Source organism: Hyaena hyaena, unplaced genomic scaffold (assembly GCF_003009895.1).
Source record: "Hyaena hyaena isolate Hyena2069 unplaced genomic scaffold, ASM300989v1 scaffold_196, whole genome shotgun sequence".
In the NCBI taxonomy this organism is placed as follows: Eukaryota; Metazoa; Chordata; class Mammalia; order Carnivora; family Hyaenidae; genus Hyaena; species Hyaena hyaena.
In genome coordinates this window covers 855361-991427 of record NW_024080828.1, presented here as the reverse complement: position 1 = coordinate 991427, position 136067 = coordinate 855361, and the positions used below count along the sequence as shown (strand labels likewise).

The 136067-nt window shown below is 39.3% G+C and overlaps 1 protein-coding gene across 1 annotated transcript; it reads right to left on the bottom strand.

Annotated features, from left to right (window-relative positions):
* Positions 1-41662: 41662 nt before the first annotated feature.
* On the bottom strand, positions 41663-97494 carry ALDH1A1 (aldehyde dehydrogenase 1 family member A1). Its single transcript, XM_039241592.1, has 13 exons — positions 97392-97494; positions 83864-83968; positions 75507-75647; positions 73367-73496; positions 71687-71748; positions 69784-69912; positions 68222-68335; positions 63735-63837; positions 61991-62175; positions 57019-57183; positions 52985-53142; positions 46918-46992; positions 41663-42283 (listed from the first exon to the last, which is right to left on the bottom strand). The coding sequence occupies exons 1-13, from the start codon at positions 97455-97457 to the stop codon at positions 42211-42213; spliced, it is 1506 nt and encodes a 501-aa protein (XP_039097523.1). The 5' UTR covers positions 97458-97494; the 3' UTR covers positions 41663-42210.
* Positions 97495-136067: the final 38573 nt, after the last annotated feature.

Here is a 136067-nt window from a genome sequence, read left to right as displayed (position 1 = left end):
GTGCAGGCACCATGGGAGCCATAAATGTGTCAGTCTTTGCATCTGGGTTTATGTTTTAGCTACTCTTATCTATCCTCATCCCAGCTGCCAGTGTAAGGGAGGGGGTTTGTGGAATGTAGGCCTTGAGGAAGGGACTGCTATGCATCACCAATTAGCAAAGATATATGTAGTAACTTATGTTCTGCCCTTATCTGTACCTTAACTTTAAATTAAGCTCTTTGTCTCAGGGCCAGGCTTAATTGTCTTTGACCTGCAAGGCCCATAGGAAGAGGCTTTTGACAACCATCCACAGAGCTTTCATCTAAAATCTCTTTTGTAAAGGCAGGAATATGCTTTTCCTTATGAGCTATCTGTGTTTGGAATATCGGTCTGATATGGAATATTGTGAGGCCTAGTCAATACCAGCAGGCTTATTTCCAACGTGAGCCAGTAGTAGCAGAAGGAGATACCAGTTTTCGTTTCTCAAGGCAGGAGCTGTTCAAACACTGCCATTTTCCTGCAGTGATCATCATCCAGAGAGGCCGGTGCAGCTCCCAGCAAAATATAATACCCAGTTATAACTTTCTTTTGCCTTGTTTGGTGTACAAGGGTGAAAGCCTCTCTACAATTTATTTGTAAAGAAATACAGCCCAAAAGAAGTAAGCAGTCTTTAAGAACAAGAGACCTAAGAACGGGATTGGCAGATGTTCTCAGTTCTCAATGCAGATATGCGCTTCGTTTTTTGGAAGAGAGACACTGAGACTTCACCATGTGTTTTTAAAAATGAACTATAGTCATGGCCTCTTTTTGTGTTTACTTCCTGCAAGAAGGAAATACCATTATGTGGTGGTGACAGTTCTCAAGTCCCTTTATTAGATTTATTTTACTGAGTTCTCTTGTAATGGATTGCCTTGATACTTGGCCTTGGACGGTCCAGCGGTCTTTTCCAGCATCGGTCTTGGTGACTTAGTAACTATGAGTAATGGAAAAACATATATAAGGGATACTTGACCTATTCTGGGAACTTAGATTTTGTACCACACACATCTTTTTCATACATACCAGGAAGTTGTCATACAAATCCTTATGGTTATTTAAAAACTTACAATAGAGGTACAGGTTCGCTATAGCAAATTTAAACATTTTGAATAAAATTAAGAAAGTAAGAGAACCTCATAATTCTACCACCCAGCAAAACTGCTGTTTCATATTTTGATGTACTTTTTTTCCTTCAGATTTGCACGCACAGACACACAGACCTAATAAAATATTTTGGATCATGAGATATATTTAGTTTTATTCCTGATTTAACTTTTTCCCATGTCATAAAATAACTTAGAGACCTTTTTTAATGGCTATAAAATATGTTATGTGACCTTAACGAAATTGTCCAAAACCTCATGTTTCTCATTTTAAAAAATGGGGTTAGGAGAGCCTGAGTGGCTCAGTCGGTTAAGCGTCCGACTTCGGCTCAGGTCATGATCTCACAGTTGGTGAGTTGGAGCCCTGCGTCAGGCTCTGCACTGACAGCTCTGAGCCTGGAGCCTGCTTTGGATTCTGTGTCTCCCTCCCTCTCTGCCAGTCCTCTGCTTGGTCTTTCTCTCTCTCTCTCTCTTTTAAAAATAAAGATTAAAATAAATTTAAATTAAAAAAATAAAAAATCGGGCTAATAAGAGCCCTACTCCATAAAGTATCTGTTTGGGTTTAAAAGAGAAAAAACCTTTATAGAAGATAGCACTGCGCCCGGCATGCAGCTAGTGCTCAGGAACAGACATAGTTATGCCTGTATCCTGGAATTCTAAATATTTGTAGTCATGCTACAACTCCTTTTTCTGCTTGACTACGTATCAGCCCTGTGAGGTAATCGAGAACACTATTGAAATGAGAATTATCCAGAGGTTGATCATAGTCCTTAAAGGAGTAGAACACTGAAAGTATTACAGTGATCCCCAACGTCTATTTTATTTTATTTTTTTAAAAAAATTTTAATGTTTTATTTATTTCTGAGAGATAGAGAGACAGACAGCGTGAGCAGGGGAGGGTGAGAGAGAAAAGGAGACACAGAATCAGAAGCAGCCTCCAGGCTCTGAGCTAGCTGTTAGCACAGAGCCTGACGCGGGGCTCGAACCCACAAACCGTGAGATCGTGACCTGAAGTCGGACGCTTAACCGACTGAGCCGCCCAGGCACCCCTCAACATCTAATTTTAAATAAGCACAAGATTAGTCTTAAAACACTAAACTACATGCATGCTGACGTCACATGCTTCTTTCTAAAAAAAAAAAAAAATCCTTTGTTGATTCTCTAAACACCTGCTTATTTGCTCTATCATATAATCCAGCCACGGAATTAGCGATCTGATATGTTTATAATTTAGAGTGTAAGGCCCTACAGGCATGGTTAGCATTTTGCAAGGTTATGTAAATAGGTTAAATAAGGACTGTGAGTCAACAGGAACAGAGAGCGTGACTGAGTTGAACACTAAAAACTTCAAATGCTTTTTTTTTTTTTCCCCTTTGGGTTCAAACTCTTTTCCTGTGTGAATACAGCACACATTTGACCATAGAAGTAAACGGAGAAATGGCTTCAATACACATCTTGAGAAATAATCCTATACGTGTTAAGGCAGGTCAAACTGAAATGCATTAATTAAGAGAAATTTTTTATGAACACGGTATTGTTATGCATGATGTGAAGACACCTCTGGAAAAGACAATAGTATAGATTGATTGGCAGGTCTGAAAGGCAAGGTGTTTCGGACCTGGACCTCGGAACTGACAAATACATTTGTAGCGGGATTCGAAGCTGCATAAATGACAATGGCGTGGCCCATCAGCAGATGAAAATTAGCCTGCCGGCGAAGGAACCGTTGGCTAGAATGACAACTGACTTCAACGGAACATGGAATGAGTTGATTCCCTAGTGAAGTAAGAGGTAAGACCCAGCGGAAATATTCAACCTTTATATCACAGGAAAGGCTCCATATACGTCAACTGAACAGGCTACTCGATAACCATAGGGGTTGAATGGAGTGGAGTGGGCAGGGGTGTGAAGACTGATCAACAGCGCTGCCTGGGAGTCGAGGCCAAGATTTGAGTTCAAGTTCTGTTCCTGATTAAAAGCGCTCTTCACTGGCCATGTGATTTTCTGACGATCATTATTAGCTTTTTGATCCAGGCTAACTACTTACTCTCAGTAGGTTTCATTTATCTCATCTTTAAAATGGACGATAGTTGTCTCCATTCAAATTGCTATGGGGATTGCAGTAGATGGTGCTGATGCTGAAAACTGCCCGGCACCATTCGGCATGTAGCACGTGGTATGGCACACACTTAACAGCTGGATAAATATTACCCATAATTCTCCTTTTCTGGTCAATCAAACATTTTTATTTGAAACTGTTAGTCATGTTTTAGTTTAAAAATTAGGGTGACTTAAAATATAAAAAAATGTTTTGATTTATTTTTGGGAGAGAGACAGAGCATGACTAGGAGAGGGGTAGAGAGAGAGGGAGACACAGAATCCAAAGCAGGCTCCAGGCTCCAAGCTGTCAGCACAGAGCCCGATGGGGGGCTCCAGCCCACAAACCGCGAGATCATGACCTGAGCCAAAGTCGGCTGTTCAACCAACTGAACCACCCAGGCACCCCCAAAATCAGGATGATTTTAAATTGATCTGATTCAGAGACCTACTAATCAGAAACCAATTGCAAAGAAGGTTTTACTTAGCCGGAAAAACCTAATCTTTCACAGACCCAATAAAAACAACCGTCCAGAGGCACTTGGCTGGCTCAGTGGCTAGAGCATGAAACTCAATCTTAGGGTTGTCAGTTCAAGCCCTACCTTGGGCATTAAAGCTAGTTCGAAAAAAATGGTGAAGAAAACCCAGCACAGATTCCTTTGGAACATTCTTAGTATTTCTTTTTTTTTTTTAGAAGAATGTGTTTTAGTAGCAGAATGGTTTAACATATATAAGATAAGCAGCATTAAATGAATAAAAATATGTGTGATTAAACATTAGGGTTCTAGTCCTGTCTCTGCTACTGATTAGCTGTTTGATGTATGGGGAATGATGAGGCCTCTCTCGGTCTCATTGGCAAGGGAAAGGGGTTGCACGGCGTGGTTTCTCCGATTCCTTCCTGTGCTCTAAACCCGAGCTGCCGCATCAGGTAGGTGCCAGCCATATGGGACTCCTGAGCACTTGCAACATGACTGGAACTTGAAGATTAGTCTTAAAATTGGCAACATAAAATTCACCCTGGCTTGGAAAGCCAAATGAAAAAGCTACTGTAAAATATCTCTTTCATATTTTTTTTCATTTTGAGTGTGGGAAAGATATTATTTTGCATATTTTTGGCTAGATGAACTAAGTTACTAAAATGACTTTCCCTTGTCTCTCTTTCCTTTCTTTAATGTGGCTACCGAGACATTTTATGTGACATGTGGCTTACATTTGTGGCTGCGTTCCCTTTCTGTTGGACAGCGAGCGCTGCTCTAAAAATTCTGTTTATGAAACAAATTTTTGTGAAGGTTTCAATTACACTGCACACAGAGCTGGGGTTCAGATATGCTAAGAGACTGACGACAAGCTGCTAGGGCTGGTGGCTCCTGCCCATCTGATTTCAGCCGCTGATTTGCATTGGGGGAGGGGAATGCCGCTTTTGAGGAAGAGGGGGGAAAGAAAGAGGAATGGATTAGAGTCCGCTGGAGACAGAAACTGCAGACAGAATCTGATGGAGCAACTTGGTGGGGGGTGGCTCCGGGACAGTGGGGTACAGGGATGCTCTGCTTGTGGCCAGGGAATAAAAAGCTAACACAGAGAAGGGAAGAGAGGTGTTCTGCTCACCTATGAATGGAGCTTGACACCGCTGTGGCGCTACCATCAGTTGGCAGCGTGGGGAGCATGGGAGACGGCCCACGTGGACGGGTCTGGTATCCCCATGACAGGCACTTCTCAGATATGGATTTGGGGGACTGGAGGTGGAGAATGAGTCCAATGGATCAATTCGTGAATATGGATGGACACATAGAAACAGGTAGCACTTTGCAGAGTACGATGTGTTTGTACCAAGACATGGATGCAATACATTCGGGACCTTAATGTTAATAAACACCTCCTTTGGACCCTAAGGCTGGTAACGTCCAGAATGGTGTTGTTGTTTTTTACGTGGTTGTTGTTTTGTTTTTTTTTTAGCTGAGCAGCGATAATAATCTTTCAGAAATCAAAGTTTCTTGGGGTGCCTGAATATCTCAATCAGAAGAGTGTGTGACTCTGATCTCAGAGCTGTGAGTTTGAGCCCCATGTTGGTTGTACAAATTACTAAAATAAAATAATATAAAATAAAAGCTGAAGTTTCTTGAAAGCAATGACGTGCCAAGTCAAAGAGAGGGCAGCTTGTTCATGGTGTCTTGCCTAGGTTGTCTGGAGGTATAGGGGGTTCAGTGAAGAGGGAGGAAGAAAGTGTGGACAGACGTACACTTTGACAATTTTGTATTGCCTTGTCTGTTGCTTAAGAACCAGTGGAATAGAAACGGGGATCACAGAGCTTCCTTTTCTGGGACGCAGGGATAATATTCTTCAAGCAATGATGAGATTGAATACTAACTCATACTATTTCCCAAGCCTATGAATTAAAAAAAACCAAGTTATTACTTTGTAATAGCATTTGTGGTTAATTTTTCTTAAACATATTTGTCACATGGGTGTTTGATTGTCTTCTAACTATTGTTAATATGCATGTTGATCTGTGATAAACTATGGACGATTAATAAAAGAGATCTGGGCAAGGATGAAGACATCACTCTTCTTCCCAATTTTCCTAATTATTTTGTTCTTAAACCCACTTTAAAGTTAGAAATTATGAAAAATGTCCCAACTATTCCTCGATGGATCCAATGAATCCTTTTTGGCTTTTAGGTTCATGGGGTTCATGTTCAGGGTCATACTGACTGCTGAGAACTACCCACCCCCCCGCCACCACCACTAGCGTGCAGCCCAGCAAAGTGAGCTCTTACTTCCTTGATTGCTCCTTCTTCCTTAGTGACATCAGCTGGACTTCCATGACTCTCCTTCCCCCTTTCCTAATCTCCCTGGGGATAACATGTGAGACTATACAGAGCCAAGCAGGCTTCAGTTTAGGTTAAGAAATTACACTATAAGTTCCATAAATTCTTGTGGGGCCATTGGCGTCAGGCACCGTAGGAGGCTCCAGAGCCCATCACCGAACACAATAGATCGTTCCATAAAGAGGATACAATCAGCCATTACAAAGACAATCACACTGAATGAACACATGAGTCAATGGGAAAAAAACAAAAAAAAGTAAAGCAAATTCTGCCACTGATAATGGCCGAGAGAGGTGAAAAGAGGTTAATGTGATGGCCTGGCTGGAGGGCTGCTTTAGCAAGGTCACTGGGGAAGTGTGTCAGGGAGGGTGACGCTGTAGTCAGACAAAGCTGATAAGAAAGAGACACTCAGGGAGCACTTCTTTGACTGTTTTGATTACTACTCCCTCTTGGGGCATGAGAGGGACCTCAGAAAAAGAGTTTAAATTACAGAGAACTAGACAGTTGGAAGCTTGACCATTGTTTGTTTGTTTTAGAGAAATAAATATTTCTTTAAAAAATAGTGTTGCAGGGTATAATCCATACCTCCTCTACATACTGTAATTTTTATTCTCTTTAGAAAAAAAAAAAAAAGAAAGCCCAGCAGGAGGGATGAGTGTAAGAAACCATGAGAACGTGGAGTCTTCAAGATAGGGACCGCCTTCCCCCAAAGTGGCCCAACTAGGAAGCCACAGAGCTGAGAAGCAGGAGAGCCCATTACTCCATGTCTTGTGCTCTTACAAGGGCATTGGGCTTTTTGCTACACACTTCCTGCTTTATCAGAAACCACAAACCCAGCTGCCCACAGAGGCCAAGAAAATAACACAATGAATGAACTTGTCTAGTGGTCTGTGATAAAATGCAAAGAAGTGTCCTATCTTTAGGGAGCCTTCACTACTCAGTTCTAGCTAATTATTGCAGAACCCCGGGCTCCCAGATCTTCTGAATTTTTAAAACTTTTAAAAAATGTTTATTTTCGAGAGAGAGAGAGAGAGAGAGCAAGCAGAGGGGTAGAAAGAAAAGAAGACACAGAAACTGAAGCAGGCCCCAGCCTCCGAGCTGTCAGTACAGAGCCCAATGCGGGGCTCAGACTCAGATCTGAGCCAAGGTCGGATGCTTAACCAACTGAGCCACACAGGTGCTCCCAGATCTTCTGATATTTAAAGAGAAACCGGAAGCCTGAATTTTTATGTCACATACAAAAATACTTTAAAACCATTTTTAAAAATGTTTATTTCTTTATTTTGAGAGGGGTGTGGGGTGTGCAGAAGAGATTCCCAGGCAAGTTCCATGCTGTCAGCTTGGAGCACAGTGTGGAGCTTGAACTCACAGACCATGAGATCATGACCTGAGCTGAAACCAAGAGTAGAACACTTAACCGACTGAGTCGCCCAGGCACCCCCTTTAAAAAAAAACACACATACACATTTTTAAATGTTTATTTATTTATTTTGAGAGCAATAGGGAGTGCAAGGGGAGGGGTAGAGAGAAAGGAGAAAGAGAGAGACCCAAAATATTTTAAATGTTAGTAATTAGCCCAAAATAATACACATACACACACATACACGCACACTCCATCTTCAGCAGATGCTGTCCAAGGGCCATCCGTGTACACTCTATTTCTGATATTAAAAGTCCTTCACATAAACAGCCCTCTTTTGCACACTCTGAAACCATTTGCCAGAGATTTTCTGTATTTTTTTCTTCTTTCAAAAACTGCAATTTTTCCTTTGGTTCCCTAAGACATGTTTCACACTTTTCCTGCACAAAAAAACAAAACAAAACAAAACAAAAAACAAAAAAACCGCAAAAAACCCAGGATTTGAGTTCAGCTCTCAAAATTACTGCCACAAGGGGGAGCTCAAACTTTTTTTTCCTTAAGTTTCACTTGGAGTTAACACAAATTAATGCAGTAGCAGAAACTATCAACCTATGACATTTCAGGTTACCTCTTCCTGCTAAGATTGAGTATGTGGCTTGGTTTTCTTAAGAATCCTTTCATTAACTGCAGAAACAGACAGCAAGCAAATGCCTCCAAAAGCCAGCCTAACAGTGTTATTGAGCTATTTTTATTTTATTTTATATTTTATTGTTTTTATTTTACAAATTAATTCCGTTTTTTTTTTTTTTTTTTTTTTTTTTTTTTTTTTTTTTTTTTTTTTTACAAATTAATTCCGTTTTTTTTTTTTTTTTTTTTTTTTTTTTAACAATCCTATGTGTTCCAGGGAGAGGTAAAGGAGCAAGAAGAATGTGCAGCATTGGGGTCCTGAAGGCNTTTTTTTTTTTTTTTTTTTTTTTTTTTAACAATCCTATGTGCTCCAGGGAGAGGTAAAGGAGCAAGAAGAATGTGCAGCATTGGGGTCCTGAAGGCTTATAATTCAAATTTCAAATTAAAAACAATCAACAACCCAGGATTCTCTGAGAGACCAGAAATAAGTTTTCATTTAGGTAAAGGAAAACTCATATTTTGTCCCTATGGGCTGAGGTACTTAAAGACATTTGTCCAGCTTTGAACCTAGTTGTTTCCTAGGTTTCCGGCTTCAGTCCCTCTGTGTCTCTCGGAATCTCTGTAAAGCTCACTCTCCTTACACATGCATCCACACACTACACCCTGAGCTAAGATGTAGGTGGTTTGTGGTTTTGTTTGCTGGTTGTTTCTGCTGTCCGGAAGGTGCTTTGTTGGCTGACGTCGACTACCGCCATTTTGGTGGTGGTTGTTTTTGTTTTTCAAGTAACTCTTGTTTCAAGGCTTAGCTGGAATCTAAAGCTCTCGGAGAAGTCTTTCCAGACCTTCTCTGTCCACTTTACTAACCTCCTTCTTCTCTGAGGGTAAGAAGCACTGACACAGGCTTTGAGCGCCACACAGGGGTTCACTCAGGCAGTCCTCACACTAGACTTTGAGGCTGTGTGAAAGGTCTCCTCAGTGTGCAGATAAGGCCATGAAGGTAGAGGCCGTGTCGGCAGGGTTAATGGCGTTGGGACTGGGTGGGTGTCCCCTTGTAGGTTAGACAAGCCTGGTACAGCACAGGCTTCATGGCTTTATCTTAGCGCCTATAACTTCCTCTTCTCCTTCTCTTTCCCTTCTCCTTCCTTTCCTTCGTCTTCTCCTCTTCCCCCTTCTCGTCATCACCTTTTACAGCTACTCAAAATGCCAGAAAATACCACTGGGCAGTATATGAGCTGTTTTCAACGTGGCTGAATATCCCTTAAAATGTGTTTTCTGTCATCTCTATGGGTTTGATGTGAGAAAGAGTGCAGCCATTATAATGTCTTGAAATGAAGGTTTAGCGGTGCCATTTCTAAACTGACTGCTGCAGTAAAGAGATAAGTAGATCCTCTTTATAAATGGAGCTGTCCCTATCACCTGTGCCTGGGCACCAAGTAATGTGACTGGCAGGGGTTTGATTCTATCTTTTAAATTTTTATTAAAATGAACTGTTATCATTGCAATAATTGGCTTATATTAATCAGTACTTTCTGATTAAATGCTATCGTCCATTATACTGTGCCGTTGAGATGACTGGCTGTATGATTAGAGACAACTTTCACGTAATGAGCAAATCTGGCTGCGACTCTGCTCACTGCTCATACCTGCCCCTCACCCCCAAGACCATGTGATTGCTAGAATAGTCAATGTGGCTTCAATCCTACTGCTTTCTAGGATGCCTGTTTATTTGTTATTCTACTTTAATTTGTACAATGAAGACTTTACAGGTAAAGGAACAGAACGAATGAGAATGAGCAAAGTCTCCCTCCAGACCCCCTCCCCAGCATTTTCCATCAGCCTTGGTTTATAGCAGGGGAAGGAGGAATGAATTAAATCCCTCATGGGAAGGGACATGGGGCACCAGAAGTCCTTGACTCTAGCATGTTCATAGTGAAATTTCATACGGTTGAAAAATGAGCACAGCAAGCCATCAATTTGTAGTGATGTCTGCAACCCAGCATTTTAGTTTAACCCAGGCAATGCCGGTATTTAACAATTGGAATAAGAACTATGACACTTTTAAGTCTTATTTTATTAAAAAGTAACAAATGGGAAAACTGGAGAGGAACAAGGAACAATACCACTGAAAGAAAAATGAACTTCTCTAAAAGATCCATGAATGGTGATCCCTAATCTATTTCAGGCACCTCCACGAGGTGTGTAGATGAGAAAGAAAACAACAGATTTAGGAACATGTTCAAAATGTTGGAAAATTCTGTTGTAGTGGAGATTTGACACTTTTTAGCTGACTGCCCTGTATTAATCAAGGTTCTCCAGAGAAACAGAACAGGACCAATAAGGGGTGTGTGTGTGTGTGTGTGTGTAAATTATACCCATGCTGATGGAGGCTGATAAGCCCCAGGATCTGCCATCAACAAGCTAAGGACCCAGGAAAGTCAATGATGCATTTAGAATGTGAGTCAGGCTTGAGAACCAGAAGGTCTGTTGGTATAGATTGTACAGATTGTGTTCGGAAGCTGGTAGGCTTCGGATTCAGAAAAAGCCAGTGTTACCAGCATCCCAGCTCAAGGCAGTCATTAGATCCCATGACTTTCACAAGGGCCAGGCTTTTTGTTCTACTCAAGCCTTCAATTGATTGGATGAGTCCCACTCACATCAAGGAGAGAAATCTGCTTTCCTCAGTCTACAGTTTAAATATAATTTCACCCAAAAACATCTCACAGATATACCCAGAGCAACCCAGTCAGGTTGACACATAAAATGAGCCACCGCAGTGCCACTGGGGAGCTTAACTTCTGTTTGGAAGTAGTGTCTCCCCTGTAGAAGCCAAAGGGGCCACATCTGTCTCTATTCTGATGCAGCCGCAGAGTGGAGATGTGACTTAGGCTCAGCCAGTCAGAAGCTTTCTTTGACTCTCACATGGGTGATATGGCATGCTACCCATTGGAAATCCATTGAGGGGAAGAATACTAGATACGTAGATCTTGACTGAATACTCTTAGAATTACTGTATTTTTCGGAGAGGAGAATTTTCCTTACAACATATGCACTCAACAGCCTTACCCATTTTTCAAGTTTGTGTGACATGCACAAGCAGAAGATTAACTATATTTCACGGAAAGAATTAACCAAAAGGCCTCAGGCTGCAATTATCTGGATTTCCCTTGAGGGGGTTTTCACTATAGATTGCAGAAGAAGGAATGAAAGGGAAAAAGCCACTATAGAATTTCCTTACTTATAGATTAAGGGGTAATATACAGATCTCATAAGAATGTGGAGATGAAATGTAATAAAGTGAAATCTATAGTGCTCAGAAAAATACCTGTCACTTAGTATGTGTTTAATAAATATTTGACATTGACGACAACGATATTGGTGATGATGATATGTGGTGAGTTGTTTGTTTGTTTTTCAGGAATAATCCAATGACATGGTTGAATAAGAGCCAGAAAAGTAGGTGTGAGGAGAAGGAACTTTTGAGAGTCTAAAACAACGATACCAGGATTCCAGTACTGGCTACCTGTGGCCAAATTTATTTGAGGTGGGTGAGCATTGATTTAGCACTCAGGGAATTTAAAGATTTTAAAAAAGAGAGAGAGAAAAGAAAGCATAAACAATGATGTCATATCTAGAGCGGCCATCTTTTCTTCTTCCAAGCCAACAGGGCATCTGCTTAGAAATGAAGCCTGAGATTCAAATGAATCCACTCTTAAGTTGAGATGTCGAGTTCATTCTGAACCATGACTCGTCATTACACTAGTGTGGATTTCAAGACGTGTTTGGTATATTGGTAAACAAATTCATTATCATATATTTCTCAAAAAGAAGAACTAAAATTTTTCACAAAGATCGTGACAGAGCCCAGTACAAATACCCAAAGCTTTAATGATGAAGTCGATAGGATGCTGATTACATGGATATGGAAGCTGCTGAAGGTCAGGGAAGTCTGAGGGAAGACAATCCGGTCTGACCATCTCTGAATGAGTTTAGGGAAGCCCTCTGAATTGGAAACATTTTCTTTTAAAAAAAACGTTTATTTATTTTTGAGGCAGAGAGAGGGAGACACAGAATGGGAAGAAGGTTCCAGGCTCTGAGCTGTCAGCAGAGAGCCCAATGTGGGGCTCGAACTCACAAACTGCAAGATCATGACCTAAGCCAAAGTTGGGCGCTTAACCAAATGAGCCACCCAGGTGCCCCTGGAAACGTTTTCATAACCAATGTATAGCATGAGACTACTCTGAGAAATGTTTAAGATACTATTTATCAACAAGTAGAGCGTATATATTATCTTCAATGGATTCGCTGGTAAGGATGGCAATGGTTATTAAACACCAGTTAAATATACAAATTTCTAATCTCTATCTTTTTTATCTTTTCTCTGTTTCTTTTTTCTCTTATTTTTTTATTTTTATTTTTATTTTTTTTTATCTTTTCAATCTTCATCTCTGCTGAGTGGGCTCTAAACTGAGGTTTTATTTATTTATTTATTTATTTATTTATTTTTTTTTTTTACAAATAGTTTATTGTCAAGTTGGTTTCCATATAACACCCTGGGCTCATCCCCACAAGTGCCCTCCTCCATGCCCATCTCCCCCCCCCCCCCCCATACCCATGAGTCCTGTTTGTTCTCAGCATTCAAGAGTCTCTCATGGTTTGCCTCTCTCCCTTTCCCCCACCATTTCTCCCCTTCTTCTCCCTCATGGTCCTCCATTAAGTTCCTTCTAATCCTCCTATATGTGCAAACATACAATATTTGTCCTTCTCTGCCTGACTTGTTTTGCTCAGCATAACACCCTCAAGGTCCATCCATGTTGCTACACATGGCCAGATTCTAAACTGAGTTTTTAACAACTCCCTAGTTGTATTTATGCACAATAACATTCAATTACCCTGTCTATTTAGACTAACAAGGATCCTCAAGGAAATTAGGTCTCTGGAGAAGATGTGTTCTCTGCCAACCCCAGCAGAAGAAGACACGAATCTCCAGTGGGTATGAAGTTTCTTGGATTGCTGAGCTTGTTGGGAAGAATCTCTGAATTGCTAGGATTGTTAAGGCTGTGCCAAATGATCTCCATTATCAAGGTCATAAAAGACCATTCAACACTATGGCATACTACAAGGACTTTCCTCCAGGGAGAAATGGCTGCACGATTCCAAATGTAATGATGATTTGAGAGATCGGAGACTAGGCTGGAGTGGAAGATCCAAGATGGCCTCACTCTTGTGTGGGTGGTGGTCATACACTACTGGGTTGTTTACTAACAATTTTAAGTCCCTCTGAGTCTTATTTCATTGTAATTTCAACTCCATGTTTCTTTTCCCTTCCTCCTCATTTTCCCAAAAGCTGTTGTAACATTTACTTACATTAACCATGTACAGAAAACCTGTAGAAATATGATACACGAAAGGTAATAGGGTCCCTGAAATTCATGTTTACTCTAAGCTAAAAATTGAAAGTAGAACTTGTTCCTGGATTCAACATCACTGTTTCCAAAATGTATATTCTGTTTGATCCCTGCAACTAAATATATAGTTGGAGGAAATAACAATTTTAAAACTGCATCTTTTTCTGATGCAAATTAAGGACAGAAGGCAAGGCAATGTACAAAACTGTGTTCTATGGGGTGTCTGGGTGGCTTAGTCAGTTAAGCATCCAACTTCAGCTCAGGTCATGATCTTGTAGTTCGTGGGTTCAAGCCCCACATTGGGCTCTGTGCTGACAGCTCAGAGCCTGGAGCCTGTTTCAGATTCTGTGTCTCCCTCTCTCTCTGCCCTTTCCCCACTCATGCTCAGTTTCTCTCTGTCTCAATAATAAAAAAACATTAAACATTTTTTAAAAAACCCGTGTTTTATATAATTTGAGAAATAGAAGAGAGATGGAATTAACACTGTTACAATTTTGATATTATTTTCTTCCCAGTTTTTAATCCATATGTCTCGTAATGTTGTCATAATTGTTTTAAATGCTGCCTTTAAAATAAGCTTATGCCACAAGTAATCCTTCATATTATTATATGATACTCCAAACATTTTTAAAGGAGGGTTAATTTTCCATCCAGTGAGTGTCCTGTAATTTACTTAACCAATTCCCAAATGGTGGACACACACTTTGTTTCCAATTATTTTTTGTTTTGTTTTGCCTCCTTTTCATTATTCCCTAAGGCCAGATTCCTATAAGTGTAGTCAAAGATTATGAACACGTTTATAATACATTGCAGACATCAGTTCCAAAGAGGTGCACCAATTTACTTTCCCATCAGTAATCTATGAGCAATATCATCTGCCCTCTCCAACATTTCTAGTATTCACAAAATGTTACTATCTTCTTAATTTCCTCAAATGCATTTATTGAATGCTTTACTATGTGGCTACAGATACAAAGAAGGATAAAGTCTAAAGAAGTTTGTAACTAGGTAGGAGATATAGATATCTAAAAAACATAGCTCCAGTTCAATTTAAAAAATCCATTAAGAGAGACTTTCTGTTAAGGTGGTGTTAGATCATCATGACTGCAGTCTGCTTCAAATATATAACAACGATGGGTAAAGGACAGAGAATATAAAGTTTAAAAGGCATGGCTATATTAAAAGCCAAATAGAGCTGAAGTTATAGCCTGCTAGGCTCCTGGTTCTGATATCCATGGCATTGGAGCAGGAAGAGACTAATGAGTTGACAAATCTCTCCCCCAACCCCAAAGAATGATACATACTTCTATCAGTGTGTGGCAATTTACAGAGAACGTCAAATGCATTGATGGATCCTTTAACTCCACAGTGGAAAACACATACCTTTTTACTTTGTTTAATGCTTAATTCACTAAACTCAAACCTCTCTGATAATAACACTCACTTAAACATGGAGCAACCATAAACTTTCTAAATATTTCTGTACTACTTGTAAAGCAAATTCATCAAGACTTTTAAAGTTTAAGTTAGAATATCTCAAATATTTAAACAGTTATGAACTTATTTCACTCTATTCTTCTAAATATTTAATTAAGATCAAAACATAAGACGTGAAATTCTCCTAAATGTTTTTGGCAACTTAATGAGCAGATAAACTGTGCACATAATATCACACCAATTACAAATATTACAGTAAAATTAAAATACAGCTGACCCTTGAATAACATCCGTTTGAGCTGTGTAGATCCACTTATATGTGGATTTTTATAATAAAAAACTATAAAATTTTCTCTTATGATTTTCTTTCTTGTAGCTGACTTTATTATAGGAATAGGGTATATAACACATACAATATACAAAATATAAGTTACTTGGCTATATGTTATTGATAAGCCTTCTGGTAAATAGGACAGTAGTAGTTAAGTTTTTCGAGACTCAAAGTTATACTAGAATTTTTCACTGTGCTATAAGGGTGGAGATGAGGATTGGAGCCCCTAACCTCTGCCTTTGTTCAAGGGTCAACTGTCGCTGTGAAGGTAATGAAGAAAACATTTACCTGCATTAATTTGTGATATCATTACATATTTATATTCTTATTTTTGCTCTTACGTTTTTACTCTTCCAAGATTGCAGTAATTTTACCAGAAGGTGGCAATAATATTTTCAAACTCTAAAGCAAATGAATACTCTCTCTGACTTGCCAAGGGCCAGGGTTTACATTCTAGAGAAGTTGATTCTTAGTTGATGTTGAACTGTAGGACCCAAGCCATTCAACGAGATGCAACACCCACCCACCGCTTAGGATGAGTCCTTTCCGATGATGAATCTCTCTTGTTAGATCATGAGACCTTAATACCATATATTTAATGAACTTTTCTGCTTTTGAAACTTGATACTTTTTCAGGAATAATGCACACTTTAAAATGGACAAGTACTGATTGATAGTCCTCTCATTTTGAGGGGTTTTTTTTGGCATCCCTGGAAACTTACATATATTTCTACAAGTATGTCATGATTATTGGGAGAATCATCAGGGGATCTGGAATGAAATGAATGAAATGGTGTGGAAGGAACCAAATATCAAGTGTTAGAAATGGTGAGAAACATTTTTTTTATTTTTATATTAACAACTGATAAAAGCTTGAACTTAGGTATTGACTGCAAACACCTTTTCAACCTGAGATTTTCATTTTCATTTATTCTTTTTCTTTGAGTTGAAAATTTTAAATGAGTTAAATATCTCTGTACGCAAACATGCCAGTCTTTTACTGTGATTCGATTTGTAAAGTGAAAAGAAACTGGGTTTCTTCTGTTTTCTTATATGGTTTAAAAAATAACTTTTGGGGGTTCCTGGCTGGCTCAGTCAGTTGAGAGTTCGACTGCAGCTCAGATCATGAACTCGCAATCTGTGAGTTCAAGATCTCAACACTGCCTTGGGCTCAGTGTTGACAGCTCTGAGCCTAGAGCCTGCTGTAGATTCTGTGTCTACCTCCCTCTCTGCCTTTCTGCTGCTTGTGTTTGCTCTCTCTCTCAAAATAAATTTAAAAAAACTTTAAAAAATAAAAAAAATAACGTTTTAACTTACCAGGTTGTTTTAATTCATTTGCTGAAAATTGATGTGAATCAGGATATTCAGGCCTTGAGGTAGAAGCAAGTCAAAAGCCACTCTAGGTTTTCAAACAGAGGAATCAAATACAGGGAATTGGTTATACTCAGATATCTCTGTAAGGCCAGCAACAATCCCTCTGGCTGAAGGATATTTGTAGGCTATGGGCCACTAGATCCCAAGATCCTGGAGAAGGGGTCTGTCTGGATCAGTGCTGAAACCAGAAATAAAGCACCAGCCAAGCCCATACTGGGGCAGCTGAGGGGCTACTGGTGAGTATGTGACGGTACCCTTTGCCACGGGTGCCAGAAGTGCCATCAGATGATGGAGTGTTGGCTGCTCCTTTGCTGCCGGAAAGTGCCAACAAAATCCAGACCAGGAAGCAAATCCCCTCTCCCAGGTCCAGACTTCAAGACTCCTGCCTGTACCTCCCATTGGTAGAAAGGAACTTGGGAGCTCGGGGCAAGCAATTGCGAAAATGGAACACGCAGATCCCTGGGCTCCCTGAACTGAGACGAGAACAACAAGCCTATTTGTTGTCAGGGATTCTGAGTGGGTGAGAACATTCCAGAAGGTCATCTATTTGACTATTTCAGTATGCGTCTTTTCTTGTCTGAGAAATGAAATTGGTCTGGTGCCTTTTCATCTCATTTGGATTGGTTTGTTTCCACAGGTTTCTGGATATCCACCAGGTGGAGTCAGAGGCCAGTTTTAAAGGGTTAAACTTAAGCAAATTTGGTTGGGAGTTTCAGTTTCAGATTGGATGAAGCAAAGATAAACAATACCAACGGGACTCCTTCTTTCCTCTGATGTTTCCTGCTAGAACGTAACCTTGTTATTATTATATTCGCTTTGACAATTATGTCAATGTGCCCCATTCTCTGGCTATGACTTAGGACTCTTCTGTTCCAAGGAATGGAGACTCATTCCAGCTGGCTCAAGAAAAGAGAATTTTATTATAAATATACAAGAAGAAATACCACAGACATTTCTGGAAGAGACAAAAATACAGCAAAGGCTTACCAGGGGCTGCCCTTTGCTTCTTTTAAGGAACACATAGCAGACTCTTATGTCTGCTTCTCATTTATTCATTATTCATTCATGAATATGCAAAGTCTCTGCTATGGTGCTGGGAAGTTGAGATACAGGGGTAGATAGGGCATTGATTGGAAAGAGAGATATTAAACAAATAAACACACATATAAAATTATAAATCACTATAAATGCTCTGCATAAAATGTGTGGTTTTTAAGAGACAGTGTAACATGAGGACTTAATTACAATTATGAGGTTACGGCCAAAAAATTTTTTTTAAGTGGCACTTAAGTATGGGCCTTAAAAAAATGACTCATGGCCCAATTAGAGTGAAGAAGCAAGTTTGCTGAGTTAGAAAGCGTGTGAATGAGAACCTAATTATTTTCTATGTGTATACATAAGCACCAGTCTTATTACTTAAATAGCTTATTATTTAATAAGGGGCATACATATTTGTGGTGACTGGTGGAAATCCAGGAAAATTAGTGAAAAACCTTCATTGTGAAAACCTGTGAAATATACATAGTGATATTCCATTCAGACTCGGTTTTTATTTTATTTTTGTTTCACGTAGTAACTGAAGGTAGAAATCATCAGTTTGTGATTGGCACAAGGTTTTCCAACGCTTGTTCCTAAAGTAATCTTAAAGTGTATGAAAATAACCCACTTTGCATTTTCAGTTGGCCAAATTCCCTGCCTCTTGGGGGAGATTTATTACATACACTAGCAGATCTGGTTCTCTTTCTTTCCAGCAAAAACGGTACAAAGGCAAAATTGAGCCGGGCAAATAAGCAATGTCCTATCTACAGATGATTTTTCTTTTAAATCAGGTCATTGAAAGTCCCCACACACTGCCTGCCTTGCATCTGGTGCCACTATGTCCAGGGTGTAGACTGGGGTATTAGAGATTTGACATATAGTCCTAATTCTCCCTGATCCCTAGCCACAGTGCAGCAGGCTAATTGTGAATCGGTGCATTATCCACCCTGGGTCACTATGTTACTGGTGGCCTTATTGTCCCCCGCTCCTGATTTCACAGACAAGAGTCCACAATTAATGCGCTAATTTAATAAAGCTCCTGTAACAATTCTGATTCCTATATTGATGTTCTTATAGTTACTGGATTTGGAATACCATACTAATAGACCACAGATACACACACGCACAAAAAATTTGAAGAACAGGAAGCAGATTCTAAAAGTCTACTGGAGAAACTGAATGAGTATAAAATGATCACTATTCTCGCCTAGCTATCTAAGCCTAGCAAATGGACTATTTGAAACCTCTGGGTGCGCCTGGGTGGGTCAGTCAGTTGGGCGACTGACCTCAACTCAGGTCATAATCTTAGGTTTTGTGCTTTCGAGCCACGCTTTGCACCCTGTGCTGACAGCTCAGAGCCTGGAGCCTGATTCAGATTCTGTGTCTCCCTCTCTTTCTGCCCTCCCCTGGTCACACTCTGTCTCTCTTTCTCAAAAATAAATAAACATGAAAAAAAAAAAAAAGAATTAAAACTCTGTCCATAAAAGAAATACTCCACTTAGAATTTTCTGAGGAATAGCTAGAAAACATAACTAATGCAAATTTACTTATATTGCTTGAGTGATAGAATTGGAAATTTAAATGAAAACATTCTAGTAATCCTACAGATCCTTTGTAGGTATTTATTTAAGAGAGAGGAGGTAAACAGGTCTTTTTTTTTTTTTTGCCTGCTGTTAACTCATTCCAATAAAAATAACTAGAAGGATTTAGTCTCAGCCAATAGTATTTTATTATCTCCACACAATCAGTGGTTGGATGGCCAAAAGATAAACCAAACTAGAAAGCTTATTCTATTCTTCAGAGTTAAAAGTTATTTTTCCTAGATATATGGGCTATGGGTGTGACTCCCACAACTGAATCATCTGGAGTTAACTACACTGAGAATGGTCTCTATCAAACATATGGTGGCAGCTCAACAGAGAGGAAATTGTACGTATATAATATGGGAATATCTCTTATTTGATTATGAGTATGGGAGGGGAGTGGAGGAAGAGACAGGGAAGGAAAAAGAGACAGAATGAGAATTAGACAGGTTTTGTTTTGTTTTTGTTTTCAAGGGCAAAGATATAACTTAAAAGGAAACTTTATTGGCTCACTGGCCAATGTCTTAGAACGGACTCCATTTGGGCTGGATTGAATTTTATGTCACACCTGGGGAAATCTCAAGAAAGAAGGATGGAATATTGCTTTCTTCCCAACAGGAGATTGGAATTCACTTGGGGCCCCCAGGGTTAGGAACTATTGATTACAAGTACCTCCAGAAGAGTTCGTCTAGATTCTTTCTTAATCTTCTTCCCTTCCTTCCTTCCTTCCTTCCTTCCTTCCTTCCTTCCTTCCTTCCTTCCTTCCTCCTTTCTTTCTTTCCTCCCTCCTAATTTTGGAGTAGTGTGAGACCACTTGTTAACCTCTCCTATGGGACCTATCCTTTCCTTTTCTTTTTTTCAAGAAGTGGGAATTTTTAAAACATCATAATCTATTGGTGGATATGAGAAATACCTGCTTGTTGTTACACTTACTAAATAGTGCCACAAGTTGCTTTCAGTGACTCTGAGAGCTTTTCAGAGTCTAACGTGTAGAGTGTGACTCAGGGACCCTGGGATGACCAGGCAGGCATGACAGCCATAACGCCTCCTGGGAGGTACCCAGTAAGGGTTCTTGGGGGCTTAGAATCCAGTTGTTAGAAATCAGCAGTAAGATGTTCACAGAAAAGAGGGCAGATTTATGAGTTTGTCTTGTTTGGAGAAGGTACCTTATTGTGTTCAGTTTCACCTGCACAGAATATGTTCTTAATGACCATCTGTTGAATGACAGAAAATGGTATAAAGCCCAATTCAAAGGCTCCACTTTGAGATACAGGATCCTGTAGAGCTTTGAGTCATGCCACCCTGGAAGTTTCAGGCCTGTTTAGTGGGGACAGGGGAGTGTCAGTACAGGCCAGCAGTATTCAATCCTTTCTATAACCCATTTTTTAAAAAAAACATGTATTTATTTATTTTTAGAGAGAAGAGGGAAGAACATGGGCCTGGGAGGGGCAGAGAGGGGGAGAGAGAATCCCAAACAGACTCTGTGCTGCCAGTGCAAGGCCTGATATAGGGCTCCATCTCTGTGATCGCCCATGGGATCATGACCAGAGTGGACATCAAGAGTCAGATGCTCAATGGACTGAGGCACCCAGGTGCCCCTCCGCATCCCATTTTCAACTAAAAACCTGTTGTTGAAGCACTGTACATAAATAATACAGGTGTTCTGGTTGGAGCCGGAGGGAGAGGCAGAGCCCCCCAAAGCTGGCGGTTCACCCCTCTCCCTGCCGCACAAACCCCTCTGCCCTGTTCCATCAAGCAGGCCACACGGGACAGTTGCACAAACCAGCACTACAAGAAGACTGCCATTTTAAAACAAGAGAATGATAATCTCTTAGAAGCTAGCACATCAAAATTGAACCGCAAGAGCTATTACACTAAAAGAACAAGACTAGTTCCGCATGTGGTGAGCTGTCACCCTCAATGGAATACAAATTAAGCAGATCACTGGTATGGGTCCAGAGCAAAGGGGGCAGAAAGCTGGGCGCGAGCAGTAAGCAGCTGTATGGGTCAGAGCTGTGCCTTAATGCCAATGGAGAAACAAGAGCCCAGGCAGTGTGTGAAAGTGTTAGTGGCTCTTGGGGCCTCAGGACTCGCTAAGGGGACCTTGAAAGAATGCCCCTAACCAGATGCCCCAGACATAAGAAGACAGTGAGGGAGAAGATTAAGAGGCATTTTGTCCTTGTCCTTCGCAAGGAGCCAGCAGTCAGGGTGGGTGAGGCATAGGAAACCTATGGAACCTGCTGTCAGACGCCCTTGACCCTGGACACTGATGTTTTAAGGGCTTCTTACCTTAACTGCAAGAGCAGGTCACTGTAGGCCCAGTTGGCTTTCTGGACCCCGGCCAGCATACCCACCAATGTTAGAAGCTGCTACCTTCTCCACTGACCTAAAAGGATGACCCTACAAACATGGTGGCTCATGTTTGTTTCCACATGCAGCCTCTGACTTCAAGAGAGGGAACAAAGCCTGTGACTATGAAGACTGCAAGGCATCCAGGCCCTTCCCTCTCGACAATGTCCTGGGTCCTGCAGGCTAACAAATGTAGATGGAAGAGATCTGTTAAACCCAATTGCCCAGTCAGACAGGCTCAGGGACTTCCGGTGAAGCTTCTTACAGGGAAAAAGAGAGCAAATGCAGATTGATACAAACTTGACTTTATTTTGTGATAAAGATGAAGAATTTCTCTCCTCTTCTCCCCAGCGGGGTCATCAGTTTCGGGGTGTTGCTGGTGAGACCGGTCTGGGGCGCACTCATGCGGGGCAGGGTGGAAGGGACCACCCAATGTTCCTCACGCCATGTCCCCTCAACAGTGACCCAGTCGCCCCACAAACACTCTCAGGCTTTATGTTTCTGCTCAGTGCTTAAAACCAGGCTGAATATTGTATATTTATCCGTCTCCTTCTGTATTATCTCTGCTTCCCTCCCTGGAGCACGCGTTGAGTGATCGCACAGACTTTCTCGGCATTCTTAGCTACTTCTCCGCCACCGAGAACAGTGACGGGCCTGTGCCTTGCCATGTCTTCTAGTGTTTTACTTCTTCATTTGACCTCCCGGCCTATTGGTTGGGCACCATCCTGAACCGCACGTTACAAGAAACAACTCTGGTTAAGACCTCAGATCCTGGTGAAATCAGGATCGGACCTCCGGGGCTGCCGGACTTCAGATCCCACGGGCTTTCAAATTCCTTTCCTCATCTGCAAAGTTTCCATTGAATTAAAACCACCCTCTTGATGCAGAAATTCTTTGTATCCGTTTTAACTGCCAGTTGTGTTTGTGCCTCTGTCTTTGCATAAAGCTAGTTGTGGTCACCGTAGCTGGGGAGCCGGGTGTGGTGCTGTCTATGGGAGTTTTCAATGCTCAGACAGCTGTGCGGGGCGCTCAGGTACCTCTGGGTGTGGAGATTTGACAAAGGACAGGGTAAACAGAAGAGCATCGGGACACAGGGCAAACAGTAAGAGGGGGGAAAAAGTTGAGTTAGCAAATGAACAAGTACACCCACTAATGAAGAAACAAATGAATTAGTTGGTGGAGTGAAATCACCGTAAGGGCAGAGGGAGTACATTGTTTCATCCTTTGTAACCTGGGCAGGTTCTTATTCAGGACCCTGGTGAGAGCAGAGAAAGCCTCAAGCTTCCCATTCCCTCATCATTTTTTCCCCAGTTTCATCAAGATATAATTGAAAAATGAAAATTGTATTTATTGAAGGTGTATAATGTGTTGGTTTGATGTATGTATATATTGTGAAATGAGTACCAAGAATTAGTTAACATAGCCGTCACCTCACATAATTACCTCCCCCACCCCCTCTTTCTGGTGTGTTAAGAAACGTGAAGATCTACTCTTTTATCATATTTCAAGTACGGAATGCAATGTTAAAAACAGTCACCATGTTGGGCATTAGATCTCCAGAATGTATTTATCTTATAACTGGAAGTCTGTACCCTTTGACCAGTATCTCCCCATTCTCCTTACCCTCTGGTTTCTGGAAGCTACCATTCTATATGGGGTTCTGTGACTTCCTCCATTCTCTTTGCTCGTTTCTACCACACGTTGACTGGTCTAGGTGGCATAGAGTCGGGCATGTCTATTTGGAATACTCTGAGAGGTTTGGGGGGAGGTCTGGTGTACCCTTTTTTTTTAACCTGGTGAGGGGGGACTCTTTGAAGTCATTCCAATCAGGGTTTGAATGCCAGCTTCACAACTTACTGGGCTTATGACCTTGAAGAAATAACTTACGCTCTTTGTGCCTCAGTTCTGTTCACTATATAATATTCTCCAGTCCCTTGTCATGTTACCAGGATGATGGAACATTGTACAGAACACACACACACAGAGTCTAGTGCCATGCCTATAGCTCAATAAAGGTTGCTGTCATTTATTATGTTTGAGAAGGCAAAACCAACAGCAAAAGCAAAATATGGTGCTGGAGGGAACATATATCCCAACAGAAATGCCATGATTAGCAGCATTAATACGAGCAAATGCCATTAAGAGTTCCAGCTTGTCTTTCTCTTCACTTACATTTGAGGAAGGCAGTTTTCTAACATCTTGTGTTTTCTACTGAAGGAGAGGGCCGTTGGAGAGCTTCCATATTTATTTTAATCTTGGGCTTTGTACAGTTCTTGTTTTGATTATTGTCCAGTTAGATAGTTACTGATTCCTCACTTTTTCCTAAATTGCATTGGAAAATTCATAGCATCTTATTTTGATGTGTGGCTGCTGGACATGGGAGTGGTTGTTCACAGATTAAGATGTTATATTTTGCAGCAAAGTGGTAAAAGCACACGGATGTCTCTGGTGTTGATTGCAGATTCCATACACCTCAAGGAACCAGGTACCCACAAGAAAAAGAAATGAACACTGATAAACCCCAGATCAGAATCACCAAAGCCTTCATCGACTAGCCCTTTTTGATAATTATACCTGTATGTTGTGTGTGTGCATTACAGTGAAGGGGGAACTGGGAAATGTTATACAGAAAAGAATGGCTGGGCTTATTTTATATTTAGGAAAATGTACTTCTTTAAGCTCACTTTGAGATATAAGGCATTTCCTGTGATGGGGGCAAGGGGTTACAAAGTTAATGAAGTATCATAAGGTACCGCAGACCAGATTTTATGTATATATATATATATATATAATTTCTGGGCTGAGTCAGTTAAAAGCTGGTGTGCTTTTTTTACTGGTATCTTCCTGGTATCTTCCCTTAAGATGCCTTGATGGTTGCATGTTCTAAGGGCATAGCCACAGGAGACAAGGAGGCCACAGAACCCACAGAAGACTATGTAAGTGTAATCAGCACTTGCTGTGGAAAACCACTGAGATTTGGAGGTTTATCTGTTATTGCCTCATAATATAGCCTACCTGACTAATTCACAGGATTGGGGAAATACTCATGGGACAAAGTCATGGGAGATATTGAATAACGGGTACAAAAAGAAAGGCAGTATAAGGTCATCCTTCAGAGACTGAACTGAGTTTCAGTCCAGGTTCAGCCACAGCCTGTGACTTTACATAACACCACCAGGCCTGTTTTCTGTAAAGTGGGAATATGAGTAATATGTACTTAGAAGGTTGTGGTAGGAATAAATGAGGCAATTTATACAAAATCAAAATGTTTTGCATAGTTCCTGGCACATGATAAGCACTTACTAAAGTGCCTGATAACATAGATTTTAAACAAATAAAATAATAGGAAAACTCATTTTGTCGTACTCAGGATGTCAGTCAATATTGGGAAAGCCCATTCAGGCTAAACTATAAGAGTGGTTATTGGGGTGCCTGGCTGGCTCAGTTGGTTAAGCATCTGACTCTTGGTTTCAGTTCAGGTCATGATCTCAGGGTCGTGAGCTTGAGCCCCACGTCAGGCTCTGTGCTGATGGTGTGGAGCCTGCCTTGGAATCTCTATCCCTTCTCTCTCTGTCCCTCCCCCACTCATTCTGTTTCTCTAAAAATAAATAAATAAACTTAAAAAAAGAGGTTCTTAAGTTATAAGATCTACAGATGGATTTCAGAGGGTGAGTAAACCTCATGACACTGTATGCAAAATTGTATAAATAAATGTACATTTGTCTAAATATGCATAGCAGATCCCAAGTGAGAGTTTCATTGGGAGCATCTGTTGACATAACATCATGGGCATGGAGAATCAAGTTTGTATACGAAAGATATTGTGGTGAAAGTATTAATACCAAATGAAAACTGATTGGATTATTGTGAAGGTCAAGGATTCAAGAAAATTAATCAGGGAATCTGCACTGGTCAAAGCTCAAAGACATTTGGCTCTGGCCCTCGGCCCTACTTCAGGCTGCTTGTATTTCCATCATGCATCCTTAGTCAAATCTCCACACCCAGACAGGTTCCTGAGCTCCAAAAAAGTTTCTGCTCAGCCCTCTGAGTAACTCAGTCTCTGGGCTCATACCACCACAGTGAAGCCTCCAGCTGCCATGATTGCTACTGCCAGTTTTATAGCAAGATGGTGGAACTGAACCAACCAATAATAAAACACTTGAAAACAATCACCTTATCAATGAGATTTGTTTTATTTCAACTGAAACTTCGGAAATGAGGAAGCAGACAGTAAGAATGCTGGTTCTGAGGTTATTTCTGTTAATTAAAATATCTCAGGGTAGAACCTAGTCAGGTATAGCTGAATGCAAGACCACAAATGATACCATCAAGGCTCTGGTTTGTTTCTATCTACCTGTTTTACTTTTCTTTGTGAGTTGACTTCATTTCTACCTAGTGTCTTGTCATGGGGGGATATAATTCTATATCTACTTAAACAAAAGTTTCAGCTGAATCACTGAAGTTCAGTATCTATTGCATTACAAAGGAGGTACTAAGACATACGGGAAGTTTGCGAAGAGCTAACCAAGAATAAATTATACCATGATTGACATCTCTCACTGTTATCAAAAAGGTTGGCTTCTGTGACATTAAGGAGGAGGCAGGGCAAAGATTCGATTGGAGAAAATTGTGAGAAGGTGTGAGTGGGGAGCTTTAAAGGAGTCACTCTGAGGGGCACCTGGGTGGCTGAGTCAGTTGAACAACTGATGCTTGATTTCAGCTCAGGTCATGATCCCAGGATTGTGGGATAGAGCCCCACTTTTGACACTGCACTAAGCGTGGAGCCTGCTTAAGATTCTCTCTCTGTCTCTCTCTCCCTCTCTTCATCTCTCCCTCTGCCCTTCTATCCAACTCACACACACTCTCTAAGATGATAATAATAATAATAATAATAATAATAATAATAATGAATCAATCTGAGATCTTGACACAAATACTCCCCCTGCAAACCACTGACTCTCTCCTGAGAAATATGGAAGATGAGAGAAAAGTCACCTAGCTTTTCTAGAAGTGCAACAAAGGAAGAGCAGCTGGGGGCTTAGTTGTTTAAGCATCCGACTCCGACTCAGGTCATGATAGCATGGTTTGTGGGTTTGAGCCCCACGTCAGGCTCTGTGCTGACAGCTCAGAGCCTGGAGTCTGCTTCATATTCTGTGTTTACCTTTCTCTACCCCTCCTCTGTTTCTGTTCTGTTTGTCTCTCTCTAAAATAAATAAAAAACTCAAAAAAAATTTAGAGGTACAGAAAGGAGAACTGCTGCTATGTTAGGCTTGTACTTCTAAAGTCTGGCAGCAAGAATGATGCGTAAGTATTTCCCTTGCGCCATGTATTGCTTTGCTAGGACTTCCCTAACAAAACACTACAAACTGAGTGGCTTACACAACAGAAACTTATCTTTTCACAGTTCTAGAAGACCAAAATTCATGATCAAGAGGTCAACAGGTTTGCTTTTCCCTCTGTCTTACTTTTCTAAGGCCTCTGTCCTTAGCTTGCAGACAGCTGCCTTCTTGATGTGTCCTCACACGGTCTTTTGTATGTGTGTGTCTGTGTCCTAACATCTTAACATAAGGCCATCGGTCATATTGGCCCACCCTAATCAGCTCATTTTAACTGAATTACTTCTTTAAAAGCCTGGTCTCCAAATACAGTCACATTCTAGGTATAGGGGGTTAGGACCTTAACATATGAATGGAGTAGGGGGCACAAATCAGCCTTAACAGCCCTCGTGTGGGAGGTACATGTTACATAGTGGTCAGTTAGCTATCTCAACTCCAAAAAGAAAAACCGAATTGTGGACTTTTGTGACTTTGATGAGAATAAGGCTGCAGGTAGAACGAAAGAGTATTCATCCGGTTAAGAGCGTGGATGGCATGAGGTCCCCAAAGAACCCATAAGAGAAACTCAGAAACAGCAAAGACAAAGAACACAACAACGTCAGTCAAGTAAGGACTTTCCTGCCACCAGACTTCTACCCTACCCCGGCTCCATCTCAGATGTGACCCTAAAGGGTAAGGAATCTGCTTGGGGCGCCTGGGTGGCTCCGTCGGTTAAGCATCTAGCTTCAGCTCAGGTCATGATCTCACAGTCCGTGGGTTTGAGCCCCGTGTCGGGCTCTGTGCTGGCAGCTCAGAGCCTGGAGTCTGCTTTGGATTCTGGGCCTCCCTCTCTCTCTGCCCCTCCCCGACTCAGCCTCTGTTTCTCTCTCTCTCAAAATAAAATAAAGACCTAAAAAAAAAAAAAAAAGAATCTGCTTTTCCAAGTGGGGAAGGAGGAAAGAAATGTGTAAGCTGGGAAAAGAGATGGCTACAAAGAAAATATCATTCTCTTACTCTTTTCCAGTCTCTATACTTTTATCTGTCACAGGCTTTACTTACGGGTAGATGAATAGCCTTACCATTACCTAACAAAGGGGACTCGACATTCTACATGTTGAATTACACCTTAAAAATATAAACAACTTTTCATTCTTTGGGGATGAAAAAAATTATATGTCTATTAGAGTTTGATGCAGGATTAGAGCTTCTCCCATCAAATACTTTTTCAGGGGACAGTGGGAGATCAGAATAAAGTTGTATACCAGCCATATACCATAAATCTCATTTATTCTGTGAACTGGATCATTCTCCATAGTTCTAGTGATAGTGCCAGGTGGTGGTCTGATGGGCTTAGCTGGCACCAGGTGGGTGCCTAACTCAACACTGATCCACAAACCCAGGAAGATGAGAATTTACTCAGAGTTGACTGGCTTGGGATTAATGCCCATCCCAGAAGTTAGAGAAAATGTATGGGTTCCAACTTTCCCAAACCATACAAAGTGAGAATGGAGTAAAGCTGGCTCCCCAAACACATGCTCAGTTGGTGCAACAGAACAACTACCATCGGTATGCACACCAGAAACTCTCAAGTCACTTCCAAACTCAAGGTGCACATATTTTTTGTTTAGAAAAGTTATAGGTTGCACGAAGCTGGGAAAAATCTCAGTCAACAAATCAGCAATCTTAGATTCTAGTTGTAATACAGGCACTAAGTAGTTGTGTGATAGCGACCATTTCATTTTACCTCTAGGACCCTCAGTATCTTCATCTATATAATGATAGGTCCTGGCTAAAATGTATACTTGATTCCTTCCCCCTTATAACCCTGTGGCAAGTAACGATTTTATCTGTTTCTAGAAGGGACGATTTTGACTTTGCAGTCATTCTATGCTGACTTCCTCCTCAAATCTACAGCAAACAATCTGTAGATTAATTGTAATGTGGATGACTTACAGAAATTAATTTCAGTGCCTCTCTTTTGCCTGCTGGGTATAAACATGCCAGAGCTGCCTACATTTCTTTGATTCTAAAAAAGCTTATAAACCAGGGGAAGATCAGATGGGACGTTTACAAGCCCAGCAAAACCATTCTTTCTCTTCAAATTGCATCGTCTGCCTTATGGGAAAATCCTACCTAGTTTTTCCTCTCCAGAGTGTGACTCAAAATGATTAGAGAAAAAAAATGATAATGCAACAATGGAGAGAATATCCTGCAATCCTTTAATATCCTCTGCATAGTCATTTTCTGCCTGTTCTTGCAGTTTGAGATCACAGGGTTCTTGACAACCTAATAGCACTTTGTGCCAATAAAGCCGAGACTGCCTTTTTGTTTGATGTCGTTTGGAACATGCAATTATCCGAAGGGCAGGTTGTAGCTAAGCATTTTCATCTACCCTCAGCCTTTTCTGCCCGAGGAGAGGCTGTGACAGACTTCTCAGTTTCAGTTATGCAAAGGTCCAGGGTTGGCAAGGTTCGGGGCATTTACCTTTTAGAATGCTTGATGTTGTAAATCCTGTTGGGGGGAGGGTTTTTTTGGCTCTTTAATAATAGCCATTTTGCTTCTAATATTTACTTGGATGACAGATCCAGAAATTTCCATGTTGCCCCACCTCCATCACCATTCAGACCTTCTTTTGAAGCTTTTGTCCGTCTTTTAGATATGAAGGGATTTGCGATCAAATTCTCATCCCCAAATAGAGAGGGATCTCTGCTGGATGGAGGTACAGACAGCGTCTTCAATCCGCTCCTTCTATTCTTACAGTCCCCACCCACGCTGCCCTGTGCTCCACTGACTATTTAGAAATGGTAAGGAAACAAATAAGAGTTGGGAGGTCAGAGTTTTGAAGGGAAACAGAGCATCCCTGAGGAAGTGATGTGTGGCGTCATCCCAGTAACACTGAGCACTGTATCTCTTTCATGCATCCCTTTCTTTCCCCATGAAGAGCTAACCACATGTAGCCCTCCTTTGACGTTCATGGGCAATGTGAAGGAGAAATGTCTCACACTGCCTCCATGCACCACCTTCCTTCCTCCCTTCTGCTCTTTCCCCAGCACTGAGCTACTGTTCTTTGCCAAAGTTGCGTCTCCAGCAGGCTCTGAGTTTAAAAGTATGGTGAGAGAAAGAACAATTATTGATGTAAGGGCACTGTCTAGGAGCCTGGAGTAATAAAATTAGAAGATTTCAGCATAATCTTCGTGTCTTACCTGTGTGAACCTGAATAAGTCAGTAAATCTCTTAGAAGTTGGGTTTTCTTATATATCCAGTGGGGTAACTGTACCTTCCCAGCTCACTTCAAGAGACATCACAAGGATCCAGCACAATAAAGTGTGTGCAAGTCTCATATAAAATGCAGTAAAAATGTTAGCTGTCATGAATAATTTCATAGTTAATGATTTCCCAGCTAACCTTCAGGGATTGCGAGCCGAGATTTGGGCTAAGGTAGTTACTTCCGTGGATTCTCACAAACCTCCAAAGTTGTCGCTGTTTTATCCCTGTTTCACCGAGGAGATGAAGGAAGTAAACCCTAAGATGGTTATTCCACCCAGAGTGGCTCAGTTACTCACATCAGAGTCAGGAGCTGGCTCTTTGAAGCAAGTCCGTGTGATGCTGAAGTTATGTCTCTTGAGCAAGATCTCTGTAGTGTTTCTTGTGAGGATCGCTGTGCTTGCCTGGGTTAAGAAAGGCGTGTTTCTGATCTTCTTAGCTTGTTCTCTTCTACCTGCAGCGTGTGCAATGATGGGCAGCTCTGGCTCTCTCTTAGTCTCTATTTCTTCATCCCTGGGTTCCATAGCCTTTCCATCATTCTCAGACATAGAGGATTGGGAAGAGCCAATGGCCAAAACCAGAGTGGTGGCAAATCCAACATGTATTATTTCTATACAAGACCTATTTTTTGGAAGTGTAAACAGAGCTTGCAAAGGACCGGTGTGTCAGAGTGCAAATTCACTCTATTAGTTTTATTTGAACTTGTAATAAGTGGTGAGCACTATACTGGATCTCGGAATGTAAAAAAAAAAAAAAAAAAAAAGCAAACCATCCAATCTCAGGTTGCATCTTCTCCATCCATCTGATGAGTAACGAAAGCAAATAAACAGAGGGTAACAGTTTGGAACAATAACTTCTAGGTGAGAGATCAACTGAACACGCTAGCGAATACATAGGAGAGCCAAATAACTAGAAGACAAGTGTGCAGTAGGGAGCCTTCTGTGTTGAGGTGACCATTGACTGAAGTCATGAAGAAGCATCACCTAAGTCAACACTGTAATAAAGTACAGTTCTTCCTTCCTCTTCAGCATCTGAGCCTACATCCCCTTGTGCTTTCACTCCTCATTTCTACACATCTTACCCTGATTTTCCCCTGAGCCATCACTTGGCTCTTAAAAAATTCTTAAGATTAAATACTTCCTCCTCCACCCTTTTCCTTAAGACTTGATTTGACTAAAAACTGGCACTCCCTTGGTTATTGGACGTGATGAGATGAGCCCTAATAAAATCCTTTTATCTTTGAAAATCGACTGAGGACAGCTTAAAAGTCTTGAAATGTTACAGAAGTGCTATAATCAATTCCCTTTGCTGAAGAAGACCTTGGCCACTGGAGTTATGGACATCAGTGCTTTGAACATCATTGAGCTGGGGAATATTTCAATGAATGAGACAAGAGTTTCCCTTGTATGCTCCTTCCTGAAACTGATTATGAAGGAGACATGGAGGGACTTCTCCAGCAGCCGTGTCTTTGGAGGTTACCTGCCACCAAGACCCCCCAGGCTTATGGAATTTTTTTTGACCGCAGAAGTCAATAAGAATATAACAGAGAAGTCTGGGACAGCTGGACTTAAATGTTGAAAAAAGGGGGAAAAATCAAAGATATTTGAAATCTGAAAAATCTCAATGACATTCATACAACATTTAAGGCCTAGGAAAAAATAAGTTTTGCTAATTATATTCTATAGTTTGTGATTGCTCGACTGAGCTTGATGCCTCGTTATTACAGTTGATAAGAATGAGGGGGGTTATGTAGTTAAACTGCCTGGATTTTCATGGTGCTACTTACTAGCCATGTAAGTTAAATTTTCTGAGCCTCAGTTTCTTCACCTACAAGTTCAGGAAAGTAGTTCTGGTCTAATGTAGTTGTTGAGAAAAGGCAGTGAGATTACTCATTGAGTGTGCCTACAATTATGGCTGGAGTGAACTAAGCGGTCAGTAAGGGGTGTTGTTGGTCCGTGTGCTGTTCTCTGGTGTTGGGTAATATTCTGTGGTATTTCATGGTTTTCTGCAGCGACTGCACCTTCCACTGTGCAGGGAGGGTCAGGAGGTCTGCCAAGTGCCACCTTGGTCTTGGCTGGATTTGGAACAATAACCAGCAGAGTAGAGAAAAAACCTGGTTTATGTGGAGACAACCAAGCATCTTCTGGAAGGGGGAGAAGCTGGAGGAAACCCATCTGTTTGGCAGGATGTCAAAAGGTCCTGAGGAAGAAATTACATGCTTTCTACCTCGGGCTTTCTGGGGAGTACTCACGAAGGGAAATGAACAGAGAAGACATATAGTGTTGAAAATCTACTGACCTGTTTGTCTAAGACGATGAGGCACCCTTTCTCCCATGGTGCCCTGCACCATACCCTCAAGGCTTAGTTGAGTGTCTACCATGGATGCTGAAAGAATTGTTTCTTCTATTTTCTTAAATCTAACTCAGAGCTTCAGAGGAGATTCAGTTGCACTTTCCAGAAGTAAGGAAATTGAACATTCTCTGTTTCTGCCAACAGACACTCCTCTTATTTACCCACCCTTTCATTGTTATCCTATACTCATTCTTGGATGTAACATGATAAGACAATTCCACTCTATTCAGAAGTTACGAAAGAAAAAATGGTGAACCTCTCTCTGAAGATATCTGTCTTAGGATCTGGCAAGATGCTTCCAGTTACAAGTAGTAAAATGCAGAGGCGCCTGCGTGGCTCAGTCAGTTGAGCCTCCAACTCTTGATTTCGGCTCAGGTCATGATCTCCCTATCGTGAGACTGAGTGGTGGGTGTGGAGCCTACTTGGGACTGTCTCTCTTTCTCTCTGTCCCTCAACCTCTCTCAAAATAAGTAAATAAACTTTTAAAAAAAGTGGTACAAAGCAGCCATATATCATAATTTATCACACACAATAACATGGATGGATCTCCATAGAATTATGCTGAGAAAAACATGTTATATACCGTGTGATTCATGAAATGACAAAATTGTAAAAATGGAGGACAGATGGCCAGGAGTTAAAGCAGGAGCAAGGTGGCAGAGACAGGGTATGACAATCAACAAGCAACATGAGGGTCCCATGTGATGATGGAGAGGTTCTGTATCTGGTCTGCAATAACACCAACACTCTGGTTGTGATATTATACTACAGTTTTGCAAGATGTTACCTTTGGGGGAAACTGGATAAAGGGCACATTGGACCTCCATTTTTTAAAATGTCTACTTACTTTTCAGAGAGAGAGGGAGAGAGCATAAGCAGGGGAGGGGCAGAGAGAGAGGAGACAGAGGATCTGAAGCAGGCTCTGCCCTGACAGCAGTGAACCCAATGCGGGGCTCGAACCCACAAACGGTGAGATCATGACCTGAGCTGAAGTCGGATGCTCAACTGACTGAGCCACCCAGGTGCCCTTGAATCTCTTTTTATTATTTTTTACAACTACACGTGAATCTACAATTATTAAAAAATTAAGAGAGTAATTGAAAAATCCAATTATAAGAAAGAAAAATCCTGTCATAATGTATTTGCTGTTCATTTTAAGAGTTCTCTTTGTTAAATTTTTACAGGCTTAACTTGGAATTCAAGTTTTCCATGATCTTGACCCACATTGTATGTCCAGCCTTACTTCTCCACCAAACAGGGCCATATAAGTTCACTGTTCACCATGTAAAGTGGGGCTTTTCCATGATTACTTTTCATTTTCAGTATAGAACATTCTCCCTGCTTTAGTTGCTTGTGTTGAGGTCCTATTGTTCTATGTCAGGCTGAGCCATGTGCTGCCTACTTTGTGACAGTCACTCAAGAAATGGACCATTTTCCTTCCTCCAAACAATTCCACATTTTGTTGCTCTCCATCTTATCTTACTTCATACATTTGACCTTTTCTTTCCATGATTTTGTGTATATTTTTCATCTCCTCTACTAACACTGTATGAGCAGGATCTTCCATTTTTATAGAAAGGTAACCTCTCGAAGTCACCTAAAATTGGGTTTGCACAGGACAAGGACTTAATACTCATCCCTTCTTTTGCAACACACAATATTTTGTACACAGTAGAGTTCTGATAAGTTGAGTTGAGTTAGCACGTTTAATGGATTTTAATTTCTGTCACTCTATCAGGACACTCTGCTTTGTAAGTGGTTGAAGTCTTATTTAAAAAAAACAACAACTATACCCTGGAGTTTTTCCTTTTTTAGACAAAAGGAGTAAATTCCAATAAGTAAAATACATGCAAACAAAATGCAGCAGTGAATGTTACATTACTTTTTTTTTTAGACAAAAGGAATAAAAATAATAAAATACAACGCTGCATGTTACATATTTAATCAAGTATCAGTGTAAGCATCTACATTGCCACATGGGACATAGGCATTGGCATAGAACTAGCAGTTAGAATATAGGGGGTATTAGCCAAACCCTGCCACTGATAATTTAGTGATGCTTCAAGCATCATTTGATTTCTGCATGCCTCTGTGAAATGAAGCTATTGGGTTAGAAGAACGCTAAGTTCTTTTCTAGCTCTGACATTTTGTGGTTGCATGAATGCGAAGTGACTGAACATTGAACACAAATGCAAAGCCGTGTGCTTTTAAGTCCACTAATCCTCATTGAATTCATGCGGGCCGAGTTTCTCAATCAATCACCCGGTGACCAATGTCATTGTGGGCTCCTGTGCTGCGTTTCAAACCAGCCTCTTCAGTTTGTTGTTCTCTTAGTCCCGCTGTCCCTGACTATTAGTTTACGGATTAATCATGACTGGCAACTCAGGGGTGAAAGGCAGTTGGGTTCATTTAATTAGAACTAGCCCCACTTTGGTATTAAATGTATTTAAGTTTCTAACTTCAATTGTAAGCCAAGTGTTTGGCTCACATTTTCCTCCGCCCTGTTCTTTCTTTGATAATGAATTTTCACCTGTGTCTAAGGAATGATTTTTTTAAAGAAGGTGGTGGGAAGGGATGGGCAAATCATAATTATAGGGCCCTAACCGAGGGTAGCCTAAGAGCTAGGACACAGAAAGACAAAGAAAGAACTTACAGAAGATACAAAGTCAGAGAAAGATACTTTCTTTAGCATCTAAAGAAACTTTATTATCTTTGTTGATATTGTTATTATTAAATCCAGAATCTTCATCAGTAGGTCAATAGCATGCATGTATTGAATATTTGTTATACACTAGGAAGCTTACTAAGCATTTTAAAAACATTATTTCTTTTAATAGGATAGCCTAGTTAGATAAGTGCAGTATTAATTCCTTATTAAAGATTAAAAAAAAAAAAAAGCAAAAAACTAAAATGTTGAATGGTTGGTTATTTTGTCCCAAATCCCAAGGCCAGAGGGTGCTGAACAGGATTCGAAACCAGATTGCTGGACTCCAAGAGCCCAATATTATATTGCTTCCCAAATATCAACAGCCACCATTACCTTTTGAATGACGGCTAAATGAGAAAGGCTTAATAATTGATAATTATAATTAAGGTACCTCCCTAGATGTCATCAGAATGTAGACAACCTGTTATTATGGGGAAATATTCAAATAATCTAGGGACTGAAATGAAAGGGGGCAGTAGTGCAATAATGCACATAAGAAGTAGGCACTAATGTCTTCAAGGGAACACATAATCTTTCATCAAAATTGTCCATGGGAGGAGACATTTTTCAACCCATATGTACAGAATCCTTATCAGTTTTATCATGAAGGATGATAATCAATCTTGAAATGAAGTATTAATTCTTTAAAGTTATTTAATTCCCTTTTCTGACTTGTATCAATTTAACTAACTCTGTGAGTTTTGTGTTTCCTAGGTTTCTCTTTAGGCCCAGACATTAACCAACCTGGCTGAATATTAGGTGTTACACTGCCGTTAGTAAGGAATAGTAAGACAAAGAAAATCATACAAATGAAATGCAATTCATGATCCTGGATCAAGTGTTGGGTCATAGACAGAAAAAAATGCCATCCAGGACAACAGGGACAACTTGAGAAAATAGTATGTGGAATTGTATATTGGATACTAATATTTTGTCAATGTCAGATTTCCTGAATTAGGTAATTACTCTGTGGCTTTTGTGAATGACCTTATTCTTAGAAAAAGATATTGAAGCATTTTGGGGTAAAAGGACATAATATCCAAGAGTTATTCTCCAGAGCTTCTCTCAAGAAAAAAAGTGGATCTATCTAGAGAACAGGAATGATAAAGTGGCGGAGGGGAAATATTATAAATTAGTGAATAAAAAATATATGAGAGTTCCTTGCACTGCTATAGCAACACTTCCAAAAGTGAAGTTATTTTATTTATTAAAATTTTTTTAATGTTTTATTTATTTCTGAGAGAGAGAGAGAGAGAGAGAGAGAGAGGCAACGTGAGCAGGGGAGGGTCAGGGAGAGAGGGAGATACAGAATCCAAAGCAGGCTCCAGGCTCTGAGCTAGCTGTCAGCACAGAGCCCGATGTGGGGCTCGAACCCATGAACTGCAAGACCATGACCTGAGCCAAAGTCGGATGCTCAACTGACTGAGCACCCAGGCTCCCCTCAAAAGTAGTTATTTTAAAATAAAAAGTTGAAGGAAACAGTTTTGTGTTTTTGTATTTGGTAATATTTTTCTAGGCTTGATAAATCTTTATTTTTTTTAAGTTTTATTTATTTACTTTGAGAGACAAGAAAGTGGTGGGGGGCAAAGAGGAGAGAGAGAGAGAGAGAGAGAATATCAAGCAGGTTCTGTGCTGTCAGCATGAAACTCGCTATGGTGCTCGAACCCATGAACTGCGAGATCATGACCTGAGCTGAAACCAAGAGTCAGATGCTTAACCAACTGAGCCACTGAGGTGCCCCTAAGCTTGATGAATCTTTAAATAAGTGACTTGACAACAAACAAACTAAACTTTTAAAATCTGGTGAAATCCACTCCCAGATAACACCATATCAGCCTCCTATGAACATTTCTATAAAACTCAGCGATGCGCAATTTTAAAAACATTTTTAAAAAAATTTATTTATTCTGAAAGGGAGAGAGCACAAGCAGTGCAAGAGGCAGAGAGTAGGAGAGACAGAAACCCAAGCACTGATGGTACAGAACCTGATGTGGGGCTCAAACTCATGAACTGTGAGATCATGACCTGAGCCAAAATCAAGAGTCCAAAACTAAACCAACTGCACCACCCAGGTGCCCCCAGAGATGTCCTTTTTTTTTTTGTTTTGTTTTTTAAATAAAACAAAATGCTTGCGTAACTAGGGAGCACCTGGCACTAAGACAAACATGTGAAAAGCATTGCTATACCTTTGCCATAGATATTTCATTTGGCAAGAAAGTTGACTTTCTAGGGATTTTGGAATTATTCTAAGTGTTTACAGACATGACTATTTTTCCCTGGGATAAACCCACCGCTCAGAGTCCAAGGACCCATTTAGAAACAAAATGTAGAGCAATCTTTTTTTTTTTAAGTTTATTTATTTTGTGACAGAGAGCAAGTTGGGGAGGGGAGAGAGAGAAAGGAGAGAGAATCCCAAGAAGGCTCTCTGCATTATCAGTGTGGAGCTTGAACTCATGAACTGTGAGATCATGACCTGAGCTGAGATCAAGACTCAGACTCTTAATTGACTGAGCCATACAGACACCCCGTTCTGTAGGGGCAATCTTAAGCCCTACTAAAAGTCTGTGGCCATCTTTACCTTTCCACAGAATGTCAGAGTGATAATTGAGCTATTTCTCTCTCATTTGTGTCATAACTCAGGATAGTATCTTCCAGAATACCACAGTCCCAGCATGCTGTAAGAATAAACTTCCTTGCCTTTCTGGCAGTCACTGCATTTTGATATCGAGGGAGAATAACCATCATCTCCAATTCAACATATTCTGTTATCATCAAAATGATGAGACTCAAATGCATCTCCAGAAAATATATAAGATAAAACTTTTTTAAATCCCAAGATAAATTAACAAGTGAAATTCCAATTGGGAACTTGTGCTTCATGTGAAAATATAACCTGGTTATTTGATATATTAGAAAGAAAGGAAAGAAAGGAAAGAAAGAAAGAAAGAAAGAAAGAAAGAAAGAAAGAAAGAAAGAAAGAAAGAAAAAAAGAAAGAAGGAAAGAAAGAAGGAAAGAAAGAAAGAAAGAAAGAAAGAAAGAAAGAAAGAAAAAGAGAGAGAAAGAGAAAGAGAAAGAGGAAGGAAGGAAGGACGAAAAAGAAAGAAGGAAGGAAGGAGGAAAAGAAACAGGAAAAAAAGCTTTCAGTGGATGGTATATGTGCACTTCTAAAGGTCCAAGTGAATTGAAACTCAAAAAAACCATGCATTACCCAGAGAAAGGGTTCATCACTGTCTCCAAGTATGTGAGGAAATGGTTAACATTTCCTACTTTTACTTAGCTCTATTTTCAATTGGCCACCAAAAAAAATTTTTTTTTAATGTTTTTATTTATTTTTGAGAGAGAGACAGCATGAGCAGGGGAGGGTCAGAGAGAGACAGAGACACAGAATCAGAAGCAGTCTCCAGGCTCTGAGCTGTCAGCACAGCGCCCGACGCGGGGCTCGAATCCACCAACCGCGAGATCATGACCTGAGCCGAAGTCTGACGCTTAACAGACTGAGCCACCCAGGCGCCCCTTGCCACCAAAAATTTTAAGAAGAATGTTTTCCCCCTATTTCCCCTCGGATACAAAGAAATCCAGAAACATCGATCCTAAAAAAATGGGTGGGGTGGTGGGGAGGAAAGGAGGTAGGAAGACACTTGGACATTTGAGAATCTGTATCTGATCACTGACATTGTCTCTACCTGAACTGTTAGTCACTTAGTGACTTCGCTTGGCATTCCTGGAGCAGAAAACACTTTCTACCACGTGGATAATGGGGACAAAGATATCACATGAATGATCACAGAACAGAATTCTTCATGATAAAATTCCTTATATTTTCTGTAGCTCACAGGCTAATACAATAGCTTTTAACTTTTCAAGGTTTTAAGAATTATTGCCAGCATAGCTTTATAAATTGGAAGAAGAGAAATACAAATAGTGTCTAGAGGTTCAGGGCAAGCCAATATAAAACAGATATTTTCTGTTTAATCCTGTAATGTCTTATTTATACGATGAAGATTTAATTTTCAAATATTTAAACTTGCTTCTGGCTTTTATCTTGTTCTGGGCTCAGCCCTCTTTGTTTTACATTTTAAAATGTTCTGGGGGGTTGCTATTATAATATTAACTTGTCTGCCTATTAATTTATTTATGCATAGTTTTAAACACATCTTTTAAAAATGTAGACACTGTCTGGTTTTTGGGGAAATGCAATTCCCCTCTGCATGTGGATATTTTTTCTTCTCAATGTCCAAACAGTTCTCCCTGAGTCTCTGAGTCCTCCAGATTTCAAGTCATAATTAGGTCCCAAATCTTACAAGATAGTCCAGATTACAAATCTTATAGGCCCACAGAATTTTGAGAAATTCTTGCAGCTGGAGTTGGGATTATTTCAAGTCTGAGAATCTAAAGAATTGCATTTGTCCACACATCATAGCAGCTGTTACATGTCCTAACAATAGTGTTACTGAGGTATCTGCTAATGCAAGATGGTAATTATTTTTATAAAATCTGAATCTGAAAAAAAATGTTAATCTAAACATTAGTAGGCTTACATTTTAGGTTGCTGAACTAAGAGCCTTTTAGAATATATATACACACAAAATATTCACTTGTTTTTACTTTCTACCTGGGAGCCCAGGCAGAAGTTCCTTGTGTGAGGGCATAAATATGTTAGTTTGCACTGAGGACATTCATTATTCCAGCTGCTCCTCCTTGGTCTCGAGCTCTCTCTTCAGAACACTCAGTGATAATTTGTTGTGTAGAACAGCTTCCCCCAAAGTGAATTCCTTAAGGTTAATCAGTATTAACTGATAGAAGAAGGGGTAGGAGAAAGGTAAGGTCTACGGTTAAATAAATTTAGAAGAAAATATATATTAAACAAAACCGAGCAGGTGCTGGAACTTCTGAGGACCTAGAATATAGCAATGTGCAATTTGAAACTCCAAGAGAGGAAAATATGGTATAGAATTTTTCCAGTTTTTTTCCAATGGAATATGTCCTGAGAGAGAGTATGATACGGAGACGCTTTCCTCTTTATTCACTGCAAATCTGCTCATTATTTTTTTTTATTTTGCTTGAAACTTTTTATTTTATTTTATTTTATTTTATTTTATTATTTTTTTTACAAATAGTTTATTGTCAAATTAGTTTCCACATAACACTCAGTGCTCATCCCCACAAGTGCCCTCCTCCATGCCCATCCCCCCTCCCCCCCACATCCATCAGTCCTCAGTTTTTGTCAGCATTCAAGAGTCTCTCATGGTTTGCCTCTTTCCCTTTCCCCCACCATTTCCCCCTTTCATCTCCCCCTCGTTCCTCCGTCAAGTTCCTCCTAATCCTCCTATATGTGCACACATATGATATTTGTCCTTCTCTGCCTGACTTATTTCGCTCAGCATAACACCCTCAAGGTCCATCCATGTTGCTACACATGGCCAGATTTCATTGTTTCTCATTGCCATGTAGTATTCCACGGTATAGATAAACCACATCTTCTTGATCCATTCGTCCATTGATGGACACTTAGGCTCTTTCCATGTTTTAGCCATTGTTGAGAGTGCTGCTATGAACATTGGGGTCCATGTGCCCCTATGCATCAGCATTTCTGTATCCCTTGGATAAATTCCCATCAGTGCTATTGCTGGGTCATAGGGGAGTTCTATTGTTAGTTTCCTTAGGAACCTCCACACTGTTTTCCAGAGGAGCTGCCCCAGTTTACATTCCCACCAACAGTGTAGGAGGGAAATCTGCTCATTATTAAAGTTCATATCCTGTTAAATTTCTTCCATGAGGTCCTTCCCAGTTCCCTCAGTTAAAGGCCATCTCTACCCCATTGGTGCATTATTACCATGCTCTTCAGTTTGCTTGATTCTCATTCCCCATTATTAAAATTTTTTTTTTCTGGTATATGGTGTTTTTGTTCTCCATTAAATCAAAGCATTTTGAGGTAACGGAGCATCCACTATTCACCTGTATTTAAAAAAAAATATCTAATGTAGTGCCCAGAACTCAGTAAACAAACTCAATAAACGTTTGCTGAAAGACTGAAGCCACTTACTTTATTTTTTTTTAATTTTTAAATGTTTTTTATTTATTTCTAGGAGAGAGAGAGAGAGAGACAGCATGAGCAGGAGAGGGTCAGAGAGAGAAAGAGTCACAGACTCCGAAACAGGCTCCAGGCTCTGAGCTGGCAGTCAGCACAGAGCCCGACGCGGGGCTCGAACCCACGAACTGCCAGATCATGACCTAAACGAAAGTCGGAAGCTTAACCGACTAAGCCACCCAGGCGCCCCTGAAGCCACTTACTTTAAATGTTTACTATTGATTTCAAGAATTCCTCTGGAAAAGAAAATCTGTTTCTTTACCTATTTGAGAATGAGTGAGTTTGACTTTTATTCTTAAACACATTTTTATGCCCCATTTAGCATTGATTTTGAAAGACAGGGAGGGTAAATCACCATAACCTGAACTTCAACTTAAAAAACACACACTTGACAGAGCTCATGCAAGGTTGCCTTTATTAAGCTTTACGTTTACATTACAGCTAAGCATTTCAAGCATTACATCACTTGGCCAACAGACATGACATTCTAGGAAACATTTCAACAAACTCCAGTGATGTCAAAACTACTGGGAGGAGAACACATCTACTCTGTAGTTCAAGGGTGTGCTGAGGACGTGAAGGGGTCATTAGAGAAAGATGCTACATGACAACGGGTCCTCTTCTATACCATGGTTATTCTGGACAAGTAGCTACAAAAAGAAGCACGTCACTATCACAGAGGTTAGAGAGGTCTTGCATCAACTCCATCTTTTTTATTCCAGACAGGACTTGGGGGTCACATATCAGCAGAAAAAGGATTCTTTCAGAATAAGCTACATGTCAAGTTTTCTATGTGTAATTTTAATGCTATTGTGATTAGCTATGTTTAAAAAAAATCAAGGAAAGAACAGTGTTATATTTAAAACCCACTACGATATACTGGCGACTGGAGGAGATGGTTATCCATTGAGGATTCTTCGCCCCACTCTCGTTTCTTTATGAGTTCTTCTGAGAAATTTTCATTGTGACCGTCTTGACCTCTGTGTATTCGTGGAGACCATATTCTCCCCTAGACAGAGGGAAAAAAATCCACAGAATTTAGCACAGCCGTACAATTGTATTACAGTCAGTGATTTGGTACAAATTTGTTCTTGCTTATCTGGTTTGGGACAATGGAAAATATTTTCTGTGTACAGAAGCATTTAAACAGTGGCCAGCCAACCATAAGTTATCTGGTCTCACATAAATCCTCTTGTGGGGCACCTTTAAAAAATTTTTTTGTTCTGCATTTTAAATGACCATGTACATTCTGTTGGTTTTCACAGAAACTGTCCAATTTTGACAGTGTTCTATTTGACTATAAATAAGCTCGCCACACAAAAAAAGACAGTTCAGTACAGGAAGAATTTTATCATCTCTAATTTAGGTTCAAATAAACAAGACATATTAGTACAAGAGGAGAAGTGAGGAGAAGTAGTAATATATAATCACTTGAGTAGTGGAGTAAAACTCAATTCAAGTAGAGCTTAGCTTAGCCTTTTTACTGTGTGTGATTGGCCTAGAAGAGATGAGGGGCCGAAAAATGGCTGGGCTTCTGTTTTCATTCTAAGGTGCCCAGAGATGGTTTGAAACAAAATATTTTGTAGCTGTAGTATTGACAGTATCTCTTGAATTTTGGGAGGACATAATAAATCCCAACTTTTATTGTTACAGTTTGTTTTCCTCTTCCTTTTTCTTCTTTTTTCTTTTTTGTTTCTTTGTTTCTTTTATTTTGAAGGGAGGGAAGAGAAGGTTCATTGGCCCAGTTTCAGACCTTTGGGCTGCTTGTGGGTTTGGGGTCTTTCTATTCAGACAACCACTGTCATTTGCTTATATAACTCTTAAATCCAACCCAAACGATCAAGAATTAACCTGAGTCAATCAGTTAGGATCCTAGTATCCTGTTACTGGGTTTATTGAGAGCTCCTACCCATTTTGGATACTGTGATTTACCCTCTGTTGAAGAAATAATGAAAAGCATTGAGCTTCATTTTTTCTCTGTGTTTTGATGAGAGGATTAAATTGCATGCGCATAGGAACACTCTTAAAATGATAACACTCAGGCACATGCAGGCTTGCAGAAGAAAATGATCTTGATCCTTCCCTACCCCTCCCTTCTGGTGAGGTAGACAGGTAAGTAGAAGCCATCTTTTTCTCCTGAGTAACCTAATCTTCTTACACTCATTATTTTCTTGGGCAATTAAGCTCCAAAAATACCTTCTAAAAGCTTCAACGAACATGTTCTTCAGAGTAATTAAAGGGCTTAGCCTTAGTTGTCTGAAACCCATTAAGGGATAATATTTTAGTAAGTATTTTATCTCACAAAGTTTGATAAATTAACTCATGATTTTTGCCAATAGGCTTTCCATTGTATTTTGGGTTACAGAGACACTTGAAACTGGCAGGAGAGTACTAAGTGTGATTACTGTCATACTCAGGTTGAACTAAGTCCCACTCCTGAGCATTCCAAAGCGTAGACATTCCTGTCTGTAATATAACACAAAAACATCTGTTTGCATTTCTCATTATCTTGCCGGTCTACCAGTTACCAGTTTCGTGCTAAAATCCTCAATGTACCAATCACCTGGGACCTTATTAAAATGCTGATTCTGTTTCAGTAGTAGTATTTCCAACAAACTTCCACATGATAACCTTGCTTCGCCCCCAGGGTCCACACTGTAGTAATAAGGTACTAGTAAATAAGTTACATCTAATTTTTTTCCACTCTGTACCCTGTACTGAGCCTGGTACTACCTAAGTCGGCACAGAAGTGATGCTTGTTAGACTGACTTGGTGCATGTAATCAAACAAAAAATATTTCTGTGCGCTTTGCTTGTAAGTCCAGCAGTTCACAACAATTTCATGCTCCCCTTTTCTGCAAGGGACAGGAGGAGAGAAATAGTTTGTGAGATGCTGAGAACCAATTGAGTGTGCAATGATATACTAGTAAAGTCTCAGGTGCCTTATGTTAACTGAAGCGAAAATTAGGTACAATTACACACAGGAAGGAATTTCTACCTATTGACCCATCCCAGCACCAGCACCATGATCTGAGACCAACACCCTGGTTTGGGCGCTTAGTATCACTACTCCATTGAGGGCTGTGTACCACCGTTTTTGGCTCTATGAAGACTCTGTTTCCAATTGATCAATTATACCTTTCTAGCTTTGAGGATAAATTGTAACTGAGCTCTTGGGAGTCATGTGAGGTTATTGCTTCAGTGATTCTCTTCAAACATCTTGTAGCAAATGGCTTGTTTATTAAGTTCACCAAATTTGGTTTCAGGTAGAAATTAACAGCATCCTCTGCTGGAATTTTTGAAGGAAAAAATTACAGGTTCTTTTCTTTATATTTATATAGATATAGAGGGGAATTACCTATAGTCATTTCCCAGAATTTTAAGAAATTACTGACGTTTGATTCTTGTTTTCCATTCCCTCTCTTATTTGATTTCTGTATGCCTCAACCTTAAAGGTGGACCAAACCGTATTCAACAAAATTGACATGTTTGGTCATTATTAGTTATTGTGTCCCTTTTGATTGTTTTATCTTCGGCATTCCTAGGAAAATGCCTTAGGTAGCTGTGCCGGCAATGAACTCTGTCCTTCAGAATAATCTAAACTTTGTTACAGCTTTTTGTACAAAGTAGTTCTGCCAAGGGACTCTAATAAAGAATATTGTAAAGAAAAGAAACCAGGGAAAAGAGGAACTTTTGCTGAGTCCCCACCTTGTGACAGAACGCTGGGCAAGGGGCATGTGATGTGTCATTTCATGCTCAAACAACTATCTTAAGAGGCTTGCTAACTCTGCCATTTTAAATAGGAGGAAATGGGGGCTCCAAAGTTGGACAACCTGAAATGGGCTGCGTGGCCAGCAGGAGGTGGAGTTGGGATTCAAGTCCAGGTCCTTTAGTGGCCAATTAAGCTTCCTCTACTATTCCGTGCTCCTTTTATAGGTTGATATTTTGCCATCCCGCCTCCCCAACAACATTCTACAGGTGCCCATGGCTTTTCACTGCTCTACTAATGAAATGTAAGCCAATTTGCTTGAATACAAGACTTCTTAATCTGTATCCTATTTAACTCTGAGATCATGCTCTCCATCTCCATAAATCCTCCCCAGCCATCCAAGTTCACGAACCTCTCCACGTGCCATGTGTAACATTGTGTTCAAGAATGCTCTCTTCCCTGCTTACTGACATCCTTCATTTGTTTCACGCCCTAGATCAAGCCCTGTGTTCTCGGTGGGGTCATCTCTTACTCTGGCAGCTGTGTTCTTATCCACTGAGTTCTCACAGGGGTTAATACTATAGAATCTGAAGTAGGGCCAAGAGCTTGTAGACCTTGTACATTATTATTCTCCCCCTCCTATCCCCACCCACAATTGCTGATCTTACCTGACAGAGGAAAATGGCGAGAGGTAGAGCAATGCCTCGAATGTTATATTTTGCTGGTGCCCAGATGTTCTGTCCTTCAGTGCCATGCCCTCTGCATTTTATCTACTTTTCTCCCTCATGACTTAAGAACTCACAGTCTATGGCTATTTACTTCATAGTGTGTATAGGTTATTTTGCACTAGTTATCTTTGACATATTTCTCAATGATATGGAGGATGGGAGATGTATCACGTTTCTGGGGCTTCTAGGCAAATACTTAATAAACATCTATTTAGAAGGAGGATAGATCATTCTATCAGCCTTCTTTTTTACTGGCTCCCCAGAGATGATTGCTTCATTGTAATTTTGCCGATTTATTTAAATGACAAAGAAGATGGCAATTTAATGCATTCATTAGCTTTAGAAACTGAGACTCATCTGTACTTGCTATTTACAGAATGAACAGTTTTAACCATGTTTGATTCCATAAGGTTTGTATATGATGTGTCTTTTTGCCCCATGACTTCTAAAATGTGTTGATAAATACAAGAAATAAAACGGTTAAAATTGGAGAAAATTAACGAAACATATTGTCATTTGTTTCTGTGTATACATGTGTATATGCACATTATAAAAAGTCTATATACCCAGGTTGCAAAAGCAACTAAAGGCTTGTAAATTATTTTGTATACATACTCTGAGTATAGTCATGACTGTAAAACATGTTTTCCTTAGTCAGATTTCCCTTTCAGCTTATGTTTTGGTACAAAAAAATAATTGAAGTAATTTAAAAGTTTAGATTCCACATCAAAAATATTTCAACAAATGAGAATCACTCTTCTTACACTGAAAAGATTTTTGAGACAAAGGCACATGATTGACTTATTTAAGAGGTATATTTGAATGACTGGAATATTCTTATATATTCACACTTCTTACAGTCACCAATCTGTAGTTTCTGCCTCCTTTTTGGAAATGTTGCCCAGATAGATTACATTCTTATATACAGGAAGAAAGTGTAAAGGTTGGCAAGATTTCAATAACCAATGTAAAGTGCTTAGCATGGTCCCTTATGAATAGTAGGAGCTTAATATGTTGTATCTCCCTTTGGCCATCACTTTTTCCGCTCATGGGCTAAGTTCAGCTTTTAAAAGCTAGCTGACAGTAGGAATTTCCAGGGAAGCACAGAGGCAGGTTTTAATTCAAATAACAACTATAGATTAATTCCCTAGAGTGACAACCATTTATGTCAAGGTAAAAATTTATCCTAATAGAAAGTGGTTCTTACAATTCTCTTCCGTTTCCAGACATCTTGAAACCTCCAAAGGGGCACTGGGCAGATAACACACTATAGCAATTCACCCTGAGGAAAAAAATATTATTTTAAATATTTTTAAATATTAAAAAAATATATTATAGATCATACTTACCCTCTGAAATAACTCCTACATTTGGAATTTTAGAAATTCAGAAAGCTCCTTAACCTTGTTAATTTCCATGTAACATACTCAATGTTATTTTTTACAAAAGCAGTACTATAAATTAGAATGCAGAGGTATAAGTATATGAATATATACTGCCTAGAAAGAAATAGAATGGTACAGCCCTGTGTGTGGGCAGTCATTTTGGGGGTACCTCCTGTCCCTGAGAAGTGGTTATTTGAATGATAATAGAGTAGCCAACATATCATAGGTGAAAGGGTATGGTTTGCCAGAGAATGGAGTTTGTTGGGTGGGTGTTCTTTACTGCCTGTATTCATAACCTTTGTAATTCTCTTGAGGGTTGTGTACATAACAGACGAGAATCAATTATCTTTTGCAATATGTATCACAGTCCTCAGTTTACTTTTTTCATTAATTGGCTTTATAAATTACTTAAACAGGCCTTGGCAGGAGTTGGATTTCACGATTAATTTGTTTATTCCTTGTCCTATTTCATAAAAAGTTTAAAGATGCTTGTATGAACAAACATAATTACAAAAACATGAATAATTAGAATTAAAGGAAAATGTTATGATAGAAGGTCAAGACAGGGAGGAAAGGTTAGAATGTAGTTTTGCAGGACATGAACAATTTGTTTCAGTTTCCTGGTGGCCAAAGTCAACAGCAAAATTCAATTACCTGTGTGATTCTCATTATATATAAGAGGGAAAATATATTATTTAAAGGAGAAACAATATTTTTTAAATATTTCCTCTCCTTTGATGTTATTATAATAGAACAACAATATGACTTTTAAATACATTGTATTATGCATGAAGTCTGGTTATTAATTTGATCCTGAAATAATATTCACATATTTCCTCAGTAAAGCACGTACAACCCCAATTCCCAGAGCTCCATATTCTCATTGGACTACAGATTCTTATCCACGTCTCTCCTTCTGGAGCATAGTTCCTTAAATAAATGTGTGCTTTCAAAAGACAACTTGTCTCAGTTCTGTTTAATTGCCCTTTAAACTGCAAAATCAGATCCCTCCTCTGAAATTATGGATAAAACCCCAGCAACCCCGGGATTCAATAGTTATCTTGAATACACCAAGTGGAAACTATGTCTGGGACAATGCCAAAACTAGAATTATGTTCTAGAATAAATAGCAGTAAGAATATGCCTCTGTTTTCATAGCAGAGTAAGCCTGAGTGGGGATTTCCATGCCACGGGACAGAATGATGTCCTAAGCTTCCTGATCCCAGCAGGCATATAGCATCCCAAAGTCAAACACCTGAAACTTGTCTTTGTTAAAAGGTGCCGAAAATGAGTTTACTCTTTGGACTACACTGGAAATGAAACTATTTGAGTTTAGGTAAATGGAGAAAACTGCAAGTTCAAAATAATCGGCCTGGCCAATTGGCTCTCCTTCTAGAGTCCTTTCTTGTTATAAATAAGGGAGGTTCCAAGCCCACACATCCTGGCTTTGCCCTTAGTACTTAGTTGATACTGGGAAGGTATCTGGCCTCTCTAAACATATGCTTTCTATTCCGTACAATGGAAGCGATAATACTTAAAAGAGTTATTTCAAGGCATAAGTAAGATGTGCATCAAATGTGCTTCTTAAAGTGGTTGGTACATAGTAAGTTTTTAGTGACTGAAGATAATATACATACATGCATTAGTAATAAATAAATAATTATATAATTATAATAAAAGAATCCATACTGATTATTTAAGAAGGCTTTGCTTGGGATGCCTGGGTGGCTCAGTCGAAGCGTCTGACTCCGGCTCAGGTCATGATCTCACAGTTTGTGGATTCGAGCCCCATGTCAGGGGCTGTGCTAACAGCTAGCTCAGAGCCTGGAGCCTGCTTCAAATTCTGTATCTCCCTCTCTCTCTGACCCTCCCCTGCTCATGCTGTCTCTCTCTCTCCCAGAAATAAATAAAACATACAAAATATTTTTTAAGAAGGCTTTTTTTGATTTTAAGTCTCTGAAAGAAAGCATCCCATTATAGAATCAGGCTTTTGAGCAATTTCTCAGTCCTGGTTGCACACTTGAATCACATGGGAGTTTTGACAAATGGTCTTTAAATAAAAAGCATTAAATAAAAGTCCAGATTCCATCACAGAGATTGATATAATTGATGGATTTTATGGGCACCACCCTATGCCAAATAAGCTTATTATTTTTAAATCTCCCCAGATGACTCTAATATACTACCGAGTTGAGAATCACTACTTCAGAGTCCTGAAATAGGTCTGTATCTCGGCAGCCATTTATTGTATGAGCTTTGATCAATGACTTAACTTCACTAATCTCCGGTTTTTTAACTTACAAATTTGACATAACAATTACACAATTGTTGTAAAGTGGAACAAGATAATGAACGTAAGGAATGGAGAATAGTGCCTAGCATAGAGTATACTAATTAATGGTGACTCTCTCTTTGACTAAGAAAAAGGGTTTCAGAGCTACAGAGAGAGGCAAGGACTGCTTGGCTGTCTCTTAAAGATAAATACTTTTCAATGTCCAGTGGATTTTTAACCTGAGTAGATGTTACTTGTTTTCAGGAAAGAAAATAATCTTTGAATATTGACGAGACTGAGGGGACAAAGTGCGGTTTGGGGAGGGTGGCGATTACCAACAGAGCTGACCAGAAATTGTAGCTGGACAGGAGTGTAACAGTTTGAGAGCCATAGCTCTGGTCATGATCTCATGGTCCGTGGGTTTGAGCCCTGCGTCAGGCTCTGTGCTGACAGCTCAAAGCCTGGAGCCTGTTTCAGATTCTGTCTCCCTCTCTCTCTCTCTCTGCCCCTCTCCTGCTTGTGCTCTTTCTCTCCCCCAGCCCCCCCCACCTCTCTCAAAATAGGTATAAATTAGTTAAAAATGAATAGACATGTTCCTCAAAACTCACTTTATTGTCCCAAATGAAGACCTGCAGCCATTTCTGATAAAATTAGAGAAAGAAACTGATATAAGAATTAAATGTTTTCTGACATAGGGACATTGAATAAATATTGTCCTGGCATTTCATTAACTTGATTAAAGCAGAACTTTCATCTCCTTTGTGTATAGCATAGTGCCAACTACCTAGAAATTAGTAACACTTATTCTATAGTAGCCAAACAATAAAATATTTTGGGTAAGCAATTTAAGAAGCTAGATAGACAGAAGGTACCCTTCTGAAGTTCTTCCATTAAAGCAGGTATTTTTCTTAATTTGTTTGTTTGCTTTGCTTTTTATTATTTTGTTTTGTATTGTTTTGTTTGCTTTTGGTTTGGTTTGGTTTTTAAGGCAGCAACTGCTTGTCCAGTAGGCCATGTGCCTCTAGGAAAAAACCAAAGTCTGAAAAAGTTCAAAGTGAGGAGTAGCCCAAAACAGTAGTATAAGATCATCCTGAACTTAGCTTTTTCCATGGATGCATACATAAACAATCTAACTTTACACATAAAAAAACCAAAAAAAAAAAGGAAGGAAAACTGAAGCCTAAAGTTAGAGAAGGAAGGAAATAATAAAGGTTATAGTGGAAATAAATGAAATAGAGACCGGAAAGACAGAAGAAAAGATCCATAAAATGAAGAGAATGTTCTTTGTTTTTAAGATTTTTATTTATTTACTTTGAGAGAGAGCCTGTGTGTGACAGTAGGGGAGGGGCCGAGGGAGGGAGTCCTAAGCAGCCTCCACACTCAGTGCCGAGCCTCGGGACGTGAGATCCCGACCTGAGCCAAAATTAAGAGTCAGGTGCTGAACCAACTGAACCATGCAGGTGCTCCAAGAGCCTTTCTTTAAAAAGATAAACCAGGGGCCCCTGGGTGGCTTAGTCGGTTAAGCGTCCGACTTTCGCTTAGGTCATGATCTCGTGGTTCGTGGGTTTGAGCCCCGCGTCGGGCTCTGTGCTGACTGCCAGCTCAGAGCCTGGAGCCTGTTTCAGATTCTGTGTCTCCCTCTCTCTCTGACCCTCCCCTGCTCACGCTGTCTCTCTCTCTCCTAGAAATAAATAAAAATATGAAAAAAAAAAAAGATAAACCACATTGACAAACTTTTAGCTAGACTCACCAGGAGCAAAAGAAAGAGATTTAAAAAAGAAAATCAGAAATAAAAGAAGAAACGTTACAAACAGTACTACACAAATAGGAAAGATCATAAGAGAGTACCATGAATTACACACCAATAAATTGGACTACTTAGAAGAAATACATAAATTCCAAAAAAATATAAATGAGAGTTTTTCAGGACTGAATCATGAGAAGTGATACAAGCCATATATGACAAGCCCATGGCTAAGATCATACTCAATGGGGAAATACTGAACGTTTTTCCTTTAAGATCAAGAACAAGACAAAGATATCCACTCTTATCATTTTTATTCAGCATAATATTGGAAGTCCTCACCAGAGTGATTAGGCAGCAAAAAGAAAGAAAAACTATCCAAATAGGAAAGGAAGAAGTAAAGCTGTCACTATTTGCAGATGACATGATTTTATATATAGAAAACCTTACAAACTCCATGAAAAATCTCTACAAAAATCAGTTACATGTCTATACAGTAAGAATGGAATTTCAAAAAGAGATTGGCATCCAAAATACATCAGGAACTCATATAACAAGCAATTCAAAAACAATCTAATAAAAAACAGAGAAAGGGTCTAAATAAACATTTTCCCAAAGAAGATATATAGATGGACAACAGACACATGAAAGTATGCTCAACATCACTAATTATCAAGGAAATGCAAATCAAAACCACTTGAGATATTACCTCACACCTGTTAGGATGACTAGTTCCAAAAAAGATAAGAAATAACAGTATCGGTAAGGATGTAAAGAAAAGGGAACTCTCTTGCACTGTTGGTGGGGATTAAATTGGTGCAGCCACTATGGAAAACAGCATAGAGGTTCCTCAGAAGATTAAAAATAGAACTACCACGTGATCCAGTAATTTTACTTCTGGGTATTTATCTAAAGAAAATAAAAATACCAGTTTTGAAAAGATAGATGTGCCCCTATATTCATTGAAACATTATTTGCAATAGCCAAGATAGAGAAACAACCTAAGTCTCTTTCCATGGATGAATGGATAAAGATGATGTACACATATGTAAAATGGAGTACTACTTAGCTACAAAAAAGGGGACCATGCCATTGGTGACAACATGGATGGACCTTGAATGTATTATACTAAGTAAAATAAATCCAAGAGAGAACAAATACTGTAAGATTTCACTTATGTGTGGAATTTTAAAAAATCCAAACCAACAGAAGAAAACTTACAGATGCTGGTGGTTGCCAGAAAGGCAGGGGTCTGGGAATGGGACATATATCTGAAGGGGTGTCAAGATGTACAAACTTCCAGGTATAAAATAAATAGGTTATGGAGATATAATGTACAACATGGCAACTATCGTTCATAACTTTGTATTATATATTTGATAAGGTTACCAAGACAGGAAATCTTAAAAGTTCTCCTCACAAGAAAAAACTTCTTAATTTTGTACAGTGACTGATGATAGCTAGGTCATTGTGGTGATCACTCTGGAGTGGATACAAATATCAAATTATTGTGTCCTATGCCTGAAACTAATATAATGTCAATACCTCAAAAATAAACAAGTAAAGAGGCGCCTGGGTGGCTCAGTCGGTTGAGCGTGTCTGGCTTCTGCTCAGGTCATGATCTCACGGTTCGTGGGTTTGAGCCCCGCATCAGGCTCTGTGCTGACAGCTCAGAGCCTGGAGCCTGTTTAGGATTCTGTGTCTCCCTCTCTCTCTGCCCCTCCCCCACTCATGTTCTGTCTCTCTCTGTCTCAAAAATAAATAAACTATAAAAAAATAAGAACAAACAAGTAAAGAAAGAAAGAAAAAGGTTCAAAATAGCATGTTAATGCAGTTAACATTGAAAAGGCAATATGATGTAGATCTGACGTACCACACTGTCCCAGCCTGCAGAACGGAGGAGACCGTTATGGCTTTATCCACATCTTTGGTAAAGATCCCTGCCGATAAGCCATAAAGAGTATTGTTTGCTCTCTTGATCACTTCATCTAAAGATTTAAATTTCATGATTTGCTGCACTGGTCCAAATATCTATACCATAAAAAAAGAGAATGAAATAAATCAAAGCAGCAGGGTAAAACCAAATATTTTAAATGGCATTGTAGTTTTATTCCCCTACAAACTATCCTAAATTAAGATTTTACTTTCTATTTTAAAGTTTAGGAATCAAAATGGTAGCTCCTGGAATGGCAGGTTAGGAAAGGCAATGGTCATGGGTTAAATTCCCCTTGGAACAAAATGGAGTAGAATAAATAAGGCAATATTTATTTTCTCGTTGGAATTAGACTTCCAAGACTTACCGTTGTGCATAAAGTCATTAACTTCAGAATTTCTTTTACCTTTAGGAATATTGTATATTCTCTCCCTAGTTTTCTTCGTCATCCAAGTCACTACATAAAAAGTAAATCCAAGAAACCAATACTTGTTCTACTGGATAAATGAGTAAGCAATAATTGCGTATCATAATAAGTGCCCTCATTTATCATATCTCTGGATAATATCTTCTTAATATTAATTGGTTTATGCTCACAAAATATTTAACTGCAATATATTTGCCCAGGAAAATCAGGAAGTGCAAGAGCTGAAAACAGGGCCAAGAGAACGGGGATGGGGGGTGAGGAGGAATGTAGGGGATGAATGGTATTTTCAATTATATGGATGGCTTTTATGTGGAAAAGGGCATAGTGCAGATATGAGGCCAACAGTAGAACATCAGAGGAGGGATCCGTATGTGGCCAGAGGCAGAACTTTCTAATGCTTAGCATTGTCCAAACATGGAAAAGCCTAAGAAATAATGAGGCACCTGTTGATGAATTTGTTTAAAGAGACACTGGCTGGCCATTAGTCAGGAGCAAACTGATGGACATAGTGGAGATTGGAGAGGTGGGCTTAAGAGATCCTTCTAGTTTGATGATGATGGCATCTATAATTCTGTAACAGTAACAAGTCACTGAAGCTCTTTGGATCTTGATGACCCTATTTATACATTTGACTTTTGGCCTAAATTATCTATCATGCTCCTTCTAACGTTAACACTCTATCACCTTTTAGCAGAAAGGTTCCTACATGCTCCATGAGATTCTACAATGTCAGGATAGGTGGGATTGGATGGACAACGAAGTTAATATGAACAACATAGATCACAGTAGAAAGAGTGGGGAAGGGCAGTCACAGAATTAACTGTACTTCCAAACTGTCATTAGCTAGCCATGTGACCAAGCCCCTTTTTACTGCAGCCCTTGGGTTTTTCATTTACCATTTAGGACAACAACAAGAATCCTAAATCATAGTTGAGTCTGTGGATCAAAGGAGAACTCAGGACACAGAGGCATAACAATACCAAAAGGTTCATGTTATATTCACTGGGGTAATAAAATCTGTATAATGTGTAGATGCTGAAAACAACTATCATGTCATTATTTAGGAAAATTCTTGGATCAAACTGTTATGTATAATTTTATTGAGTTACCAGTCATAAAAATGTAACATAGGAATTATATACCTGATAAATGTTCTGAGATTTTTATTAGAAAAATAATACCACTCTAAATAGGTGAAAATATAAAAGAGAGCATTTGTTTCTGGGAAGAAAAGACTAAAGAAAAGAATACAATAGTACTCCTCTCATTCTCATGTTTAATTCTCACGTGAATTAAATGAGAATATTTCATATTTATAGTATTTTATATTTATTTTTAAAATATATTTATATATGTTTTATATAATATAATTTTATATTTTATAAAAATGAATACAAATGTCATAAATATAAATAACAAATAAAACTATAGACCAATATCTCTCAGACTACAGACCAATATCAACTACAGCAAATATTCTTAAAAAGAATTAGCAAATAGTATTCAGCAATACACAAAATGAATTACACACCATTACCAAGTGAGATTCATTCCAGTTTGGTAGAATGAAGAAAAAATACCACATAATCATCTCAGTGAAGACAGAAAAAGCATTTGACAAAAATCCATTCTCCTTTTCCTCTCAACAAATCAGGAGTAGAAAGGCACTTCTAAAACCTGATTAAGGGCATTTATGAAAATCTCACAGCTAATATCATACTTAGTGACAAAGACTGAATGCTTTTCCCTTAGGATGGGGAAAAGCGAAAGTGCTCACTCTTGCTACTCTCTTTCAACGTAGTGCTAAACGGCTACAATGAAAACTACATTAACGTGAACCAGGATGCAGGGAAAGTGTTGCTCACACATTGCTAATGGGAACGTGAAAGTGTTCAGCCACTCTGGAAACAAGTTTGCCAGTTTCTATAAAAATTTCATCCACTGTGCGACCCACTAATTGTACTCCTGGGCATTTATCCCAGAGAAAGGAAGACTTAGGTTCTTAACAAAAACCTGTACACCCAGGTTTATAGCAGCATTATTCGTAGTAGCCCCAAATGGAAAACAACCCACAAGGTCTTCTGTAAGTGAATGGTTAAACGGTGGTGCGTCCATCTATACAACAGAGTACTTCTCTGCAGTAAAAAGGCACAACTACCCTTACATGCAATGATATAATTGAATCTGTAGAAAGTTAAGATGAGTGAAAAAAAAAAAACGCCCATCCTGAAAGGTTACATGGAGTATGAAACTACTTATGAAAAATTCTTGAAATGACAAAATAATAGAAACGGAGAACAGATTAGTAGTTAAGGAAAGGCCTACGCTGAAGGATAGTGTGGTGTAGGAGGTACATGGATTTGACTAGTAATGAAACATGAGGGATTCATGTGGTGAGAAAATGTTCGGTGTTTTGCCTATTTCGATGTCAACATACCTGCTGTGACATTATGCTATAGTTGTCCAAGATGTTACCATTTGAAGGAGACTAGGTAGAAAGCACACGGGACCTGCCTGCATTATTTCTCCTAACAGCAGTTGAATCTACATTTATCTCAAAATAAGAGACTTAAATTTTTTTCAAGTATTTTTTTTTTTTAATTCTAGCTAGTTAAAGTATAGTGTATATTGGTTTCAGGAGTAGAATTTAACGATTCATCACTTACGTATAACACCCAGTGTGTATCATAATAAGTGCTCTCATTTAAAAAAAAAAAGTCCTGGGGCGCCTGGGTGGCTTAGTCGGTTAAGCGTCCGACTTTCGCTTAGGTCATGATCTCACGGTTCGTGGGTTTGAGCCCCGTGTTGGGCTTTGTGCTGACTGCCAGCTCGGAGCCTGGAGCCTGTTTCAGAGTCTGTGACTCCCTCTCTCTCTGACCCTCCCCTGCTCACGCTGTCTCTCTCTCTCTCTCTCGCCTAGAAATAAATAAAACATTAAAAAAAAATTTTTTTTTTTTTTAAATCTTGCATATCTAGGGCACCTGGGTGGCTCAGTGGGTTAAGTCCAACTCTTGACTGTGGTCATGATCTCACAGGTCATGAGTTTGAACCCCGTGCCAGGTTCTGTGCTGGCAGTGCAGAGCCTGCTTGAGTGAGATTCTCTCTTTCCCTCTCTTTCTGCCCCTCCAAGCTCTCACACCCTTTCTCTCTCAAAGTAAATAAATAAACTTTAAAAAAATGTAAAAAAAATCCTGCATATCATGTAATCCTTTTCCAATAATCTTTGAATATATTATTTCCAGAGGAGAAAAAGAAACAATGAAGATGAAGTTTTCATTTCCATTACCTTAAAGCTGTGGAAGAAGCACCCAGAAATTACTAAGCATCCTGATCTATCCCTGGCGGGAAACTCTTGGCTGGCCTCATGACTTCCTTACTATTTTGAGTCTTGATTACAAATAAATGTTTATCAGTAACAGAGATGGAAAGTAACATACAAACCAAAGAAGATGTTAAAAGAGCTGAGAATTTTAAAGGGACACCTTGTACAGACACATAGACAAAATATGGCAACAAAGGGAACAGAGCAGAATGAAAGCATTTTTACCTCCTCCTTGGCAATGCGCATGTCATCTGTAACATTGGAGAAGACTGTGGGCTGGATGAAGTAGCCTTTATTCCCCCACGGGCCTCCACCACACTCCAGTTTGGCCCCTTCTTTCTTCCCACTCTCAATGAGGTCAAGTATTTTTTCGTATTGCTCCTTATCGATCTATTTGAAAAATATCATACGGAAACGACAATAAGTGAATTAATTAAGCAAGTAAGTTTATAAAAGTAATACATTGCCCAGTCTGTTAGCGAGGGCTTCAAAATGCTCAAATATTGTTATTAAGTCAAATATTCCATCAAAAGAGCAGACAGAGGCTGAGTGATTTGAGTGCTTAAAGATACATATTTGTATTTAGCACCTGTTTTATAGTTACATAAGAAAAGCACATCATCACTGCAAACAAGTGTTATTTACATTATTTATGTTCATTTACACTGGAAGAAAGCCTGTTAATAGTCAAACATACTTACTTGGCAACTGTAATCTGAAGTGAAATAAAGAGTAAAAGGAAAAAAAGAACTTTGATAATGGGTTTAATTAAATATGGCAGTTGGCCAGCAGATATGCTTTGGGACTTTGACGATTCCTAGACCTCTGTGTGGTTTTCCTCATTCCTGACATTCTCTCCTGGCCAGATCCATGCTGACCACAGTCTGGTCACTCTCTCCAGTTAAGATCCCTCTCAGCAGGTTAAGGTTACGTTTTAAAGGAAAAAGATTAGGGGCGCCTGTGAGGCTCAGTCAGTTAAGCGTCCAACTTCAACTCAGGTCATGATCTCATGGTTCGTGAGTTGGAGCCCCATGTATCTGTGCTGACAGCTCAGAGCCTGGAGCCTGCTTCAGATTCTGTCTTCCTCTCTCTCTGCCCCTCCTCTGCTCTCTCTCTTGCTCTTTCAAAATAAACATTATTAAATTTTTTAAATGTGTTTTTTTTTTATTTATTTCTAGGCGCGAGAGAGAGGTAGCTTGAGCAGAGGAGGGTCAGAGAGTGAGGGAGTCACAGACTCTGAAACAGACTCCAGGCTCTGAGCTGGCAGTCAGCACAGAGCCCGACGCGGGGCTCGAACCCACGAACCGCGAGATCATGACCTAAGCGAAAGTCGGACGCTTAACCGATTAAGCCACCCAGGCGCCCCTAAATAAACATTATTAAAAAATTTTAAAGGAAAACGATTGAAGATCCAGGAGTTAAGGGGGAGGGGCTTATGCCAGTTCAACTTGTCTTTTCTCATTACTTAAAAAGTGTTGCTTTTTATCTTCTCTTACCCTGCAATCTCCGCCATCTTCTAAATCCCAGGAAAAGGTTTCAAAGAGCCCTGCCTGCACACAAACCAGCTCCCATATCCAATTAGATTAAGTGCTATCTGAAACCAGAAACGGTTTTCTAAAATTTGGCAGAATATTCGGTACAACGTTGCTCAATCCTTCTCAGTGCACAATATTTAATTGAATATTCTCCAGAGAAAATGTTCCTTCATTTCCAGCAAAGTATGGGAGTTGTAGTGTTGGTTTAATGGCTGCTGGTTTTATATTTAAATTGCTGCATAATATTTACTACAGCCAGACTAAGTGGAGGTATTAGTTCTGCCTGGTTAGAAGATTGTGGATTGTCAGCAAATAACCAAGGGTCCATGTATCTCCATGCAAAGCTTCCCCGGCCTATTCCAAAATATTAATTTGACTGTAGCCTCAAAAAAATCATGATTTTGGGGGGTTTTAATATGTATTCCCTAAGCCATATCTTTCCTCTGCCTATGACCAGAGTGGATATTTGGTGTCAATGCTAGTTTTCCCTGTGCACTAGGAGGTAAAGGCTGAAAAGATTTGGCTGTTGGAAGACTTAGATGGTCAATAACTTCTAAAACTACAGGAATTCATCTTTTACTGCCTGGTTCCTGAAAACACAGTTCTCTAACCAGCAGCTCTAACATTACTTGGTGGCAACATGCATTTCTTAGGCCTCACCCCAAGACTTACTACATCAGAATTTGCATTTTTAATTCGGGGGATTCAACTGCACAGGAAAGATTGAGAACATTGCATTCTAGGTTAGGCCTAGTGAGGGAAGTTTTCAGTTACACTTAGGGACATCCCCAGTTTAACCTGGCTAATTCTGATTCACCATAAATACAAATCTTCTTCAGAAGGTTTCAGACTGGCCATATCTGAATTTGCTCCCTTTTTGGCCCTCAGGAACTTCTCAATAATGCTAGGATGTAGCAAGGGCCCTCTATTCTGTGATGGGCCCTTAGCTCATGGGCTAGTCCATGAAATGTAATGGGGCATGGCATTGTGATAGCCGCAAGTATACATTTTGCTGTGTTTGCATGTGTAAATTCTTTAATTCTTTAGGGTTCACGGGCTGAGAAAGAAGACACTTTGAGAAATGACACTGATGCACCCTTCAAGTTATTTGGAAACCATAGATCAACAAAAGCCATGAGAGCAGATATATGAAGTTATTGATCTGTGATAATAATTGTCACCATAGGTATAAATGGAAGCATGTAATTTTCATCTGTTTGCCAGACATTTGAGCATGTACTGTGACCCAGGCACTTAGATAGATGCTCTATATAGATTATTGCATTTCACTGCCCAATGACCCCACAAGACTGGTGTTACTACTTCCATTTTACAGATGAGAAAACAGAGCCTGAGGGAGGTTAGATTTTAAAGCCAACCTCGATTTCAAAAGCCCATCTCTCTGCATTAAGACAAGATGAAACTCTGCTGATAATGTTAACAACATTCGATATTGGTATCATCACTTCTTTTTCAAATGAAAATTTTGACATTTCCAGGTGTTTAAAAATGCATATTTTGGTCTATGAAATCAAATTGGAAAATCACTTTACCAATTAAGAAATTTATATATGTATATATAATATATACACACATATATGCCCACATATGAGTATATATGTATATGTATATATAACACATATATTTACATATATTTATATATAAATGTACTTAGTGCATAAATGTCTCTATCAGTTCTTTCTAATAAAAACAGATATTTTTATGGGTGAAGAAGCTTCAAGGCGTTTTCAGTCTTACTTCTCAAAAATTTACTTATTCTACTTAATCAGTAAAACTAGTGATGAAAATCTATTTGCTTACAGAGATTAAAGCCTTATACTATGAAGTTAGATCACTATTTACTTAAGAATCCTATGAATAAGCATTTTCTTAAAGTCTATTTTAACTCCCTTTTCTTACGAAGAAAGAGGTATCAATTTTTGAGCCTCTGTTTGAATTGTGCAGATCCCCCAATAGAGCGTATTGCCCAACAATGTTTAATATTAAGTATCTTAGATATTCTATTCTCTTCATTTCTCCTTCCTTCCCCTCCCTGCTCCTCTTCAGATCTATCTATCTATCTATCTATCTATCTATCTATCTATCTATCTATCATCTATCATCTGTCTATCTATCTATCTACCTATTTATCTATCAACACATCAAATGGGAAAAATGCTTTACTTTTACATAGATAAGTAGTTATTTATAGAGAGAAATAAGCAAACTGAAAACTTAGAATGTCCTCCTTTTTCAGAATTGGAGACCAAATCGAAATCAAATTTATTATATGTCTTGGCATCCATTTGAAAATCTAACCAATATGAGCAAAATTAGCCATTACCTCTATTAACTCAAAGATAAAAACAAAATATAATGTGGTTGAGATAAATCAATGTATTACTTCATTTGCCAAGCTGAGGTATTTTAGGGCTTTTAGGTTTTAATAAGTGGCATTGCCTAAATCCTAAGATTTTCCTCCTTAGCTATCTTGGCTCGCGCAGAAAAACCCGGAACATCGCTTTGACCTTTTCAGTCTGTAAACTCCATGAGATCAGGTATCATATCCTCCTTGCTCCTTTTGGTCGTGCCAGGTGCTTATCCCAGGCTTCAGCTGATAGTCACATTCAATAAATTTTGGTTAATCATATTTACTTTTGGTTTAGTAAGTTAAGATTAGTGTTTGCTTCAAATCAACAACATGGAACAGTGTATAATTTTTCGTGTGAAAGAAGAGAGCCTCTAAGCTTAATGTCTACACTCTAGGGCAAGGTTTCTCAGCAGCAGCCTCATTGGCATTTTGTGGCAGATAACTCTTAGTTGTGGGGCCCTCCTGTCGCATTTTAAGATGTTTAATAGCATCTCTGGCCTTTACCTTCCACTAGGTACCAGGAGAACCATCCCCTTTCTCAGTTGAGAACCACTGCTCTGCATCAAGGTCCCAAGGACTGGAGTAAATTTAGAACCAAAGATCCAGGAGCTCGCATAACAGACAATGAACAAGTTTAACTGTACAAGCAAGAGGCAAAGGTAGCATTTGGACAAGAGAAAGACTCTCGTGTTGATAACGATTCTAAGAAGGCAGACAAAAACGGGAACTCTAGGGAACAACTGGCCTTCTCCACCTAAAATGAGAAGTTGGCCACAGAGCCAGGAACTCAGGACCTTCTAGGACACTCGGGCCACCATTAGAAGGCCAGTCAGAGTTACTGAAGACTGGAGAGAGTATAGAGGTAGGCTAGCTGCCCACATCTGTGGGATGTAACCTGGGACAAAGGGCTGGATCTGAGGAAGGCACAAATGATAGTATTGTATACAAACTCCCAAAGTGGACAGAGACCACACACAGGAATCAAGAGGTGTGCAGATTGAGGAAAACAAGAAATCTACAGCATTTGTCGTTTCTCCTCATATTTTCAATTTTCAATGCTTCTTAAACTGTTTCAAGACATGAAAACTAGCCAACACATGAAAGAAGGAAGCTTTCTTTCAATTGGGTGTTGGATTCTTTTTTTTTTTTTTTTTTAATACCAAACTGCTACAGTATTGTCACCTAGGAAGATCTGTGGCAAGGAAATAGTCTTACTCAACAAAAAGTAAGCCTAAAGAGGACACTTTATTCTTGTCTTCTGTGAGACCTCTTCCTTCCATTTTATACTCACTTGAGGGCCTTGATTGACCCCTGGGGTCAGAGGATTTCCAAGAACATATTTTTTAGCCCGTTCAACACTCCTTCGAACAAACTCATCATAAATTGATTCTTCCACAAAAAGTCTGGATGCAGCTATACAACACTGGCCTTGGTGGTAGAATAACCCATGGTGGGAAAATTCAATGGCATTATCCACTGCAAAGAAGACATTCACGTTGAAGGAGAGTTATTTTTCAAAGTTACATATTTTTATGCATATCTATCAGAAGTAGTATGATGGTATAGAAAAATTATCAGTTACATAGTCAGACGTAAATTCAATACCTCCCACCTCTTATCAGCCAGGTGACAAATTACCTTTTCTAATTCTTTATTTGATAAGAAAATGATAGCAACAAATACAGAATCTAAAAATATTGTAGTTATTATTACTATTTTGATATTGGTATTACCAAGTATGTAGAAAGTCTCATAAGATCTAATTCCACTGCAAATGATTTGTATAAATATCTCCAATTATACTTAGATGACTATGAATATTTCAGGCTCCAGGTTTTAACTACATGACAAAGAAAATATGAACTATCGATTGCATTAAATAATTTAAAAAGTAATTTTAGACACCCTGATCAATAAGAAAAGTGTTATTCCTGAAAAAAATTAATATTCAGAATCACTAGCCAAGATTTACAACTTTGTCCCAGGAAAAACATTTCCCAACTTTATTTAAAACATGCCGTATTATTTCATATATGCCTGTAAGTTCTTCTCACCTATGTATTTGAGAGAGTAGAATGCGTCTTGAAAGTGAGGAATAGGTTGCATCATTGTTAAGTCCTAAACAACCTCAAAAAAGTTTTCTCTGCATTTCTATTTTCTAAATGCTGAAGATTTAATTCAACATACATCAGTCGAGTGTCATTATATTTCTTTTGTTAACTAACCACACCTACCTAAGTTGTAGTGGAAACAGGTCCTAGAAAGGTTTGGTAAAAATGAGGAATCTCATTTGTAGAATATATAAGGTAGTGTGTTCTGAAAAGCTTCAGTTAAGACCATATTCAGCCATCTTTGTTTATGGACACACACCTCAGCTGCTAAAGAAAGAGCTAGATGAATGCTTGACAATCTATCTCTGCTATTTGACATCCATTTAGAACGTAATGATGGGATTTTACTCGATGATATAATGAGAATGAACCTGGGATTTTGTATAGTGGAGTCACATCGTAATTGTGGGTTGAATATATGTAAATCTGACTATACTTGCTAGGAAGAGAAAGAGAGAGAGAAATTTCTTAAATAATAGGTGTCATTTCCTTCTGGCCATTTCATTTAATGTGTGTATGACCCAGAGTGAAGGGAAATGACACATGTGAAATTTACCATCTCTCCAGCAGGTCTCAGTATAATATAACTGAGGGTATTTCACCATGCCTAATCCAAGGCTGATATTTAAAGGCATGGAATTAAATAAGAATACACCATGGCCCCTAAGTGCAAAACAGTTAGTTTGATTAGAGTTCCACTGAGGAAATAGTAAACTATTCCAAATCAGGAAGAAATAGTGTCTGTGTTAGACGTATCTAGGTGTTATATTTTAGGGCAGTTTGAGAGATTTTTCAAGAGTGATTCCAGATTGTCATTAATGCTTTACATTTTGATGTGACGAGCACTTTTATAAACTTCAGCTTCACCAGAGGGCACTACCGGAGGGTGTGAGGGGCGAAAAGTTAAGAGTGGCTTTCACTCACAGTCGGCGTCAGCAAACACAATGCAGGGGCTCTTTCCACCAAGCTCCAGGGTCACCCTCTTCAGATTGCTTTTCCCCGCAGCTTCTTTGATCATTTTGCCAACCTGTAATGGAGCGTCACAAAGGAGGAAGCTTAATCTGGTCTCATGATGGCAGGTTCATTTGGCATCTTTAATTTACATGATGTTTGTGCCATAGTTGCATTTCGTTAGGGAGAAGCATTAATGGCATTTTTCGAGATTTCGCACCTGCAGATATCAAAGGCTCCTCCATCTGATCACAAATACGATGAATCAGGAAAACACTGATGAGAGCAGATACACAGCTGATCTTGATGTACACAACTGGACACAGAGGAGTTTTCATTTTAATCAGAACTTCACCTTTCTATGGATGGACCTGACACATCACGATCCGAGCAAAACTTATCTACTTGACTTTTTATCCTTCTACTGAAATGCAGAGAACTCCATCCAAACTGTCATATTCACTAACCCTTAAATCTCATCTCTGTTTCTCATTCTATGCTCATTCTGACCTGGGCTGGCTCCAATTCCCCCTTCCTTGGGGTCCAGCTGGTATCTGAACTCTTCTTAGAAGCCTGCTGTGTTGACTCTGGGTAGACATGACCTTTGCTTCCTCGTATGCCCCACAAAACCCTCATGAGAGTCTTCCTCGGATTGTATTATTTGTGTACATATCAATTTCTCAAACAGATATCACCTCCTTGGTAGCAGTGGTAAAGTCCTATCTCTGCGTACTTCTTGTTAGCACTATCTGTTGCAGATGAATTGGCTGACAGGTGTCCCTCCCTCTCTCTCTCTGTCTCCTCCCTCCATTCCTCCCTTCCTCTCTCCCTCCACACCTTTGAACTGTAGAGCTAGAAAAAAGAAATTGGATCTAGGCTCTGTGCTAGCTGGAATCCTACTGTTCTGGTTTCTTCTTTAATGCTAGCTGCCTCTCTTCAGAGAAAGGCATTGTTTTCATTTTTTTCTTTGTGGATCACATCCCATCAAGATTATTTTCTGTAGTTGTTTTGTTTTTCCATCCCTAAAGCCTGGCCTGCTTTATAACTATTTCCTCTTTATTATTTTTATTGAAATCCTAATGCACTAAATGATCTTTGCTTTCCTTTTTGAAAGATGATTTATTTTATCTTGCTTCTGGGTTTCTTTTCCCATTTGACACATCAGATTTAAATAAAATGTTTCTATCCCCTGGAACAAGAGATAAGTGGATGCTTACTGAGCGTATGTTTGAATTTTATGTGATTACTGAGCCGAATGCTACTGCGCATTACAGAGTGAAGCATTAATTAATCTGTCAGTGTTTGTATCTTATTTAAAGATGTTACGTGCAAATCCTTTAATGTGGGTTAAACTAACAGGCTTGCTTGCAGTGGGAAAATCTTGTCTGAAATTTTTCTTGTATACCATTTTCCTTCCATTATATACTTCTTATTCAATTTTCCTTTAAGATGATTAAGAATTTTTTATTTCCTACATAATATTCTTTTCTTTTCCCCCTTTGAATTTACTTCTTTCTGCATCTTTTTTCCCTTTGTTTTTTAACTTAGAAAAATATACTGGTGAAACTTTATTAAAGCAGGTAAGTTTTGTCTTGGGGAAGGGAATAAGATTGGAGATATTTTTCTAAAAGCAACAGATGTCAAAAGAATGAGAATGAAGAATGCCTAGAAGCATGAATAAGAGAGGAAGGCTACACATTTGCTTAGGACAAGTTTAGTTGGCAAATAAAACATTTGTTTGAGTTTTCTCAAAGGTCTCGCTAAAGTGAAAACAAGGAAACATCCATTTTTGTCTGGTGTTTTTGGTCCTTTACTTGGAAAAAAGTAAAGGTTCACCATTTTTCTTGAAAAAGTTCTATAATGAGAAAGATAAGAAACTTCAAGACTATGGTAAACAATATGTTGCATGATATTGTGGCATTGTCATGTGGGACAGAAATAGCAAATGCTCAAGAAAATAGCAGAGCTTATCACACCCTGTTGGATTGGATCCTGTTTTAAATGAATCTGATGAGACATTAACATTTTTATTTTACCAGAAGGATTTTAGAAAGAGGGTCATTGTAATAAGAACCACAGTAGATGTAATCCATTGTTGGCCTCTTTCATGGAGCTTGGCAAATTTCCTGCTATCTGCCAAACAAACCTGAAGCTCAAAGAGAGCCCAGAAAGACTGAGTTTTCTGTGTGGCCTCTAAAATCATCTTGGTTACACTTGACTATTTAATACTTATCCAGAAGTAGTTACTGTACTAGTTTCTGCAGATAACAATGAATATAATAGCCTTTGAGGATGGTAAGCAAAGGAGAGAGATTCAAGACCAAGCAAAGAACATGAACTATATAATGATGTTTCATGGATAATGGGGACATGGTGGTGGGAGGGGGGTCAAATTCAGGATGGGGGCACCTGGGTGGCTCAGTCGGTTAAGCATCCAACTCTTGATTTCGGCTCAGGTCTGATCTCATGGTTCGTGAGATGGAGCCCTGCATCAGGCTCTACACTGACAGCACAGAGCCTGCTTGAGATTCTCTCTCTCTCTCTCTCTCTCTCTCTTTGCCTCTGTCTGTCTCTCTCAATAATAAATTAATAGGCACTAAAAAAAAATTCAGGATGTCTCTGGGACTGCAGAGAGAGTCATAGAAGTCACATGTGGCAGAAGCCATATTATAGTAGGACTGGCCATCAGTGAGCAAAAGCCAAGAGGAAGGAAAAGATACATCTGAGTCCACTATAGGGCACTCACTAGTAGGGTGTTTACTACTCATTAGCTCATTCCATTTTATTCTGTACAATAAGGTGGATATTATTCCTATTCACAAATGAGAAATGCAAATTTAGCAATGGTACTTAACTTTTGGAAGACACACTGCTTAAACGTGTAATTTGTGCCCAGATGTTTCCTAGTCTTTTAACCTCAAAGTTTTTTCTATTTTGGCAGATAAAGTCCCCCAAAATGCTGTAGGGGCCTAGGGCTGAGCTGAGACAAATTGGCAGTGATTCTAGAGATGAGGTCAGGGAAGAGCAGCCCACGTGAACTGGAGAATGAGTAGGCACGGGATCTAGAGCAAGAAATGGGTATGAATCTTTATTGGGGAAGGTCTAGAATGCTTGGCCAAGGAGTTTGTACCTTTCTGCCCTTCTTGCCTCTGCTATGATTTTGATCTGTGACTTTACCACTTTTTAACTTATTACCACGTCTCATTTCCACTTATTTTGTCCACAGAATTCCGAATGCAGGATTCACATTCCCCCACATCAGTTAGGGGTTTGTAGAATGCAAACTTTTTCTATTCTGTGTCTATGAAATGTAAGAAAAAGTACATAAGTATTTATCTAGTTTAAAGAAAATCAGAAAGAATAACCCTTGATTTTCCACCATCTTAAATCTCTATGTAGATGTTTTTTTATACTGGAGGGGCTAAGAAGGAGTATAACATAATCCAATTAGTCTCTCCTCATTGTCTAGAATGTTCTTCTTGCTTCTCAATCTCCAGGGGAGTTAAAAAGGTAACCACTTTTTAAAATTCAGAGCAAATTCTAACACCCATGTAGACATCACCATTCTTTATTCTTTCCTGTGAATGCCCTCAGAGAAGTTGGTACATATCTTAGTATCTTAATCACATCCTGCCACATCTCTTATTTGTAACAGCCACTTTATAAGAAAGCATTCTTCTCAGTCTTCAACCTTTCTACTGAATACCAGTAAGAGGTTTGCACCAACCTTCCAACAATGTCACACAAGCCAATAGGACGCAAGTTGTGTTTTGCTTGGTATAGTCTGATTTTGCCACTATCTTTTTGCTTGCAGTAGGAAATCATCTCAATAGATGGGAATCTATTCTCCCAAACTCCACTTTCCAGGCAGCTCTCATTCTCTCTCTCTCTCTCTCTCCTGCCTCTTCCTGCAGTGCCCATGGGTGAGACCTTGTTCTTTAACCTTCCAGAAGGTCAAGCTGGAGCCAGAGAGGCATAAAAGTTAGGCTAAGCCAACAGTAACATTCAGGAAGCTAAGTTACTTGCTCCCTTTCAGAATGATCAAGAAACAGAGAGCCCCAAATAAGGAGCTAAGGGTGATGTTCTGCAATTTAGTGTTCATAATCTACAGGGTAAAATTACGTTCATTCATACAAATCACTGTGGCTTAATTTAGATGTTCTATCATAAACCATACTAATCACATGACAGGATCTAATCAGCTATAGTCCTCATCAAGGAAAGGAATGAACACACTAAAAGCAATTCACTGCAGTCCGACTTTGTCGCAGGTATTTCGTTTCATCTCAACGACATCTGCTTATGTTCTATAAACACGTTTGAAGGCTCGAATAAGGAACAAATCACAAAAAAGAACTTTTGTTTTAAAGAAATGTCATCCTAAAAACAGTTACATAAAACACGCTTCTGATACCTGGAGATGCAGACATTCCTCCCTCCTGGCCCCAGTAACTGATTACCTCTGTAGATCCTGTGAAGGCCACTTTGTCTATGTCCATGTGAGAAGAAATGGCTGCCCCCGCAGTAGGTCCGTAACCGGGGACAATGTTCACTACTCCTGGAGGGAAACCTGCCTGTAGATAAACAGTGAAATATTTATAAGAGAACTGAGAATTTCATTCAAAGAGGAGAGTAAGGGATCAAAGTTGCCTCTTTATGCCAAGCTTATGAGTTTCTCTACCAAGAAAGATTCGTTTACCTGGTGGTTTTATTATTATTATTTCATTTCTCAGCCCACTTAAAATAACCTCAAGAGTTGCGTTGCTGGAGAAGTATTTCTCCTCGGGGTAAGACCATGTTTGACTTTTATGGATCATTGCCCTAGTGATGGCCGTCTCAGATTTCCTAACAGTAACTCAGAAAGACAGTATGTGTAAAAGAGCTTGGTAAATTACTCTGATAGAAGGAAAGCAATGTGTTTATTAGCCTATCGGCAAAATGAAAAGAATCTTACATTTTTAGTGGCTAGCTATTTATTGTGCTGGGCATACCAACTGGGTTGCAAAAGCCTATTGGCAATATTTAATCAGTAAAACATTAGATAAGAATTGTCATCCCATGCTTGATTAAGTTTCACAGACTGATCTCATTCCTGGTTTAAAAAACATGATGAGGTAAAACCCAGTGTGTACCTGAAGTAGGCACAGTCAAATTTCATGTTATAGGCATCAACATGCCCCATTTTGATATTTCTTTTGCCTTTTTTTTTTTTTTAAATTTAAAGTGAAGCATAGCTTTAAGATTTAGGCTCAGATTTTTTAAATGTAAGTTTCTAGTAACAAAAGCTTGGTTTTTAAATTCTGGAAAGGCCTGAAGGACAAGGGGCAATAAATTGTTTGCAAGAAAAAAGGTATTAACACAGTCTAGATAGTTGACGAAAATAAATTTCACATGCAATTTTTTTTTTTGCCACTTTTTGAGCAAAAAGGCAAATGCAGAGGAAACTAGAAGAGAAAACAGAATATAAGGATGTCCCCTCATGGGGAGATGTGTTCAAAGATTATGAGGCCCAATATTACAAGTAAGCATATTGGCACAGGAGCCTCCAATCTTCAAATGGACTAGTTTTTTTTAAAAAAAATCACAGAACCTCCAGGCCATTAGTGCCAGTTATCAACCATTTTTCATTTCAACCTTCAAAAGAAGGAAACATCAGTTTCAATGTGAAGTTGCATTCATGAAGTTTAGGCTAAAGAAACAAATAAACGAGGGACGCTGTCTCTCAAAACTGAATACACGTTAATAACATTTTTTAAAAGAAGCAAACAAAAGTGACCATAAGGTGACTGTTTGACATGAAGCTTTGAGTCTGGCTTCTTAACTCCATTTGGGCAGAGGTTCATTTGGGCTGAAGTTCATCTGGGCTGACTGCCAGGAATCTCAGCTGGCGGCCATATTAAATATGTCCTCATCCCTGGCCAGGGGCCATTGGGAGGTAGTTTACAGTAGCACAATGTGATGTCTTCCTATTGTAAAGGGAGGCTCCTGACTTCTTGTACATATTTTGATTTGGGAAACTCACCTCTTGTATTAAAGATGCCACGTGAAGAGCAGTGAGAGGAGTTTGCTCTGCAGGTTTGACAACCACTGTATTTCCACAGCTAAGGGCAGGCCCTATCTTCCAGATGAGCATGACCAAGGGGAAATTCCACTAGAAAGCAACATACAACAATAGAGTCTTTGTACCGCTGAAAGCCACATTTGCTAATCTAACTTTTACATTATACACTACCCGTCGATGTGAAATAATAATTGTCGTAGCTTTGTGTGATCAGCTGTTGTGCTCAAATTCAGCTAATTGCTAAAAGCAAACTCATAAATGCTAAAAAGCTCCAACAACTACTTATGGGATGGGCATGGAAGAGAGTCATATAGTTTTACCAAGTGCTGTTATTTTGAGTTCTTCATCCACTGGAGGGAAAAAAAAAATTACTGCATGGTTTAAAAATCAAGCCTTACTATTAAACACACTGTAGGTTATCTGTATATGTGTGTACAGATGTGTATAGAAAAATGTGATTTTTCCTCCCTCCTTATAGATCATTTATTGTAAATATATACACAATGGTAATATTTAGCAGTGACCTGAAATTAATATAATACTGTATGTCAACTATATTTCAATAATAAAAGGGGTGTGTGTGTGTGTGTGTATTTCTAAGACATATATCTGGCTAAAGACATAAAAGTCTAGGATCTGGTGGCTAAGCACTTGGTTTAAATCTCAGATCAGTCACTCACTAGCTCAGTGACCTTAGACAAGTTACATGCTCTCCATGGATGATTTCATCATCTGTAAGTACTGATAAAAAATCCTCCCTACTTCAGAAGGTTATCCTGAGGATTCTTCAAGAAAGTGGGCCAAAGACTTAATAGAGTGACTGATTCATCATAGTCCTGCAATAAATATTAGCTATTATTAGTGTTCAGGATTTTGTAGGTTTTCTTAATTTTATTGAGATTTGTGAACTAATGAGCAATTTCATTCAAAATATTGACATAAATGCATTTCAATCTCATTGAAGCAGAAGATAATTCATTGTGACTTCCTCATCTAAAAACTTCTTGGGTGGCTGGGTGGTTCCTTCAGGTAAGCAGCCGACTCCTGATTTCAGCTCAGGTCATCATCTCACAATTCATGAGATCAAGACCTGTATTGGGCTCTTTGCTGATAGCCTGGAGCCAGCTTGAGATTCTCTCTTCTTCTTCTTTCTCTGCTCATTCCCTATTTGCACTTGTTTTTTTCTCTCTCTCTCTCAAAATAAATAAACATTTTTAAAAACTAATTAAAAACTTCAGAATACTCTGCCAACGTTTTATCTGGCCTCTTTGAATGTGTTGATGCAATCAGTAAGATAGCCTCCTATTTTGGGGGGCTTAAAAGGAAATCTTCATGATTCTGCTGAAAAATACTTCTAAAGGTAGGATCTATTCCTTACAGGGGTCCAATAGTTTCTTCCCTTTTAATTGAAAAAATGCATTTAGGACTTGAACACTCTGGTTGCTACTATTCTCCATGATAAGGCTCAATGAGGAAATAAAAAGTGTGGAAGACAGTAGGGCCAAACTTAAACTGGTGTCCTGCAGCAGAGAAATAGGCGACGGCCACTTTGCTTATACATGTGAAGCATGGGTCTTAAAAAGATTACATGACACAGCATTTTAAAAACAAGCCATAGAGTAAATGTCAATGTCAGGGCTATAGATAGTAGAGAAACACACTCAAGAGAGACTCCACAATATAGATATGATTCTGGGACTATCTCATTCCTGTCCAAGGAGTTCAGTCACAGGGAGACCTAAACTCATCAGTTACTACATTTGGTCTGCATTTAGCAAATATCTAAGATCCATTAGTGTTGGATAAAGCTTCTAGAATTCTTTTTTTTTTTTAAGATTGAAAATTATATAGAAGACCAACTTACAGGAATGATTTGGCCACACACGCCAATAGGCTCATGTCTTGTATAAGTAAAAAAGTTTCCATCTGGAAAAAACACAAAATCATTTATGGACAAATATACTTGACATACATGGGTTGGTGGTTTGGGTTGATGTTAGAGGAAGGTTTGGAGAATAACTAAAAACAAAAACGGGGCCCCTGGGTGGCTCAGTTGGTTGAGTGTCTGACTTCACCTCAGTCATGATTTCACAATTCATGAGTTCAAGCCCCATGTCAGGCTCTGTGTTAACAGTTCAGAGCCTGGAGCCTGCTTTGGATTCTGTGTCTCCTCTCTCTGTCCCTCCCCGACTCATGCTCTCTCTCTCTCAATAAATAAATAAACTTAAAAAAAAGAAAAAAGGTAAATGTGTGTGACTAAGAAAATACCTGTTAGAGTGCTATTGCTGACAGTTCTAACTTCTATCAGTAATGACAGAATTTTTTCGAAGTGAAACTAGTAAAATTAGAAAAGAGTAGAATTAAAAAAAAAAAAATATATATATATATATATATATATATATATATCTCCCTACAAGCCTACTGGCTTATTTTAAAGGTTTTGTTGTTGTTGTTTTGTTTTGTTTTGTTTTTGTTTTTCCTACCAAAAAATAAAAGCAGACTCTCTTAATCCATGAAAAAAATGCCAGAAGTAAGATATTTGAAATCTGGTTTTGATTGTTTCATACACCTCAAAGTTTGAAGTGGTCGTTTTGAGGTTACATGGTACATTTTGTTCTGTTCTATTCTAGTTCTCACAAAAACTTCCTGGCTCTCATAACAAGAAAGCTCCTTATCAAATCTATTTGTACTTAAAATAATTTCTCCCTTGTCAAAGGGTAAAGTAAGAATTTCTAACATAGCCACATTTCTTGCTTTTTACCATGGTCTCACTCCTCCCTTTTAATTCCTGGCTATCGCTTTTAACCTACTGGATGCTCTAATGAGATTGAAAATACCCAGAAGGGACAGCCCTGTTGTACTTCGATAGCCAGTAAGTTTATAGGAATTAAATTCTACCCATCATGTTATCCAAACTGATGCTTCTTTATATTCCTCTCCCATTATGTGCATGCTCTACTAAAATACTAAAACACATACATACACATTTACTCACACAAATTCTTAAATTGGGCTATAAACACAGTCTCATCTTGCTTTGAAGCTACTTGAAATAAATCAATGCGAATTGGTTTGTTTTATTAATCTGCTATAACTACTGAGTTAGACCAGGCACAGATGACCATAACCGACTCACTCTGGAACATGCAAAGACACTTAAATAATTACATTATAGGAGGGGTATAAATGCCACTACTGGAAGACACAATAAATAATTTGAGGCCAGCTTTGAAAAGTTTGTGCTGTTAGAGAGACAATTGGCCTAATTCAGTGATCGTGAGCACAAGAATGCTCTTACCTTAAAATTGTCTAACATATCCGTACTGGTACTTTCTGTGTGACCATGGAGAAACAATGTTAAAAAGCCATGTGATAAATCTTAGCAGAACTCCCCAGTTCAGAGCTGCATTGTCTCAAAGTCAAGGAGAAAATAAGACTACCATTTCGGTTGACATCTTTACAAAGGAGGGTTTGGAATAATTCAGCCTTACAGTGATCTTCTCACACCTGCCCCCACCCCTGGCGGCTTCTCAGAGCTCCTTACCAATGGGTATGGTGCGACCCTGGATCTTGTCAGCCCACCCTGCACAGTAGCGTAATGTCGTTATGCAGCCCCCTAAATCCATCAGATATGCACTGGAGAATAGTTTTCCACCATTCATTGACTCCATTGTCTGAAAAAGAAACCAAACCTCAAATGTAAACTTCCACAAACCTTTTAGATTAAAAAAATACAGAGTTAACATTTTGAGCAATCATGTGCTAGAGAATTTTGGAAATAGAAATCTTGTAAGTCATCTTGTATGACCTTCCCCTTCTACGAAGGGGGGTAAAAGAGAAAAGGGTTATAATGACTTATTTAGACTTGTTTTTTTTTTTTTTACAAATAGTTTATTGTCACGTTAGTTTCCATATAACACCCAGTGCTCATCCCCACAAGTGCCCTCCTCCACGCACCCCCCCCCAACACCCATCAGTCCTCAGTTTGTTCTCAGTATTCAAGAGTCTTTCATGGTTAAGGTCACATATCAAGATCCAGATAGAACCCTAGTGTTCCTTCTATCTCATTCCATTGTCTTTCAGTTGACCAGCTTTCTAGGAATCGGTTTTAACTTGATAGACACACAGTTGGTGAGAGTGAGTGGCACCTAGTTTCCTTAGATTGGCACTCCTAAAATTTTTCACTTGTGTGTAAATACAACTGTGGGACAATTGAGTGTCAGTGACTATTAATAGTTAAGTTACACAAACTTGTTACACAAATTACACAAACGTCAATAACCCCTGGAGCATTTTGTTCATGCGCTTTCTTCAGCAGCAGAATTTTTAATTGTGAAACTCCTAGTTTTGCCACTATCGTTGTAATTCTTGTTTCAGTGGTCAGGCCATAGAGCACAACACTTTCTGGTCTGGTGCTCTAACCATCTATCAGTAGCTGATGACCTGTCTTCCTTTCCTCCTTTCCTTAAGCAGGAACTTTTAGAGCTCTTTGGGACCACATGTCTGGCCAGGTCAGGAATGTACAGGTGATAATCTGGTAAAACGGTTCCTCATTTGTTGGACAATCTTCTGACTCTGCATTATGTTGTTAGCCATCTCAAAACTTAAATCAACCATGATTTTTGTGTGTCTGCTCTTATTTCCCCCCTAGGATCTTATCGGACAGAGGCAGTGAGCCCTCTATAGTCCACAGAACAGCTAAATAAGAGAAGTCAAGTTTTGGCAAATTCTGCTTTCTTCCTACAGGACATTTTGGTTTTTATTTATTTTAGTTATTGTGTATAACTTCTAACTCCACATTTTTGCATACTTTGAATTATTCCAAACCTTTAAATAATAAATAGCTTTTTGATTAACTATAATTGCTAATGTTGATTTTAAAATATGTTATAGGCCGCTTTGTTACAGCCAGTAAAAGATTCTAAAGATAATAAAAATTTGTTCGGAAACTTGATCTTGGTATTGGTGTGTGTTCAATTGGCTTCACTATAATGCCTAACTAAGAAGAAAACAAGGTAACACCCCACACATTTTACGTACTAACTCATCTAACACCCAAGATGGTTTTTTTATCAGTATACATTAAAATATAATTATTATAAACCTGCAAATGATTGGATTTCTTTTTTATTCCTCGCCTTTTTCAACTGTAAAGAGAATGTCATTTGATCAAGACCATTGTGATGCATACATTTCAGGAGGGGGAAAAGCAGCCATTTATTAAGTCTTGGTGGGCTAGATTAAAGAAAATTTATTTTCGAGAAATATTCTGGGCACCTTAGACAAATTCTATGAGATTTTCCAACAAAAGAGTCCAGTGTTCAAGTAAGTTGGAAAACCCATATATTATTCTAGGATATTCACTGCATGTGACCTTGTTAAAGGCTCTAAGGAATTCTAGAAGAGAGAAAAGAGATTTGTATAAGTTGGCTTAACTTGGGGTCTGCCAAGGTTTACGTAGAATCGACTACAGGAGTAGAAATTAACATCACTGGAACTTGAGTGCCGATTACTACCTGCAAATAATCTTAGTGATAAGATTTCTGTACGGGAGCTGGTAGAGAAGTTTTCGTTTTGTTTGTAGTGAGCATGTAGTAAATGCCTAAAACCAAAGCGACGTGACAATCCAAATAATGAGTACTTTCTGGAGATCTCGCTACCTGCCCAGTTTGGTTAATACTCACTGCCAGGAGAAGACGATCTCTTTCAATTAAGTCAGCCAACTTGTATATGAGCCGCCCTCTGTCCGAAGCATTCATGGTGCGCCACGGAGAGCCAATCTCAAAAGCCTTTCTTGCAGCTTTCACTGCCTTGTCAATATCCTCCTGCAAGTCACAGGAAATTCAGTTCAGTAGCCTAAACGTGTTATCAAATCCAATGGCAGTAACCCTATAAAACAGACTAAAGGTCCTCATAAGCAGGTGCTGCGTCCTCATTAGCCCAATGTCTAGCACACTGTATAAACTCAACTACATATACTGGAGTTATATACCTGCTGCCTAATCTTTAGAATGATGAATTCCACACACATAGCTCAGGCTTGATTTCCTAGAATAGAAATATTATAGTATTTTAGCATTGCTATCACTGAAGTGTTTCCCATCCATATATCAAATCATGTTCTAATTACTTTAAACACATTAACTTCTTTGATTCTTTTTTAAAAATGTTTATTTATTTTTGAGACAGAGAGAAAGAGCCAGCGGAGGGAGGGGGGGTGCAGAGGGAGCAGGGATCAGAGGATCTGAAGCAGCTCTGTGCTGACAGCACAGAGCCTCGAAGCTGGGCTTGAACTTGCAAACCGTGAGCTTATGACCTGAGCTAAGGTTGGATAATTAAACTGACTGAGCCACCCAGGTGCCCCAGTTCATTTAATTCTTAATACTTTTATGACACAAATATGTTCCCATTTTACAGATGAAGAAAGTGAAGCAAAGATTGAGAGAGAGTAAATTTGCCCAAGGTAAGGAGCTGCAAGTGGCAGGATGGAATTTTAAAGGGAGCACCTCTGAGTGTAGAGCCTTGGGTTTTCACCACTACGTTACTCTGCTTTGGTGACTGGGTTACCAAGAGTTGCAGACAAAGCTCAAGATCTACTAAAATGGTGAATATCTTCTTGGGCGGCTGGTGACACTATAGCCTATACACTCTCATCTGGAACCTACTGCACGGTGAATAAGAACTGGGTTTTGCTGTTGAAGGGTAAACATTATAAGTGTGTGTTCATTCCTCTTGCGTAGAGAGAAAAAGGCATCGCGTGGTGGAACTGGTATGGTATACAGAAGGATCTGTCTAGATATTACAACCTCTCACTTCCCAACTGAGTACAACGTAATCTTTTCAATTCCTGACTAGGTAAAGAAGTCCGTTTCTCATGGGGCGCCTGGGTAGCTCAGTCAGTTGGGCTTATGATTCTTGGTTTTGGCTCAGGTCATGATCTCATGATTTGTGAGTTCAAGCCCTGCGTCAGGCTCTGTGCTGGCGACTTGGAGCCTGCTTGGGACTCTTTCTCTTCTGACTCTCTCTCTCTCTGCCCCTCTCTTCTGCTTGTGCTCTCTCCATCTCTCTGAAAATAAATAGCATTTATTTTTAAATTATTTTTTAATAATTTAAAAAGTATAATCTGGTGTGATTAAGTGATAATATTCACCAAGCACAAGTAAAAATGCTTTCTTTATAATACATCATACACTTGTTAATCTCATTACCTAACCTTTGAGAGAATGATCAGTATATACAATAAAATATATGCATTATTACTAGCCCTTCCTGCAAAATATGTGCATAATCATATTTTGGGTATTCAGCTAATCACAATGATTGTATTTATGCCATGTTTCCATGAAACATGAAAAAGGTTCTAACCTTTTTCAAGTTATTTTCAGACAGCACTGCTGGAAAAAACTCCACAAGAATCTCAAATTGCCAGCATGATCTGTAGATACCACAGCTTATAAAATTATATGCTACTCTGTGTTTAAACAGACCTGGGTGCCGCAGCTCTCATTTGGTTCCTTCTGCTCAGCGTTCTGCTCTTGGCTTTGACCAAATATGGTTTATCATAGGCACCCTGGCCTCTCGAAGGGATGTGAAAAAGATGACTTCTAGAAAATTAGCTCTGTCATATGGAGAATTGTTGAAATCCTGAAATAAAGACTTTTGTGGTTGTGTTCTTTGGGTCAAAATCTTCCTTTTCTCCTAACTTATATTTTATCTTGCAGGCATAGAAATAGAGTAATGGTAGTTAATACATAGATTTGGAACAAAACAACTCAAGTTTGAATTCCGGTTCCTCATCTATCCGCTCCATCCATCCATCCACCCATCCAAAAATTTGTTAAACACTATTCTGTAAGTCTTGGCATCAGGTTGTTAATGATAAAATAGTGAAGATGGGAGATTGCCCCTCTGAAAATTAAATAAGGTAACACTAGAAACACATTTTCTATGTGACAGACATTATGTTGAGGGCTCATTAAGTGGTAGCAAGTGCTATCGTAGTTGAGGCAAAGCAATCTTAAAATAACTTTCAGCAGTTCTAGGATATTTTAATTTTTTCCTTTCAGTTTTCTCTCCCCTGTATCATTTTAGGCTTTATTATCTCCTACTGTTGATAGTCTTCCCATGTCCATTGTCTTCTCTCTACCAGGCTAATCTTTCTCAAACAATTTTATGTGATCACTTTCCCTTTCAAATATTTGCAACTTTTCCCTTTGCCTACAGTCCCGAGGCCTAACTCCTCTGCCTGATTTTCAAGACCCAACATTATGCGGTGCCACCTCACCTACCCAAACTTGTGTTTACATTTTTTTCTACTCTGTCTGTCCCAAGTACTTCTCATCTTTGCTCCTGTAGTTCTCCTACCCTAGAATGTTCTACCAGCACACCCCTTTACTTTGAAAATTCTACATTTCTTTAAGACCCAGTTCAGGGGCAGCTGGGTGGCTCAGTTGGTTGAGTATCTGACCCAACTTCGGTTCAGGTCATGATCTCACCATTGGTGAGTTTGAGCCCTACATTGAGCTCTGTGCTGACAGCTCAGAGCCTGGAGCCTGCTTCAGATTCTGTCTTCCTCTCTCCCTGCCCCTGCCTCGCTCGCTCTCTCTCTCTCTCTCTCTCTCTCTGTTTCTCTCACACACACAAAAAAATAAACATTAAAAAAAAGTCCCAGCTCAAAGATCACAATCTACCTAAACTCTTGCTGGGCTAATCCAGCTTGATAACAACTACTAGTTAAGTGTTGACTAAGCTCTATGCACTAAGTGATACCCTCTATAACCCCATAGTTACTATCACAGTTAAGCACCATGCATCTTGTTTTATAAGACATGAAATCCAACATGAAACCTATCAACCAAAATTAGATCTCACGTCTGGCTCCAAAATCCAATTTTATAGCTCTGCAAGACTATCCTGATAGTGATCTTTGCAATGAATATTTATTGCTATCTATATTAAAAGCTATAATACTCCTTACTATTCTGGGCCTACAGTAGGCAGTTAATAAATATTTAATAATTTAATTACCTATCTTTCAAACTCATCGTATTACATTGATTTTATAGAAGAGTGCTCCTGATATAAATAATTTGCTTATATTGACATTCACATCATAAACTGTATTTTAATCAATTCCATTCTGTAACAAAGCTTTTACATGAACCATATTAGGCATAAAGTCTATCGTTACAAACATAATAAAAGTTTTACGACTAGTGTTTCTTGGATTTTTATTCTGGGACTAGCATCCGCAAGGACATAACTTTTTAATCAACCAACAAACAATTTGATACATTCAGATTTGCCATCGTCAACAACACTTTTGTCTTAGAGTGTTTAAAAAATTCCTTTGTTTGAAGTAAGGGACTAAAGCTGAATGTATGAAAGTGGATCGAACGAAGATAAAATATGAAAGTCCTCTGAAACACAGTTAAGGAAGGACAAACTTTGCTATCACTCCCAGGCTGTGCATTTCCATATTAAATCCATTCCAATTTGGAGAAAATAGTTATCAGACCAGTTTTATTTTTACACCTGTCATAAGCACTTACTTTAATGGACATTTACTTTTATCCCCACCAATTATTTGTTAGGTCATGCTTAGTATTAAAAGAAGTTTTCAGGATTAGTCAATATAGCCTAAAAGAGCCAGTGAAGTGAAAAGAAAACAGTTCCCACCCACATCAGTGCTTTGCTTTGTAACCTCCATTTGTTCTTGCTCCTCCTTCTTTCTTTATAACACCAATGAAAGGCGGTATATAGCCCATTGTTAGCTCCATTCTACTCATAAATTAAATCCCCAAAACCATTTGGCTCATTATCTAAAGAGTCAGTTCCAGAATATTAGGTTTACGGTGACTGTGTAATTTACTAGATTTGTACCTTTCACTAAGCAATGTTAGAAGTTAATGCACATTTGTCGGCAAAATTGTTAAGACCAGAAGTAATTACTTGAAAACAAACGCTAGTAGATTACCCCAAACGAGAACAGGGTGGCATGAGTGCCGAATGTGAAGCAAACTGTTGCTTATCCCGAACAGTTTATATCATAAACAACTAAACTCAAACGATCGAGTATCCAGCAACTCGATTAGCATTGTGACCTGATTTGAAGCTTTGCTGGATGTTAATGAGTGTCCCGGAGCTACACTTGCACAGACAATGCTGCTCTGCTACGAGTGGGAGTAATTGCCAAAAAAGTACACAGCAAATAAATTACCAATATTTCTAAAGCTTCAGGTTTGATCATCAGCTCTTCTTCACTACTTTTTAGGAAGAAGGTCAATACCACCAACAATGCCAAGAAAAGTCGTCAGACTGTCTGACAAGATTCAGCTGGAATTCCTGGCACAGATTTGTTTCACTGATGAAACTACAGTTGGAAGCCAGTGGCAAAGAGGGATGTCCAAGGCACCAGAGAGAAAGCATCCGGAATGCTTGCTCTGTTGTTAATTGCAAACTACAACTAATTCTGCGGTCTTACTCCTGAGTAGCGTTTATACCTCTGGAGAGAAAGTGTAGGCAGCTGTCAAGGGGCACAAACGTGCCTTACCTTACCCTTTACTTCTTTCCCCACCACCTCAGAGTCTCCAAAGCTACTCAAGCAACGAGAAGGACACTTGATGTAATATGGTGCTTTAATGAAGTTCTGTAGATCTCTGGCAGTCTCCGATAAAAGGTCATTCCTCTTTGTTGAATATGAAGAATACATTTTCCTCTTATTTCTAGGGATAGCCCAAAGGACACAGGTTTCTGGGTCTCCTGGAACATGTGGCCAGGGACACTCAGTATTTCTCTGCTCAACTTTGAGCGTCTTGTAACATTTCATAGAGGGGCGGAATGATGATCACAGTTCAGGTTCCAACTCTAACATTTTATTTATTAAGTCCATGGCCTCCATTCAATGCTAACAGCAAGGATACAATTTATGGTCTAATACGTAGTTCAGTGGTTCTCCAAGTATATTCCCCCACCTCCACCCCAACTGGAAACATCCGCATCACCTGAGAATCTGTCAGAAATGCAAATTCTCAGGCCCCACCCTAGAATTAGGGAAATAAACTCTAGGGGTGGGTGGGGCCCAGCAATATGTGTTTCAACAAGCCTTCCAGAGAATTCTGTTGCATGTGAAATTGTGAGAACCACTGCCTTAGTCAATAGTTAACTTAGTACTAGATTTTTAAGACGAGATGTGTGGAGTATATGGAAGCTGAGAGCTTGACGGAGGAGATTAGCTTGTTTATCTATTACTGGTAGAGTGTTAGACACTGAAAATATAAAGGTGAGTTGAGTGTTGGTCTCTATAAGAAGCATCCTTTCTCAGACAAATTAACCAAAACCTATGCAACGCAAGGGTGATAATATCTGTAAATATGATCTCCTGTAATGACACAGGAAGAAGGCAATACTACCTGGGAAGTTTGGGGTGCTTTAAAGAAAAGTAAAGCCCTATAAAGACTGAAGCTTTTTAGGGTACCTGAGGAGCTCAGTCAGTTAAGCATCTGATGTCTACTCAGGTCATGATCTCAGAGTTCATGGGTTCAAACCCTACTTCGGGCACTGTGCTAAGAGCTCTGAGCCTGGAGCATTGCTTTGGATTCTGTCTCCCTCTTTCTCTGTCCCTCCCCCATCGCGCTCTGTCTCTCTCTTCGTCACACAAATAAATAAGCATTAAAAAACTTAAAAAAAAAAAAAGACAGGCTTTTTTTCTATGTGCCTGGCATTGTTAAAACACTTTACATCTTTTCTTATTTAATCTCCCCCAAGTTTTTCCTATCTCCCCATTTTACCCCAAAAACAATAGAAACTCAAAGAAGGTAAATGAACTGTGGAACCTCTCAGTCTCGCTGCAGATAATGATCTGAACTCAGTTCCAAGGGCTGCACCATGATCTTGGCAGTCACGGAGGCAGTGACCAGCATCCAGTATTTGGAGCCTGGTTCTGGGGTAAAGGTGGGACTCTCAAGTTGCCGAGGGGGAGCTGAGAAGAAGCCAAAACCAAGAGAATTGTGGAGTTTTTCCTCACCCACAGGCTGGTGAGAAGCCCGTGAAGAATTTATGTATGGACGAACTCTGGTAAATTCAGAAAGTGAAATCTGAAAGCAGGTGACATTTGTCTCCATTCTATTAGGCATCTACTTCTCAAACTGTCCAGCCTTCTGGCTAAACTCTGCATTTTTGTACCTTGAGGCATGGATCTTATGTCTTCTGATAATACTGCCACCTGAATCCAGGGGCTTATCCAAACCCAATGAGCATCTTGGGTCTATGGCTATCTTAGAATAGATCTGCAAGGCTTAATCTCACCTGGGTGATCTCACCAAGTGGGTAGAAGGTAATGAAAGTGTGAGCATCAGGCAGGAACATGACACTGACCCAGTGATCTGAATATTGTGTCACACATGGTATTTGCTTTGGATTGTTATCCTTCATTTTTCAGTCATCTTTTTATATAGCAAAATAATTTATTGCCTCATGGGACAGAGACTGAAAGCTTGATAATATTTGGACTACTAAAGACTGAGAAATGGACGCCTGGGTGGCTCAGTCAGTTGAACATCTTACTCTTGATTTTAGCTCAGGTCATGATCCTAAGGTCTTGGAATGAAGCCCCCCCTCCCCCCCCATCGGTCTCCATAGTGCTGAGTGTGGAGGCTGCTCGGGATTCTCTCTCTCCCTTTCTCTGCCACTCCCCTGCTCACACGCTTTCTCTCTTTCTAGTAAATTAAATTAAAATAAAAAATACTGAGAAATATGTATACATTTTAAAGTATATATTCAGATTAAAATTTGAAGCCTTTTACTCTCCTCATGCCCCAGCCTATTTAATATTACCCTATCTTACATTTTTTTGAATTTTTGTTTTTACCACTTATTCATTTTTGAGAGTGAGAGAGACAGAGTATGAGTGGGGAAGGGGCAGAGAGAGAGGGAGACACAGAATCAGAAGTAGGCGCTAGGCTGTCAGCACAGAGCCTGATGCAGCGCTTGAACTCTCAGAACGTGAGACCATGACCTGAGCTGAAGTCCGATGCCCAATCGACTGAGCCACCCAGGTGCCCCCCTATCTTACTTTTATAATAATCACCAAGTAAGGTAGTCCTGCCAGGCATAGGCTCTGGGGTCAGAAGGACAGCACTTGAATATGGATTTCATATTTTCTTAAAGCAACATCACCTAAAGTAAATTAGTTAACCTGTCCATTCTGCTATTTCATCATCATATGCAGAAGCAGTAGCAAATGGTAGCTTTCCTATTGGAATGGTGGAAGATTCAATTAACATTTAGAATAAAAAAAATACTGATAAAAGTTGGGTTTTGGTGTTGTTAGTCTGATTAGCTAGAAAGCAACAACACTTTAAATTGTTCCGTTTCAGTGATTTAATAATTCAATTTTTTAAGGTACTAATCAATGTCTTTCAATGATTTTTAATTGACAACTTGGCAGTTTTACCATTTCAAACGTCCTATATTGTTTCCTTTAGTTTCATTTAGCAACTTAAAAAGAACAATTGTAAATCTTTTTTAAAGTTTATTTATATTTATTTTGAGGGAGAGAGATAGTAAGTGGAGAAGGGGCAGAGAGAGGAGGAGGCAGAATTCCAAGCAGGCTTCATGCTGTCAGCGCAGAGCCCAATGTGGGACTTGAACTCAGAAACCATGAGATTATGACCTGAGCCAAGATCAGGAGTCAGACACTTAACCACCTGAGCCACCCAGGTGCTCTAAAAAAGAACAATTTTATATGAATAAGGGATTTCTCTACTTTATCCATCTATGACCAATCACTTTATAGATAGTGTGTTTGTATTCAAATTGAAGAACAAGCAAGGAGAAATAGTATAAAGAAAATCAGCACAACACCCAGAAGCCTAGACTCATCGTTATCACATGGCTACTGGGCGCCCTTTAGGTACCAAGAAAATTTTCCCACAGGGCCCCAGAAATGGTATTTTCATAACACGTCTACAAGTTGTGGCGTGTTTGGGAGCTCAGGAGGTTGAAAAACAAAGAAACCTGGCCTAAGCGTTATGAAACCCACCTTATCTCCTTCTTCTACTTCACAGAGCTTCTCTTCAGTTGCAGGATTAAAGACAGGAAATTTCTTGCCACTCACTGAATTATGCCACTCATTGTTTATGAAAATCTATAGAGAGGGAAAGAAAGGAGGTAAATAAGCATTTAAACATGCAGCAAATTTCAGAGGTTCTTCTACAAACTTAAAGCATTTCAATAGGCCCAAGTGAGGTCAATGTTAAAACCCTACCTCTTTCACATACCTCACCCCACCCTGTAAGGTATTTTTGGCTGGGGTTCAAGACGTTTATACGCACAGGTTTTATACGCACAGACACCTGTGCGTGCTTGCATGTGCACACACACTCATTAAAATACAGTAATACTTTGAAATTACACTACGGTACAAGGTCATTTCAATCGTAGAAAATACAGTCTGGAGAAAAACAATCTAGAAATGGTGCTTTTATGTGAATATGAGGCAAGAGCAGGGACTTTGATGGCTTAACTCTCGATTAATCATCTCAAGTTTTCTTTTTCTTTTTAAAAAAAGTTTTTTTAATGTTTTATTTATTTCTAGGAGAGAGAGAGACAGCGTGAGCAGGGGAGGGTCAGAGAGAGAGGGAATCACAGACTCCGAAATAGGCTCCAGGCTCTGAGCAGGCAGTCAGCACAGAGCCCGACGCGGGGCTCGAACCCACAAACCGCGAGATCATGACCTAAGCGAAAGTCGGACGCTCAACCGACTAAGCCACCCAGGCGCCCCTAATCATCTCAATTTTTCACTTCAGATTCTGAAGTTTCTCATATTGGGCTGCAAGTGATTTGGTATCAGAAGTGACCGTTTTCTGATCCTCTAGTTTACTGTTTTAAAGATAAGTTTTAAAAGAAGTTTGCTTAGGAAAAAAAAATTGGTGAGTGACATGTTTTCACTGACTTTTTCAAGGCATAAGGATTTTATTCTTTTAAGTGATTATCTAATCATTTATTTGCCCTCAGATAAAATCAGGCACTAGATTTCTTAGCGATATCTAAGAGACTTGCGTCCAAATAGACAGAGGGGTCTCGAAAACATGGAGGTTTGTTCTGTGTATAAAAGAACAGTAATATTTAAAAGTGTTAGTATGTCATTTGAAAAGAATGCGTTTCAACTTTTGCTTCATTATGGGGCCTCACAGGGCTTTAATTTGTCATTTTGCAAAGTAAAAATACTTTACAAAGCCTACTTAAGAAGTACTCCTTTATTGCAAATAAAGATACGTTTTGTTTCTGGGAAAAGCTAGAATTTCTTCTTCCTTCTCTCATTTCATTATCTCTTGTTTATTCTCCTTTTTCTTATTTATTTTTGAAACATAAAAGCCATCACGAGCATGCTACTGAACATTATGTACGACAACTTTCCATTAGATTTATTATCACAACATGAATTAGTGTATTTAACTGTGAATCACAGGTAGCTGATAGACACAGTTTTAACTGAAGGGTGAATGTTGTATTTTTAACATATATCTTAATTCAGACACCTCCCTTACCTGATATTTAAAGATAAGTTATTAATAGTGCAAACTCTGAGGAAGAAAGTATTGAAACACTGCCCCCCCAACAAAGGTTTAAATCTGTAACTATACGAAATACAAATCAGTTAGCTATTAAAAATCCCCCATGTATGATTGCCATGTATCCCTAAAGGCTTAAGTACAATTAATTCCCTATTCTCTATTCTCTATTTACAAGATTACATAGACAGCCTGATCTCAAAATTGTTTCCTTGGTCTCCTAAACTTCCATCGTAAAACTTGGCACTTTTTTTAAAAGTCGTTTTTAAATGTCTGCCTCTCTCCTAGGCTGTAAGCTTTGTTATATAAGGCCAAAGATTATGCTTGTCAGGTTTTCTGGTTTATCCTCAGTGCTCAACACAATGCCAGCCTTCAAGTGATTTTGAAGGTCCATCAAGGATTCATGAATAAATAACCTAAAACTGAATCAAGGACCCAACAATCTGGGAGCTACACATGGGTAAAACCATCATATTCTGCACAGGAGCACACTATGATATTCATGATTTGCTGGAAACAAAACAAAACAAAATAAAGCAAAGGGAAGGAGGAACCTTCTTACCTGCCTAGTCATCCCAATACAATTGTTTGTATGTCAAAACAGCATCAGTCCAGGATTTTAGAGGAGCTCGAAAAATCGTAGTGGTAGCTTAGAATTGTCAGGAAAAAGATGTTAGCATGAATAAATAAAAGGAGGTGTATAGCTATTCGGATGGGGAGACTAGATCTTCAAGGACACATACATGGAGATGTGGGAAAGGACAATGGCACACAGATACTGTCCTTCAAGAAGAACATGTTGGCATCTGAGATCACTTGGAAGAACAATAAATTCAGATTAAAATACTGACTTGCTCAGGGACACCTAGGTGACTCAATCGGTGAAGCCTCCGACTTTGGCTCAGGTCATGATCTCCCTCAGAGAGGGAGTGTGAGCCCCTCGAGATTTGGAGCCCTGAATCTGGTCCTCTGCTGTCAGCACAGAGCCTGCTTGGGATCCTCTGTCTCCCTCTCTCTCTGCCCCTCCACCACTCACACACATGTGTTCTCCCTCTCAAATATAAATAAACATTTAAAAAATAATTTAAGGGGCGCCTTTGTGGCTTAGTCGGTTGAGCGTCCGACTTTCGCTTAGGTCATGATCTCGCGGTTCGTGGGTTCGGGCCCCGCGTCGGGCTCTGTGCTGACTGCCGGCTCGGAGCCTGGAGCCTGTTTCGGTCTGTGACTCCCTCTCTCTCTGACCCTCCCCTGCTCACACTGTCTCTCTCTCCCTCTCCTAGAAGTGAATAAAACATTTAAAAAATATTTAAAAAATAATAATTTAAAAAATACTGACTGGCCCAATGAGTGAATCAGCATTCTAGCCCTCATGAACACATTTTACAAAATCCTGTAATCACTTTTAAGGAGTATTTTTCTTTGTGCATCCCTATCCCTTACTTTCTTGTAATTTTCTTCCCAAGGGATGGTTAGGAAATATCTTAATCAATGTGTCCCAAATTCTTCTCACTGTCATCCCTGGCTGTCTGCTGAGTATTTACCTCAGACTAACATTCTACAGCTTTCACATTCTCTCTCTCTCTCTCTCTCTTTCTCTCTCTCACACACACACACAGAGGCATACACACACACACACACACACACACACACACACACACACACACTTTCCCTCTCCTGTTAGTGACACACACAATCCCTACCTAGTCATTCTTTGGTATCACTTTGTTTTATACATCTTATAAAAAGAAGCCCTGTTCTTCCTGCCCCCCACCACTGCCTAATTAAAATTTAATCTCCCCCTCCCCTGATCATAAGCCAACCCAATTCACATTTTGGCCGCTCCTCGGGACACTTAGGTGGTTCTTCTAAGTTTTTCAGACATGCTTCTCCTTACCATCATTAGCCCCCTGATATTCTTTACCAACTTTGTATTTTATTTCCTCAGTTTACCTTCTATTTTAGTCTCATTCTACTGTCTCAAACACCATGCCCTTCTGCTCCATGCTGTTCCTTTATTCATGCTGTTCCTCGGGCTGGAGTTTCACTGTTTTCTTCTACTCATCCTTCAAGGCTCACTTAAAGTGTCATTTTCTCATGATGATTTCACTAGTTGGTCCAATTGGACTTAACCTTTTTTCCCCCTCTTTTCTGACCTGGCCTTTCATATCCTGCTATTAAAATACTTATTATGTTCTGTCCAATAGTGAGTAAAGACCTGAGGCATGTGGAAGGTATCATGGGAAAGTATGAGAGAGTGAGCCCCTGCCCTCAAGGGGCTTAATAATCGAAGAAGAGCATGTATTCACATCAGGATCCGCCAGTAAAGAATGGAAGGTTGTAGGGTAAAGACCTGAGCAGTGCTTTCGTTAGTAAATTGCAGAGTGTAACTCACAAAAGAGTAGGTAAAGGACCAGAAGAATGCAACCTTGAAGCAAAGGATTGGATTGGTGGAAAGAAGGGGAACAAGAGTGAAGGAAGGGAACACTCTTGGGACATGTATAATCCAAGGAAGAGATCACAGGACACGGGAGAGTGTGTGGAAACAGGTCATAGATGAATTTCGATGATGAAAAGGACGCCAGATAGTGGTGAATCTTGATCCCATCTACAGAGTGAGAAGGCTGGACTCTATTCCGGATGTAATAAGGGCGTGACAGGAACAAATGGATGTTTTAGGAATGCTGATGTTAATGTACCCAACATGGGTTTGAAGTAGAGCGACCAGAGTCCCAGGAGATTAGCTGGGAGACAATTTCTAACATTCCAGGCATGCACTCGTAAGGCTTGAGAGAATAGTGAGATAGCACTACTGTCTGCAGATTACGAAATAGATACATTCTCCCCCAAACAGAGGCCTTTCAGCATACAAACAGAGCCCAGCGTAGACAAAGAGATGACCAAGGTGGCTGTAAAGGCCAGGTACCCTACCTTCCTTTTCTTCTCCTTAGCCGGGGAAAAGTTTTTTGTCAAGAACTACCTTAAGGATCCTTTTTTCCCTGTTTTAATTTTGTGGGTTTTACACTGGACATTTGCCTTCCAGCTAACTTTGTGACCAAATGTTTGTGAATCATCATCTTTTCTGTCATATGAAATGGTTATGTGGAGCCGTGTTGGCTAACGGATGTTCGGAATACTACTTATGAAACATATTTCAGGCCCGTGGAAATGATCTATCCTGGTGACAACCTCATTTCCCATTTGCTGTTTGCCTGTAGCAAGTTTTGGGGGGAAAGGGAGCATTGTATAAAAATAAAAAAAATCTTGGGTCCTATTTAACTATTATATTAACTACATTCTAATTCTGAGTTTTGGACACAGGCTACAATAATATATGTACACTAGACCTCAGCTTAAAGTTCACAATATTGATTGGGAATTATAGATTCCTATACATGCTGTTAGACACCAAGTGCTTCTTCTTTGGGGAAACAATCAATGGGAATGTTGAGGAGACTTAAAAATTGATTTTTACTTTTTAAATTTTAGATACGTCAGCTTTTATGGGATGCATCTTGACCTCTGATTTTAAAAAGAAATGATCGTTTCCTGAATGCAGTTTAGTGTCCAAGAACACATCATAATTTTGAATTTTGAAAAAAAAAAAAAAAGCTTTCTTTCCAGAGTAAAAACTATTATGTCTTAGTGTGTTTGGTGTAAAGTTATAATTCTAAATAAATAAGCCCTTTCCTCAAATATTTCTGGCTTCGATCAAGCCGAATGTGGCTAATAGGCAAAAATAAAACCTATAAGCCTTACCTGTTGATAGAACATTTTGGTACCTGTTGTCTTAAAAGGGAAAGAGCCCCTGACTCCCTCCAATAGATATTCAAGCTGCCCTAAATTCACATCATCTCTTCCGCGACAGAATAATGGCTCTAGACCCTATGAGGGAAGCCAATGTTTTCTCGGTGGCAGAGAGATGTTGATAGGTCAAATTTTCAATGCACAGAGAATTTCTTTTGAGGTACACCAAGGGCGAGAGTGGGTGATGGAATTCTCCATCTGATGTCCCCTGTGTGAATTTCCAAACCCGAGGACCTGGCTCACAGCATGTGGAGTGATGGGTATATGCTGTAAAAGTGTAAACTTTTCTCAGCAGTAGGCACCTAAAGAAAGATGGAAGACTTTGGTGGGGGAGGGGAAAATAATAAAATGGGAATGAATAATAGGAAAGGCTGAACTAAAGCCAGGTGGAGGTGTTAAATGTTTAAAAGAATCTCTGGCAGTTATCTGGCAGCTGGGTTTCATCCCAAACCCTGAGGCAGCAAAGCAAAATGTTGAGACTGAAAGTAGAAAAGAAAAGAAAAGAAAAGAAAAGAAAAGAAAAGAAAAGAAAAGAAAAGAAAAGAAAAGAAAGAAATGGAAAAGGAAATTAAGGAGGAAATATCAGAAGAGAGGAAAATATTTAACTGTAGTCAAAGGAATGAAAACAGAATGGGAGTGACCAAAACAAATGTAAGAGAAAGAAACTTTCCCTTTAATTTCTGTTTTATATTACAGTCTGACTTTAGTAACATGAATGTATACTCTTTTTTGACTTTTTCAGCTCAGGAAAAGAAAAGATGCTAAAGTATGTCTGTTTCAAGCCACATCTTCACTATGTCCCACAGGTGACAAAAATACTTGTCAATGACCTCTGCACGTCACACATATACTGTGTCAAAGAGATAAGATGGAGAAGCACTGGAAAATTCTCTACTTTTTTCTATATTTCATATCAAGGTGCAACAATATAATTGCTTGCATGGAAGCCTTCTACCTTCCAAAGAAGGAGCCAGGTATAGAGCACAATTCAGTTATCTTTTGTTTGCATTGTTTCAATTTCTTATGTAGTATCAGGAGAGCAGTGGATGTAGTTATAGGATAGGACCTGGATGGAGGGGGGGGGAAGGTAGTTATTCAGGCAAAGTTTTGACATCTGTGATATTTGTGCAGATTCCTAGGAAATGAATTTCCGTTAACAATTGCAGCATTGCAATAAAGTCATTAGGTAGAGATATTAACATATGTAATCAGAAAACCAAATATTAGCAACTCTTTATATCCTTTGCAAACAGTGCCTCTGTGGGAGATTTTGATACACACGTACCCAAAATATATCAGTGTTATGGAATCGGGGTTCACACAAGTATCTACTCCTCTGATTTGTTCCTTAGTAGTGGCTTGAATTAGGAAGCACCCATTGCCTGCGTTCTTTTGAACATGGCTCTATGTTGCTACTTAAACCTGGTATATGCGTAAGGCATTTGGCCATAATTATTCTAGCATCAGGAAAACCCAAACCACCACCATCATCAACACCACCCCTAGCCAGACAGTTGGTACTTTGAGAGAAGTTGCTACTTTGAGAGAAGTCATTTTATCAATGCCTGTATTCCCAGGAGGTATCTTTTATGCAGATCTGTATTACATCATCCCACAGGTTACCCATGCCACTTCAGAAGCATTAGCTTAACTTTGGGTTCCTCTTCAAAGGACCTTTTTCCCATGATGCCTAAGAGTTTTCTCACCCAGCCTGCTCTTTCTGGCAAGCAGTTACTGACAAATGCAGTCGGTGAAGTTCAGTTTAAAGAAATCACATGAACACTTGATGCTTCATGAAATTGGGCTCAAAGTATCTCTTAGAGTATTTGTTACTCACTTTAGGATTGCTGCTGATTAGGATTCTTGAAGCGGGCAGGTGCCAGAGAACAAAAGATTTGCCAAGACAGCCATCCTCGGAGATGAGCTAAAACATTGCATTTGTAGTGAATGGTTACCTCCCAGGAGCAAAATCAATGTCGGCTCCACCATGGGTTTGTGGCCACTATCTGGTTCCTGTTGGACTCAGGCACTTTCTGAAGGGGGAAGGTCAGTGATTCTGAGCTGGCTGCATGTAACTTTCTGAGAGAAAGAGGAAATCAGGTCCCTAAGTAACTAGATGATGGTCATTGCAGGTAAAATTATGAGGTTGACCCAAAACTATTAGGTCGTTGCTGCTGGTCAACAGGCCACACTTTGGGTGGCATCAGCAAAACCCAGAAGTCTGTTAGAAATGCAGAATCTGAGGGGAGCCTGGGTGGCTCAGTCAGTTAAGCATGCAAATTCGGCCAGCTCATGATCTCACAGTTCGTGAGTTTGAGCCCCGAGTCAGGCTCCATTTTGATAGGGTAGAGCCTGGAGCCTGCTTTGGATTCTATGTCTACCTTCTGTCTCTGACCCTTCCCCTCTCGTGCTCCATCTCTCTCTCTCAAAAATAAAATAAATATGAAAAAAAAAAGAGAAATGCAGAATCTCAGACCTCACTGCACAATCAGAAGTTACATTTCAACAAGAACCCTCCCCTGATTCACCTGCATAGTCAAGTTCGAGAAGTGCTGCCCCACAGTGCCTTCTCTCTTGTTGATCCACCTGTCTGGGCATCTGGTGCCCTAATCATACCTCTTCTCTCATCATCCAAATGGCCACTCTCCCAGTCAGAGTGAGGAATGCACGAAACAAATGAAGCAACGCTTATGAGAGCACTTATTAGAGACAATCCAGGAGGATACAAGCAAGGCCGTGGCTAGGATGTAGGGGAAAACGGTATCGTGTGGAAAAGTATCCGATCTGAAATGAGAAGCCTCAAAATCCAGTTCATTCCATCTGTGCTTCTTGGGAGCTGTGTGACCTTGAGCAAATCACTTAAGATGCCTGCACTCGAGTTCTTCAGCTTTACAATGGGACACTGGTAATGTGTTCTAACTCTTACAGGGGTTACTTAGGTGACTCAAATGAGAGCAGTAGATGCAAGCATTTTTAAACGATAGCAGGCATTGCAAGAACTCATTCCATGTCCATCGGGGATAGAATAACTAGAGAATTGTTGGAGTCATCTTGGAAAGGAGAGGGTTAAAGAGAGCCTGGACCAAGCAGCTAGGAAGTGCCAGGAGTTTTCCACAAATTACCTCACTTAATTCTCACGGCCACTTTCCAAGGTAGTTATTATTATTCCCAATTTACAGACAGGGTAACTGAAACTCAAGGAGATTAGAAGCCTAGCCAAGGTCATAGCGTGAAATAAGCAGAAGAGCTAGAAATCAAAGCCGCGTTTATCTTGTTAAGCCACCGTACCTTGCAGCCACCCAGCTATTTGTTCAACTGCTTCCAAGCCAAAAGCCAACAGAATATTGACTCAATCAGAAGGGAATTAGCAACATTTCCCAGGTGAAAGCAGTGCCTCAGGACAATCAGCTTCATCTTGAACTTAAGTTCTGTTCTGTTTGAAGCACCCCTCCGTGGTCTCCCTCCTACACAATCCATCAGGTGGCCTGGCCAGAGCCCCCTCCTCCAGCCTCATCTGCTCCATTCTTTGCCTCCCTTTACTACAGCCTCCCTGTTTGAACACAGCAGGCTCTTCCCTGCAAAGGACTTTGCACGTGCTCTTACCTCTGGCTCCTTGTTCTTCTCCCACCCCTCACCCCCATCCCCCACCCCCAGCTCTCCATGGACACTTTATGCTCTGCATCAATCAGGCTCACCTTAAATGTCCCTTTCGTAAAGAGACCTTCCTGAACAGCTCATCAAAAGCAAGCTTTTCCCGTCAGTTGTCTTGCCTTTAGCATTTACCAAAACTTATGATTAAACTATTCACTGACATGATTGTTTCCTTCCCACACCCTCCAAGAACATAAGCTCCCTAAGCCAAGAGCCCTATTAGCCTCCATATACATACACCCAAGCACAGGGTGGTAATTCAATGACTTGTTAAATAAATAGAAGGAAAATGAGAGGAGTGAAGAGAATGGGGTAGTCAGAAATGCACGCGACCTGATTTTATTTGCTGTAAGAATTTAAAGAGGAGATAATGGCACGTGGAGCCTAGTACGCAATGGTTCCTAACTCTTCTCTACCAAAAAGATGTCTTTCACTTCAATGTGTTATTCAATGATACCAGAAATCTAGGAAGGTCATCTCTTCCTCCAACCAAAAGCTATTCCATAGGAGTAGAAGACACACAGCTCCCATAGAAATTGCACACCTATTTCTAAATCCTGTAAATTGCAGCCTCTCCCAGCGCAAACCCGACCTTTTCAATCAAAGCCAAATGTCTGTTAGCTTCCAAGCTTCCTTATTGTTCGCCTTTTTTTCTAAGTTGGCGGCCAACTTCCTCCTGTTGGCCTGGGAACAGCTGAGCAGCAGCTGGAAAGGCTCATGGTCAAGTTCCCTCCAGTACTCAGGAACGGACACACGAGAGTCAGAATCAAGGGCAGCATAATCCAGCAACTCCATGTTCCGAAATACTGGTATGGATCTTAGACAAGACACTTGGTGTGGGGGCTGGTCCCATACAAAGTCTAGCTTTGTTATTTTCCAGCTGTACTTTTTTTAAATGTTTATTTATTTCTTTTGAGAGAGAGAGAGAGAGAGAAAGAAAGAATGAGTATGGGAGAGACAGAGAATCCCAAGCAGGGTCTGCACTGTCAGCACAGAGCCTGACATAGGGCTCCATCTCAGGACCGTGAGATCATGCATGACCTGAGCCCAAATCAAGAGTTGGACGCTTAGCCAATGGAGCCACCCAAGCACCCATCTAGCTGTATGATTTAAGGCAAGTTTCTTGGCCACTCTGGTCCTCAGTCTCCTCATCGATAAAACCAGAGGAACCTCCTCCTAGGGCTATCATAAGAAATAAATAGAATCAATGCACATACTGTCACCAGCCATTGGTACAGAGTGAACACGATGAATTTCAGCCAGAGCTATTTTCCGTGTGTAGCTACCTGCGTCTGTGTGCATATGAAATGTCTTTAGCTGATGAACATCTGTTCTGGTATGAACACCTTATTGTTCAGGGAGTTAAGAGTAGACATTTTGGGGTTTGAATCCTGTCTGAGAAAGCTTGTCTTCTTTAATTTTCTCTCTCTCTCTCTTAAGGTAAAACAACAAAGCTGTGAAGGGAGAATGGAAAACAAAGTTACAGAATCCTGTAAGAGAAAATTTTGATCCCTGAAATCCTGGATAAACCCTGGGAATTTTGCACCAATGTGATCTGTGTCAGGTGGGGCGTGACTCTGTGTGCAAGAGAGACAGGGATACTACTAGGAAAGAGTGAGATGAGAGCAACACGTGTGAGAAACCAGTCTTGGTGAGGTCCGGTAAAAGAAGATTCTGGAAAATGGGAAAGAATTTAGAAACATAAATAGAACCGGGATAGCCAATGTTAATCAATAACTTCCCATGTGCCAGGCACTATTTCAGATGCTTTGTATGCATTGAACTCATTGAATACTTTTATCCCCTTAGGAGGTTGGAATCTTTATTATTCCCGTTTTATACATAAGGAAACCAAGGGAGACAGAGGTAATGTAGTTTGCCCAATGATCACATAAGTTTCAAAGAGGCTCTTCATTTAAAACGTCAATAAAATGGATGAGCTGGCAGATGTGGGATGCATTTAGAATTGGAAAGGGGAACACATCAGGTTCGAATTGGGAGCCGAGTTTACGTGGATGTATAATGATGGTATTAAGGTTTTCAATTCTACAGACATTCGTATCTTTTTAGAAACTGTTTCTTTCTTAACTCTGATCTCTGTTTTAGCCACCACCACCACAATAAGAACATAATCAGCCTGTACTAGAGAATAAGTCATAAAGATATGCAACACTGACTTCTTTTGTTTGGGCGAAAAGCAGTCTCAAACTTGAGAGAGTGAGTGTAGCTGTGATCGTTTCTTGTTACTCAAACTTGCTTGCCCCTTCTCTCCACCTTGCCCCAATGATCAATATATTTCTAGTGATAATAAAGAAAGAAAGACACTAACCTAGTAAGAGACAAATAGTACAGAGTTTAAGAGCTGGCCATAGAAGGTAATTCCACACGCACTATAAAATCTTTGCTTCTATGATTTGCGATCAGGAAACTTAGAGAATAACCATCATTTTTCCAACTCCTCTTGTAAGTGCAAATTCAGTACGATTCTTCAGGGGGGCACAGTAAAAAAGCAAATGCCAAGGCATTTGCAAAAGCTCACCCATTTAGATTTAATTACATACATAACTGGTGTTCTCCCAAGTGTAAAAATGCTGTCACTAATAAATCAGACAATAAAATGCTATCTGAGCAGATTTATAGAGAAGATGTGCGAGCAATCAACATTCACTCACTTACATTGGGCATTTTCTCCCCAGAAAAGTTCTTCAAAGAAGAGCAAATGGCTGCTCTTTGAATTGTACCTTCTTTTGAACACTCAGGTCTGTCATTTTCCTTGAAGAGGTGATCTCCTCTACTGGCTTTGAAGTGAACAAGAGATCCAATCTTAAAAACGTCTCCCTGGGCTAAAGGGTCACTAGATCTGTGTTTGTATGCTAGGTTTTTGAGGGCCATTTCATTTGTCCACCCCTCTTTCTTACATGCTCAGTTACCAGCTACTGAATGAAGCTTAATGCAGTAGAAAGAATATTTGACTTTAGAGCTTCCTCAAGACACGCATACAAAGGAGACCGCAAAATTCTACAACGCAGCGTTTTAAAATGGGCCATTCCGACGATGAAAACATCTTCCCAAGTATTATCATAGGGAAAAAATAAGTCACTGTAATAATAGTAATAAGATACTTTTTAGTCATTGCCAATGATTTTGACATTTATGAAATGCATTTTTAAATGTGCCTGCTTAGGCTGGATTTCTTGTGAATGACCAGTTTGGAGCAAGGAAGTTGGGAAAGTTGAAGTCTTGTCATCTTTTGGGCACACCTTTGTCAAGTGCAAATTGCTGGAGGCTGTGGACTCACCTCAGTTTTCATGTTCTCATTTGGAATACAATCAAATAAACAGATGTTTTCCTTTTGAATAAAATCTCATAAAAAATAATACCTTCCCACACTTTCTAGCTGCCGGATTGACCACATTAAAGGCACAATCTGATCTCTGCAGACACTTTCCTAAGGAAAAGAACCAGTCAGCTGAGCAACTTCCTCATTTATTGTGCTTATGAAAATGAAAATGTAACCGACCTTAGGATTTCAAAACCATCCATGGTTACAAGTAAGGGAATAAATAAATAATAGTGGGGCTTTTGCTTTATCATTAAGTTATATTGCTTTTGATTTTTCATTGGCTAATTCAGAAAGCAAAATGGCTCTTTCTACGTTGGAATGGTGCCTCTCTCTTCCCTTGCTTTCTGCAGTGTTTCATGAAGCTAGTTTTAAGGGATTTTGTTCAGATTGGTTTGTTTGCTTATTTTATCTGTGCGTTTGGGAGTTCTAGACTCTCACAAGAAAGCAGACATATAACAAGGTGAAACAGGCAAAGTTCAGAGATACTTTTGAACAACTCAAACAGGATCCATTTCCTCCTCCTCCTAGCCATGGATTTTTAAGCCTGGGTCTGGCTCCTGCTCATTTCTCTAAATATTTATCAGTTAACAATTACGCATCTGCTCCAATGGCAACAAACTTGGCTGAAGCAAGAAATAAGAATGCTTTCTTTCCCCAAATGTGCTAAATAATGCAAGTCCAATTGGAGTTTTTGAAAGAGGAGCTTTCATCCAATAATCAGAGATAGGTCCTTCATTTTGGCACTCACTAAACATATAGAAAAACCATGTTACTTCAGCGTTCGTTTCTCCTTTTTTTTTTTTTTTTTTTAAAGCATTTCCTATTTGTTTGGCTCTTACCAGTAAGTTTGTCTAGTAAGTATTTGCCTCTCTTATCACACATGCTGGGTTACACTGAAGTTAATCGAATGCTTAGTAAAGTCCACTGAACCCTGATGCAAGCAAGAACCTTTCACACAGAAGAGAATTCCTCTCACTTAGAAATATTTTAAGAAACGAATTTATGAAAAGTTGCCTGATATGATTTAGAAGTCATTATTTGATCAAGACACTAAACCTGAGCCTGCGTTTTGCAAGCCTTTTATTTTTGTATTTGCAAAGGGCTCTTTACACAAGTTTACTCACACTGACCTTTTATGCTTTCCACGCATGTAGTTCTTATCATCCTGAAGCAAAGCAGCAAATATAAATGGTACTAACCTTCGTATATTTATATGTCACATTGGTGAGTGGGACAGGTAAGTCTGGCTTGCCTGAAGACGACATTTCTTGTTCGGCTCTTGGAACACAGGTGACAGGCTCTGCGATTTGGTTCTCATAGAGCACTTGGCTTTATTTGTTCCTTTTTATCTGCACGGGCTAAGGTTTATTTGCATACTGGAACACGATTGGATGAACAAACTCGGAGCAAAAAGAAAACGACACTACTTATTTGTAACACCTAGGGCAGGAAGCCCTTGACTTTAAACTTAAATCCTTAAGAAGCCAGTGCTCCAGCGTTGAAACTACATCTGGAGACAGGGCACTATTTGCAGACGAATTAATTTACAAAGCCGAAACCTGTGATAAGGATATGCAGAGCAGCTGCTCTGACCACTAAGGCCAGTTATTATTTTTTTGGCTTTTCATGCTTTGTATGCTACGGTGAAACTTTCCGTTCTCTGACAGACTTGGCATCAGAGAATTTGAAGATTGAAAGAGTCTCCGAGGGCACTTGTGCTCAGGAGAAGCTGGTGAGGGGAGGCCCCTGGCCAGGTGTCTTCAGGACAGTGCTGTCGGCGAATCAGTCCATGTCCCAGAAAGCAGAGTGGGAAGAAAGTCCCTCTATACAGACCCTACCTCAAATCAGGTTGAAAGGATCCTACCAATCGAGTGTATTCTTAGTGCGAGGTAAGCAGACCTACTATGATTGCAGAAGCTCTGAGTTATCTTTATGTTATATATGAGAACAGAAAGGTCAGCAGGATTCTTACAGATCTCAGAGTACACTGTCACACGCAGTCACCGGTATAGCAACATGGCAATATCGTCTGTTAAAACTATCTAAAATGAAACTAATCCTTGGTTTTGGAAGTTGGCTGCATTTGTCAGTGATTGATACAGGCAATTGCACAAAAAGTGGACTTAAACAGGACCCTAAGTAATTCCGTTTCTTAGAATAAATGTTTCGGGCTGGGAACATTAAAAAGGAATTTTTAACTACCCTTGCCCCATTTTAAACGCAAGACTTTATTGTGTCGGAGCTCAAGCAAAAGTTACAATAAGAACACGATGGAAAACCATGAATACTCTTAATTCTGATTGTTGAGAGTTAAGAAGGACAATTTCTTTTTCCAGGGAAAATTGCCCCGCTCCCCCCAATATGTGATTTAGGTAGGGAAATGAAGGCTTCTTAAATAGTTGCTCCGAACCAGGCATGGGAGCCTTACTTTCTCTTTCTATTCTTGCTTGGTTCCCCATTTTGCAGATTGAGAGAGAGCAAGTGGCTTGCTTAAGATCATAGATCTAACAAATACAAAATCAGAATTTCGTCATCTCCCAGCTGGGTTCCCTAAGTGAATAGTCACCCTCACGCGCACTTCCAGTTATTAGCTCTTTCACTCATCCAAGACTAGGGTCAGCAAACATTTTCTTTTAAAGAGACAAAAGATATTTTCCACTTCCTAGGCCAGACGGTTTCTGCTGTGACTTACTCGACCCTACATGAAAGAAACTACAGACAATAGCTACATACATTAGTGGGTCTCGGTGTTTTCCAATAAAATTTTATTTACAAAAACAGGAGCCTGGCCAGATAGGGCTCATGGGCCGGCCCCCAATGTCTAAGACCACCATCTCCAAGGGCCGTGTCTCTTGGGCACCGCATGCTTGAAGGCCAGATAGAAACTTCTGTGTTATTTCAATACTTGTCTCTTTATATCCATCCCTCCCTCTTTCTCTTGCTCTCTTTTTGGAAAATCTAATTGTTTTGTCTTTCGAAAATGTGTTTTGAGTTAAATGCACAATTATACAACAGCTATTACATAACTTGCGGAGCGGCGCTCTGGCCATGCCCAGACAGCTGTGTTTTGCTGCCGTCTTTCTGCTTCCAGCTCTGCAGTGGTCTGTGGATCCAAATGCTGGTTCACTCGCCATCCAGACAGAGCAAGCGCAAAGCCTCCTGACACACGGGTCGTGTCAGCTCACTGCTAGCATGCTCATCCTTGATTTTATTTCACTGAATGATTACATAAGATTTCCCTCCACAGCAGACGTTACTGAAGGTAGGTGAAAAGAACGGCTTTGGAAACACGTTACCACACCTGCCCATTGAATTTCAACAAATATTTACTGAGTATCTTTTTATGGGTGAAGCACTGTGATTAGAGTATCAGGAATTCTCCAACCTTAATCTTACTTGAAGGGCAAATTTTGTTTTTCTGCCCAGAAACCACGGGGCCTGAGATCTCTATTTTTGAAGTAAGCATCATCCGGTCCCTAGAGCTTGTCTTCTGGAACAATGTATTCCCGGGAATGGCTGCCCGGGTAGAAGGCTTTCTCAGACCACTTCCCTCCTTCCCATACCACACACAGCTTTGGTGAGAGCACAGAGGCGAAGGAGACCCACTTTAAGACTGAACCCAGGGTTACGCATTTTCATTGTGTTTTTATTGCTTTTTTAAAAAATTTATTTTTGAGAGAGAGACAGACAGAGCGTGAGCAGGGGAGGGACAGAGAGAGAGGTTGACAGAATCCAAAACAGGTTCCAGGCTGTCAGCACAGATTCCCATGTGGGGCTCGAACTCAGGAACTATGAGATCATGAACTGAGCGGAAGTTGAACACTCAACCAACTGAGCCACTCAGGTACCCCTATTGCATTTTGTATATATGGGACTTGAAGTTGGGAGTAACAAACAAAAGATGTTTAATCTTCCTTCCCTTCGTATGGACAAGCTAAATTATATACATGAGTGCACACAGATGGGGCAGAGGGATGGGGCAGAAAGAGAAACATAATTTATTCTCCTCTTGAATGTGACTTCTTCCAGCCCTTTGTGAAAGCTGTCATTATACCAAGAAACATACACACTATGACTCCAGCCACTGCTGAAACTACTGCCTCATCTTAGAAGGAATCTCTCCGGAGCTCCATTCAAGCCTCAGTCGCTGGAAAGATAATGGAGTCTCTCCTTCCGCCACCCGCATGAGTAGTTGAAATAGAAACCACTCAACCCTGTGAAACAAACATATATAAGGTCAAAGAAAAAAATACCTTTTTTTACATTTTCTACTCTCAAAATCCAGGATCAATTTGTTGGAGCTAAATTTTTATGCTCAGTGACATCTTCCTCCACGGCTGTTCCGTGTTGCCCTAAGCATGGCTGGATGAGTCTGCCGGCTGGTTAATCCAGACATGGATATATCCCTCTGCTTTTGATCACTGCAATTTCCGCAGACACCACATTGTTCTTATGCCTATTGGGGCTTTAATAACTTGGAAAAAGTGGGTCTCATATGTGGCGACAGGATCTGTGTTTGGTTGCAATGCTGGTGTTAAACCTGAAGGTGGAAGGCAGCATTCGAGTAATGAATGTATATGTTGGAGAGCTCATCTCTGTCCCTCCGCCATCCGTCTCCAATTAGCAATATTTCCTCGCCTCTGAATCCTCCTGCCCATCACACACCCTTTCTTTGGTCTCTGTTTGTTTTGCATGATTAAGGACACTCTTATCTGTCCCTCTCTTACATGACACAATCGGGACACTGATCAACTCGTAAAGTCAATAAAACAATCAGTAGGCTAAATCCTCCCTAAGATCATTAGTTTAGCTGAATTAGGTGTTTGTAAACTTTGCGGGCCAAAGACATTTCCTAGCACTGGGTCAGCTGCCAGAGTTTGACATCATCTTGCACGGCCTTCACCACGCGCATATTTCCTCCAAGTGGAGAGAGAAATTAGACACTAATGGCATGTTTGAGGCAATCTGAATGAGGACTACTTTGAGCTTTTTATGACATTTCCCATATTGTTTTACCGTGGTCTTGTGCACAGATGACTCAGAACGTGCTTAACAACTTGACACGGTTAGGTGTTTGCATAATGCTCAGTTTTACACTTAGTTTTCATAGACATGACACTCCTTTTCCTCCTGATAAATCTACTATTTAAAAAGCATTTAATTCAATCATGCAATTGAAATACGAGACTCATGTGAATGGTCAGGTTTTGGAGCAGAGATGTGACTATTGGTAAGCAGAGGAGACTGCGTCTTAAACTGAATACAAATATGAGTGTCAATGCTGTGTTTTTGCTTTACTTTTTCAACATAGTCTTGGAAAAGTTTATTTATTATTGAGCGACACAAAGAAAGCATGAGCTGGGAAGGGCAGAGAGAGGGGGAGACACAGAATCTGAAGCAGGCTCTAGGCTGTGAGCTTTCAGAACAGAGACTGATGCGGGGCTTGAACTCACAAACCGTGAGATCATGACCTGAGCTGAAGTCAGATGCTTAACCAACTGAGCCACCCAGGCACCCCAATACATAAAATTCTTAAGGAAGGACCTTGTAAACTTTTAAAATAGATTGCAGTTTATTTTTTTTTTTAAATAGGTTATAGGGCGCCTGGGTGGCTTAGTCAGTTAAGCCTTCGACTCCTGATTTCAGCTCAGGACATGATCTCACAATTCTATGACATTGAACCACATGAGGCTCTGCACTGACACTGGAGAGCCTGCTTGGGATTTTCTCTCTCTCTATATGCCTCTTCTGCTCATGTGCATGCATTCTCTATCTCAAATTAAACAAACATTAAAAAAAAAAGTAGGTTATAAACCTGTGTGTCGTATAGGGACACTAAAAAATTGTGCCCCACCCCCAGGATCGGGCCAAAATCTGCCATTTGTCTTTGATCTTGGCCTCAGCATTTGCAAAGCTAAATAAGTGAATTCCAATTTCAGTGTCATTCCTGGCATCCTGAAATTATGCATGATCATGTGATTCCCTCGGCCAAATGTAATTTGTATGTAATTTCCTCGGGCCAAATAATGGCTCCTTAAAGTTATCCTTGGAATTTGTGAATTCTACTTCACATAACAAAGGAAAGTTTGCAGATATGACAGAGTTAAGGATCTTGCGATGAGACTTTATCCTGCGTTAGCAGGGTGGGCCCTAAATGCAAACTCAACCATCCCTGGAAGAGAGGGGCAAGGAGACTTGCTTCGATTTGTTCCCAAATTTTAAAACACATACGTACCCAGATCCATACCCACAATCCAAACTCACGTTCCAGGCCCTGGTTTTACATGTCAATTGCCTGTTGGGTACCTGAGCTGCAGTCCCGCAGTCAAATACCTGGGTTTCCAAACTCAAGAGCCTGCATATCTATTTCATGTGAACCCATGCAGTGTATAACAACAGCTACAGAAAGAGAAACATTTGAAATGTTCCTCCTTTTAATTAAAAAAATGAAAACCCAGATGTTAACTTCCTACACATCAGAAGACCTGAAGAGTGGTTTTCGCCTGCTGCTGGCCCACTGAAATCACGTAGGGAATTCAAAACAAACAAAACAAAACAGACAGAGATTCTGATTCAGTAAGAGTGGTTTGAGCCCAGGTATCAGTAGACGAGCAAAGGCCCTCTGGTGGTTCTCAAGGGTAGTCAGCTGTTAGAACTACCGAAGCAGGTCTGGCTCCACTTTGTCAAGGTCCAAAGTTGTAGCAACGTCCACTTCTCATGGAAGACATTCACAAAATGCACATTCTCAGACCTCATCTCAGACCTAGTGAATCAGAATCTTTGGACATAGAGCCCAGCAGTCTGTATTTTAATGAGCCCTCCAGGTGATTCTGAGTCAAGTTCAAGTTTGAGAAACCGTTGGGCTAGGAGACAGAGACCCAACCTATTTCTATTAATTGAGCGGTTTCACTCAATTAAGTTAAACTATTCCTTTTGTTTACATTTTAAGAGCCCTAACGGAACCTGGTATCATTTCCCAAAATCTTTTCTTTTTCTTGAGTGTCTAGTTTCTGACCATTTAAAAACTGTAGCACCAAACTTCAGGCATCTATTTCTATTGGTTAACCTAAACATCTTAACACACTTAGAAGCATATATGTAAATTTAATCACCATCTCACACAAAATTTAAGGACTCTGAAAATTTTATCTCTTGATTCTCTATTCCTGTTCTACATGTTATATGTCTGTCATAAACTTGTTCCACCGCCCCAACGGAATCATAATTATACAATTATTACCCTGTTCAATCAATTCCTATTGATTGAATGAGAGGGAGACATAGAATCTGAAGCAGGCTCCAGGCTCTGAGCTGTCGGCATAGAGCCCGACGCAGGGCTCAAACTCATGAACTATGAGATCATGGCGTGAACAGAAATCGTACATTTAACTGACTGAGCCACCCGGGTGCCCCTTGTTTCTATCTTCTTGATACTTAGATCATTTTATTTTCATCCTTCTTCCTTCGAAAGTTCTATATTTCCCTCTATGCATGTCTTTAGGGCCACCTATCATTTTGAATATAGTATTTTCATTTTTGCTCAATTAAAGATACTTTCAAACTTCCATTGTGATTTTTTCCCCTGACTCATGATTTATTTTGACATGCATTTCTTAGTTCCTCTGTTGGCTGGCAATAAACAATCATTGCAGCTTACATTAGTATGGCTATATTTTTATGTGCTTATAAACTTAACATCTCTATGTCTTCCTAGGGAACTGAACTTTTTTTTTTTAATCATTATAAGCTCTCTCTGTTCCTCTTTATGCTTTGCCCTACTGTGTCCTTTGAGAAATTATTCCTACAGTAGTTTTTCCTTCAGTTAGCATTTGCATAATATGTCTTCCTCTATCTTCTTACTTAACAATCTCTGCACCTTCCTAGTGTTTATAGCGGCACTGTCAACAACAGCCAAAGTGTGGAAAGAGCCCAAATGTCCATCGACTGAAAAGTGGATAAAGATGTGGTTTATATATGCAATGGGATAATCAAAAAAGAATGAAATCTTGCCATTTGCAACAACATGGATGGAACTAGAGTGTATTATGCTAAGCAAAATAAGTCAGTCAGAGAAAGACAAATATCATATGATCTCACGCATGTGTGGAATTTAAGAAACAAGAGGAACATAGGAAAGGGAAGGAAAAATAAGATAAAAACAGAGAGACAGGCAAGCCACAAGAGACCCTTAAGTATAGAGAACAAACTGAGGGCTGCTGGAGGGGCTGTTGGGGGGATGGGGTGAGTGGGTGATGGGCTTTGGGGAGGGCACCTGTTGGGACGAGCACTGGGTGTTGTGCGTAGATGATGAATTGCTGGATCTTACTCCCGAAACCTTTATTACACTGCATGTTAACTAACTTGGATTTAAATAAAATTATAAATAAATAAATAAATAAATAAATAAATAAATAAATAAAGCAAAAAAAGGTCTCTGCATCTTTATGTCTTGCACATGGTTCTTTACAAGGCCCATAGTTGGGTTTCAAGTACTTATGCAATTATATAAATGGTCTTTTTTAACTGGATCATTTCCTTTATTGATATGTAATATAATGTACTGACAAATTTACATTTAAAAATTCTACCATCTTACTAAATACTTTGGTCTTACCTACTGTATATTCTCTTTCTCTCTTTTCTTATCTTTTTTTTAACAATGATTTTAAATTAACTTAAGATGTTAGTCTTAAAATTAGGGGTGCCTCAGTGGCTCAGTTGGTTAAGTGTCCAGTGTTAGCTCAGGTCATGATCTCACAGTTCTGGAGTTCAAGCCCTGTAGGGGGCTCTGTGCTGACAGCTCAGAGCCTGGAGCCTGCTTCAGATTCTGTATCTCTTCTCTCTGCTCCTCACCTGCTCACACTCTGTCTCTGTCTCTTTCTCAAAAATAAATAAACATTAATTTTTTTAAAACATTTAACAAAAGTAATTTTAATTCTACATTAGTGTACATTCATTTTAATTAAGTTAAAAATTAATTCCTTATTCACTCTATCAGCTTGAGGACTATATATTGTCTTTACTGTTATTTTAATGGCTATTTGAGAAAGTATAGGTATTTTGTCACTTAAAAATTAATTGGTGGGTTTACTCTTTCTGCAGCTCAACCAAATACTTGAAACACTTTAAACTCATTTTCATTCCTCCCAATATCCATGGGATATCAACGATCATTGATAGATAGGTATTTAAATGTTTGTGTGCATGGTAATATTACTTTTTTTCCACACCATTCCATTTTATCTCTTGGCTTCAAGTCCTAGCTCCTCCTGGCTTCTTATTTAGTTCAACCAATAGAAAAGACAGAGGGGGGGGAAGTGGGGGTTTTCCTCCTTTGCTTCTTTATGTTTGAGCGACACTCTGCTGCTTTCTGACGCATTCGGGCATGTTCTGGCGTGTTCTGGCGGGGCTGCATCTTCCTCCCAAGACCGAGGCCCTGTTGAGTGTCCCTCAGTGTGGAGCGTCGGCTTCTACAACCCCATTATCTACTGGGCTCTGAGACCACCATTTCCACCTCTGTATCTTCAGGCTCAGGTCTTCAGTGCCCTTTGTGGATTGCCCACATTCTGTAAAGAGTCCCTTCATTAAATCATCTTCAAAACTGCAGCCAGGTGTGCCTTGTTTTTTTTACAGTGACCCTAAAAGGATTCCTTTAGAACTTCAGAGACATTTTTTTGAGGGGGGTGGGAGGAAGCTTCTATGATTCATTATGTATAATACCAATAAGCACCAGGAAGCCATTATGCAAAATGAAACACTGGGAAAATAGCCTACTTGTATTCTTGTAGTCCTTTATCTGATATTCTATCCCCTCTTGCCCACCCAAATGGGAGACTTATGAAACCTGTATTCATTATTCTCTTGATTGACTTCCATTTGTGTCTCTGGGCATTCCACAAATGATATATATGTGTGTATGTGTGTATAAATTTTAGTTGCTTCTAATTTTATAAAAATGAGCCGATTTTTTTCTTAAATATTATATCAGTAAGAGTCATCATATTATTGCATGTCACTGGAGGTTCTTTATTTTGACTGTTGGGTATTATACCTTTCTGATAATAGTTTATTCATCCAGTCTTTTGATAATGGGTTTTGGGGCATTTGCTCTTGTGAATAGTGCTTCTATAAAAAAAAAATTTTGTGTCTATTTCGCTTGACTGTATATATCTGAAATCTAATTTGTTAGTTGTTAAGGGACATGAGTGTTAAACTTTGGGATATAATACCAAAGCGGGTCTATCAATCTATGCTTCCATCTTCAATGGAAAAAGAACCCTGCAGAACCATTTTCTCCAGCATTTGCTAGTGTTTCCTCATTTGGATAGATTTTTATGATGGGTTTCATTTGTTTATATTTAAAAACCCATTGTTAGTTCAAAGAAGGCTCTTTTTATTCTTACTTTATTAAGAACTTTTGTTTTATTATGAATGTTTTGAATGTTGTAAAATTATTTTCTTTCATATCATCTTAGCTTTTCCTATGTTTCTTTTTTCTTTTTAACTCTGTATGTTGTCAGTTACATTTATGGATTTTGCTAATATTAGGAAATCCCTGCATGCAGGAGATAAAGCTAAATTGGATTCACATTGATGACTTACAGTGGAATGAAAATATCAGTATATCTAGAAATGCACAATAATAAAATTGCCATGTAATAAAATCTGTGAGGCCCAGCAAAAAAGAAAAGTACTTCAAAGGAAATTTTTGTTCCTGAAAACTTACATTAAAGAAAAATTTTCAAATTGAATATTCATTTTAAGTAGCTAAGAATCCATAGCAGTATGTACCTGAAGGAAGTAGAAAGAAGGAGATGATAAAAGTAAAGACAGGCATTAATTAAGTGGGGGGAAAAAAAAGAGAGACAAAATAGAGAAAGTTAACAAAGCCAAAGGCTGACATTTTGGATAAAATAATAAGAAGGAATCCTTTGCAAGACCCATAAAAGAGAAAAAAAGGCACAAAAATATTTTGACTAAAATGGGACATGCTTGCAGATAAAATAATGATTTTTTTAAAGAAGAAAACAATATCAACAACTACATATGAATTTGTCCAATTGTTCCTGCACCGTTTGTTGAAAAAATGGTTCCCTTTCTATGGACCTTTCTTTGTACCTGTAGAAAATCAACTGTCCACCTATATGTAGGTTTATTTCTGGATTCTCTATTGCGTTCCATTAATCTCTTTCTCTGTCTTTAGACCAGTACCTCACTGTTGTAACAACTGTCACTTTATCATGAGTCTTAAAATCAGATAGTGTTGTCCCTCCACCACTGTTCTTTTTCAGAGTTGTTTTTTTAGATCCTAATTATTTCTTTATAAATCTCGGAATCAGTTTTTCAATTTCCCTAAAAGCCTTCTGGGATTTCAACTGGGATTGCATTGAATCTTCCCCCTTTTCCTGGGACTCCAGCCACGTTTTATAGATCATGTCACCATATCCTTTATTCATGTACCCTCTCTTCTCCATTTCTCATTATTTTGTCTGTCTAGGCTTCATTCTGGAAAATTTCTTCTATCCTAATGGATTTACTAACACTTCCTTTATCTATTTCCAATATTTTAAAATGTTTATTTATATATTTTGAGAGAGAGGAGGGTAGAACATGAGCAGGGAAGAGGTAGAGGCTCTTTCAGGGCAGAGCCTGATGCAGGGCTCAATCTCATGAACCATGAGACCAAGACTAGAGCCAAAATCAAGAGTCAGATGATTAACCAACTGAGCCACCCAGGTGTCCCGATCTGTGTCTAATTTTTATCAAATATTTCACCCCAGAAGCTTTTGATAATGGCTATTTTTAGTTCAAGATTTCTTCCTTTATTGTCTTTTTTTTTAAGTTTCTGGATCTCATAAAACTTTCAATCTTGTCTTTTAAATATAGATCTTTTGAAGTCTATGTCTGATAATCCCAATATCCTAAGCCTCTGCACTGAGAAATACATCTCGTCCTTTGTTTTTTTCTGCTTTTACTCATGCTGTCTTCCCCTCCTCTGGCTCTGCAAGCTCTTTGGCGCTAAGCATTAGATTAAAAAATTTGTTTGTAGAAATAATCAGAGACCGACAATGCTATCTTCTCCCAAAGAATGAGTGTATTTGCTACTGCTAGACTTCTGGTATCCCTAGTTCTCTCCAAACAACTCTGGGCCCTAGTATTGTAGAACCAAAGTAGAAAGGTTTCATCAAGCCTACCCTTCCCTTCTCTGCATGCTCTGGGCTAAGTACCCCCAGATTGCCAAATGGGCAGCATCAGCCTCTCAAATGCTATATATCCTCAATGAGAAAATGTCCCCAATGTAAAGATTGCCCAAACAGTGGGCTTCCTTCCCATGACTTCCATCCTGCCCTGGAAACTGGCCCAAAAGCATTTTACTATCTGGCTAGCGACTTTTGTTTATAAGATACTTGTTTAAATAAATATTTTGTCCGGATAGTCTCATTGCTCTTAAATGGAGGGTTCAGTCCAAATTATTTGTTCTGCCATTATCAGAATCAGTTACTGAGAAAATTGTCTCAATTTTTAAGTGAAATTTAGGTTAAATGATAATTCTATGTTGGCAGCTTGGTTTTTCTGTCAGTCATTTATAAGGACTCTCTGGTTTTTTTCATGGCATTGTTATATTTACTATGATATGTATGAATGCATGTTTTATTTTTATCATTTTGGGGATTTATTTTGATACCTAAATCTGAGTTTATGACCTTCATTAGCTTTGGTGATTTCTTAGCCTTTATTTCTACTAAGGGTATATTATATCTTCTGATTTTAACTTCTGTATTATTGAATATCTGTTTTCTGTTTCCAACATCTCGATTTCTCTATGCTGCATATTAAAGCATTTCCTCAAATCTATACTCAAGTTTACTTGATCTCTATTCAGCTATTATTAATCTGCATTTAGAGCATCCATTGAGTTTTTAATTTCAGTGACTGTGGTTTTTTTTTTCTTTCTACAACTTTATTTGATTCTTTTTAAAATCATCAAGTTCCTTTTGGTGTTGTCTTGTGTTGATTTAAATAAGACCAATAGTCTTCAATCATTTAACTAAAGAATTCAACAGAATCACAGATATTATATCTTTACACACAAGTGGTAACAAAACAAAAGTACTTCTGGGCTAATAGCGAAACCTCAGAATATTTGTCAATTCAAATGGAATTACTTGGGAAAAACACATAAAGTTCCATTGAGGTTACATTTCACAAAACACAGCACCAATCTCCAAAGTCTCAATGTCATTAAAGGCTCATGTGTAGAAATAACACTTCCAAGAATGTGTTATGAAATAGAGCAGGATTATTCATTTTTATACAAATCTCCCTAGCGAAAAAGAGAATCACATTGAGATGTTCTTGGCGAGTGTTCTCAATTCACAATTTTATCAGAACTACATTTAAGATGGGAAATTATTTCTGCTCCTTTGTACTGGAAGGGGAAAGAAGGATCATTGGATTGCTATTTTTCTGATATTTCTTTCGTTAGCACTTGGGAGGGACCGTAGCTTCAAGGCTAAATGATAGAACACAGACAAGGAGTATAAGCTTGTTTATGAAATCTCAAAGAAGAAAGAATATTTTTACACCCACAGGGGTGCCTGGGTGGCTCAGTCGGCTAAGCATCTGACTTCACTCAGGTCATGATCTCAAGGTTCGTGGGTTCCAGCCCCGCATCGGGCTCTGTGCTGACAGCCAGCTCAGAGCCCGGAGCCTGTTTCAGATTCTGTGTCTCCCTCTCTCTCTGACCCTCCCCTGTTCATGCCGTCTCTCTCTCTCAGAAATAAATTAAAAAAAATTTTTTTTTAATTTTAAAAAAAGAATATTTTTACACCCACAGCCTAGGCTAAGGAGCTCTGGGCATGCTGTTGCCTATTCATCCAGTGATTAATAGGGTACAGTTTTCTATTACTTTCTTTAATGAGGGTCAGTGATTCCAGGAAGTCAAGTTTCTTGGTTTCTACATCATCTCCATGCAACCTTGACTGCTCTCCATATTTGGCTATCAAACCATTTGGCTATCATTGCAACAAATTCTCAAGGGCAGGAACAGTTTATTTACCTCCCAATTTTTAGTTTCCTCTGTTCTGTTGGCTTCTGGAGATTTCTCCTGCTTTCTTTTTGAGCCAAGTATGCTTTTGATAGCTATTTGTTATATTTTTTATTTTGCATTTTTAGTTGTGTTTTTTAAGGAGAATTTACACATGATCTAGTCTGCTATAGTGAGTGAAATAGAAATTACCTTTCCAAAAGAACACAGACATTAAAAAAAAAAAAAAAGTAAACCTGGTCCCCTGGGTGGCTCAGTCAGTTAAGCGTTCGACTTTGGCTTAGGTCATGATCTCATGGGTTGTGGGTTCAAACCCTGCATCAAGATCTGTGCTGACATCTCAGAGCCTGGAGCCTGTTTCTGATTCTGTGTCTCCTCTGCCCCTCCCTAGCTAGTAGTCTGTCTTTCTGCCTCTCAAAAATGAATAAACATTAATTTTTTTAAAAGTAAACTAGTTGGGGGGCGCCTGGGTGGCTTAGTCGGTTAAGCGTCCGACTTTCGCTTAGGTCATGATCTCGCGGTTCGTGGGTTCGAGCCCCGCGTCGGGCTCTGTGCTGACTGCCAGCTCAGAGCCTGGAGCCTGTTTCAGTCTGTGACTCCCTCTCTCTCTGACCCTCCCTTGCTCACGCTGTCTCTCTCTCTCTCTCCTAGAAATAAATAAAAAACATTTAAAAAAAATTTAAAAAGTAAACTAGTTGGTTTATTAAACTGCTAGATTTATGACCTGTTTATTTTTAATTTGTACATATTTTGGGGAAGCTTTTTCTTTAAAAGGCTATCAATATCAGAAAATGTTCTTATTCTATTAGAGTATTTGTGGGCTTTTTTTGTTTGTTTGTTTGTATTGTTTTTGCTTAATAATTACTTATATCCATCAAAGTGTATCTGTTTAGGAACAGCTTCCTTGATTTGGGGCTATTCCAGAAATTTCAGCTTTTTTCCTTTTATAGAAACTCTTGGCCAATTTATGCTAAAGTTACAAAGTCATACCAAGTGTTACTGCTCCGAGACTAAGTTGAATTTGTACTTAGAGTTCTAGATTGAGTCTAACCTCAAAGTCCACTATATTCAGATAATTTCGGATTTGTCTTGAGAACTGACCATATTAATTCATCAGACGTGTTTTTAAAAGAGGGGCTACGATCTTCTTGGGGATAATTCTCTAAGTGAAGATAGCATCAGACAAATAACTTTGGGTCTGTATAATGCTTTGGTTGTCAGAGATGATGGCTGAAACTGATCACAACTTGCTACTTGCTGGAGAGATTTGCTCCAGATCCAGCACTCCTCTTCTCAAACATGGTCTCACAACATAACGATAGGGAAAGAACAGGCTAAAATTAATTAATGAAAAAGTCATTGATTAACAGAAAGTCAACCTTCCACATACATGAACTGATTCCAGGGGTACTCAATTTCTCTCTATTACCTACATGATAAAGAGAAATGTAAAAGGGAAGAGACATATATATATATTCCTTAGATATTGGCTTAAGGGCATTAACAAACCCAAAAAGTACATTTTCACTGGCATTTTTGAAGACTCCACGATATCAACCATGGTAGCCGAGATGTAGGACTCAGAGCAATGGCCAGAAGATAAGGTAGCCAGGGACACAGGATAGTATTTAGGCAGCAGAGGGTAGGTACTGACAGCTTAGTGACAACCAAGAGACAGATTGTGTCTTTGGCTCTAGGATCAGCTTTGGTCAGCTGTAATTGGCAGCAACGAGGTGCTCTCAGGTGATTCTTTGGACAACAGAGGGCTGGAAAGAGCCCTCACTAAAAGGCATGGATCACAAAAGGGGAAGCAGATGAGCCTTAATGCTGATTGGTGGTGGCTGGGGACTTGCGACAAACTGACAAATGGGTAAGGAGTGTTATTCTGGAGCGATAGAAATATTTTAGAACTAGAGAGGAGACATAGTTGAACCATACTGTGAATGGGTGAAATGCCACTGAATGGTTCACTTTCAACTGGCTAATTTTATGTTATGAAAATTTCACCTCAATGAATTATTTAAAATATATAAAAGGGTGGGGTGCCTGGGTGGCTCAGTTGGATAAGTGTCTGACTTCAGCTCAGGTGGTGATCAAATGGCTTGTGGGTTCAAGCCCCATGTCGGGCTCTGTGCTGACAGCTCAGAGCTTGGAACCTGTTTCAGATCCTGTCTCCCTCTCTCTCTGATTCTCCCCGGCTCATGCTGTCTCTCTCTCTCTCTCAGAAAAAAAAAACATTAAAAAATTTTTAAAATATATATATAAAGGGGAAGAAGATAAGAGCTTATTCCTAAAGACAGATGACAACCCAAGAAACAGCCCAAATAACGTGTGATTCTTCCATAGGGCTCTGGACCTTACAACAACATGGATATGAAAACCCTGAGAAACAGCATTTTTAATTCCTTTCAAACAGATCCAGGAATGGTAGCCTGGGGAAATATGAGTTTCATGCCATTTAAAATATTTTGCTCCCATGTGCTATTGTTTCATTCTCAATCCTTAGATATTGTGACAACATAAATAATGATTAGCATGTATTGGGTACCACTTCAAGAATATTCTAAAAGGGTAACTTTTGTATATTTTTCTTGTTGTTTCTGATCATTTTCTCAAGGATAAAGGATGATTTCTCTCACATTTCCTACTCCCTCAAAGAATAAAACAAAAGTAGGTATTAATCCAAAATCTTTTGTAAGTCTTCTTGATTAGTTTTGGGAAGGGTTTGTACAACGTCCTGAGAATTGGGAATTTATTTCTCTGTGAAGTCAGGCGAGTGTAGCTTTAAAGCACGGAACAGCAATTTAGAATGTGGAGTTTAAACATTTTAAAAACAAATGGTGTGTGAACATAGGAAATGGCTTCCCTCAGGCGATACGATCATAATTTGTCCTGGACCCGGATTTCAAAGCCTCCCTCTCAGCCACTGGGAGGTGGTCCTCACAGGATATAACTTCCCTAGACAAAAAAGCAATGGCACATTTATCTGCCTTATGTTCCTATATAAAGAATGATTTCTTAAATAACTGGATCATGAACTCCATAAACACACATAATCGCCTAATGCTATCTGTAGGCAATCCAAACTGTTCCCCAAGAAAATGAACTTCAACAGTGCAGAGTCCTGGAAGAGCTCTGGGAAGTTCACTGTGTGTTAACTAGTTGATTTTCCATGAGAATTTTTCCCCCAATACAGATGTAGGTTTCCAATTCAATTCCTAAAATATGAAATTTTAAGAAATACACAGCTAGTACCAAAGAATGGTTTCTTTGGATTTTAAGAAGCACCTGTGTATAGAGATTCCAGTCTGTTTCATAAAATTGTGAGTTACTCATTCCTTACCCAAGTAGACCATTCCAGGGTATTGAAAGTGACCTTGTGTAACTATTCCTATTTCAACTACCATTTGAGTGGGGGCTGACCCCACAAGGAAAAAAATCTTTTATGTGCTTCCAGATCTGGGCTGTTACTCTTGTGTGGATGGACACATTCTTTTGCCCAGGCAATGTATAGAAAGAGGCTGGTGGTATTCTCCCTAAAGAGTGTAAAACAGGAAATTCATACAATTGAGTAAATAAAATCACTCTCTGTAAATATAGAACCAAGGACAGAAAAATCACGGGACTTTAGAGTCCCTTTTAGGCATCTGGCTTAGAAAGGCATTTTGCTTAGTAAATCCATACTAAATCCTGTTATATTCTGGATTCATACCAATGAAATATCCAGTAGCTGATGACTCCATTCCATCTGCCTGACATTGTACACTCCAAAAACCGCGGCTACTGGAATCCTGTTCATTATCCAAAATCAATGTTTCAGAGAATGACATTAACCACAACAAAAATAGCTATGATGACAACTGACAGTCTTTATTGTTATTATGAACCCAATTCTGCTCTCAATTTTTATAAAAATATAGGTGAGAAGTGTAAATATTTTTCCCACTCTTACAGAAGTAAAAACAGACTTGATGAGGTCAGTTATATCCTCAGTTTCATGTCTTCCTAATCTTTCCTAACCAACCACTCGAAATCACTTTACTCCCTACCTCTTCTGACTTGCTTCATCTTCTAATAATGTGTTAAATCTCTCTTGCTGTATTTATTTTTTTGTTGGTTTTTGTTTATCTATTTTTGAGACAGAGTGAGAGACAGAGTGCCAGTGGAGGAGGGGCAGACAGAGGGAGACACCGAATCTGAAGCCGGCTCCAGGCTCCAAGCTGTCGCCACAGAGCCTAATGCGGGGCTTGAACTCACAAAACGTGAGATCATTACCTGAGCCGAAGTCAGATGTTCAACTGACTGAGCCACTCAGGCGTGCCCCATATCTTGCTATATTTCTTAATCTAGCACCCATATATATCCTGGCTAATTCTTCCCGAGGCTTAAACATCGAGGGTATGAACCAAATGCAGTACAGAGGGAAGTGCCTTGCATATAACAGAATCTTACATAATTAGTTTTAAGTTTTGTAAATTACTGACATTGATGTTACAGAAGTACCTGGACTTGGGTAGAGATCACCCAGTAACTATCTTCTGAATAACTAATGAATAGTTTACAGTTCCACATTTCCTAGTGATGGTTCAACTTGATTGGCCATAGACAACAATATTCATATTATAGTTAAGAATCAGGATCCCCAACCAGCATACCTGGTCCGAAGCATTTTCAGAAAGTCATTAGCACCATAGTTTTCCATTCACAAAACTGTGATTAATCTGGTTAATAAAACAAGGTACATGGTGTTCCTCTTTGGTTAACATGCAAGGTTAATTCCCACAAAACTTTATGTTTATTTGCCTTGCGAGGCAAGGATACCATGACCATGTCACTTGGTCAGTATTCTTTGTGGTAGCTTTGCACTGCCAGGTTTTGCTATCTTAGGTTGAGATTAATTTACTCTGTGACCACATTGTCATTCTGCCAACTTTGTTCTCATAATCCAAAAAGCTAAATATATCAAAGCTTCAGTAACTGGAAAGATATTACATTTCCTCCTCTCATCCCCTAGCAGAAGGGTGAGAAGAACTCTGCATGTTTCTCATAATTCAGTTTAAAAAGTAGAAAACCCTGGGGAGCCTGGGTCGCTCAGTCAGTTGGGCATCTGACTCTGGATTTCGGCTCGGGTCATGGTCTCATGGATCATGAGTTCGAGCGCCACGTCAGGCTCTGTGCTGATGCTATGGAACCTGCTTGGGATTCTTTCTGTCTCCCTCCCTCTCTGTTCCCCCTCTGCTTGTGCTCTCTGTCTCTCAAAACAAGTGAATACACTTTTAAAAAAGTACAAAGCCCTGGAGAATTTTTGTGGACTTTTCTTTTAAGCAAACATCATTAATAAATTACCTAGTGATCTTCACCTTTTGAATGATATTCTTTAATCTCTGCTTACCATGAATTCTTCTAGATAGAAAACTATTACCTCTTGTAAGAGAGAGACTGCTACTTGTCCACCAGAATCTATTATCTTCATCTTCCAAATCAATAGAATTAAGGCTGGTTCGTGCCTGCAGAGCTCAGTTCCAGAAGTTATGTGTCCATTTCTTGGTCTAGGATTTCAGAAACTGAGTATAACCCCTCCGTCTTCTCTTTCCCTTTTCCACCAGCAAGATGAGATGGGGATTTAGTTGTCAGGCATGCCATTACAATGACTTAGAAGGAATCTGGTCTATGAATGACATTAAAGAGTAGGACTTTTCTACAAACCTAGAGTGAACTTGTAGGAACATTTGTGGGAGAAAGACATGGAAGCTTTTATCCTTAGATCACCAGGGTTTTGGAAACCCTTAAGGCAGTTTAGTCTCAGTCTGACAAATAATCTGCTGTTGTAGGCTATCATCATAACTTCAAGAGTCAAAAAGCCAACAGAATATCCAGAAGATCTAATGGCAAAACTCAACCTCTCACGATTTATTTTTTTGATCTTTTAAGTTGGGTCAAATATCTCTCCTGCACATGATGGAAGGCTTTTTCAATTCATAGAAAACGTTTGGCATTCTGTTCCAGATTTTCCACTATGTTGCTTACTAGATATCACAAAATCTGTTATATTTAGTCACAACTTGATATCAATTTGGCATGAACTTGCTCTGGACCTTGTTATCTTCCAGTTTCACTCCAACTTAGCATACATGAATTCCATAACTCCTCTCCAGAACAGTGATCAAGAATCTTCTCATTGTTTCATTAAAATACATATTTTTAATTGCACCAAGAAGTCTAACTTGTTTTTTTCTTTTTTAGTTTGCCTAATGTTCTGGTCTAAGGGTTAGCAAACTGTGTGTGTGAGATCATAAATATTTTAGCCTTAAGGGCCATATGATCTCTGTCACAACAAGTCATTTTCACTGTTGTAGAGCTAAAGCAGCTGTGGAGCCTACATAAATGAATGGATGTGACTCTATTCCAGTAATTGACAAAAATGGGTAGCAGCTGGATTTGGTCCACAGGTAGTAGTCTGCTGGTCCATGTCTCGGCTGTATACTAACACGAATACTTTAGAAAGTTATTTCAACTTCACTTCTACTGATGTCCTCAGAACTTTAACCCCCTGCATCCTGGCAGGTTTTTTTTTTTTTTTTTTTTTTTAATTAATCTGCTTTTTAAAGTTCTTATCCAAATTCCAGTCAGTTAACATACAGCGGAGGGAAACCCGTGGCTCAGGTCATGATCTCTCTGTTCGAGGCTTCGAGCCCTGTGTCAGGGTCTCTGCTGTCAGTGCAGAGCCGGGTTCAGATCCTCTGTCTGCCTCTCTCGGTGCCCCTCCCCTACTCATGTTCTGCCTCTCTCTCTCTCTAAAACATGAATAAACATTTTTAAAAAACCATACAGTGTAATATATTCTGACAGTTTTTTTTTTAAATCTTATTTTGATCTACTTTCCTCACTTTTGTTGCCAAGCTTCTAAGTACATCTGGAAGATTTTATGCTGATCAGGGCTATTTCACAATTTTATTTTGAATATCTGCTAATTTTTGTGTTCATCACGACTCAATATTCTTTCTCATTCCTCTTCTGAACCTGCCATTAATCATCCTGAAAAAAAACAAACTGTTCTTCAAAGTGGCTGAGCTAATTGACGCTTCAGTAAGCAGTGACTGAGATTTTTATTGTTTCACATCCTTGCTGATATGGCAGACTTTTGAATGTCTGCCAGTTTGGTGGTTGTGAATCAGGGCCAATGCATTCCACAGTTTGAGGGGGAGGGGGCGGCATCCTATTCGACTGAATAGGAATGATGCTTCCTGGAGTTGAGCAGTGCACAATCCATGCAACTGTACAGAGCAACATATCTTGGTGTGGTCTGAACTTCTAATTTTTTATTATTAATGGGTTTGAGAATGTTTTCACCCATTTAATGGCTACTTATATTTCTTCACTTATGAAATATACAGTCATGACTTTTACGCAGTTGTCAATTCTTGCTATAGTCTGCATACCAGAACTTTGTCAGTTATGTGCTGCAAATATGTCCTCTCACTTTGTGTATTTTTACCCTTTTTAGGATGTCTTTGGATGAAGAGAAGTTTCTTATTTTCATGAGGTTAATTCATTGTTAATTTTCTTTCATGGCAATGTTTCTACTATATAAGGTTTAAGGAGTTATTCCTTGCCCTGAAGGCAGAAAAATGTTCTCCTACATTATCATCTAAAAGTTTTCAGTTTTTCATTTTGTATTAGAAGGTTTTTTTTTACTCTACCTGCAATTAATTTTGCCTTTGTGTTATGCAGCACTATTTATTGAGTAGTATGTCTTTCATTTAATTGCAGTCATAAATTAAGTTTTAATACATCTATTATTTGTTTCTGTTTTCTTTATTTGAGTCAACTTTATCTTCGTCTAAATGTATACTTTTTGCCCACATAATACACATATGATTTTGTATACTGTTTCTTTACTTCCAAAATTATCTCCTTTTCCATATTCCCAACTGATTTATAACTATGATATTTGTGCTTACTCATTTTTTGGAACATTTTTGTCTATTCATTCCCTGTTCTTTGTTAAACTTTTTCTTTTTTTGATATTACAGAGATGCAATAATGGAAATTTTACGCATATACCTTTTGTTTTCTTTTTCTTTTTTTTGTTTATTTACTTTGGAAACAGAGAGAGCAGGGGAGGGGCAGAGAGAGACGGAGACACAGAATCCCAAGCAGACTCCACACTGTCAGCACAGAGCCTGAGGCGGGGCTCGAACTCACAAACTGTGAGACCATGACCCGAAGCAAAATCACGAGTCAGACGCCCAACCTACTAAGCCACCCAGACACCCCCATACCTTTTTCTTATGCTGAGTAATATCCTGAGAACATAATATCAGGAAGAGGCATATTGACTAAGAGTAATGATATTTCATGGCTTTAAATACTATAAATTAAATATCTCATACTTATTTCAGAATTATGATTTCACTTAACATTTTAGTTTGCTTTGGCTTGGTTTTAATAAGCACTTATTTGATCATCCATGAGGCTAAACAGGATGCCCAGAGTCATGTTTGTGCACGTCTTTTCACCAGTGGGTCTCCTACTCATTCTCTTTATGTTGAAGTTTGGTGCGTTATGTGAAAATGTGAATGGGCTCTGAAGAGGTTACAGATTCGTTTCGCCTACTGCATAACTTGATTTATTTTTTTTCCTAACAGCTAACATCTATTTTAAGCCCCTGCTCAGTCTGCTTTTTTTCATTCCATCATATTGGGCACATCACCCAAGATTAATCTTGAGCTCTTGAATAGAGGCAAAGGACTTCTTTTCCAGCTGCATTTTGGCACAGATGTGGCATCATCTCTCTGAAATCACTGTCACTTATGCCTCTGGGAACTGGAGATCGAATTGCTGCCCTGCTTAGAGTTACCCACAAAGATCAGCTTCAAAGATGAGGGTTTAAGTTTCTATCCCATTCAAAGCAGCGGCAGACATAGAAGCAGAGCACAGTGAGTCAGCCTCATCCTTTTATGGGCACCCAGCTTTAACTGGTGTGTCACATCTGACAGTGCCCGGCTTTTTGATGAAGGAACATCAAGTGCCATGTTAACTAATTACACTGGGCTTGGAACCCGATTCCCGTAGAACCAGGGGAAAACTGCACACAGCCTCTGTCTCTTCATATTGGCTATTCACCAAGGTTCAATAAACCATATGCATTTCCTCGGACGGAGCCCCAAGGAGAACTAAACCTTATCCTGCATTTTCAATCATTCATTTTAGTTAAGAATACACGCTTTCACTTCTTGTGGTGGAGAGTGTTCTATAGATAACATCTGTCACTCTTCATTCTCTCTCACATCTAATAACTCCCTGGATCTTGTTCATTCAGGATTCATACATTTGGATGTATCCTCTCTTCTTTAGCTCCATTGTTTCAGTTCAGGCCCTTATCTTCACTCATCTAGATTACTTTGATTCCTCTCAGTACATCCCTCTGCTTCCACCCTTATCTGACTTTTGCTCTGCATTAGTGAGAACATTTTCAACTACAAACACAGAAATCAAAATCCAATACGCTTGTGAAAACAACAACAACAACAAAAATAATTTATTGAAGAGTAGAGTTGCCTTTAAACTTAGTTAGACACAACGGTTCAAATGATGGCATCAGATGGGGCGCCTGGGTGGCTTAGTCGGTTAAGCGTCCGACTTTCGCTTAGGTCATGATCTCGCGGTTCGTGGGTTCGAGCCCCGCGTCGGGCCCTGTGCTGACTGCCAGCTCAGAGCCTGGAGCCTGTTTCAATCTGTGACTCCCTCTCTCTCTGACCCTCCCCTGCTCACGCTGTCTCTCTCTCTCTCCTAGAAATGAATAAAAATATTGAAAAAAAAATGATGGCATCAGAATTCTCTCTCTCCATCCATCGGCTCTTCTCTCTTTGAGACTGGCTTCCTTGGGGCAGGTTTTGGTCACACAGTGACGAAGAAGGTCAGGGAGCATAGGCTTACGTGAGCCTTGTAGGTAGACATTCCAGAGAAATCTGCATGATGCCTCACTGCATGGATGCCCTCTGCTGTCTCTACCTTCAAAGGCCCATATTAAGCTCTTGAGGGCCAGGGTCCACTCCTGTGCCATCTGCCTAACCTCATTGTGGTAAGAGTTGAAGACTCGTTTGTCAGCCCCACCAGAATCACAAAGAGCACAAAGAAGAAGGAGCAACATTCTAAACCAAGGCTGGGGGCGGATGGTGTACAGCTGAAAATTATTAGATGTTTACCCAATAGGAGTACCATAATTTTCACTGTACTTTTCAATTTATTTATTTATTTTTTAAAGTTTATTTATTTTTATTTTGACAGAGGAAGAGAGTGTGTGTCCAAATACATGAGCAGGGGAGGGGCAGAGAGAGGTGGAGAGAGAGAATTCCAAGCAGGCTCCAAGGTTCCATGCTGACAGCACAGAGCCCAACACAGGGCTCAATGTGACGAACCGTGAGATCATGACCTGAGCTGAAATCAAGAGTCAGATGCCTAACTAACTGGGCCACCAATGTCCCCCCAGAATTATTACTTTAAAATAAAGTTGTAGTGGTGTCTTTAGTTTCCTGCTCAAAAATCCCTTGAAGCCTTCCAGTTTCTTATGGGGTAAGAACAATCCGCTTGCCTGGCACACGGGTACTCCAGACTGAGGACCCTTTCTACCTTCCTTGTCATCTACTATATGCTCTCTAACATACTTTAAGTTGTAAGACATCACTACCACATAAATCACCATCTTAATGTTCCTCATATACTTTAGTCTTCTAAGTTTCTATAATTTATGATGTTGCACCCTCCATCATACAAACCTTAATTCCTCTTCTCTGAACAGCTTAAATGCTCCTTTCTCAGCTTTAGTTCAACCCCTTCAGTCAGTTGCTAACCTCTCTATTGTTAGAGCATTTTGCACGGATCTTTCTTATAATCTTAAACATACTGTTTTTTTTTTTTTTAATATTTTTATTTATTCCTAGGAAAGAGAGAGACAGCGTGAACAGGGGAGGGTCAGAGAGAGAGGGAGACACAGACTGAAACAGGCCCCAGGCTCTGAGCTGGCAGTCAGCACAGAGCCCGACGCGGGGCTCGAACCCACGAACCGCGAGATCATGACCTAAGCGAAAGTCGGACGCTTAACCGACTAAGCCACCCAGGCGCCCCAAACATACTGTTTTATAATTAGAGTGCTGTGTCTGTTTTCTTTTCTTGCCTCTGAGCCACGTGAGGATGGGAACCACTTCTTAATTCTCTCTACTTTCTTCACTACACTCTTGCCCCATAGCTCCCGGCAACTACCTGAACAGACACACGTTGATTGACTGACTGCATCTTAAGCCTCTATTTTTGGGTGAAAAAGTTATTGGAAGTATGATATTTCCAACCAAGTGAACCTAGTCCCTCAGAAATTACTTTGTGTTAAGAGAACTCATCAAATAATGCAACTCAACAGGGTGGCAGAAACATGTTGGCACAGTAACTTATTTGCGATGCTAAAGACATTCTGTGGTTTGGAAGCATTTTCAAACAGTGAAGTGAAAAGTTATATAATAATCCAAGAGATTATAGGCCTGAGTAATGGGGTTCATTAAAAGTAGTTCCTTCTGCAACTTGAATCTACTGGCTCCCATCCAATAGTCTATATTTCTACCTACTGATGGGCGAACAGGTGCTTTAAGACTCACAGATTTTTTTCAATTTTTTTAATGTTTATTTATTTTTTGAGAGAGAGAGACAGAGTGCAAGTGGGGGAGAGGGCATCGAAAGAGGGAGACACAGAATCCAAAGCAGGCTCCAGGCTCTGAGCTGTCAGCACAGAGCCTGACATGGGGTTTGAGCCCACGAACCATGAGATCATGACCTGAGCCGAAGTTGACATTTAACCGACTGAGCCACCCAGGCGCCCCTAAGACTCACACATTTTAGATAAACTACAGGGTTGTATGTTTACGAACTAACATTCTTGAGATAATGTTCTAATCTCTTCCATGATAGTTCCCTCTCATGAACAGCCACAAAATGCTTGCTAGAAAACAAAAGGCAGCCATCTTAGCAGACTTGAACTATTATGAACAGGCACACTCAACATTTTTTTTTTTTTTTTACCATGTAGCCTCTTTCTCAAAGCAAGGCCTTCAGTGGCCTCCTCAAGTCTCTACCAAAGAGGTAGTTATCTCCACTAATACCAGAAGACAGAAGTCCCAGAATTATAGGAAGCAGTATGCACACACAAAACAAGGTAGTCACATGGAGTTCACTTGCGTCTCCCAGGTTCTGGTGTCTATAAGCTGAGTTTGCATTAGAGTTTTGGTGCAAACAGCAACACCTACCACAAAAATGCTCTTGTGGGTACCACCACAGCAACCAAATATCAACAAGACCTCAGGTGTATTCACAAGGTGTATGCACAATTGCGAAAGACTATGCATAATGGTCTTTGGGGTTGTAACGAGGTGCAAGGTTATGAGAATGCCATGGGAAAGGAGAAGGGCGTAGATCTTATTTTTATGGGTTATATAACAGCTAGTGTGAAGATTAGTCTATATGCTTTACCAGCACCAAATAATGCTGACTCACTGTGCAAGAAATTAAAGGGTAACTACTAACATACAGATTAAATCCAGGGAAAACTGCATTTTCCTCGGGTTAAAGACAAGGTCTTTGTCAACAGATTCTGTATGAAGTCAAATGCCCGTTTGGGACTCTTTATTTCTGAAAAATGTTTCCTTCTTTTTAAAGTTTATTTTTATTTATTTTGATAGAGGCCAAGCAGGGGAGGGGCAGAGAGAGAGAAGGATACAGAATTCCTAGCAAGTTCTGTGCTGTGAGCACAGAGGCTAATGCAGGGCTTGAACTTCCAAACCATGAGATCATGACCTGAGCCAAACCAGGAGCCTGATGCTTAACCAACTGAGCCACCCAGGCACCCTGGCACTTTTATTTAGCATATTAATTATCCATCAAGTTGGTGGTGGCATTCAGAGCTCCATGAGACCTCTCTCATGATGCCTTTATCAGAAATGTTACAATTGAGGTGTGTGTGTGTGTGTTATGTTACATATATTCTAACCAAGTGATGTATCCTTCCAAAAGGGTTGAATGTACAAGGTCCTAAGGTTAAAGTGCCTTAGAGATCATTTCGTTTTACTGTTTTCTTTTGCAAGTTTAAGAGTTAATAAAGAAATATTTGTTAGGTCTGACAAACTACATATAGAAATAGTGAATACCCAAGAATGGCTTGCCATTTAATGCAATCCTCATGCAGTGATAATTAGCAGAAGTGTTGACAGTTTCCAGAACCTCCTTGTTTCTCAGTCAGCATTTTAACCTTTCTATGCTGGTTTTATAATTTACAAGAATGTGGGACAAATAATCAGCAGCTTAGTGGGGGGTGTGTCAGGCTACAGGTAATAGATACAATATTTGAGTGCCCATATTTTAGGGGTCCACTTTGAACTATAGAGATTACGGCTTTCTTCTCTTCTACTTTTTTCTTCTTCACTTCACTAGAAAGTTCTTTTGCCCATTTTCTTCTGCTTCATATCCTGAGTTCATCTGAAAGAAGATTCTGATCTACATTTTTGGCTCTTTAACAAGCAGATTTCTTGATATAGTCTCAAGTGTTAGTTCTTTGATCTTCCTCTGAAGCCTGCTATGACAGAGGGAGTTATTGTGGGCTAGAGTTTGGGGGAAAGTGTGCTTTGAATAACCCTTATTTCTGTTCTATGTTCCTGCTCAGATCTTTATCATATGTCCTTTAGTATTTTGTAAGCCTGTTTCCGCTGTTGCCAGCTACTTGCTGATGGCTTAAATACATTCAGAGAGATGGAGAGTGTCATTCATTCATCTTTCAGTTCTTGGTGATAAACCACAGATTTTCTTAGTAGTTAACCCAATGTGTTTTCTTTTTCTTTTTATTTATTTTTAAATAGTTTATTGTCAAGTTGGTTTCCATATAACACCCAATGTGTTTTAAAAAGACATACACTAAGATTATGATATAGGATTAAGGGAATGCCAGCTCTTTAAAACAAAATATAGAACCTCAGGAGATCTTTTCACTGTAGGTAGTCTCCTTCGGAAGGTCCATTTGGAACCAAATGGCTCCAGATTTGTTCTCTTGTTTCTTCTTTCCCATGGTGCTGGGTTTTTGATTTTGTTTTCTTTTTTTTTCTTTAACTTTTTTTTCCCTGATACTAGAGGTTCCTGTCAGTAAAACAAAGCCACGCTAGAGCTTCTAAGTTTTACTAAGTACATAGGAATTGCAAAAGGGCAATAAATACTGAAAACATGAGATTTATTCTCTTTCAGGGGAAGATATGTGAATCATCTTCAGGGCCTGGAATTTGCCTTATTCCTCTAAAACCCTAACACTTAGCACGACCTTGGCATGTACTGATCGTTTGATACACTTAAATGAACGAATACTTGAGTGATTAAAATACCAAAGCACTTTGGATAACAAAATACACAGGGCTAACATACCAGTGAGCTCTACAGTTTGAAGTTTTTAAACTTCACCTCCAGAAGATTAGACTAATTTCATAATCCCCTTGCAGTCCTTCCTTTGCTTCCTTGACCTGACCTTTGCTCACCTGAAAAATCACCATCTGAAAACCCTGACCTTCCAATTGCTTCCTGGACACTGGGGGCTCAGTCTTGATAAAGCGAAGCAGATGCCTGTCTATTGCTCAATACCGCCCCAATTCTTGTACAGTTGTCCCTTCAAGCCATGCTCTGCGGCACAGCCAGAATTGTGTTTTAAAATACCAAAAGGAGACAGGCACCTGGGTGGCTTAGTCAGTTAAGCATCCAGCTCTTCGTTCTGGCTCAGGTTATGATCTCACTGTTTGTGAGTTTGAGCGCCAGGTCGGGCTCTATATGCTGACAGCACGGGGCCTGCTTGGGATTCTTTCTCTCCCTCTCTCTCTGCCCTTCCCTCACTTATGTGTGCGTGCGCATGCATGACCTCTCTCTCTCTCTCTCTCTCTCTCTTTCTTTCTCAAAATAAATACATATATAAACATTTAAAATAACAAAAAGAGAAACAGAAACTAGAATGGTGGTTACCTGGAGTTGGGGGTTGGGAGAAATGGGGAAATGTTGATCAAAGAGTACAGACTTCCAGTTATGAGTCTGGAAGTAAATTCTGGGATTTAATGCATAGCATAGTGACTATAGTTCATAATACTGTACTATAAACTTACAATTTGCTAGGCGAGTAGATCTTAAATGCTCTCACCGCATAAGAGAAATGGTAATTATGTGATGTAATGGAGGTGTTAGCTCACACTATGGTGGTAACCATTTTGTGATATATATGTGCTAAAAATCAATATGTTGTACACTTTAAACTTACAAAATGTTATACGGCAGTTACATTTCAATAAAGCTGGAAAAAAAGTAGGGAATGTTTTTAAAAATTTTTTTAAATGTTTTTATTTATTTTTGACAGAGACAAGACAGAGTGTGAGCCGGGGAGGGACATAGAGAGAGAGAGAGGGAGACACAGAAGCTGAAGCAGGCTCTGGGCTCCAAGCTGTTAGCACAGAGTCCCATGTGGGGCTCGAACTCACAGATCATGAGTTCATGACCAAAGTCAGACGCTTAATCGACTGAGCCACCCAGGCACCCTGGGGAATGTTTTTGATCATAGATAGTTTGAGATCACTGTTTTTGTAAAGAGAAATATTTAAATCAGACAATAATAATTTCTATCAGTTTAGAGTTGGGAAAATTAATTAAATGTTTAATTAATCTGTTTTATTAGTTTGTGTTAAAATATAAATTGGGTATGAAATAAAATACCAAAAGGACCACCCCCAATTTTTTTGCTTAAAATTCTTCAACAGCTTCTTGTGACTTGGAAGGTAAAACCGAAAATCATTAGCAAGGCTTACAAATTATTTTTACCATTTCTCTAAAAAACCATGTTTTGGCTTAAAACAGTATTTTCAAATGACAAATCAAATAATCAAATTAATTTTTGAACTAAAAATGAAATGGTATGAATTTAGCGGGTAGAGATTAGCCTTTTAAAAAATCAAATGCAGGGGCGCCTGGGTGGCTCAGTCGGTTAAGCGCCTGACTTCGGCTCAAGTCATGATCTCACGGTCCGTGGGTTCGAGCCCCGCGTCCGGCCCTGTGCTGACAGCTCAGAGCCTGGAGCCTGCTTCAGATTCTGTATCTCCCTCTCTCTCTGACCCTCCCCTGCTCACGCTGTCTCTCTCTCTCTCTCAGAAAGAAATAAAAGATTTTTAAAAATAATAAATAATTAATTAATTAAATGCAATAGACTAAAATCAAATAGATTAAAGTGAACTGGATGTAGTATTATTTCAAGAATTTTTTTCAGTTATGTTTATATATGAGATTATATTATATACAATATTAAATGCAACATGTGAAAAATTACATATCACATCATACGGTAGTATTTCCTGGAAAATAAATAAAAGCTGCTGAAACTAATAGTCCCTGAGAAATAACTGTGTTGGGGTTAGGATCCCTGACAGTAGATTTGTGAAAGAGAAGCAGGGCGACTCAAGGAATAAACTTTCTTTTTTTTTTTTTAAATGTTTTATTTATTTCTAGGAGAGACAGAGAGAGACAGCGTGAACAGGGGAGGGTCAGAGAGAGAGGGAGTCACAGACTGAAACAGGCCCCAGGCTCTGAGCTGGCAGTCAGCACAGAGCCCGATGCGGGGCTCGAACCCACGGACCGTGAGATCATGACCTAAGCGAAAGTCGGACGCTTAACCGACTAAGCCACCCAGGCGCCCCTCAAGGAATAAACTTTCAAAGAGAAATATCAGGGCTCTGCTATCAGCTGGGAGTTCTTTTCACCCAGCCCTCTGAATCTGGCTGTCATGGTGGCCATGATTGGACAAGGAGTCATTGGGTTCAAAGATCTGATGTTGAGAGTACTTATTGAAAAGAATCCTCATTAAAACTATGATTTCTTCAGAAGAGCTAAGTTCAGAATCACAAGCCCTCGCAATTCTTTACCCCTCTGCATGTCATAGCGGATCTATCTTTATATACTTTTCCCCAGGATCCTAAATGATGTTAGAAGACCTATTGGAATAACTTTTGCTCTGTGTTTTAGAAAACTATGCATAAATTATACTGTCTGAGTCTGTTATGAACCAAGTCATCCTATTAAAAGAACAAGGCTTTGAGAAAAAATTCTTTCCTTATTTAGATAACTTCTGTGGGTTAGTGAGTAAGTGAATAGATAACGTGGGTTAATATATCATAGGAGTTACCAACTAGTCAAACAATCTGTGAAAGCTAGTCAATGATTATATTAAGAATTATCCTCAAAGCCTTTCATCAAAAGGGTTAATTTGGGTATATGTAGCTACTAAGAAACGTAAAATTACATGTATTATAATTTAATATATATAGTTATAATATAACATAATATAATATATATAATATGATGTATTATATAATTAACAGGTATAATATATATTACATTATATATATAATTCACACACATTAGGGAAGTTTTAGCTAATTATTGGCAGCGGGAAGTAAAAAACAGGTCAGTAAAACTAAAATATCCTCCATAAAAACCAATGACTGTAATTCGTGATCAAAGTGTAAAACTATTCCTTGCAAATGACTGTTTTTGTTTTCAGTAGTTCACAATCTATTAATAGCTCCAGTTTGGAAAATCCCAACATAACAATTCTGACGTAAGATTGACTGAAGAGAGCCCGGATTTACGTTAAGAGCCCAGGGCCTCAGTTCCATCCCTGCAAAACTCAGCAACGTGAGCCTGGATGGGTGGAGTCACTTGGGCTTTCAAGTCCTGTGTCCCCAAGTGAGAAACGATGCTTCGGACAAGATGGACCTGCCTTTCAATCTTTGTCATGCATGATTTCCTGTGAACTTTATACTCGCAAGCCGTTCATTAAGATACTTATTTGCCATGGATGATAACAATCTGACTCAAATGACATATCTAAAGAGGGCAAATTAAACATTAACATGAGTTTTTCCTACTTAAAAAATAAGAAATTATTTCTATGCAAGTGTTTAAGGAATGGCTGATAAATTTTTCTGCATTAAATATGATGTGAGCAGACTAATAGATCCCCATCTCCACACCAGATTGTAGATAGTCCTTAACCAATCAGCTTGTACTGCTAAGAGCATTTGGGGTTAAGTAGCTTTCAACTTCCCCTGGAGGAATCTTGGTTTCAAAGCCAAGATTAAGGTAGCCTTTTGATTTGTGTGCAGTGTTTGATATGTGGGCAGTAAATCTGTAGATAAATAATTTTGCAATTAAGCATCACATTTAATGGCCTTCAGTTTGAGGCAGGTAGAAAGGAGAACCATAAATGTAGTGACATATGGCAATAGGAATGATTGCTTAGAGGTAAAAACACTTTCTCCTCTAAAGCATTGGGAAAGGCCATGTCCAAAGTGCTTTGCCATTATAGAATGATTGGAGTGCAATTAGCTTGATGTCGAAGTTCATGGTTAAAAGTTATTCTTTAAAAGACTCCCTCCTTCCGTCATTCACACTCCCTCCCCACATAGACTGAATGCTTAGAGAAACGATATTATTGATCTGGCTGTGTTAAGGGAAGCTTTTCCTTAAGGAGGGGAGATATGCAGAAATTTGGTAGAAAAAAGATCCAATTATTTTTCTGTACCCAAACTAGACTGTGAGATCACAGAAGAGATTATTTTAAATAATACTTCATCAGATATGTATTGAGCTTTCCAGGCACTATGCTGTAGAGTATAAAGGGCAAGAAAATACCAAAATAGCCCATCAAGGCAATTGCAACATATCAAAGAAATAATGGTTAGGTAAATGTTCTTTACTTTAAGACATTGGTTTGTTCTGAAGGCAAATTTTAGACCTAATGACCTTAGCTATTTATTTCCATATAATTATGAGATAGTTCTTCAAGTTGTATTCCTATGATAATTATTTGCAGAAAAGTCCCCATTGCAGTTAAAAATGGTTGAATGAGCACTCAAAACATTTCCTTATTGGAAAAGAACAAGAAATGCAGACAGACAGGAGAGCCTCAAGATTGGTCAGCCTGATGTATCTTAATTCTACTTGGGTCCTTCTGATCTTTTTTCCACAGAGCCAGACAAATCCTTCTGCAACCCAAATCTGGCTGTCACCTTCCTGCTAAAACTGGTGGGTGGCTTCCCATTGTGCTCTGGATGCCAAAATTCAAGCTTTTAGCACCAGTGTTAAATTTGCTTCATGCCGTTTACCTTGCCTACCTCCTAGCCGACGGCTCACTTCCCTGCCCATAAGCACTAAGCTCTATCATATGAAGTCGTTTCTCTGAACAGAATTTGCCCTCTTGCTTCTGACAATCAGAACATACTATTATATTATTTTTCTCTATCTGTAAAGCTCTCCATTTCTTTTTCCTTTTCTTTGTTTTTTTTTTTTTTTTTTTACCCTCACCCCCACCCCCAACACATTCCCTCTTCTCTTCACTTGGTAATTTACTACTTCAGGTTTTAGCGTTGCATGATGTATTTTTGGAAACCTTCTCAGACCCCTTAGGACTATTTGGGCTCTTACCACACTAGGGTATCTACGAATCTGTTACACCCACTGGGCTATTACAGGACCAGGTTTTGCTAGCATTATATTCTCAGAAACTAGGATAGCATGTGTCTTAAAGAGGTGAACTCAATGACTATTAATGACATGGAGAAACACTTATCATGATCCTAGAGGATGATGCAAGACACAATTCCTTTTTTTAAAAAAAAAATAGTTTATTGTCAAGTTGGTTTCCATATAACACCCAGTGCTCATCCCCACAAGTGCCCTCCTCCATGCCCATCTTCCCCCTTCCCCTCCTCCCACCCCATCTGCCCTCAGTTTGTTCTCGGAATTCAAGAGTCTCTCATGGTTTGCCTCCCTCCCTCTCCCCAACTATTTTTCCCTTTCTTCTCCCCCATGGTCCTTTGTTAAATTCCTCCTAATCCTCCTATATGTGGAAACATATGGCATTTGTCCTTCTCTGCCTGACTTATTTCACTCAGCATAACACCCTCAAGGTCCATCCATGTTGCTACACATGGCCAGATTTCATTCTTTCTCATTGCCATGGTGTATTCCATTGTATAGATAAACCACATCCTCTTGATCCATTCATCCGTTGATGGACACTTAGGTTCTTTCCATTTTTTGGCTATTGTTGAGAGTGCTGCTGTGAACATTGGGGTACATGTGCTCCTATGCATCAGCACTCCTAGATCCCTTGCGTAAATTCCCATCAGTGCTATTGCTGGGTCATAGGGGAGTTCTATTGTTAATTTTTTGAGGAACCTCCACACTGTTTTCCAGAGGGGCTGCACCAGTTTACATTCCCACCAACAGTGTAGGAGGGTGCCCGTTTCTCCACATCCTCGCCAGCGTCTAGAGTTCTCTGATGTGCTCATTTTAGCCACTCTGACTGGCGTTAGGTAGTATCTCAGTGTGGTTTTGATTTGTATTTCCCTGATGCTGTCTCTTGCTGAGCATCGTTTCATGTGTCTGTTGGCCATCTGGATGTCCTCTTTGGAGAAGTGTCTGTTCATGTCTTCTGCCCATTTTTTCACTGGATTATTTGTTTTTCAGCTGGGGAGTTTTCTGAGTTCCTTATAGATTTTGGATACTAGCTCTTTATCTGATATGTCATTTGCAACTATCTTTTCCCATTCTGTCGGTTGCCTATTAGTTTTATGGATTGTTTCCTTTGCCGTGCAGAAGCTTTTTATCTGGATGAGGTCCCAATAGTTCATTTTTGCTCTTGATTCCCTTACCTTTGGGGATGTGTCAAGCAAGAAATTGCTGCGGTTGAGGTCAAGGAGGTTGTTTCTGGCTTTCTCCTCTAGGGTTTTGATGATTTCCTGTCTCATGTTCAGGTCCTTTATCCATTTTGAGTTTATTTTTGTGTACGGTGTGAGAAAATGATCTATTTTTATTCTTTTTCATGTTGCTGTCCAGTTCTTCCATCACCATCTGTTATAGATTCTGTCTTTTTTCCATTGGATACTCTTTCCTGCTTTATCAAAGATTAGTTGGCTGTACACTTTTGGGTCCAAATCTGAGTTCTCTATTCTATTCCATTGGTCTATGAAGACATCATTCCTTTTAAACAAGAGGCGCATCTCAGATTTTTTTTTTTTTAAATATAGAAACAGAGCACACTAAATTCAGAAGCTGAAGATTTTGTTCCAAGAGAGCTGTAAGCAGCAATCTACAGAATGATTTAGACTCTCCCACAGCAGCCTTGGAAGTGTGAGATGGTCTAGCATAACTGTGCAGAATAGGTCCCCTGGAGAAACACGCCTATAAAAAGCAACTGCTTCCATTTTTAGGCACTCTGTGCAGTGCGTGCCAGGTACACGCTGCCTCTAACTCTGCAGCCTGGGATAGAGTTACATCCGCTGTATTGCATTTCATTCCCTTGGTTATTTACATAATCCCTCTGGCTGTGCCTATCAATTTACAGACGAAAAGGAATCCCGTATCTGGCACACTACATCGTACACTTGGCTGCCTCGTACAAATGTGTTTTACCTGGATTATGCCTGTCAGTGCAAAACCACAGGTGATGATAATTTCATTGTATTTAACACAAAGTGCTCCTAGAGATAGTGGCACGGTGGGGTGGGGGTGGGGGGGGAGATACCTGATGTATAAAGGAAATCAAGCCTGTTAAATATAATCACCCTTGAAAATTTGTCTTCTTTCCACAGCTTGTGACTTGAGTAATGGATTGCCATCCAGGGTATTTAAAACTATATTGTGATAAAGTGGCTCTAGGACCAGCCCCCTTGGAAAATGTCAGGCTCGTGCCGCAGTAGGATACTCCTGGGATCATTTTTTGAAATGTTAACTTAAAAATGGCTCATTTTTCCATTGAAATTATGGGCTGTGTTAGATCCCTAAATACTCTGAAGGGCAAGATAGGCCACCACGTTAACATTTAAAAACAGAATGAAAACACATAGATATCACCAGTAGCAAATTGAGAATAGGGCTATTTTACGAGTAGAAAGATACAGAGTAGGGGCGCCTGGGTGGCTTAGTCGGTTGAGCGTCCGACTTTCGCTTAGGTCATGATCTCGCGGTTCGTGGGTTCGAGCCCCGCATCGGGCTCTGTGCTGACTGCCAGCTCAGAGCCTGGAGCCTGTTTCAGTCTGTGACTCCCTCTCTCTCTGACCCTCCTCTGCTCACGCTCTCTCTCTCTCTCTCCTAGAAATAAATAAAAAATATTTTAAAAAAAAAGTTTAAAAAAAAAAAAAAGAAAGATACAGAGTACATCTTGGATGCAAACAATAAAACAATTATGATGGTGCCCATAGTTCACTTACAAATTTAAGGACAATAAAACAGCACAGTACTAAAGCATTGGAACGTCTGAAAGTGCCAGGAGAACTGAATGCCATTTCCCTGATATGCTTTCGATTAATTCTCTGACACCAAGATGAAGAAAAGTAAGAAAGGTATTTGAGTACATCGGTGCGGGTCTACAAAGACTTTTCACTTCTCAGACAGAAACACTGTGGTGGACTTCACAAAGATTTTAGTGAGTGCTTTTAAACCTTTGGATTTCTCCATTGGTGTGAACATGTTCCTAGAAACAGAAACAACTCAGTCTAATTGGAGCCATTATCTCTGATATGATCTTTAAAGTCAAGAAATATTTAATAAAAAGTATTTGTTCTCCATTATACTCTCATTTGCTTTTTGCATTATTAAAATACGAAAATCAGTCTGTCATTAATTTCTTCAACTTAAGTGAAGTCCTGGAGAACTCTGTTTCCGTATCCAAATTAGCCTTTAGCAGAGGCTCAAGAAGAAGGTGAGGTTCACGCATAATGGAGTCTTGGGCAAGCTGGGAGCCAGGGCACATGATGTCTCTACCGGTTTTACCTCTGAGTGATTTGGGGGCAATTCTGTGTTGCTTTTCTGTTCACCAACAGCTCTCAAGCTCAGAATCACCAGGGGCACTTGTTAAAACACAAATTGGTGCTCCCCACTCCCCAGAGTCTCAAATTTAGTAGGTTGGGTGAGCCCTAAGAATCTGCATCTCCTACCCAGCCCCTAGGTGTTTCTAATGCTTTTGGTGTGGGGCAGGCCACAGCAATGCACTCCTTTCGCTCTATTCCTCTTTCCTGAAGAGGGGAGCAGAGGAGTCACAAGGGAATGCAACATGGCGGAATGTGTTATGGTCTTTAGATGATACTGTGGGAGACGTGTGCTTTTATGGGAATGGAGGGAGGAAGAAGCACACATTTGGATCAGGCCCCCAACATTTATTATTATTTTTTAATTTCATTAACAAGAAGGTGAGCCTAGCACTTGTAGGCAAAGAACCCAGAGTCCTCTAGGGGAAGAATGAAGAAAGTACCAGAAAACTCCAAGTAGTTTCTCTAGCTCTCCATCTTTGCCTTGCTATCAAAAATCCAGACTTAGGGCTGCCTGGGTGGCTCAGTCATTTAAGCATCTGACTGTTAATTTCAGCTCAGGTCATGATCTCAGGGTCATGGGATTAAGCCCTGCATCGAGCTCTGTGCTGAGCATGGAGACTGTTTAAGATTCTCTCTCTCTCAAGAAAAAAAAAATTCCAAAATTATACAGAACCATGAAGGCGCAAAGCTGACCTGAAGTTATGCTGCTAGTAGAAATATTCTCATTCTCTGCATAAAAAGTGACAACTCTCAACAGCTTTGTGTTAGAAAAGAACAACAAGGTTGGGTTTATTTTTTAAATAAAGACTATAAAAAATCATTATGTTTTAACTAGAATATTTTTTAATTTAAACACAAGTAGATTTTCTTTGTGAAACATATGGATACATGCATTTATATGGCTAAATATGGCATTATGCATTGATGAAAAACATTTTCCAGGAGGAACACCAAAATACACAAAAAAAATTTATTTAGCACATAAACTTGCAGTGAACAGCAAGTTAGAGCTTCCTTTGTATTTTCTGGAGCTCAAATCCCATTGTAACTATTGCCATAAAATAAAACTGTGTGAAAAGAATGTTTCTCTACACTGTAACTGATATGCTACTTATTACACGGCAGCGCTACATACAATAAAATGCCAATATAACAATTGCCAGGTGTATTAACAGACTTCCTGAAATAAGATTTGTCTTGTAAAAGCTATTTTATTTTAAAGACATGAAGCTGCATGTTTTCTTATTTGCACATCAGTCTCCGCATAGAGCACACTTTGTGGCTATACAATTCATTGCCTCTTCATGGAGTGACTAAACAGTCCAGCATATTTATATTGGCACAAATTACGTTGCTGGAATAAATATTACAATGCTTCTGTAATCACAGGACATCATGAACAGGAACATAACAAGACATCTGCTCTCTCTGAAGAGAATTACATGAGCACTCTGTAATTTTCAGTGGGAGAAAGAACGATATGTGAACTTAGAGCCAGTCTGCGTCATTTACCATAAAAGTCATTCAAATTCATACCAAGTCAAGTCCAGACACAAAGCTGTCCAGATTCAAAGCGGTCCATATAGCTGAATATATTTTGCAAACGGAAAAGTTTCAGTAAAGTAAGACTTGAAACTTCAATGATTAATTGGCCCTCTGTTTTTTGGATACTCTCACTGACTGATCGTGGGTTGCAAAATTCATGTAAAACATCCAGACAACGAAGGCTTGTAGTATTATTTTTTCAGCATATAATTTTAAAACAGCACAACAATTTATGAGAAAGATAATTTATATGACTTTCCATTATAAAAATTTTATCTCTTTTATCCCATTGAAGTGTTAAACAAAAGGAAGTTATTTCAAGATTATTTAAAGGAAAACTGAGGTACAGATATTTTCAATGAATAGAATCAAGAAAAATGGAAATATTCAATTTTTGAAATATTTATTAGGTGCACACATTTGGCATATGTTTTTACATATGACATTAATACAATTTTTAAGGTCAGTTAAGCAAAAGAAAAATCAGGAATCTGAATGATATTTATCCATATGCTGGAAGAAGGAAGATTATTTTATTATATTGAATTTTGTTTACCTTTAGAGAACATATATTCAAGTTTTTCATCCTGTTAACTTAATGGTGACAAAGGCAGTATAAAATAATATAATACAACAGATTCTCAAGAATTTTTCCCCATCAAAATAATAAATCTTACCTCTAAAGAGTGAACATTCTTCAGAACACATGGGAAGGATATAAAAGTAGAGAAAAATAGCACACTAAAACTTGCAGTAAACATTGATTTTTTTTTTTTAATGCTTGGGAAGCCTTTGCAATTCTTGTATTGTTCTAGAGAGTAGGAAAGAGAGTAGTTGAGTGACTATTCAGAATTGTGTTCATAATTTCATTTTCCAATTTGCAACTTAAGAAAAATAAAAAGTAGTGTAAAGAATCAAACTGGTCTTCTCCAAATTCTTCTTCTGTGTGGAAAGGAGATGTGTAGGGAAAGATACTTTTTTTTAAAATAGGAAATTGTGAATGCATTTATTATGGATATAAGTCATTTTATGGAAAAAAAGCAAAGATGACAGCAGAGTAAGTTAATAAGCATCCATAGGAACCTAGTACTTCAAAAAGTAGGCACCTATTATTCTACAAACTCTTTTATATAAACATATTTATTTTGTTAAAATATTATTTTGGGGGATTTGATTAATGATTTATGTCTTTGAATATTATATATATTTTTTACATATATTATACATATGTGTATATATATTTATTATATATTTAGGTGCTGTACCTTAAAAATATCTAAGAGCATATCTGATGATTAAGAAACATACTCGAACATTTTTATTGTAGCTATATCATCTAACCACGCTGTCCACTACAGTGA

What these genes read in the sequence shown, in the direction of transcription:
- ALDH1A1 (XM_039241592.1), bottom strand. Translation starts at nt 97,457, where the DNA reads ATGTCGTCTTCAGGCAAGCCAGACTTACCTGTCCCACTCACCAATGTG. An exon ending in AAGTAGAAGAAGGAGATAAG is followed by an intron (nt 75,648 to 83,863) that starts GTGGGTTTCATA and finishes TGTGACTTGCAG; the next exon opens with GAGGATATTGACAAGGCAGT. An exon ending in TGTGTGGCCAAATCATTCCT is followed by an intron (nt 69,913 to 71,686) that starts GTAAGTTGGTCT and finishes GTTGCTTTCTAG; the next exon opens with TGGAATTTCCCCTTGGTCAT.